The sequence below is a fragment of the Peromyscus maniculatus genome, chromosome 15 (assembly GCF_049852395.1).
Source record: "Peromyscus maniculatus bairdii isolate BWxNUB_F1_BW_parent chromosome 15, HU_Pman_BW_mat_3.1, whole genome shotgun sequence".
Lineage (NCBI taxonomy): Eukaryota > Metazoa > Chordata > Mammalia > Rodentia > Cricetidae > Peromyscus > Peromyscus maniculatus.
The window spans coordinates 39,993,288-40,137,466 of record NC_134866.1 but is presented as its reverse complement, the minus strand read 5'-3'; the positions used below and the strand labels follow the sequence as shown (position 1 = coordinate 40,137,466).

General features: G+C 36.4%; 1 protein-coding gene and 1 long non-coding RNA gene across 8 annotated transcripts; one reads left to right on the top strand and one right to left on the bottom strand.

The window, feature by feature from the left end:
• Positions 1-34,869: 34,869 nt before the first annotated feature.
• On the bottom strand, positions 34,870-74,009 carry LOC143268673 (uncharacterized). The gene is made up of 3 exons (XR_013044741.1): positions 73,893-74,009; positions 40,544-40,640; positions 34,870-35,115 (listed from the first exon to the last, which is right to left on the bottom strand). It is a non-coding gene; the product is annotated as an uncharacterized LOC143268673 (long non-coding RNA).
• Positions 69,480-143,169, top strand: LOC121822746 (uncharacterized). Of its 7 annotated transcripts, none has more exons than XR_006063956.2 (5): positions 69,480-69,885; positions 71,857-71,917; positions 97,406-97,609; positions 118,056-118,145; positions 129,646-130,681. XR_006063956.2 is itself a non-coding variant. In XM_076551871.1 (4 exons), exons 1-4 carry the CDS (start codon positions 69,830-69,832, stop codon positions 138,833-138,835), a joined length of 306 nt encoding a protein of 101 aa, XP_076407986.1. In that variant the 5' UTR covers positions 69,513-69,829; the 3' UTR covers positions 138,836-143,169. The 7 variants fall into 7 exon arrangements, 1 of the variants encoding a protein (XP_076407986.1); XR_013044740.1 differs by having other exon boundaries at positions 69,481-69,885; positions 97,406-97,491; XR_006063954.2 differs by lacking the exon at positions 129,646-130,681 and adding an exon at positions 138,733-143,169 and having other exon boundaries at positions 69,485-69,885.
• Positions 143,170-144,179: the final 1,010 nt, after the last annotated feature.

Sequence of the window (144,179 nt, the reverse complement as noted above, 5' to 3'; positions counted from 1 at the left end):
TTTGGAGGCCAGGCTGGCCTCGAACTCACAGAGATCCGCCTGCCTCTGTCTCTCGAGTGCTGGGATTAAAGGCGTGCACCACCACCACCCGGCGTCACATTTTTTTCCGCTAGTTGTGTTTGGTTCTATCCTAGGTCTCCAGGCTCTCTAGCCTCTGGGTCCTGGCTGGCACTCCAAGCATTGTTAGATGAGGGCTCCCTTTCATGGCATGGGTCTCAGGTTGGATCAGTCATTGGTTGGCCACTCTCAACAATATCCGTGCCACGTTTAATCCATCATTGTAGGTAGAAGGTTTTGTGCCTGGGTTACAGTCCCTCTGCTGTAAGTGTTGCCTGGTTATAGGAGATAGCCAATTCAGAGTATTTCTAGGAGTGCTAGCTAGGGACACCCTTTTAGATTCCTGGGAGTTTCCCTTGGACTAGGTATCTACCTCACCCCCAAAATGCACCTCCCATTTCTAGTTGTCTCTTCCAATATTCTCCCCCTCCATCTCTCCAACCTGATCCCTTCTGTTCCCATCCCCATAGGCCCAAAGGCCACCTGCAAATTCTATTCTATTTCCCCTTCCCAGGGAGATTCAAGTGTCCCCCTTGAGTCCTCCTTGTTACTTAGCATCTCTGGGTCTGTGGGTTGTAGCATGGCTATCTTTTATTTAACAGCTAATATCCACTCATAAGTGAGTACATAACGTATTTGTCTTTCTAGGTCTGAGTTACCTCACTCAGGATGATTTTTTTTCTAGTTCCATCCATTTGTCTGCAAATTTCATGATGTAATTGTTTTTAGCAGCTGAGAAATACCGGATTGTGTAAATTTACCAAATTTTCTTTATCCATTTTTGTTGTTGTTGTTGGACATCTAGGTTGCTCCCAGTTTCTGGCTCTTACATTATGATAGTTTTTAATATCATATTTATTTAAACATTCAAGTTTTCTTCTGTCTTAAAAGATTAAGTTTCTCTCTACCAGAATTCATAATGCCTAACTCTATCTAATTTTATTTTTCAAAAATCAAACTCACAATTTTTGTACCACAATTTCAATGTAGAAAGGGTAGGCAGTGGACAAGTCATTTCTTGAGTTCCCTACAAACCAATGATACTGGGGCTTCAGGGACAGAGAACAGGGGACATCTCTTCTTAAAATTCTGGCCTAGGGTACATTTGGCAGGGATAACCTCAATGTAGGTGGGGATAGGTGTTGTTTGAATGCTAAATGTTCTTATAATAATAAAAAAAGATACCAGATTTTAGGGTAAAGGCTGAAAGATCAGAGAAGCAGAGCAAGCCACAGCCACCACCTATTACCTCACCAACTCCACAAATTCTCTGACTGAAATCCTCTGAGTCTTCATCCAAAAAGTTCTCAGCTGAACTGCCTTAGTTCCTGATTCCTCATGCCTTATATTCCTTTCTCCACCCTACCTTCACTTCCTAGAATTAAAGGCCTGTGTGCTTCCCTGTACTGGGATTGAAGTTGGGTGCCACCACACTGCCTGGCTCTGTTTCTGTACAGCCTTGAACTCATAGAGATCCAGATGGATCTCTGACGCCCGAATGATAGGATTAAGGGTGTATGACACCATTTTCTGGCCTCTATGTCTAAGCTAGTGGCTATCTTTGTCCCATCCTCTGGCAAGCTTTATTGGGGTATACAATATATCACCACAGACAGGTCCTCCTGCTGTTTCTACTGATGATGTTACCAACGTGGACTTGGACTGTCATTGGCCCAGCTTTCGTTCAAGGACTAGTTCATCTCCTGCTGCTACCATGCTCCTGATATCTGCTGTACCTGTTGCCCACTGAGCTCACTGTGGCCTGGACGAGGATCAGGAAGTGGCTCTCCCAGCTGTGTCTTTGATGAGCATCCTTTCTCGGACTTAAGAACAAAAGGGTGGGTATTCTTGTTCATTTCTGCCCAAAACATCATGGTAGTTATAGATCACACACTTCTCTCACCTAGTTTGGAACTTCTGGGGATGCAAAGATACAGGCACCTCAGAGGAGAGATTCCATATTCTAAATAGCTTTCAGAGTTTAGAGTCCATTGTCATTGTCCACTGAACTATTTGTGGGATTCTTAGAATCACTTGACAAGATGATCCAGGGCAAGATAATTTTTATTAATTCATGAAAAAAGTAGTAATATAAATGAAACAGCTGAAGCTCACTGCCAAGCAATGTGGGGTACTGTTGTCTTTCACCCAGGCAAATATTTATATTTTATGATTTACTTTTTGAAACATTAGCTTTTCAAAGTCTTTGTTCAGTAGAATACTAAAACCTTTTATCTAATTACAAAATATTTAGCTAGCATAATTTAATCCTTTCCTGCTATAATTGTCCATATTTATGCCAATGTTTATGAGGGAGATTTCATTATCCATTAAAGCATGTGTTGTGATAATTATGTGTCTCATAAGTAAATGTCTTCTAGTTCAGCCCTAGCTGGTATAATACATTTAGCTAAATGACTGATTCTTAGAAGGGTAAACATGTAGGGGAAGACAGTTTGGCTTTGTTTATTAATACATCAGAAAAACTCGGTTTTGACATCCTAAAAGAGGTAATATTTCTCTTGGTTTTTAAAATGCCTCATTTAGCTTCCAATAAACTGGCCTATGTAGGGAAGAATGAAAACATGGGCTTTGCACACTTGGCTAAGTGTGAAAGATCAGTTTTAATGACACACAACTGGCTTTCCTGAGATTGGGGCAAATATGGTTTACCTTCCAGCTTTGCTAAAACTTTTGCCTCAGTTTTTTAAGCAGAGAAATTTCCTAACTCTGAAGTAAATATAGACATGTATCAGGTTAAAAAAAAAAAAAAACATCATGGGAGTACATCAAAGTGTGATAATCTGTGGATGAACTGTGTCCTACTCAAATGAAGTAATCTCTTTATTATTTTTTAAGGATGTACACTCTCATGTATTGTACATTTTCTGTGTGTGTGTGTATATATGTATGTATGTGTGTGTGTGCATGTGCGTGCGCACATGTACATGTACTGATATCAAGTGTCTTTTCTCTTTATTTGTAGAGACAGTGCCTTTTATTGTAGCTGGAACTTGCCAATTCAGCTAGAGCTAGCCAACAAGCACAAGAATCCCCTGTCTCTGCTTCCCCAACACTGTGAGGACCAGAGGACACCTGGCTTTTACTGGGTTTCAGGGATCAAACTCAGATCCTCATGTTCGTGAGGCAATCAGTTCACTGACTGAATCATCTTCCCCTCGCACCAAAGTAACATCTTTTAGTAGAAAACCAATAACTGAGTAAATTAGTATGGAGGAGAGTATATCTGAATTATTACCCGAGTCCTCTTCCAAAGGCTCAAAGATACCACCATGCAGAGAGACTCATCGTATTTCAGTATTAATGGGTTTTGGAGGTGCCTATATTTTCTTGGCTTTGCACTTATAAAATCTTTAAGGAACATGATAGACTTTCAGTTTTGGGGTTACTGTTGATAGTTCTATTTATAGTTTATTCAAATACAGGATATATAAAGGCACTGGTTGTGGTCTGAATAATTGTCCCCCAAGGATGTCAATGCCTTCATCTTAGATCCTGTAAATCCATTACTTAATTTAGCAGCAAATCATTGAAAATGCAATTAATAAAAGGAGTTTGAGAGGAGGAAATTTATCCTAGAATTTCTGAGAAGAAAGAACATAACCACAAGAGTCCTTAAAGGAGGAAAGCAGAGGGGGCAGAAAGCAGCAGAGATGAAACAAAGCTCTGCTGCTTACTTGAAGGCACCGGTGGGACCATTAGTCAACTGACTTAGGCTGCCGCCATCCAGGATACAGACCTTCCTCTAATGACGGGCTGTAAAGGGAACGATATCCCTACAGTATAGACCCATTTCAGACTTCTAATGTCTAAAAATGTTTTATATACTTTTGTCTTGTTTTAAAACATAAAGTTTGTGGTAAAGGTATTGCAGAACAAAACCATTTCAAATGGTTCTTTGCAGCCAGGAGAGATTGCTTTGAAGGGCAGAATTGACTCAGTCACAATGCAATGTGGTGTGAACCCTCAGATGCACATTTGCTCAGGCTCATTTATGTGGGTTAGCAGTTTTGCTTTCACTGTTTGTACTTTTCCATAGCTTTCAAGACAGCTGATATATCAATGCATGCTTTCAACACCAGAAGGGCTTGGATGGATGTTCTACAAGTTATGAAATACCAACCATGTCACCCAGATAGTAATACTCAGAGAAATGATCAGTGATAATTGAAGGAGAAAGGAAATCTTTTCCTGACACAAACAACTAAAGAACTTATGAGTATACTTAGGGCCACACCTCTGTAGTTATTCTTTGTAATATGTATGTAAATGCATATATGTATATGTGTGTATATATATGTATATATAATATGTGTGTATTATACACACACACATACACTACTCAGTATTTAGTATAGCACTTGTATAATACCTTTAAACAAAAGGGTCTATTTGCTGTAGCTATTTTTTTTGGCATCTTTTTTAAACAAGCTTAATGAATTTCTAATTTTTTAAAATGTTATACTAATTTTGGGTTTCAATTTCCATTGTTTTATAAGAATGAAAATTTATCATCTCTATCATATCCACTTTTTAAAATTTACCAATATTGCTGTCTTCGGTTCCGTAGTTGACTGTTAGACTTACACTTCTAGGACATAATGTGCATGTTAAGCAATTGTTAAAATGTTAACATTTCCACATAATCTACACCCAGAAATTTTGTTGACACTAAATAACATATCCCAAACCATACATGTATATGATTTTTAATCACTTTTTAAATATTTAATAGTTTTATTTGGATATTTAATTCATGCCTGAAAAAATTGAGCAGTACAACAAAGCCTAACAGCCTAAGATGAGCCATAGGACCTACATAGTAGGAGAGAACCGATTTCCACAAGTTGTCTCTAATCTCCACATGTTCCTATACCATCAAAATTAATAAATGAGTATTTTAGGTTATAAAGGAGATTCAATGTGAAGTACATATACCACAGTCATTTATACATTGTCATTTTAAAATTAAAGCTTTCATGCAATAAAGGTTAAAATTTTTAACTATGATGAAACATAATTTTATGAAATATTTCTAAAATAGGCAACTGGTCACTCCAATTTTTTTAAACGTAAAATCATATAGGCTTTCCATAATAGACTTGTGCACCCCTCCTGAGACAGCAAACTCCAACAAAACTAAATCATCCTCCTTGATGTTTACTGAATTCAAATTATCTACTGCCCATTGCCAAGGTTGCTACTGCCCCTTTTCTGAACACCACAGACTGCATTTCGCGAAGCCCTCTCGGCTCTAAAGAACAGACTGTGAGAATCAGTCAATATTTTGTCATTTCAATATCACTACATTTGCCCGCAAAGTCCTACACAGATGGAGATAAAAGCCGCACGCCAAGCGAAGAGGGTCCTTTCCCTTTGCCACAATATATTGATGAAGTGCTTTATTGAGGGGGAGATCTCATTAATTATTTGATTTACAGAAAAAGAAGGCCGAGAGAAGCGAGTGCCTGCCTCATACTATGATGTACCATCTTGAGACTTAAGATCTTTTAATGTATTCATCAGGGTACCTCTGAAATGGGCAAGAGTGAGCTGAATGGCTCCATTAATTTAATTGTAGCAAGCTCAGACAAGAGATAAAACATCCCAGCCTGCTTCTTTTCATGCGGCATGAGTGCGGTCGTAAACAGGCAGAGATCCAAACACACCAAATAGAAATAAAGGTGCATGGGACACTCCAGTGACTTCAAGGCCACAGGATCTCACAGATGCAGAGGGGAATTAACCCTGAAGAGGCCTCGAGGTACACCACCAGGCCAGCACTGCACACGGCCTAGGCCTCTTTGAAAAAACTGAATGACTCTGAGGTTACATGTAAGTAATTTAGACTTCTTAAGGCAAAATTCTGTTTGTTTATATATTTGTTTTTCTCTTATTTCTTTTATTTTTCCTTTTTACTAAACATATAAGGAGCAGACTGTACCTCCTGCTGCTGAAAGAAACTGGACCAGTACTGATCCCAGAGCAGATTTAAATGGTGCTGTTCTCTTTTAGGAATCTGCATTTTGAAATGTAGTAATCAGAAAATTCTTTTAGTCTGGAAGTGGTTGGGGGTGTGTGTGTGTCAGGGCATGCCACGTCTGTGTTTCACTGGGTAGCCTGACCATGCAGGGGCATTAATTCAACCTCTTGATGTATGGAAATACAAACACTCCAGGAGATGCCCAACACAGAGCAAAGGCTATCTACTACAGAGTTTATTATCTGAAACAATGAAGCTATTAATGTGTTTGCTGAAAATTAATGAAAGTATCTGTGAAGTCCTTAAATACCCCCAGAGAGGAAACCACCCATGTGTGCAGTATTGAGTATAATTCTAGTGTATAGATTGCCATAAGTATTAGAAAGTTAAAAATGCAGCCATATTAATTTTTTGGAATGAAATAAAGATTTTTTTTTTTGTTTTTACTACTTCAGACCTTGCCTAATATAATTTCAGACTTTCTGTTTGGAGTCAGCCATCTCCATTCTCTTTCCATGCTATATTTGCTTTACTAAATAAACTTTGAGATTTGTAAAGAAATAATAACCTTGATAAGTGAAAATGTTTCTGCACTCCAGCACATAAATTTAGAACTTGCTACAAACAAAAGCGTTTCATTAAGACATATTTTTAAACCCAGAAATCACGGCAAAATTTTAGTATCAATGTCTACATCTAAATTTACACACTATATGTTCTTAATAATTAAGTTTTAGGTAGAAGAAAACTACAATTTAGTCATTAAGGTAATTGAATTTTTATACTGTTCTGTTTTATAATATTTGGGAAATATTTTATTTTCCTTTTAATTTTAGAAATGTTAATAATATATAAATATTAAGGTACATAAATGGAAATGTAAACCAAAATGGCTTTTTAACCAATATGGAAATTTCTTTTTTCTTATTTCAGAAATTGTATCATCAGTAGAATCTGTTTTAGCCAAGAAAAATTTGTGTGGATCATTATGACACAGAATAGTTGAAAACGATGCATCTCACTCTTCAGATATAAAAACTCATTTAATAAGTTCAATTCCAGGCCATGGATATATCTCTGAAGTGTTTTATTAGCATACACAAAGTCAATGGTTAGACACTCAGAAGTTACATAAATAAAAGTAAACATTCACTGTCACAGTGATTTCCAATGGCCTGCTGTTAAATATAGGGGTAGATAAGCTACCTTCCCAATCACTAGAACATTTGAAGGAGAGGGTGCAGAAGCTATTAGGAATTGGAGTTTAGATCTCCTGAAGTGAAGGCATAGAATCCCACCCCAGGAAAGATGGAATGCAGTTCTCGGTGAACCAAAAGGAAGCTTTAGCACAGTTTCCATCACTGAGAGACTTTGATTGATTCTATTTATTGCGGTTCATTAAATTTTGTGTTTCTACTTATGTACGAGTTTGTTTACTGTCCTGTACCCTGTTTTGATTTGTTGGAAACTAATGATTATTGAACTGTGCACTCACTTATAATTGGTTAAGTATTTGACTAATATTAATTTAAAAATTAAATATAGTCACTCAGTTTGTTTGGGGTTCTTGTTTGTTTGTTTCTTTTTAGGTATAGAAGCCTCAAATTTGTTTTTTGTATGTTTAAACGTGAGGAATTATTTTCAACCATTCTCAAGGAACACTTACCAGTGAAAGTAATGTTAATTAGGAATGCTGACAGACTTAATGAATTACAGTGTTTTCAAAAACTACCACATTAGTAAATTTATGATCTACATTTGAAATATTATTTGGTCACATATACACTACTTTGACTAAAACAAAAATTAAAACATATGGTATTTAATTCAGTGGTTTTTTTTTTTAGCAAAACAGTTCCAGTTACATAGTGTCATTCTTTAGAATGCACATCAATAATATTTATCTTCATAGTGTAATGATGATTTCTATAGCTGCATCTTAAAATAACTGAGGTCAGAGTCCTGTGTCAGTTTGAATCATAAGATTAAGTTATTAAGTTATTCAATGTGATTACCTTTAATTTTTTTTCTATAGCTCAGGCTTCTCTTGAATTTGAGCACCCTGCTTCTACCTTCTGAGTGCAAAGGATGTATGTTCCTGGCTCTGGTTTGGTTTTAAAAGATGAAGTAATTTGGAGCTTAGCTTTGAATTGTTACTACACATCTTAGGTTGTTTGAGACCAGAGAAAATAGTCACTTTGCTAAGTGTTTCCTCCATTCATAATTATTTAAGCAAATGTCATATTTTTAGACTTCCCTAGATCATTAATGCCTTTATCATACTCAGTAGTAGTTATAAACTTAGGAAAAATAATTAACTTAATATCTAAATATGCTATATTGTTGAATATTTTGTAAAATATAATAGAAGATAACACAGGCCAAATTGCCTATTTATTTCAGTTTCCTAATTTGTAAATGGGACCTACATTAATTATAACATTAATATAATAATACGCTATTATTAATAATTGAGTGAGAGTAAATGAGCAAAGCACCTTGAGTTGCATTTAATTTATGTCATTAGTATTTCACGGGTAATTACATATTCCACTAGAAAAATGAGGGTAGTATGAGATTTCCTGAAAAATGCATGCTGTTAATTCATAACAGCATATTTTTGTTGAAATGCTTTATTGTTGTTGTTGTAGAATGCAACTTTATAAATTTAAGTTTGGGATCAAAACAATTAAAATAATAATTTATGAAAAAGACATTAAATGGTAACCTTATTACCCAATTCATCTCTAACTTTTACTTCTCTCTCTCTCTCTCTCTCTCTCTCTCTCTCTCTCTCTCTCTCTCTCCCTCTCTCTCTCTCTGAGATAAGGTTTCTCTGTATAGCTTTGGAGCCTTTCCTGGAACTCACTCTATAGCCCAGGCCTCCCTCTGCCTCCCGAGTGCTGGGATTAAAGGCATATGCCACCACCGCCAGGCTACTTTTCTCTTTTTAATTAGTTTTTTAGAGGTATATTTATATTTTATGTATATGTGTGCATTTATGGTACAGGTGTTTGGGTGCTGGAATTGATTATAAGAGGGTCTCATATCTCAAGAAGCTGGAGTTACAGGCAGATGTGAGCAGCCCTTTGTGGGTGGTGGGAAGCCAAACTCTGGTCCTCTGTATAGCAGCAAGTGTTGTTAAGAACTGAGCCATCTTCTGGGGAACACTTAGAGAAATGTTCAGCATTCTTAGCTGTGCAAATCAAAAGTGCTTTGAGACTTCATCTTATACCTGTCAGAATGGCTGAGATCAGCAAAACAAGTGGCAGACCATGGTGACAAGGATGTGGGTCAGGGGAACACTTAGGAATTGCTGCTGGGAGTGCAAACTTGTACAGTCATTATGTAAGTCAATGTGGTAGTTACTCAGGAGGATGGGGATCAATCTTTCTGATGATCCAGCTATGCCACTGTTGCTGGAAGATTTCCCATGTCCTGGCCTGCCAGCGGTTGGGACAAATCTCTCCCACTCACGTCTGTCCCCCAAGTAAACACACAGAGGCTTGCATTAATTATAACTGCATGGCCATGGCTCAAGCTTTTAGCTAGCCAGCACTTATATCTTAAATTAGCGCATAACTATTAATCTATATATAGCCACTTGTTCTGTGGCTTTACCTGCGTCCCATTACACGTTGCTCCTTGGGCGGCTCACTGGCATCTCTCTTGCTTTATCTTGTCTCTCTGAATTTCCTGCCTGCCTCTAAGGTACCTTGCCATAGGCCAAACAGCTTTATTAATCAACCAATCAGAGCAACACAAAATCGGAGCTACAGAAAGACATTCCCTCATCATGCCACTTTGGGGCATATACCCAAAGGATGGTTTTTCCTACCACAGAAGCACTTGCTCAACCATGTTCAAGGCTGCTATCTATTCATAATAGCCAGAAATCTGAAACAACCTAGATAGCTCTTAACAGAAGAATGGCTAAAGAAAGTGTGTACATTTACACAAGGAAGTATGACTCAGATGTTAAAAATAAATGAAACTGTGAAATGTGCATGTAAATGGATGAAACTAGAAAATTCATCCTGGATGAGATGTCCCAGACCTGGAAAGACAAATATAGTATATATTAGCTTATACATATATATTCTCTGGAGATAAATCAATGATAATCAAACTACAATCGGTAGGACCATAGAGATTAGATATAAAGTAAAGGCCTGGGAGTGGGGCAGTTTGATCTCAACAGGAAAGGGCAATAGAGTAACTGTGGATGGATGAGGATGCTGGAATGTGAGGATCAAGTGAGGAGGCGGAAGGGAGAGGGAAACTAGGTAGGAAGTATGGATAGAGACAGCTAAAATTAAGGGCCATCTAAAGGATGGTATGGAAACTTAATATAATAAAACACCCTAAAATATATACAAATATGAAGGCTATCTAAAAGAAATTGTCAAATAATGGAGAAAAAGTACAAATGGGCCCTTTCCTGTCACCATATGAAGCTTCCAGTACCTGGACTCAGTTTACATCTAATTGAGTTGTTGGTCAAAGAGGTCCCGTGGGAATCCCCAAATAACCCAGGCTATTGCCAAAACTGTAGGTTGCTCTCCCCAGTCTGAAAGCAAGGTCCTATTGCTGAAGACAACACCTACACAATTCACTGAGCATACAGAAGTAAAGCTAGTAGTGCCTATGTAGAGTCTTTACCCCCATATGCTGGCAACTTTGGTACAGGGAGGTACTCTGTATGCTACCAAAAGAGAAATACAAACATCAACCTAACCACAAAACCTTGGATCGACAACAGTGGACTGCCTGGAGGATATGCTAGGGTCATGGTGGCACAGAGCTTTTGGGAGTAACCAACCAATATCTGATTTGAATTAAGGCCCACTACACAAGATGGAACCTGTGTCCAACACTGTCTTGGTGACCATGAACCTGAGAATAGTGAGCCCAGGGACCTAGGGGAAAAACCAAATACTATTGCTCTTAAAAATTAAAAGTGGTGTTACAATGACTCCCAATGACAATGTGCTATATTCATAGATCAGTGCCTTGCTCAATTGTCAACAGAGAAGCTTCCTACTACAGCAGACGGGAATAAACACAGAGACCCACAGCTAGACATTACACAGAAAATGAAAGACCTTGGAACACAAGACCTAAGAAGGATGTCTCCAGCAAATGCCTCCCCTCAGGGTTCAGGAAACTTGAGGTAGAGGAGATGAAAAGAGTATAAGACCAGAGGGGATACAGGCAGGACACTGGAAAAAAAAAAAAAAAAAAAAAAACAAGATCCTCTAAATCAAAATGACTAAAGATCTTATGAACTCACACAGACTGAAACAGCATGCCCAGGGTCTGCACCAGATCCTTTGAATATATATTAATGGCTTCCAGTTGAATGTTTTTATGGGATTCCCGAGGGTACAAATGAATGAGTCTCATATATATGTGCCTTCTCTTGGGCTCTTTTTCTTCTAGTTTCTGTTGTTATTGTTTTATTTTTTGCTTCTTTTGTTTGTTTATTTTTGGTCCAATTATGATGTTAGTTTTTGTTTTTTTCTATTGTATTTATTATATTGCATTAACTATGTGGAGTGGCCTTAATAATTTCACCAATATTTATTATATTTTATATTAGTATCCTTTAGAAGCCTATTTGTTTTCTAATGAGAGATAGAAAAGGAGTGTATCTAGATGGAAGGGGAAGTGGGGAGGAAATGGGGGGAAAACATAATCATGATATACTATGTGAGTAAAATATCTGTTTTCAATAAAAGGAAAAGAGAAGAACTGAGCCAGCTTTGTAGCCCATACTTTTCCTCTTTAAGGTGCAAATTGTTATGGTTTAGTCATGTAAAATTTGAACGGAGATCTTATTAGGAAGTAACAAAAAGTTCTTCCTCTGAATTTTCGTGATGCTGTAGTTGTGATATCTACAATGTTGGATTTTCAATACTTGTATCTTTCTAAATTAGAAATCCACCAAATCAGTGGACTCTGATTAATATATTATTTTCTCCTATCCACTTCCTTGTCTTCTACTGAGCCTCATAATATACTTAACTCAGTATCAACTGAAATTGGTCATTATTTTAAACCCTAATCAATCTGTTTTCAGGACTCACTCTATTTGTTTATAGAATGCCGGTCTGAAGATACCTAAATATTCAAAGTTCTGAGACTCCAAGTCACTTCTCTGGGTAGTATGCTTGCAAGATCCTGGCTCTCTGTTACAGTTTGTTTTTTTCTTTTTGTTCTCCTCTGTGTGAGCCTAGAGAGTTTACTATATAGGTAAAGGATATTTAAGTGATTTGTGTGTGTGTGTGTGTGTGTGTGTGTGTGTGTGTGTGTGTGCATGTGTGTGTATAACAACTAGTATCTAAACTATGTACATTTGTAGAAATAATTGTTCTTCAGAGTTTGAGTGTTTATTTTAATCCATTGTGCATAATTTCATGAGAATTGTCCTAGGAAAATGAAAACTTAAAATGAAAAACAGAGGCAAATTTTATTTTGATATTGTTAATTGTTATTCAATTACTTACTTACTATGATAAGTCACCAAAATAAAGGTAGAGAATAAATTTTAAGCAGGAAAAGAGGGATACTGATTTTTAGCATTGTCAGGATTATAAAGTATCACCAAAGCTTATTTATAGTATATAAATTATGAAGTATGATCATGTTAATAATTCAAAATATTTTGTATGATACACAATTTCTATAGAATACTCAATGTGTTGTATGGAGACAACAGCAATGGATACATGCATTTCTAACAATGAACCTTGAAAAGAAATCTATATTAAACCAGTGACTTCTTTGTGATAATTCTCTGAATTTTCATTGAACTCATAACCAGTCTTTTTTAAGGTGGGAGAAGGATTTGCTGTTTCACAAACGTGTTTGATAACCAAGAGTTCTTCCTTCAAGATTGTCAGGGTGATCATTGTTTATGCACATACAAAGAAATGTTAAGCAAGATGTCTCTGTTTCATTTCCCATGAAGTTAAATAAAAATGAACAAACAATAACAAAATCAGATAAAAATATGACATCAAAATGTTTATTTAAGAGTAAATATTTCTGCAAAATAGATATTTTAAATAGTTTCTGCCCAAAATGTCAAATGTATTTTTTAAACCTCAATATTGTAAACTATTTGTATATAAACAATCAAGAAAATGATATATTAGCAGAGAAATCACTCATAAATTAATTAACTTAATTAAAACTAATGAATACTATCATAAATTCTTTTATTTAATATATTAAAACTTTATAATCTGTGCCCAATATCTATGAAAATCCTGGATGCCACATAAAAATTCTCATAACGAAAAAACTTGTGTATTATAAATATATATCAACATTTTGAAAATAGAGATAATTAGTCATCACACAATTTTTATCACTTCAATAATATCCTTCATGCCATGATCATCATTCAACTAAAATTATGATAATATGTGTGTATTCAATTGCTATTATAGCAAAGGATGATCACATTCCTCAAGAAATTTAAATTTTTGTTTAAACTCAGGAATATATTATCTAGTAGTAACTTTAGCTAAGTGAAAGGATAAAACACATGTAACAAAAGCTGCTTCCTCAAAGCATTGCTTGAAAGTATTCTAGAAAAAAAATTCATGACTGACCCAAAGAATTTCTTTTTCATTTATTTTATTTTTATTTTTTTATTTTTTTGGTTTTTCAAGACAGCATTTCTCTGTGTAGCTTTGCTCCTTTCCTGGAACTCACTTGGTAGCCCAGGCTGGCCTCGAACTCACAGAGATCCGCCTGGCTCTGCCTCCCGAGTGCTGGGATTAAAGGCGTGGGCCACCACCGCCTGGCTTCTTTTTCATTTTGTAAGGCACCTTTCAAAATTAAGTGGGAAAAAAAGGAACCATGATACTGAAATCTGAAAGCAAGTGCCAGAATGCTCTTAGATATGCAGTAACCCTGTAGTCAAAAGGTTTCTTTGGTCCTACCTGGCCCTGTAGTCAGGACAAATTTCTTCCTCCTGCATCCCGCAGCCGCTTGGTACCAAGTAAACACACAGAGACTTATATTATTTACAAACTGTAGGGCCTATGGGCCTAAGGGATATAATATTACCTAAATAAACAGAAAGAGCATTGTAAGCAACTTCCAAAAATCTAGAATGACAGAGAGAGCTGGCTGTCTGGACAGTCACCCCAAGTTCCTCTGCAATGTTGGGGCCTCTATCCTTGGCCCACAGGCCTAGCATATCTGACAGATCATTTTTTAGAAGCAGGTATTTTGAAAGACTATGTTACCCTGCCCTGGCAGAGTTTCGTAGTCACTTATCCTTGTGTCCCACTCATTCTGAAGGGACAGTATTCATACTGTCAGAATTCGAGGCAAAGACAGTTCTTTACCAGTAGGCCATTTTGTGCCAAGAAGACAAACTTCCAGACAGAAATGTCTTAGAAGCCCAACATTCTCTCAGGATCAAATCGGTGCTGCCAGGAGCAATCATCTCTCACATCAACAGAATTCTAAGTTATTTCTGACCTATATATCTGTAAATCTGGACAGCCTTACTAACATAACTATAAAGATCACAAGCATAGGTGACTATAAATCTATAAGTCTTATCTACCTAAATTACCTAAGGACAAAGACTTCATATAAACAAGGTAAACGGTTTATAAGCAAATGTACAGTAAAAGGACAATGACCTCAAAATTGTGACAATATACAAAATAACTTAAACAGAAGTAGGAATGTATAGTACAATATGCAACATGACAATAATCCTAAATATGTATCAATATGCAAAATATCTTAAACAGAGGTATAACATATGTATAGTATGACAAATATAATATTACATTTGTATAAATATATAAAATATTTCAAACAAAGTAGGAATATGTGTACAATACAACAAATATAGGTTTTTTTTTTCCTTTTTTTTCAGAGACAGGGTTTCTCTGTGTAGCTTTGTGCCTTTCCTGGAACTCACTCTGTAGCCCAGGCTGGTCTCGAACTCACAGAGATCCACCTGGCTCTGCCTCCTGAGTGCTGGGATTAAAGGCATGTGCCACCACTGTCTGGCTCAAATATCGTATTGTATTTGTATCAATATACAAATTATCTTAAATAGGAATACAAAAATAGTTTACATTTGTGTCAATATGCAAGAATCCATAACAGTGCAATATATCTAAGGCTGATATTTTATTAAATTAGTTTACTAGTATATACAATAATCTAGCTTGATGTCATATACCTATTCATTCCCCTTTTTCTTTTCTTAAGGTGAATACTGAGTCCAAAATTTTCTTCCATCCCCAACCCTATAACCATTATCCATAACCCTGAGAAACATGAAACCTTTGGGAAAAAGGGGTATCATGTTCTAAAATTGCTTCCTGCTGTTCAGGGGGCGACATTATCTATGTGGGGGTCCTGTAAGAAAGCTCAGACAGTTAGGTCCCAGTTGGACTAACTGTAGATTTTTGGAATCTGCACCCAGTCTCAGAGTAATGGGTAAGGTTGTCTGAGATTGGTTTTTACTTTTCTGTCTGCAATTGTTACTATCTTTATATGCTGTACTGTTCTAAGGGCATGGTTGGTGCTCTGAAATAAATGAATAACAATGATAAGGAAGCTAGTAATACAGTACATTTTCCCACAGGTTAAGTTGCAATAGTAATATTGATATTAATCAGAAATCAAAGAAATTAGAACCTTGAGCCCTTGAGTTTGGAACAAGAAGACATAAAACAAGAATTCAGTACTTGAGTCATGGTAGTTAACAACAGGTTTGTAGAAAACTCCTCCTAAGATGGTGGCTGTGCTTGTATAGTCTATGCATGAGTTCACAGACTCGTATATTAGTAGGACAAGCATTAACATCAAATCTTGCCATGTTCTTGGTCTTTTATAAAGACAAATCTCTCTCTTTCTCTCTCTCTCTTTCACACACACACACACACACACACACACACACACACACACACACACACACAAAGGGAGAGAGAGAGAGAGAGAGAACTTAGTGAAGAAAAAATATTTTCCTATGAAGCCTTTTCCCAAGCAAGGGATTGGTGTGGAAACAGACTCAGCAGAGATGGTTGAGAGGACACTTGCTGAGGGCAAAAGAGCTTCATCACAAGACTTGAGTTCAGTGTCCAAAGATGCTAACTGATAAAGGCTGAAGAGGGATATCATAACCATGGAAATAAAGGTCTTCCCACGAAATTGCCCACATCAATTTTCTTTGTACTTATTTTATATGTGAGCCATGAATGTAAGATGTTTGACTTCTTTTAGACAATATCTTACAATTATGGAAGAATATGATAAAAAATAATGTCAGTTTTTTTTTGTGGGAGTGGCAGAAATTTCAACTCTATCACTAAGCTTATATTTAGAAATGCTTTCAGTGACTTCAGTGACTTCAAAAGGATAACTCTATGTAATATTTGGTTAAAGAATAAGGGATGTATCATGAGTATAAGCATTCATAAGCAATACTTGGAAACACTGAAGCTCAAACAGGAAACAGGAAAGGGGTCCTGGCAGTCGGGGACCAAGGAATACCACAAAGTCGCCTTAAGCACATCAGCTTAGAGCACTGCTCCAGGGAAAGGTTCCACCAAGGCAACAGTTCTGCCCAGGCAGAGGAGAGGTTCCCCAGCGAAGTGGCTACAGTTCTGCTGGGCTCTGCTGGGCTCCACCTCAGCGAACATTGTTACTTCTCTGCTCTGCTCCATTCCAGCAAAAGAAACACCCACCCAGACCTCACGTGGCCCTTTTACCGTACAATACCTCCTAGTGTTCCTTCTTGTTTTAGTCTCTCCATGAACGGAATGAAGATTGACTGCTTAGTTCTGCACTTTCTCATTTGGTTTCCATGAGGAGTAACCATTGTGAATCCATTATCTTTGTAGACAACACACTCAAGGTGCCGAACAACAGAGTCCACTAGACGAACTTTTTAGAAATTTAACATTATTTATTCAATAGTAAGTGCTTGGCTTTTCTGAAAGTGTGGTGTTTGCTCTCTCTCTCTCTCTCTCTCTCTCTCTCTCTCTCTCTCTCTCTCTCTCTCTCTCTCTCTCCTCCGTGTGTGTGTGTGTGTGTGTGTGTGTGTGTGTGTGATTAAGCTAGGATAATCTAAAAGAAAGTACCTCTGTGAATAAACACTTCTAACATCTTATAGAGATGCATTTCCTGACATACTCTCAGCCAAAGAGCGTCGCCTTCTATAAACTAGACTTGAATACAAGCAAGCCACCATGCCACGTTCTATTCAGTTCATGCAGTCACCATGGCAACAGATCAGGTTCTGACACTACTGTGAGAAGTGGGGCACACATGGGTCAACTATCTCTAACTTTGATTTGTGTTTCATATTAGAATATGATAGTATCATTATTTCGTGTGTTCTGTTTTCTTCCTGGTGGGATATTTCCCATCAACATAGACATGTTCTAAAATTGCATTCTGAATGCATTTTTAATTTTAAAAATAGTAAACTGTTACTGAAGGAAAAAGGTCTGCACGCAAATGTGCCTAGCAATCATCTTGCTTCTGAAATGGGTGTAGCGATTTCACACTTATTCTTACTGTCCCTTCAAATGTTTAAGGTGACAAATTTGAAATTTCAAAACTTTAAATAGGTGGAAAATTATGTGATGTGAATTAGAACAGAACTGAAAAACATGAACACATTTTTATCTTTTATACATAATAAATCTTAAAAGATCAATCAAAGTAAATTGATAAATATAATACAAATTTGTTATTTTTGAGCCATAGTTTCACTATTGATACCAGCATGGAAGTCAAACTTGTGATCTGCCTGACCAGATTCATTAGAGTCCTCCATCCTCAAGCTTATATGAGCAGGAAGGAGGTATTCTCAGAGAAGTCCAGTTGCTTAGAAGAGACTCCAAGAAGCCACCTGGAAGAAGCAGAGATGAGCAGAGCTACCTGGAAAAGGCTCAAGTCACTGGGCTGACTGAAAAAGACACTGCCCACCTGATAAACCACTTTCCATTTGTGGAGTTCACTCCAGGTCTCTAGCTGTCCTGATTTGTCACCCACCCAGATTGTAGTGAGCTTGCATGTTGCTAAACGTCTTTTAGTCATTTCTGCTCTGGTAAGAAACCTTCCACCCATATTCCTGCAAACAACCCGCATAAAATATTGGTCCACTAAGAGGAATTTTGAGTTTATCCTGACTTGGGTCTTTGTTTCCCTATTCTGGGTGAAGACGTTTGTTCATGCTACCCCAGTGGCAGTGCCACACAATAACACACACCAAAAAAAATTGAGACACAAAATAACAATTAATAAATAAAAAGCGTTTGAATTAGTGAGACTTGTTGCTGGGAGAGAGACTCAGGCATGTTGAACTTGTGGTCTGGAGTTTTACAGCTTTCAAAATAGTTTAAAAGAAAAGGTACAAGAGTTAGGGAGCAAGATTACATCCGTTGTTTGTCAAGAATTTAGATTGGTCTGGGAAGGGTAGCTCTGCTTTAAGGATGAAATTGTGCATCTTAAAATACATAGGTAAAATGGTCCCCAAAGAAAGAAGGGATGGAGAGAAAAAAAGTAAGAGAGCTACTTGGGGACAGAGTGGAACTCAAGAGTGAGATGAAGTCAGGGGTGTGAAATATTCCACTGCAGCAACACAGTTGGCATGATGTAATCGGCACAATACATATAACAGTGAACTTGGTGTGACTTCCGTGTGCATTAGAAATGCACGCAGCAGTCCTGCAGAAACAAATGCTTACATGGAAGCCGATATGCCTGAAATTAGTTTTCTCCTGCTCTACGGGCTTAGTATTTGGGGGTGTCTCATCCTACTTTTATTTGTTGGCCATTAAGTTTTCCATGTGTATGATTTCACTAAAAACCTTATGAAAGGCAATATTGTGGAGAACGAAGTGAACATATATTACAACATAATAAGTGGAATAGAAAGCATAACATGATGCAAAAGAAATGCTTTGAGGGTAAGCAATCTATAAAAATGTGAAGGCATACAACCATGAAATAGGACTGCACTCCCCAAAATTATTTTGTAAGTAAAGTATTTTATAAATAATTATAAATAAATAATTATTTTATAAATAATATTATCCAAATGAAGTATAAGGAAATAGGAGAAAATTGAATATGTATACTAAAGCATGCTTCATTCTTTCACATATTTATATTTTAGGGTACACACAAATTATTAAATACTTTTGGAATGAGTTTATAAATAACATAGCACCTGTACATTTCATTGTATGTTTTATAAAGGTTTTATGAGGTCAGTGAATTGCATACTTAATTATTAAGTCAGCTTCCAAAGTATGCAACCCTAGGAGGTAAATTAATTCCTTCTCTCTGTATAGCTTTTCTCAGTGCGGCCATTGGTCTGAAGCTAAGACAGATTATGTTAACACCTTTAGGAAATCAGCTATTTTATTTGAGCAAATATAAACACATTGCATAACAATATAATTTTAGAAACTTCAGTTTCACTTTAATAGCACAAAGCTAAATGTAATTATGTGGTGTTTACTGTGAGGTGTTCAAAGATGCCATGAAAATTTAACAGGATAGAGAAAATAAGGAATAAACAGGCAAGCAATTGTTTATACATGTAGCACCTGAGCAGTCTTAGGAAATGTATTTTCATGAGATAACAAGATAATTTAAATATGATGTTTAAAATATATTTAACAAGTATATACTTGTATCTCCACTTTTCCTTTCTTTAATGATAAAATGGATTGCGTATCAAACCCATACAAATCATATTTCCATTATAAGTTAATCTCATAAAAATGCATTGCTATTAAAGTACCAAGGACTTTTTATATATAAAGCATTTTTTACTCTGACTTTTATTATTATTACAATAGGTTACTATGGAATCAAAGATTTCTGACACTATTATCAAAACACATCCTTTGATATTATAAAGAAAATATGTAAAATTTCAGCCTAAAATTAAAAGCTTATGTAAAAGTCCTTAGCAGACATTTGGGGATGCAGTTCACTGGTAGAGTACATGAGGTTCTAGATTAACTCAAATCACAGCCAAAATAAAGACAAAATCTATGCGGAGATTATTTACACACACACACACACACACACACCACACTCACATACACATGCATTTATTTTTCAGAATGCAAATAAAAATCCCTTGGTATCTGTCCTTCAAACTGAAATCAAATATTCTTGTCATTTAAATATACAACATTACACATAAACATAACAAAATGAGTTTTTTTTCCTGCTCTTAACTATAGAAAAACTAACTCTGTGATGTTTAACATTTCTATCAAATTTAAGAAGTCATCAACAAGAAAATTGGTCTTATAGGAATAAAATAAACTTTTATTTTCAAAGATTTATAGAGAAAAATTATTACTAAAACATGAGTAAAATTTAATAAAACAGAAAACTGTGTAACTGGAAGGAGTATTTGATTCAGTTACTAAGTAGTGACTAGATAATAGTCCTGAAAATTTAGAATATCCTGTTTGCCTCAAATGTTCAAATGTATTGTATTAAAATGCCTTATCTTAACATGGCTTCAGTGTGTTCGTGTGATTATCTGAGTCATTAAATGAAGGCATTGTTTTCTTGAAAGCTGTAACCTAGGCTAATAGTTTTAATTGTACTAAAAATCCACCTGGGAAAAAGTTAACTTGACCCATCTTTAGTTCAGGGGAGCATGTTCTCTGACTACAATGGAAACACCATGGAGAAAAAAACAGAAAGTACAAGAATCATCTTTAAATACTGGAAATATCAATATGACAGTTCTTTGAAATAGTGGCCTGGAAGGGGAAATATAATTTACATATCAAGTATGTATGATCCTGATAGAAGAGTATTAAAGTGGGTGATGAACTTCTAAATGTTAACATTAGGAGAGAGAATAGGTTTCTTAGATCAGTAAACCAACCAACCATTCCAAGAAATCATGACATGAAAAAGAGATGACAGAAAATAAATATAAGACAATGATGAAAAATGATCAGGTTGAAATCATTCTGACTGAATGAATCATTGAATTATGGAATGCATCAAATGATTGAAATCAATCAGCGTAAACACAGAAAAAATTAATTAATTAAATCAAAGGATTTAATGCAAATGGGAACTTATCAATGAACAACAAGAAGTCATAAATATGGAGCACAAACTTCAGGTCTCCAGAGAGGACAAAGGGATGAATATATATTTCCTTAGAAGAAGTGGACAAATTCTCAAATGTGGATGCTATGAAAAGTTAGGGTAGACAGCAGGTAACTGGAACATCCTTAAAAATTCTGAAAATGAATTTTAAATACAATATCTTCTTCAGTCCACATGGACAAAAAAACAAAACTAGTGGTAATATTGTGTTCCCCAATATATTGTGCACCCTAATAAACTTATGTGAGCTCAGAGAACAGAACAGCCACTAGATAGACTCAGAAGCCAGGCATGGTTTAATCCCAGCACTTGAGATATCATGTCTGGCTTGGAAAAGACACATGCCTTTAATCCCAGGAAGTGATAGCAGGAAACAGAAAGGAATATAAGGTGAGAGAACCAGGAACCAGAGGCTTTTTAGGCTTTAAAACTTTTAGGCTTTTAGCAACAGTTCAGCTTAGATCCATTTGGGTGAAGACTCAGAAGCTTCCAGTTTAAGAAACAGGATTGGCTGAGAATTTGGCGAGGAGAGGTTAGCTGTGGCTGGTTCTGTTTCTCTGATCTTTCAGAGTTTACCCCTGGCTCCAGGTTGGTTTTTATTAATAAGACCTTTTAAAATTCATGCTACAAAAACGAAAACAAATAATTGAGCTAATAAAATGAACATGAAATCCTCTAAAGATGTCCAACAAATGGTCAATAGTCAATTACTACAATTCAAAATTTCAAGGCTAAAGAAGAAAAATCAGGAAAGCACATCAATTTATGTATTTGATAAATGACACCAATTTTATTGAAAACTAGAAGAATAAGATGGAGAACTTCTTCATGTCAATAAGGAACATCTCCCTAAAACCTATAGCTAACACCTTGTATTATATTGACATATCACTTTCTTTTTTGGTTTAAATGCTTTTTATATTTTTTTTAGAAATTATAAGCAAATGATTGGCAAAGCAATTTAGGTCAAGCAATAAGAAAAAGAAGAACTATGACCAAGTAGATCATATTTAATGAAATTCAAGAAGAGTTTCTATGAACAAATCTTTACCTTAATCTGATATAATGGCAGAATAAATGGAAAAAAATCCATGAAGATCTCAACAGATAGAGAAAAAGAAGTAACTAAAAACTCAGTATCCCTTATTACAGAATTAAAATGAATCTGTTGAGTCCTGAACCAAATATGAAGGTATTTTCACATGGAGCTTTGGGAATTAATTAGAATTGGAGGAGATCATAAGTGTGGGGTGCTCAGGCTAGGATTAATGACTTTATGAGCCTCCCTCTGTGATTGAATCTGAAGAAGATTCCATCTATAATCCAGAGGAAAAAGCCATCACCAGTAACTGATTCATATGAGACCTTGATCCAGGCCTTCCAGCTGCCCTAACCATAAAAAATAAATAAAAATATAAAATAATATCTATTGTATAAGATTCCTAATGTGTATGGTCTCTGTTTTTGTTGCTGTTGCTGTTATGACAACCCAACATGACCGATAAGCTCATTATATAATAAAAGTTAGAACTAAGCTGAAAGTGGTTGCTTTCACCCAAAATCCCAGTGTTTTGGAGGAAGGAGTATTGTTATGAATTTGAGGGCATCTTGGACTACATACTGTTTTCCAGGCCAGCCTGGGCTAAGGAATAAGATCCTGTCTCAGTGGGTGGGGAGGGAAGAGGGAGGGAGGGAGAGAGAGACAGAGAGACAGAGAGAACTAGGGAGAAAATTCTCAAAATGATATCATCCAGTAAGAGACTGCTTTCTTCTTAAGATTAGAGTCTTGATCCAGCTGGGATCTCCCACTCCCACAGGCTCTCTTTCCCTGGACCCTCACCCTTCACTACTCCCACTAATTTCCAGGTTGTTCATGTAGATCTCAGCCATTTCTCTGTCATTGGGCAATCCTCGTGTCTTTCTTGGGGTCCTGTTTTCCAGGTAGCCTCCCTGGTGATGTGAGTAGCAGTCCAGTCATCCTTGTTCCACATCTAGTATTCTCCTATGAGTGAATACATACCATATTTGTCTTTCTGAGTCTGGGTTACCTCACTCAGAATGATTCTTTCTAGATCCATCCATTTGCCTGCAAACCTCAGGATGTCATTGTTTTTCTCTGCTGAGTAGTATTCCATTGTGTATATGTACCACAATTTATTTATCCATTCTTCAGTTGAAGGGCATCTAGGTTGTTTCCAGGTTTTGGCTATTACAAACAATGCTGATATGAACATAGCTGAGCAAGTGCTCTTGTGGTATGATTGAGCATTTCTTGGGTATATGCCCAAGAGTGGTATAGCTGGATCTTGGGGGAGATTGATTCCCAATTTTCTAAGAAAGCGCCACATTGATTTCCAAAGAGGTTGTACAAGCTTGCATTCCCACCAGCAGTGGAGGAGAGTTCCCTTAGTTCCACATCCTCTCCAGTATAAAGTGTCTTCAGTGTTTTTGATCTTAGCCATTCTGACATTTCCCTGATGATTAGGGATGTTGAGCAATTCCTTAAATGTCTTTCAGCCATTTGAGTTTCCTCTGTTGAGAATTCTCTGTTTAGCTCTATAGCCCATTTCTTAATTGGACTGTTGATCATTTTGATGTCTAATTTCTTGAGTTCCTTATGTATTCTGGATATCAGTCCTCTGTCAGATGTGGGGTTGGTGAAGACCTTTTCCCATTCTGTAGGCTGTCGATTTGCCTTGTTGACTGTATCCTTTGCTCTACAAAAGCTTCTCAGTTTCAAGAGGTTCCATTGATTGATTGTTTCTCTCAGTGTCTGTGCTACTGGTGTTATATTTAGAAAGTGATCTATAGAGAGGGAGAACAAGGAATAGGAGACCATGGTAAATGAAGACCACATGAGAAAAGGAAGAAACAAAGTGCTAGAGAGGCCCACAGAAATTCACAAAGATACCCCCACAATGGACTGCTGGCAATGGTCGAGAGACAGCCAGAACTGACCTACTCTGGTGATGGGATGGCCAAACACCCTAATAGTCATGCCAGAAACCCCATGCAGGGACTGAGGAATCTAGATGCAGAGATCCACGGCTAGGCCCCAGGTGGAGCTCTGGGAGTCTAATTAGCGAGAAAGAGGAGGGTTTATATAAGCGAGAATTGTTGAAACCAAGGTTGGATAAAGCACAGGGACCAATAGCCAAACGAATGGAAACACATGAACTCTGAACCAATGGCTGAGGGGCCCCCAACTGGATCAGGCCCTCTGAATAGGTGAGACAGTTGATTGGCTTGATCTGTTTGGGAGGCATCTAGGCAGTGGGACCGGGTCCTGTGCTCATTGCATGAGTTAGCTGTTTGAAACCTGGGGCTTATGCAGGGATGCTTGGCTCAGTGTGGGAGGAGGGGACTGGACCTGCCTGGACTGAGTCTACCAGGTTGATCTCAGTCCTCGGGGGAGGCTTTGCCCTAGAGTCTTGTATAATATTAGAGGAACCAGCCTTAATATTATACATCCCAGGGGCTCAGGAGAGAGAACTACTAACGGTGAGGACTATTTTCAGGAAATAGAATCTCAGCACACTGAGCTCTATCGTCCACTTGCTTTAATTCCTCTGGCATAACATCCTTTATACACAGCTTCAGTTCTGTTCTCATGTCTAGCTCCTTTCTTGCCTGATTTCTCTCTATATTTATCTACTGTCCCCTCTAGGTTCTATCTTAATTCCTTCATCTAGTTCTGTCCCTTCTAGGTTCTCCTCTATCTAGTTCTTTCCCCTATCAGCTCCTCTCACATCTCCTCTCTCATCTGGCTCTTCCTCATCTTGTTCTTCCCCATCTGGCTCTTCCTCATCTTCCATCTCATTCCTCTAGTCCTCTCTTTTAGCCCTCCATTCTAGTTCTTCCCCATCTCATTTTGTTCCTCTCAAGTTCTTACCCATCTAGTTCTTCCATTCTCTTTTCTCTTCTCCTCTGCCTCCTGGAAGTCTCGGTATATAAAGGGAGGGTCCGAGCTAAATTGTGTAAAGCTATTACTTAACGTCCACCTCTCCTAGGCGGTGTCTCCTTGTGGAATTTACCGTAAATCAGAAGACTTGCATGTGGGCTGTTATCATTGTTAGTCTACCTGGGACTAACAATGGGCGCCCACCTGGGTGGTGTTTCCTGTAGTCCTTGTGGCCAAGGGAGATAATCTGATTCCAGAGAAAGCCTTTCCTGAGGCTGTTCTCCAAATACCTGGAATGTGTATGTCCAGAGAGTGATCAGTCTACACTGTTAGCCCTTCTTAGGGAAAAGTCAATTGGGAAAGCTATGAAGGCACACATGATTTTCATAACAGAATACAGCTGATATATAACAAGCCAAGTAACACCAAAAACTCCTTGGGATTTGGCTTCCTCTGGAGGAATTCCCTGATCCCTCCAGGTAGTGACTTTGTCATAACCAGCTGAGTTCTTATGATATATTCCTGCGGCCCGCAGCACTGGTGGAGTTGGGAATGGGGGTTAGGCTGGGGGGAAGGGGAGGGGGGCAGGAGGGGGGAGAACAAGGAAATCCGTGGCTGATATGTAGAACTGAATGGTATTGTAAAATAAAATAAAAGGGAAAGAAAAGAAAAAAAAATAAAATACTACAGTCTTTGAAATACTCATTTTGAAAGTATTGGAAACTTCTGTCTATGAATAATTTACAGAAATACGATCATTCACCAAAATAAAAATTTCATTATAAAGTACTTTAAATTAATATTGCATTAATGTAGCATTTTATGTTTAAATAAAGCAGAGAAAGCAATTAAAAATAAATAAATAAAATAAATCCTCAAAAAAAAAAAAGATTAGAGTCAGTAAAAAACAAAAAACCAAAATTCCTTTCTTGATTCCTACACATACAGCAGGAGAAATATATTTAATAAGACAGAAGGGAACCAATAATCACACAAGAGAATGGCGGAATTTAAATGGTTTATGAATAACATGGATTCTGTTTAGAAAATCTCAAGAAAAAAATTTTTAAGTTCTAGAACTAATAGATGAATTTGGTATGTTTTCAGTAAACACAAAAAATTTTACCTATAAACACAATGTAATAAACTTTTTCATGAACCCTAGTAATAAAAATATCCTATATATTATAATTATTGACATATCTGAAATTCTTGTCTAATCCAAGATGCACAGAATTACTTAATTAAAAATTCAACCTCCTTCTACAAAAAGTCAAACTAAATGAAATGAAAAAAGATGTTATGTGTGGTCTAGGAGACAACACAATAAGGATGTCAACTCTCCTACTGCTGATCTACAAACATATTTAATACAACATGAAGTAGCTGGGCAGAGAGAGGAAGTGTTATGTCAGGGACAGGAAGACATATAGGCATGGGTATACAGGAAGTAGTTCTCTTTTTGGTTGAGGACTCACAGAGATCCAGATAGATCTCTGCCTCCTCAATGCTAGGATTACAGGCGTGTGCTACTACTGCCTGACTTCTGTTTGATATAGTGGCTGGCTTTTTCCTCTGAACCTCAGATAAGCTTTATTGTGGTGCACAAATAAAATATCACCACAACAACAAATGAAAAAAACCAAACAAAATCTTTTTATTAATAAGAAATTTTCTATCCATTTTATACCAACAACAAATCACCTGTTCCTCTCTTCTCCTGCCCCCAGTCCCCCAGCCTTCTCCCTCAAGCCACTGCAGTTTTTGTGGCAATGTTAGCCACTAGAAAACTGGGCAATAATTTCTATAAATATTATAAAATGTGCAAAAAGACATTTTGTGTTCTATTAGGATATACAGATGGGTAATAGTTATATAAAAGATGTTATGTAAATGCATAAAATACATAACTTTTAAGAAATATAATTTCCATATTTCAAACATTTCATAATACTTCATTTACCACAAAGACACATGGCAAGTAAAACTTTGGTTGGTTAGTCAACATTGATCATGTTAAGATAAAAGTTTAACCAAATCTTAAAATATTTATGAAATTTTTTTAGTCAGTGAATCACAATTCTTGATATTATCCTCTTTTCAGGGTGCTTATGGAAGTATTATATGATTTTTTTGTTTGTTTTCATAATGAGATAGGTCATTGAAAGTCCATGTTATACAAAATTCTGCAAGTGAAAGTACAGGATATCTACTACACAATGAATATTTGCTCATAATGGAATTTGCAGGTACCCAGTGTCAAAACTGACCTCACAGGACAAACACATAACCTGAATCCATGCCACCTCTGAGTTATAATAGCTTACTTAGTGCTGAATATTAAGACATTTATGTATTTTTTGCATATGCCCTATAACAAGAGGATTATGTATTGCCACTCAATTTACAGCCTGAGCTGAAATAGAGAAAACTCGCTAATTACAAATATAATATCATACTTCCATAAAATCAGCAGGGGAATCATGCTGTCTTCAATATAGAAGAATTGAAAGGTAAACAAATAAAGCTTGAGGTAACTTCAAATGCATACATGAATAATAATGAGAATATGCATTAATCAGTGGTGGAAAAGATAGAAAAAAAAAGATGACAAAGCTTCACAAAATTCACAAGATTCTCAAAAGGATCGTCTAAGTACCATGACTAAAATGTACATTGTTGTGGCTATTAGCTACCTTTAGTTTTCTCTGGTTGCAGTGTTTTAGCCATCACAGCCTTACATGAGTCTTCTTTCCAAAGGCTATCTCCAGAAACTTAGTGTCAAGAATCGATGAAAATGGCTCCATGAAGACTTTTGTCATTGCTGCTTTGTTCCTTGGCTTGGGGCTGGTTCATTTGAATTTCCCATGATGAATTACCCTGCATGTTGTCATTGGGTATTCAGTCATTTCAGCTTGCACTGTACTGTCCTGGTCTAGTGTCTAAAAAACTTCTGCTTTGTAAAAATTTGCTAGGTATACGTGTGCTGCATAGTTGGTCAATATAACAAAATATTCTATTAAGCAGTTAAAAAATGTGTTCCTTACAGAACACATTATATTCCTTGCTTATATCTGGACTGAGACATACATAAATATTTCATATAAAATGTACAGTTACTATATGCATTAACTAAGACAATTTGCAGCAGAAAAACTTGAGTTCTAGGTGGTAAAACCCATTTAGTGAAGAAATTTCCTCTTTTATTGACTCAAAATGTGTGCGATTCATCATTACACATGGAAATTTAAGCAATAAAATGCTTTCTAGCTTAGAGTTTTTGAAATGCCCTTTATGGTATATAAAACATTTTAGAGAATGCTTATAACTAAGTACTTAAACATCACTTTACAATTTTATTTGTGTGAAGTGTGGGTGTTACTGCTTTAGTTAATCAACACTTTAGAGATGAAACATCACATCGTTTTGAGTGAGCTATTGGCGACAGACAGTGCTTAGGCTTATGATTTGATATAAAACAATTGTTTTTGAAGTTCCATTTGAAGGATTGTTTATATTTTAGATAGAAAGAATGGCTCATTTCAAAATCAGCCTGACTGTTTGCCCCTGTTTTTTTTCTACTTTACTGAAGAGTAATACAAACTCAGCTTTGATGAGGCATGCTGTTTACACGTCCTTGACAGTTCTTCCTCCTCTTTCTGTCGTTGGCCAACACATGGACTTCATCAAGTTCAGCTACTGACATGGCCCCACTGACCTGCAGGCATTCATGAAAAGGAAAGAAACGCTGTCATCTGGAATGCGTGACTATCAAAACTCATGAAATTCAAGGTGGTTTTATATTCACGTACATAGATACGTTGTGTATGTAATATGATTCAATGAATCTTTGGTAATTTTAATGGTCTTCTGTTGAATTGGATATTTGTGAACTGTGTAAATATGTTTGGCTACTGGTTTGAATTGCCAATATACGTTAAACTTATGAGGCTGTTTATTTTGAATGATAAGAATCTATAACTGAGGATTTTTAAAAGAAATTACTGCGTTTGCTGTAGAATTTTATTTAGCTATATTGTATGTGAGATTGTGGAGAAGTATTTTAGTATAATGTGTAGCTAGATGTGATTCTTTGTTAATGTGGACTCCAACGCACTGCTTTACTGATTCAGCATTATCATCATCCTCACCACCATTATTATCATCAAAGTCATGCAAATCAAAAGCCTTTTTAGAAAGCATTTCTGTGGGACACATTTTTTTTTAATCTTTTGACAGAGTTTTGCTATATACTCAGGCCTGTCCTATGTTTGCAGTTCCCAGTTCAGTCTCCCAAGTGCTGGATTTGCAGCTAAGCCAATTTACTAATGAAAAAAGTTAATACAAATAAAAACAAATAACATTTCTGTTCATTGTTGAATACTCTCTATTTTCAGATAAAACAAAACTAAGAAATACACTTATGAAATACATAGACTTAACTGCTTAAAACACACACACACTGAAAAGTTACTGGGGTGTAGCTGTATGTACATGAATACAGTAAGTAGATAAACTAAGTGAGGTATGATCATGGGCTCACATAACAGACCTTACAGACTAGAGATTTCCTTGCCTGGTTAGTAAGTCATCAATTATTCCTGCATTTGCTAGTGCTTCGATTATGAGTCTGCTGGCTCTCAGCCCAGGGCTAAACACTGGTGAAAATGAGAGTGGCCAATGGATGCCTCACAACATCGTTGCTTGGAGTGATGAACATCAAGAGACTTCACGTAGTTTTTTTGAAATCTGGCTTGTCAGTTATGGGACAAATGTGCCATCCTCAAATCCATACCCAAACCCCCAGAAGCTCAAAATGCCTGTACGAGGTGATGGAGATCTTTGGAGAGACGGTCAAAGTAAAATGATTCGATAAGTTTGGATTCTCACAATGCACAGAAATGACTATGTAAAGGGAACGGGGCTGTCTCCAAGCCAAGCAGAATGACCCCCAAAGAGACAATATTTCCTACATTATCTCTTGACTCCTTTCCTTTAGCAAACATACGCGCACGCACATGCGCACACACGGTAATTGTCACGTGGTGCACTGATATACAGACAAACAAACGTTCATCTTATAATAAAACATGACTTTAAAATGGTGTTTGTGGTACTACTTGAGTTGTAACATATCCAAAATTACACAAGGCTACACATTACACTGTTAACATGTTGGCTTCTGGCCAATGTGTCATATTTGGCTGGACTGCCCATTAGATGTTTTGTACATGAAAGTTTTTATTGATGTAATTTTTTATTTATAGTAGAGATTATTAACGGAATTCACATTGGCTTACTGATAGCAAAGCTTCTGGGCATATGGCCCCTTTCCTGTTTATTGTCAATTCCACACATGCTGACAGTGTATTCCATTGCCCTCTCTTACCCTCTCCCTTTCTTGCTGACATCATTCTTTCCAGCTAGTCTTCCTTCATCTAGAAGACACTCATCTTCTGGCTTGCGTAATTTTTTCTCCCTCTTCTATAAAGTTTTCTGGGCTTTAAAAGCAGGTAATAAAGATGTCCATTTCAGACTTGATTGCTTAGAAGTCACCTGTTCTCAGCAATTGGACACTTATGAGTTTCTGCATTAACCGCTATTGCCCCACTACAAAAAGAAACTTGCCTATTAGGCAAGATATATCTATTGGTGAAGTATTCTCCTGACTGTTTGGGGATAATTAATAACTTTCTGGTTGGACTTGATGCTCACTCCAACTGAGGGGAATACATACTTTATCATGTAAACCTGATCAAAATTCTAAAGCAGAGAAGGTTGCAGACCCAAGTGTATAGTCTATTGTGGGCACTTCGTTAAATGGACAAGTGGTTCAAATGCCTCTGTGTGTTTACATTTGTCTTGGACTTTCAGGTTCCAGAACTATGAGAAAATAGATTTATATGTACTGTTGAAGCTGCTCATCTCTGTGTAATGGTAGGCCAAGCCGACTAATCCAATATCTGATATATACCTTTATCTCTCTGCTTAAGTGTAGCTACATCTGAGTATGTATTCAAGGCTCAGCTTTGCCTCTAGGACACAGTAAGTAAAACCTGAACAATCCTTTGACTAGCGCGGTATATATCTCAAATTCCCAGAGAGAAAGACAATAAGAACATTTCTATCCACTATATACAGGCAATCACTAATCTGAACTGAAGGCTTGGTTTCTTATGATTCTTTCTCAAAATTCTTCTGCTGTAACATTCAAACTATCGTAGCCAAGTTCTGGGGTGTTGATTAAAACGATAGACTCCTTGTCTTTGTATCAGATTCACAACCAAGACTTTAGTACTAGGACTTTGCAAAACGTCTTTTAACTAGATACCTGTGAAGCTTACATCATCCAAATTTGGCATGAATGTTCATTTAAGTAGAATATTACATGTTATTATATTGCTTCCTCATTGTAAGAGGTACAGAGGTGAAAGGATCAGATCAAATGGCTCACAGATGATGGTCAATTCCAAATGACGAAAATGATGATGATGATGATGACCGTGAACAAGGTGGTAGAAAATACTTTGGGATTGCGTGCATATAGTCTATAACCACAAATAACTATTTTTGAATTAATTTATCACATTATGTACTCTGAAGTAAATCACTTTTTAAATGTTTCTTAAGAATGGGTACATGTGCTAGGGGCTGATATACAGTAAGCAACCCATAATTAAAGCTTAAAAGGAGACTAATACCTAATAAAGGTAAGTAATAGGTGGATTCAATTTGTAAGAGGTACTCTATTAAAAGGAAATACATATATAATGTAGGTTGTCCATGAGTAAAATACATTGGGTGCAGTATTTTTTATTCTCTTTTCATAATAAGGCTTTGCTGCCCAGTGAGTCATTTTTCCTATTTCTAGCACACCTCAATTGGATAGAGTTGTGCCCAGATGCAGAACTTATCCCATGCCCAGCAGCTACTATGCTAGATACTAAAGCTCTAGAAAGTCTGCCTAATTTTAATTTACCATATATATTATGGTGTCCTATTTTATGTTCATGGGATTTATGTGTGTGCAAATGCATGTGTCTCTCTATGTATATATGCTTCTTGTGTCTTTTCTGTGGCTTTCCCCCCTGTTTTTTTGTTCTGTTATATTCAGGGTTATCTATTTTTATTTTATTTTATTTCTTCTTCTTCTTCTCCTCCTCCTCCTCCTCCTCCTCCTCCTCCTTCTTCTTCTTCTTGTTAAGATCCCTGTTTGTTTTCTAGTGAGAGAGAGCAAAAAAGAGTGTGGAGTTGGGTGGGTGGAGAGATAGAGACCTGGGAGGAGTTGGGGGAGAGGAAAGCATAATAAGAATATATGACTTTAAAAAGTCTATTTTATTTTTAAAATAAAAAATAATGATTTGAAACTATCAAAAATAATTATTTTGAGAGATGAAAAGCAAAATTTGTTCATAAATTTTATAGGTCTCAGGCACTGAACTTTCGAGACAGGAATTATTTGTGTAGCTTTGCTCCTTCCCTAGAATTCGCTTTGTACCAGCTGGCTTGGAACTCACAGAGATCCGCCTGCCTCTGCCTTCCGAGTGCTGGGATTACAGGCGTGCACCACCACCGCTTGGCTCAGGCATTGAACTTAAACTGAGGTTATACCATTAATCACCAGTTCTCACCTAGAATGGACCACCACACCAGATTTCCTGGTCTTCCAAAAACATTTTTTTCCCTTCTTGGAAATATTGTTTATTTGTTTGTTAATAAAAAGGTATAAGATAAAAAGTGCTCTATATCATACAAAAACATTTTTTTTTAATTCCGACATTACTTTGAGCTTTTTGCTAATTCTTTTAACTTCTGCTAGTTTGAAGAAAACTAACATAAACTGAACCAGAGTGAAGGGAGCAGCAGGACCAAAACGTGAGTTTTGTTTATTCTCTTCTATTTAACTTAAATCCATGAAAATAATCCTGCCCTTAACTTTTACACAGTGCTCAGAACCTTCCTCTGCTTTGTATCCTCCCTGTCTCACTGGCATTGACATCAGACATACAGAGACACAAATGAATACAACTGCAGTTCTAACATTTCAGACACTGCAATATTTTCCAATTCAAATATTTTCCTCCTTGGTAACACCAAGCTGATTTAATTACTCCAGTGTTTGCTTGTATGTCCTCCTATCTCCCGTTTGTCTAAGAAAGCTACATGTAGTTTACAGAAAATAGAGGAGGAAATCAAGTTTCTTTTGTATTACTGTCCCAAGCTCACGCTGTCGTGTATATTATCACAGTGTGGCAGATATGCATAGAACCACTTGCTTCGTTTGGGCCTCAGCTTTGGCTGTCACTCATGATTTTGATGGCTGGTACAACTTCCATTTCATCACTAAGTAGGTGATCCTCGTATCTCTTCACCTGCTCACTTGAGAGTAGTTGTCGCACATCTCCTTCTCATTCCTGAGCAGAGCCTCAAAATTAAACCTGCCACACACAGGGAAAAGAAAGGGTTATGGCACACTTCACCCACTTATATGCGAACTGTCCTCAGTTGTTTCCCGTCTATTCATATGCAATGTAAAATCATAGATCTACTGTACATGGGCTCTTTCTGTAAAGGGGAAGGAAATGGATATGACACGGTATTTAAATATATATTGGTCTGCAATACAATTAATTGTATAATCATAAATATTGGGTAGACACAAGTCATTAATAATTTATTTTTAAACTGTTTTATAACAATTATTTTATATTATTAAATCATTTATCTTAAACACTAACTATGAATGACTGAACTTTTAAGAAAAGACTCTATTGGGAGAGGAAAGGAAAAAAAATAAAGAAAGCAGAAGCAAAATTTCTTTTCTTTTCTTTCTTATTTTTTTTTTTTTGATACATGCTTGTAAAGGTCTTCATAGCCTCAAGTTATTCAGGCCTTTGAGAAGACCCTAACATTTTTCTTAAAATGAAGATATTCTCCCTTCTAAATTACCTTTTAGTGCTAGGGGACAAAAATAAATCAATCTTTAGCTATAATAATTTGAAGTCTTTGAACTTTTCAAACTGAATCAAATGTCAGATGAGTTATCTTTTCGTCTCAGTGCTATTATTTTAACACAGTTCACTTTAATGATGTTCTGGCCACAATCACAATCATTATTTTACCCTTTTGACACAGAAGTTACTTGGTTCTAGCCAGAAAACTATTTGCCCTTTGCTGAACGATCATTTCAGACCTCAGATTTTCCTTCCTTTAGAGTCTGCTGTTGGAGTTGCTTCCCTGAAACTTTTACAACAATTTTTAACTATGTTTTTACTTCTCAAAACCCAGCCAGCTTCATAACAGATTTTTGATACAGAAAAACGATTGGCTGATTATAAAATAAGAAGAGATGGCCCTTTTGTTTGCACTGAGATTTCTTAATGAAGTTTCATATAGTTCATTACATTTAATATCACTTATCACATGAAGCAAAAGAAGAAAACTTGCTAACACATACATACATACATACACACACACACACACACACACACACACACACACACACACACACACACACACACCTTAATAACATTGTAGACAGGTTTTAATCATATACCATTCCCAAAAAGCCTCATGATTAGGTAGTTTGTCAGACTTTGAATCAATACTGAAAATTATAGACATTCTTACATCTGTGAAAATAAGAATTGTATATACAGACCCAACATCTGCATATATCAAAGCTGATATCTAATTACTTACATCTGCTAAAGATAATTAGTAAGGGAAAGTTGAGTAAAAAAGCAGAACACAGTGGATTTTGACTTTTACTCACTTGGTAGAACTAGTATCTGAAGGCAACAGAGTTTACAGAAAATGTTTTAAAAGTAATTAAATGTTCAAGCTCAACAACAAAAGCCATGCCATCGTGGATTGTGAAAAACAAGGCCTCCACTCGACACAAGGAGCAACAGGCAATTAAAGAATGTTGCAAGTGGGAGAAATAATCTTCGTCAGGGAAGAGCACACCAACAGGTTACCCAACACCAAATGGCCAGCCCTGAAAACATACAAAGAAGTCATATTAAGCAAGCTGAGCAGATGATATTAATAAATATACATATATATATTCATATATGTGCATAAGAATAATTAATGAAAACAGAGGACATGAATTTGAAAGCTAGCAACAGCTAGCAATGAGAGATATAATGGGAGGGTTTAGAGGAAGGAAAGAAAAGAGATGCATTATGCAATTATACTATAATCTCAAATATAAAGAAAAATGCCCCCACAATGAGTGTTTTTCAAACACTTGATATGTTTACAGTTGTTTCTTTAGCTTTTGGCAAGCATATATGAACATTAATTATTACCTTAAGGCATGCTATCATCTCTTTGATTCTTGACAACAGTCAGACTAAATGATTCAATTTGTATTATTGCTGAATCATATGCTGACATCTGTTTTCTGAGAATAACTGGTTAAACTGGACTGTATGCTTGTGGTGTGAAATTTAGTGTTGATGTCCCCAGGTAGTTAGTCCTTCAAAGTGAAAGGTCCATTGTCAGCTACTTCCTGGAATCACCGCCAGCAGTTTCTAGACTTCACACTTCCGGGTACATGTGAAGCTCCCTGGTGAAAGGTTATAATGACAGTTTCTTTTCCCAAATAAAATTGAGTAATAAAGTGGTTGATACCACTGTGCATTATTTTGAAAGTACCAGTTACTTATGTGTGATCTTACAAATTTATATTTTTGGTCTATACCACCTAAATGCTCTGACTTGTCAGAAGGTAGCCAATCTTTTCTCTACTCTTGACTCACGTGCAAAATTCCTTTACCATATTCAATTTTGAATGATAGGATTTCATCATTCCCCTGGTTAAATGGCACTTTGCTGTATAAGTGCAACATATTTCCTTTTCCCATTACTTGTGGATAGGTCGGTTGTTTTCAAATATCAGCTACTAAGAAGACTGCTACGGTAAACATCCATGCAGATATCTCTTTGAATACTGCTGCAATAAACTTTTGTGTACATATCTCTTTGATATATTGATTTTGATCTCTTTGGGCATATACTAAAAAGTAGAATTATTGGGAGATGCACCTCTAAAATGTATACTATTTTTTGCATTTGTTTATTTGTATGTGCATGAGTTTCTGTGTGCACACACCGCAGCCAGAGTGTGGATCTCAAAGGACAGTTGTAGAGAATTCTACAAGGTTCCCCCCTTCCACCACATAGTTTCAGAAGGTCAGATGTCTATACCATTTCTCTTTATGGCCATTTTATTTGCATTTTTACCAAAAGCATAGAAGAAAAAATAGTTTGTGCACATTTTCATTAGCATTTGACACTCTTTTCTCTTTCTGATAATAGTCATTCTAGCTGGCATGAGAGGTTACTCGTTTTGGCTTTGATTTGTGCATATTATTCCCATGTTAGATGAAGATATGACACTTATTTCTCCTGTTCCATAATTCCATAAGTTCTTTCCTCACTTCATTTACTGTTTTCTTTGCTGATTAGAGTACTCTATTCTGAAACGATCTGATTTTTTTCCTTTTGATTTCTGTGCTTTTGCAACTTTGAAAAAAAAAAACACTAAGATCAGTGTCATAGAGCACTGCCTTACTCAAATTAGCTTCATGGATTTTGGATTTTCATGTCAATCTAATGCAGTTTGAACTGACCTCTCTATTCTATAATAATGAACCACTTGGAAAGAAATAAGAAAGTGGTCTCATTTGCAGTAACTGCAGAAATACCTGAAAACAAATTTACCAGATGTGTGAAGAGCATTATAGGGGAATCTATGAGACACCAGGAAGAAGGATGTGCAAGTAAGGATTTTGCCAACAAGCCTGGCAACACAAGTTCTGTTTCTAGAACTCATGTGATGGAAGGAAAGAACCAGTTCGTACAAGTTTTCCTCTGAACTTCATACATGTATTATGAGCATATGCCTTATCAACCCACACAAAACATATACAATAAAGCAAAAAAATTTTAAATGAAAATTATGAAACATGAGTGAAATGTTACCAGTGACACAAATAAAGGAAAAATGTCAGTTTCATGCATTGTGAGACGCATTTTTAAATGCCTATGCTACTTAAAGCAATCTTCATATTGAATGTAATCCTCATCAAAATATCTCTATCATACTCTAGTGGCACAGAAAACACAGTCTTATGGAAACATGAAAGATTCTAGTAATCTTGAACAAAAAGGTAAGCTAGGAACATTACAGTAAAATGTCTTCAAAATATACCAAATGGCTATAGCTACCCAATCAGTATAGTACAGCCATAAAAATAGTACATCAACCAATTAATCAGAATTGGGAATCCTGCTATAATCCCACTTAACACAAGTGCAAGTGCTGTGTATACCTCTGACTATAGTAATCCATTATACATCTACTTAAAAAGGATCATTTTTAGTCAGTTTTGTCACATGATATTTGGAAATGTTTTCTAGCATTTCCCTATTTAATTTTCCCCTTTTTAATATCATGGGCATCTGAGGAAATTTTATCCACATTTTTTTTTGCCAATGTAAAATTGGTACTTCATATCATTATACAATGTTATCTTAGCTCTAATGTTATTAGTAATACTTTTTAATATTAATTAACCAAAATAACATTTCAAAATAAAGTTACTCACTTTGCTGAGGGCACAGGAGGGAGAAAGATGAGTACATTTAATGATTACATTAGAAAATGTCATAACAAAGCCAATTGTTTGGTACATTAATTTAAAAAACTGAATTCAAACAATTCTGTTACATAAGGAATGGTATATGGATTGACATTTCTTGTGAGATTTAATCATGTGATGGTACATACGAAAATTCACTCCCAAGTCTCTTTCAATGCTGCATTAAACCAGAAGGAACTTCTGGTCTTATGGCAGCTCCTTTGTCTGCCCTCTGATTTATTCATGGGACAACAAGCATTCAATAGCTCATCAATGGGTTTCTTAAGGTCTCATTTTTGTTGCATAGTTACTCTCTCAAAGTAACTTACTATTTATCTTCAAATCTCTTCTTTGTGGTGTTGGCCAAATTGTCCTAGATTCCATGTTCCACCACTTCTTTATCAACCCAATGGAGCTTGTGTCCTGTCCTGCGCAATATCTTCAGCATATAGCAAAATCCAGGTTCACTTTGGAAGTGTATATATTTCACAGGTCGTGAAATAGATATCTAATCAGTTTATGACATTGATGTTTTAGTATATTTCTCCTCCAGGAACATTTAAATTAAATATGATAGGTCTTTTCTTAGAATAAATCTGTACTTGAAAGGTAGCCTAGGCAGGTGGTATATGTACATTCTAGAAGACTTAGGAGCTAGAATCTAATAGAGTATCTTTGTAGGATTCCTTATAATAAAATATGTTCATTCCTCAAAAGTGACCTATTTCAACTCCAGTAAGCTAACCAGCAACAGATCTTCAGTATTTTACAGTCTTAGAATGATACATTAGCATTCAATGGCTTTTCCTTTCCAGGTTTCTATGGCAACCCCTGCACCACATACTCATTAGAAAGAAGTTCTGTTTAATTGATCTACTAATGTATTGCTTAATAGTAACTGTTAAGCAGTCTTTTGTTTCCAGGTCATATTTAGGGTTCACATATTTGCATAAAAGCATTTCGTTAGCTGAAACCAATCATTACTAGCAATTTTCTTTCTTTAGTTTAAAATAACTAAACCCTCATTGAGATTTTCTGAATAGCAAATATTTATATCTTGGAGAATAGGCTTTCTGTATGAGCTTGGTTGGCTTTGTTTCTGTGAGCAGCAAGAAAATTACAGAGCTTGAAAATGTTAATCAGCGAAGACAAAAAGAAGTTGTCTTTTTCTCCAGTTGAAATGCAAATTTACAGTGACGCTAACTATAGGCCATATCCAATATTTGATGACAAAGTTGTAACGGATAAATATAATTTAGAATGCATAGTAGTTATCCACTGCATAACTTTCACTAATTAGAATTTTCATATGCTCCAGTCAGCGCAATGGAGACACTTCAGGAGGAGCTGTTCCTTGTGTATCTAGCTCATCTGAAGGATCAAGCTTAAGAAGCACTTGTCAGAGGCTTTAAATTAGCCCAGCCATAAACACCCCTATGAGTGAAAATTCCTTAAGTTAATTGAGAAAATGTGGCACCGTGGCATTATTGAATAGTTACTGAACTAGACAACCAAATATATTCTGTAGACGAGAGGTCACTTTAAATATCTCAAGTTGTCCCTTCGTCGGTAATGTTATTTCTATTATAGTGATGACGACAAACCACATCCTTAAGACATTTTAAACTGCTGAGTCTACTCAATTGCTGACACTCACATACGTGCAATAGACAAATAGACCCTGAATATTAAACTACTTTAAGAAGATAAGAAACAATTTTGGGTGTGTTGGGTGTTATGTATATACATAGTGTGTGTGTGTGTGTGTGTGTGTGTGTGTGTGTGTGTGTGTGTGTGTGTGTGTGTGTGTCTGGTGTGTCTGTGGATGTGTGATCCAGTGCACGGGCATGTGAGTAGTGAGGATCTTCCTCTATTGCTCCCGAGATTATTTCCTTGAGATTATCTCTCAACCAAAAGGTCCTAGTTTCAATGAGGCTGGCTGGAATCTGAATTCTTAGTACCTGCCTATCTTTTTACTCCAGTGATGATATCACAGTCATGCCCAGCAATATATGTGGCTTTAAAATATTTTAAACATGTTTGAAATTGTAATAAAATTATATCATTCTCCCTCCTCCATTACCTTCTCAACTGCTCCCAGCTAATCTCCTTCAAATCTCTCCCATGCTCACCCTTGCTTTTAAGTCGATAGCTTTTTTTTTCCTTTTAAAGATTTTAAAATAGATTTAGACACATTATGTCTGTTTGTACAAATATATGCACATACACAACTTACTGAGTCTAATTTTGATATTTTGTGTGTGTGGTTTCATAGCTTGTCACCCATACATCTGATAACCAATAAGTGGGATTATCCTTAGCCCTGAGAGAGGCTAATTCTCCTTCCCTCAGCAGTCATTATTCGCCTCTATTTTTTTTGTCTAGGGCTAGGCTCCTGTGGAATTTTCTGCTTTCCACATTAACATGTCCATTGATACTGCTGTTGATAGTCTGGTTTATACAGCCATTTCTGGGCCAGACTGTTATACAGCAGATTTCCAAGTATTCTGGCTCTTACAATTTTTTCCAACCCTTCTCTTAAGATTTTTCTTTGGGCCATAGACAGAACTATGGTATAGCTGCATCCTTAAGGCTGGCCTCCAAACTGTCTGTGGATCTCAGCTGTGATTTTCTCTGATGACCTCCATTTGTTTTTTTTTTTTTTTTTTTTTTTTTTTTTTTTTTTTTTTAAAGGCTCTTTGATGAGGGGTGGTAGCTACACTTATCTGTGAGTATAAGGATACGATTTACAATGTAGTAAGAGATTAAACTCACCTAGCAGTTTGGCAGTAGTTGGTTCTTTTCAAAGGTCATGGATGTCCCTGGCCCCAGGAAGCTGTCTAGGTTTCCAGCATTCAGCATGATTTCTCTCCTGTTGAGTGGACCTTACATGTGAGTGTCACCTAAGGCACCTTTGTGCATTTCTTTCCATGATGGTGATCAGTGGGGTTCATAAATATTCCAGCTGGGTAGGACGCTATATTTGCTCCCCCCGCCCCCTTAGCAGCTTACATAGCATTTTCTGAATCAGTAAAAGCTAGATGGAAGGAAAGAGACTTTCAGTGCATATCCAGCTCCAGTTATCTAAGTCTGGTGTCCTGAATGTGTTGTGTCTTTAGCAATAAGGGCTCTCAACCTTAGAGAGGTATCCAAGGGCTATCTACAGCATTCTCTCTCTCTCTCTCTCTCTCTCTCTCTCTCTCTCTCTCTCTCTCTCTCTCTCTCTCTCTCTCTCTCTCATACACACACACACACACACACACACACACACACACAGAGAGAGAGAGAGAGAGAGAGAGAGAGAGAGAGAGAGAGAGAAATGGTTTTTCAGAGTAGCCCAAAAGACTCCCAAAGTAAAATAATGTCATGCCCAGCATTTTATGTGCTTGTGGGGAATTCAAACTCAGAGCCTTATGTATACTAAACAAACCCTCCTACATAATAAGCCATCTCCCAGGCCCCAGAAAATCTTATATTAATTAAATAGACACATTAGCTTCCATTTCATTAAAGATTCATTAAGGGATGTATGTGTAGCTGTCATGTGCTAGACATGTGCTCAGCAATGTGACATAATGCTAACCTATATGATCACAATAATTAATTCGGAGCTGTGTTCCATACTGAGCTTTTTAACTCCAGACTCTGCTTTTCTTTCATTGTCCTATCTACAGAGACGTTGTCTGTCTGGTGTACGTCAGTTGCTATTAGTGTTTGGGGCAGTTCTTCCAGAGATCTTACCGGCTACAGCTCATTTTCCTGCCATCAAGTAGAAGAGAATTTCCCTGACCAAATAAAATTTTCTGACTTCTTAATTACAGTAGTAATAGTTGTTTTTCTAGAAGGGCAAATAGAGAAAGAAAAGAAAGTCCCTTGATATGGACATTGGAGTTCAATACTCTTAAAATCAATTGCCTATTTTGTAGTTTCAGCAAAATAGAAATTGTCCAATTTATTTTAATTTATAAAACAACAAAAACCAAATTTATTCATTTATATTTTGGGAGTGGCATAAGCATTGTACAACACACTTGTTATCTTATTATATTTTCTGTCATAATCCTTACTATTAGACAAAAACATACAAATGAATGTTCTATAATACATAGAGAAGAATATTCAATATCTCACTTTCCTTTAGTAAACAAAGACAAAGAAGCATCATCTCATGTATTTCTAATAAAATGTTAATATAGAATAAGGTTGAAAAATTGAATGATATATATATATATATATATATATATATATATATATATATATATATAGCTTAATGCACATAGCAAAGAAAAAACAACATTGTTTAGGTTAGTCAGAGGTGAGGGTACTTGAATAAGACAGGGGCTGCTGAAAGGGATTGCTCACTTTGTCTCCTTGGAAGGTTGGATATGGCCATTGGAGTGCAATACTTCTTCCATCCTTTGAAGAAATGAAAAAAGAAATAATGCAATATTAATGGCCATCATTGTTACTATATTCAATGGGTCCCTGAGAAAGATGATGTGGTAAATATTTTGGTATCAATAGTTGAGTTTAGCCCCCTATGCTTTCAATGATATGTAATGAGACTAAAGAAAATCCTAAGTAATAGAAACCAAGCTTGATTGTTTTGAAATCTTTTTTAATTACTTTTAAATTTTAAAATAAGAAAGTCACACATGCCATTCTAGGCCCAGAAGATGAGACAGGAACCTGCCCCGTGCCTGTAAGACTGAATGAGAGATGAAAATCCATAAGGATCTGAATAGATGGACTCTATTATGATGAGCAAATATATAGTGTTTTGGGGTACGAAAAAGAGAGACAGAATGGTTCATGTCCTGTAAAGAGAGGCAGATCTGAAGAGATAAAGGCAGTGAAGAGTGGGCTAAGGGTGGTGGCCTGCTTGTCACCTGGGGCCATAGTGATATCCCAGCCTGAGCTGCTGCCAAGTGGCATATCTGCACCCATGGCCCTGCCACAGCCATGGTAAGTGTTGATAATCTGTGGCCCCTGTCACCACCAAAGGCTGAGAGGTAGGGCTGCACAGAGTTAGACCCACCCTTGACTGCTTGCAACACTAGGGAGAACTGGTCCTATACCCCATCAGCCACAGAGTCAGAGAGTGGGAGAGCTGGTCCTGCTCCCCTCATCTGTCATGTGGTGTCATGGGCAAGGAAAAGATGCCCTCCCCCATCACTCCTCACCACCTGTGGCTGGAGAGCTGGCCTACCCCTCACCAACTTCAGCACTAGGGAGAGCAGGCCCTGCACCTCTTGCCTAGACAGCATAGTGTAGGAGATGGGGTTGACAGGGGAATAGGTGAGCCTGACCTGAGAATGAGAGCTGGGAGATCTGACCCCCACCCCTCATCTGCTCTACAGTGATGTGTACAAGGAGGAGATTGTACTCCCCACTCCCAGCCTATGGTAGGTAGGTGGACGAGCTGTCACTGAGGTCATGAGAAACTGGCTGCAGCCTTTGGAGAGCAGACTCTGCATCTCACCTGAGTAACTTAGTAGAGTTGACCCTGTTGGCAATGGCATGGGTGAGCCAGCCCAGAGGGTGTGAGTGCGGAAGGGCTAACCCCATTACTCATATGTCATGCGGGGGTGTGAGCAGGGGAGAGATTCTCCCTCTGCCCCCTGCCCCTTCCCCCTTGCAGTTGGAGGAGTGGGCTCCCCAGTCATGAGAATGGAAGGGCTAGACTTGCCCCTCACTGGCTGCAGTCTTCTGGAGTGTGGGCCCTAAACCTTGCCTGGGCATAACAGTAGTGCTGACCCAGTAGGTGGGGTTTGGGGTGAGCCTGCCTTGAGGTCATGGGAGTGAGAGAGCTGACCCTGACCACCTGGTGGTGCCAGGTCAGGTGGTGATGGTGAGAAAAAGATGCTCTCCCTCATCCCGCCTTGCCACCTGAGGGCAGATGAGAGAGCTGACTTTGCCCCTCACTGGATGCAGCATGCTAGAGAGCAGGGCCTGCACCTCGACTGGGCAACACAGTAGAGCTAACTCTGATAACTGGGCGCTGGTGAGCCAGGCCCAATAGCGGGAGCCTGAGAGATCTGACCCCACCCCTCATCTGCCACATATTGTTGAGAGAGAGAGGAGATGCCCTCTCCAATCCCTACCCCTCAGCACCTGTAGCAGATGGAAGAGCTGGCCCTGAGGTTATAAGATCCAGTGAATAGGCCTGACATTTAACCAGCTGTAGCACTTGGGTGAAGAGGCCCTGTACCTCACCTGAGCAACACAGTAAATCTGGTCTTGGTGGCATAGGTATGGGCGAGCTGGCCCTGAAAACATGAAAACAGGAGAACCAGCATTGCCCATTGTTGCTTACCCCATGGGTAAGCTAGCCAGGATGGTGCTGGATAGCTCCCCCTGGTGTTGAGGATACCAGAGAACAGGCAGGCAGAGAACAGGCAGACCAACCCAGCAACCATGCAGACCCAGAACCAGGGTTATGAGTTGGCCCATTCCATCACCCCTTTTATGATCTGCTAGAGCACGTGAAGGAGCCAGCTATGCAGACCTAAAGTTGCAGAATCTCCATGACACAGGGCAACAACAAGATATCTGAGAGGAGCCTCAATGAGAGCCCAATATCTACTGTATAGCAAAAACCAAAGGCCTTGAACCAGACCAATGACTCATTGCAATGAATACTTGCAAGTAATGATACACTGTATCACATTACAGCTTCCATGATGAAATATTTCTTTTCTTCTCTTTTAAATTTTAAATGCAAGGACAGAGGGCAGATGAGAAGGGACAAGAGACAAGTAGGATCAAGATGCATGATGTGAAATTTACAAAGACCAACAAAAAAGTTAAATAAAAAAAAAACCCATGAAAGTCAATAAACTATTTTTTGAAATATATTTCTGTATAATTGAAAGACCATATTCTGTCTACTTTGAAGAGGAGGATGGGCATCGAAGACACTCCATATGGAGTTTAACTTCACCTTGGCAAAGATAGCCATTCGGGCAAGAAACTATTCTTGCCTGGACTGCTTGATCGACTGGGCATGCAAGACCCATGGAAGGATTACCACTGAACTTTGCTTGACAAGATGGTCCTTCAGGTTCCTGCTTCGCAGAGAAAACTGCCAGACATTCTGCAGGACACTAAAAAAAAAAAAAAAAAAAAAATGACAGAGAGACTCTAGCCCTGTGAGCTAAAGACAGATGCCCCAACCTTACAAAGGAACATTAGGTGACTCTCCAGGCTGTCAGCTGTCTCTGTCTACCCTGCAAGACTCCCAAAAGTTGCTTACATCCTTCTCCCATTTCTCAGATAATATTATATCCTTCTGAGGTCTTTGATGTGGTTGAAGACTAGATAGTTGTGATTTCCTTAGATTTGATAAAAGATAAGTTAAATATAAAACTTTAAACTCACAAATATAAGATAGATAGGATATCTTCTTTAATATTGTAACTGTAATTCTTGCTCGATAATTGTTTTGTTATATGTAATTTTACTATGTTAAAGTTAAAACCTTCCTTTAAAAAAAAAGAAGAAAAGGGGAAGTGCTGTGGATATCACTTTATATAAATAAAACACTGATTGGCCAGTGACCAGGCAGGAAGTATAGGTGGGATAAGGAGAGAGGAGGATTGGGGGAACAGGAAGAAGGAGGGGGAGACACTGCCAGCCACCTCCAGGACAAGCAGCATATAAAGATGCTGGTAAGCCATGAGCCATGTGGCAAGGTATAGATTTATAGAAATGGGTTAATTTAAGCTATAAGAACAGTTAGCAAGAAGCCTGCCATGGCCATAGAGTTTATAAGTAATAAAAGCATCTGAGTGATTATTTTATATGTGGGTTGTGGGACTGCAGGGCTTTGTGGGACCTGGAGAGAAGCTCTCCAGCAACACTTGGGTATACAGGAAGTATGTCTCTCTTTGGCTGAGGATTTCCAGCGGTAAAAATGCGGCTGGTTTCCTTCTGCTTCCCTGATCTCTCAGTTTTTACCCCAATATCTGGCTCCAGGTTTTTTATTAATAAGACCATTTAGCAATTCATCTTACAATCAAGCGAGACTAAGAAGTAACTGTGGATGTCTAGAGGGTGAACAGAATATCTAAGTGTCTAGAAACAAATTCAAGAATGTGTAGACATTAATGCTGATGGAGAAAACACATACTTCAAAAGATATGAAATGGTTCAAAAGTTTAGTAGAAGAGAGAAGAAGGATTCATATTTGGAGGAACTAAGTGATGATTCACAGGTTGATAAAGAAAACATCTATAGCAATTTGAAATTGTCCAATTATAAAATAAATATCAGTGTCAGCCTTTGCTGGTACATAATGTCAACTTGAAAGTACCTAGAGTTGCTTAGAGAAAGACCCCCTGATCATGCTTCTGAGGGATTATTTAGATTTGGTTAGTCTTTGGGCAGATACATAAGGAATTTTCTCGATCAGATTAATTGAGGTGAAAAACGCACACCAAATATGGGCCACACTACTTCGTGCATTTGGATACCAGATAAACAAAAGGGAGAAGAGGTCCTGAGTAGCAACATCCATCCCTCTGTGATTCCTGACCCCAGATGTCATGTGACCAGTTCTTTCACGCATCTACTGCCTTGATTTCCTCAATATTTTCTCATTAAATCAATCACCTAGTAATAATTGAATATTAGTTACTCTTCCTACTGTTAATAAAAACAATGCACAATAAAACAATTTAAAGAAGTGAGAGTTTCAAGGGTTATGTACCCCAAATTATAAAACAACTGTGCATGCACACACTAGGGCATTGGTAACTCAGTTGTGCTAACTATGTTTCACTTTACATTACTTTGCAAAGAATGTAGACATTTTGTGAAGTATAATGTTAAAAATCAGTATTTCAAAATTAAAATAAAACAATAAGTAGGATCCACTCCTGTACTGTGTGAAGTAAGATCATCTGATTTTGTTTGTCAGGGTCTTGTCTTTGCCCACAGATGCTGACAATCTAATATTCAACATACATTTGCCAATAAGTATTAATTATTAAAGTATTTCAAGCATAATAAGAGAAAATTTAGTTTTAAAAATGTTTTTGTTTAAATAAATTGCATGTTTCTATAATAACTCTTCCTAGTGACATATACATGTGTAAAATAAAAGGATTTTGTTTTTGTTTGTTATTGTTTTTGGGAAAGAAATAACCAGAGAAAACTGTGATAATAACTATTAGTTTTTCCCTATTTCATTAATGAAAAGCTTTAAATATTGATATTACTGCATTGGAGTGTTGGAGCAAATACTGAAGATTCAAAAATGATTCATGATTTTTAAATTGAACTCAGTAACTAATGTCATTTTTCCTAATCATTACATATGCTTTTACTTCCTGGCAAGCAAACACAGAATTGCTTTCTGTGATCATGGTTAGAGTTCTAAATATACTATTTAAAATGTAATTTTATAAATAATTACGCATTTAAAAAGACCTTATAATTGGAATGTGGTAGGATCCAAGACATGCCCAGGGCTGTGAAAGCACAGATGAATAGTAAAGGATGGTTGAAGCCACTGTCTGAGCTTTAAGATATATTGCATTGTAGCTGAAAAGTTTGTGTCTTACTGAAATTGTTTTCTGTCATCTCATAAACAAAGTATCGTGCAATTGATATTAATATCATACATCTGTTTTTGTGTTTCAATATTTCATTTTCATGATAATACTTAAAAATTAAATTTCCCTTTAATAAGTTCCCAGAATGTCATTTTATGCCTCAAAGTATATATCCAGTGAGCTTTTCTGAAGATGCAATCTCAGTTATTAAATTCATATGTTTTCTTTACTTAGAGAACACTTATATTTCTTTTGTGTGAAATATGGTCCACTAGCAAGTTGGTATTCAAACTTTTTCACTTACATTATCACAATGGATGAAGTATTTAAACCTTTTACGCATTTAATTTCTTACAATTTCTATAATGCCGAAACAACATATCGTGGAATAATCAATTCTAATCTTGTAATTAAAATCAGCTATGAAGCATCATTGTGAAAAATGACAATGCCCCTTAGTATATGGAATTTACCACATTAAACAGTGAAATTCCATTTGTCACAGGCTGGAGCTGAATCAGATAACAGTTGAGTTTGCAACAATATCTCTGTTTCCTTTCCATCTATCATTTTGATATTGTGTATGTCTGGCAACCTGGCAGAATCCAACCACACAGCCTAAGCAAGCCTGATGCTGCCCTAGCTCACCTCTCTGCCTCAGTTTTTGCATAGCTCCAGCCCCTCAGTGGTACAATTCAATAATCTCTGTTGTTTTCAAACAGTGACATTTAATGAACTACTCAGAAACCCTTTCCTATTGCTTTATGTTTTTTTTTTAACCTCTGTTCCTTTAACTATCACACTCCCATTGTGAGATAAAAGTGAAATACATCCAATAGCAAGAACTAAAAGAAAGGCTTTGCCAAGTGGTTTCTGGGTCTGCTGGCTGCTACTCTTAGTGGATTGCATGGAGAGGCTGTAACCTGATCATCAGAAGTCTCAATCTAGGTCACGGTTTCGCAGCTGCTGCTGGCATTAAGATATTGATTCTCAACTTGTATGGCCCTTTGATGTTGCCTAGCACATTGATGCAGAGAAAGAAATGCATTGACGGCGTGTGCCAGGCACACAATGCAAGGTGTTTTTCTTTGTGGTAAAGATGTGTGGAAATGGAATTAACTTTGATAGCATTTAAAAGAGATGAATTTCCATCTATGGTTTATATTTATTTTAACTTAATGTTAAGATTCTGTGAACTGTAAAAATTTCTCTACAGTGTTTATAAAGCTCCCTGAGAGGCAGTCTATGTCTTCTTTCTTATTTTCTAACATATTTAACTCAGTTGGCATATTGGCTTCTGGAGTGATATTTGCAGTCACTAGAACATGATTGTTGGCACTGGATTAACCATTCTTGATGAGAAATGTAATTCTTCGGCATCCTCTACAAGATTTTGTTTTCGCCTACTAGTAACATTTCCATGGCCAAGTTTACTTCCAGGAAATGCAGCCATGTCAATTAAGGGCGATCAAGGTACATTTGGGAAGAGGATCCTGGAAGTTAGAACAGTGTGTGAGATGAGCCGCTTTTCCCACTTCATCTGATAAGGAACCCATTGCTGATGAAGTGTATTAGGGGTTCTTACATATTTATGTTGTAAAAGTTTATTTTATTACTCCTAGAATAACTTTACTTCTAAGTACAAACATATAATTTTCCATTTAATAGAAAATATTTTGTCAGAAGGGCCTGAGAATATACATTTATGGTTTACATCTTACTGTTGGGGAGTACTACAGGATGCTATTATTCAATGACACAAAATGATTTTTATAATAATTTGCATTTTTATCAAATTGCATTGCCATTTTGTGAATCCTTTAGTTTCCTTAGTCAACCTATATATTTTATTAGTGTATTTTTTTAATGTAACTTTTAAAATAAGTTTATTTTTCATTTATTTCACATCCTGGCTGCAGTTTTCCCTCCCTTCTTTCCTCCGAGTCCCTCCCCCACTCCCTCCCTCTGTTCCCATGAGTATCTACAAAGCATGGCATATCAAGTTGCAGTACGATTAAGCACCTCCGAATGTATTAAGGCTGAAAAGGGCAACCCAGGATGAGGAGTATAGTCCCAAAAGCCAGTAAAAGTGACAGCCCCTATTTCCACTGTTAGGAGTCCCATAAGAGAACCAAGCTACATTAAGCAAGTTAAGTGCGACCTAACCCTAATCCTAGCCCTAGCCCAAACCCTAATCCTTAACTCTCTTAAAATAACCCTGATGTTTGGGAAATTTAAGAGTTATAGTATTTGATTTAAGAATTAATTTAAGGTTGGCATAATGGCATATGCCTTTAATCCCAGCACTTGGGAGAAAGAGGAAGGCAGATCTCAGTGAGTTTAAGGCCAGCCTGGTCTACAAAGAGAGTTTCAGGACAGCCAAACTACACAGAGAATCTCTGTCTCTAAAAACCAAAAATAGATAGATAGATAGATAGATAGATAGATAGATAGATAGATAGATAGATAGATAGATAGATAGATAGATAGATAGATAGATAGACAGGAAATTAATTAATTAATTAAACAAAATAACAAAGAAGAATTGCATCTTTTCCTGAATGAAACTAAGAAACTTGCACTCTGCTGAAGGGTATTCAACTTATTCATTTTAAAATTTGCAAACTTTGTTAAAAATCCTATGAACACTCCCACTTTTCCCCAGAACCCCTTAAAAACAAACCGTCTTTGTACACTCTTTTTCTGAGTTTGATGTCTTGAGATCTCACACATAAGTTATATAAGCGATATTGGTGTTCCGGTTTGTGCCTTGTCACAAAGTAATGACTTCTAATTTCATTCTGGTTGTTACACATGGCAGAATTACTCTTCTTTGTAGAGCTGAACAGCTCATTTTATACACTATATATGTACCGATAATATCAGTATACTATATTGTGTATATGATATCATATACACCTGCATATCATGTAATATATAATATCATATATATTGTATATCGGTGTATACCCAGATTTATGTCATACACACACACACACATTTTCAGTGTTCTATCATACAGTAGTTCTATTTTATGCTGAAAGCCCTGACAGTTATTTCCTAAGACATGAATTTGTTTTATTGTTTAATGGGAAAAGCTATACCAAAGCCAAAAGTCAGATGCACCTGATTATTGAGACTGTGTAGTTTATCTAGATCCCTACAGATATGCAATCAAAAATGGAGATAATTGGGGAATTATGGGAAGAGTACCATCTGATTTCCTCTTCTCAACTATTAGTGTTTCTCCAGAACTTAATGACACTCTAAGTGTGTACCTGGAAAACATATACTAAACTGCTGTTTATTGAAAGTAAATTTCTTGAAAGCTCCATTAGTTTTTTCCCACAAGGCTCTTTTTAGACTTCTTTGATCTGACAATATTCATAACACAAACTATCATCTTATTTTTTTTCATTTTAGGTGAATCTTGATGGCTGCTATAATGACTCAACTTAATTATTCATATTATTCATACAGCAGTATAAAAACAGAATTCTTAAAGATTTATGAACCAATAAACTATAGTTATAACATATGTAATATATATTATTGCCATACATATGGGAATAATATATAGGTAGAGTAACAGTAAATAGGTATGCTAAGAAGAAAAATAAGTAAATTATATTCTGGAGAAAATTTGATATTTCTCAAGCTACTGATTGTACAAACATGTTTACTACAGTGTTGAATTTATTCAGAGAGAAACCAGGAAAATTTAATCACTGATATGTCATATTAACTGTACAAAATATTTAAAAATTAGACATTGAATCATATTAATCAATTTCATTGTTTATTTTTTAGCAGCTTTAATATATGAGATAAAAATTTCAAGTTTAATTATCCTAAAGATGCCCAAGTCAATATCTAACTACACATCTTAATTTAAAAGAATTCAAACTTTATTCTCACACTTAGAGTTTATAAATAAATGATCAATTTATATTGAAGGTTCACTTTAAGTGGCGTGAAAGTATACATTATAAATTCTAGGAAAATATTGAGTTAAAACATGCATAACAATTGTGTATATTTTTTAATATAATTCAAAATATCGACTAGACAATAAGCTGATATCCATGTTATTCACTCTTGCTTTTTTGTATAATCAATAAATCCATGAAGCATGGTGGCTATTATATCATTCAGATATTATTAATTCAAACTAACATAAAAGGATCTGTGGTGTCTCTAGGGTGACATTTTTTTTAATGCTAAGGGAATAATTCATAGCAAATAAAAACAAGTGCAATGATATGGTCTAGATGTTCCATAAACTTATGTAGGGTTGAAATCAAATCACAGATGTGACCGAATTAATAGAGAAGGCCTTTAGGCGGGGATTGAAGCATGAGGTGCTTCCCAGGAAGTCAGGATTAGGACCCTCACAGGAGGGAAAAGCTGCCAGCTCCTGCTACTCTGCCACTTGAAGACACAGCAACAGGGCACTATTCAGAAGCAGGGAGTTTCCCTCAGAAGACACCAGAAAACCGTCTGGATTTTATAAATTCAACCTTCAGAAATATCACAAATAAACATAATACTACACACTACATAGTTTCAAGTATTTTTCTGTAAAAGAACAAAGAGTTAAAATACTCAAAAATTGGAAATTTCAGGCCTCCTGTCTCTTTTCCAGACTCCCATATCTTTTAGTTAGTAAGGGGCATTATATATTTATGTATTGAATATTAGTCATATTTTTACAATACAGGATTTTTGCAATACAGCAATTAAATAATTTTATTATTTTGATGCTTTCCGAAGTATCTAGTTAAAAGATGTAGATCTTTTCAAACTTTCTAAAAAAATTGAAAATCTTGTCTACTAAGTATAGTATTGATAAATTGTTTCAACAGCACACAATCACACACTTACATTTCTTTGCACTAATTCAACAATTAGCTCATATCCTACATTCAGACTTTGAATACACCTAATCTATGTTCTATTTTATAGGTACATTTTTAACTCCGTTTAAATGGAGTTATGAAATATGTTATCATTTAATTAGAATTTCAATATATTTTTGAAGTACTTGCTTGCTGTACATTTCCTTCTATTAATTGCTAAAAAATATCCTATCATATGCATAAATTACATAGGCATTTAGACCAATACTTATATCCCATTTTCTGCATAAGATTTGAATTTAAAGTATTGATTTACGAAAATAGCATTAGGCCAGTAAAGATGACTGACCCCAAGGCCAATGACCTGAGCCATCTCTAGATTCCAAATGCTGGAAAGAGACCTGAATCCAGTAAGTTGTGTTTTGACTTCTACTTGCATACCATAGTGTGTATGTGCATGTGCACACACACACACACACACACACACACACACACACACACACTGGAGGGAAGGAGGGAATGAGGAAGGAAGGGAAGGAGAAAGGGAGTGATAGGAGAAGAGAAGAGAGGAAGAGGAGGAGGAGGAGAGAGAACAAAAGAGAGCAAGAATTAAAAAGTATTTTGATAATTTTATATATGAGTACAGTATTTACATCATTATCCCACACCCTATTCACTCTCCAACTCCTCCAGTGCTCCTCCCATTTCTTCTCAAATTTGTGGCTTTTTATTCTGTAATTATAAATGTTACACAATGTTTTTACATATATGTTTACAAATAAAATTTTCTGAGCTCATTTAGTGTTGCTCATATATATTTAAGTCTGACTTCTTGGAATTTGCTTACCTACCACCAAGGGGCAAGTCTGTGGAGACCACTGTTTCTCATCTCTCAGAAATGATCTATCTTCTGTAGTTCTTCCAACGGTAAAGAAAGTCCTGTGAGAGTTTCCTATCCATAGCAGCATATCAATTGATGTTCACAATTTTAGTAAATGAAGAAAACATCAAAACAGGATGTTTTAGTTTTCTTCATAGAATATGTTTTAAGAGTATTTTGATATCAGAAATTATTTAAGTCTGCCTTCCAAAAACAAGAATATCATTCCGTCACAAAATGGTCACATCCCAAGTAAATAAGAGTGTAGTGTCTTATCAATTTTGAATTCCCTTCATATAATTTAACTTTGTGTTCATTAAAAATGACTTTAGCTCAAAGACTTCTCACAAAATTAATCTGATTAGAAACCAGCTGACTGAGCAGAAGTAGCTCCAGAAAAGACTGCAACAGACCCACCCATTCTTTTGTAGCTAAGCATCATTAATAAAATTTCTTATCTGTGGCTTTTGTATTTGTTTCCAAATCCATTGTTCTTTATTCCACCACTTGGCATTGATCTTCTGTGGAGACTTCTTAAGATATCCGGCTTGAGAATTATTCATTCCAGCTTCATGCTCTACTTATGCCTAAAGTGCTAGCCTAACACTCAAATATGCCTTTAAAAGTGATCTATGTACTCTTCATTCTATACCACTATAATTCAGAAAACAACCCCGAATTAATGCCATGTTTGTCTTTTCCTATAGAACACAGGTTGCAAAATCAAACTCCACATTAAAATCTCCCTTAATTTTATGACAAGGGGCTCCTCATCACCTACTTTACTTGGTTAAGCTTTTTGCCAGTGTTGCTTAATTTTCAATAAGAAGCCATTCCCTATGAGTCTAATAAATCAACAGGTTACATCCTTCATTACTATTTCCATGTATTCAATATGTCCAAGGCATTGACCTTGAGCTGCTAAATTAATTTTACACATCATATTGATTACTACAGATGTTTATTTATACCATGGGTAAAAGAAAATACTTGTCACATACTGTAATATAGCATCACTCAATTTCAGATTGATCTGGAAAGACCTTTTACCTCAGGCACAACTAATCGAATTATGGAAAAAAAGAAGCAATGGGCTTAAAGTTAGTGGGAATAAGAATTTACCCTGGAGTTTACAACAAATCATAACTTTGTAATCCTTATTGATGAAAGAAGTGTTAGTAGGTAATTGATAATATCGTAGATACTTCTAATAGTCTAATTTCTTTTCAACACACTATCTGACTTTATTTATAAGAAGGGACAAATTATATAATAAAGTAATACTATAAATTAACAACTACAAAATACACATTTTCAAAGACTATCTGTAAGCTGTTTTCATCTTACAAATGTGCTTTTTTTGGTTATTATATAGGACATTTGTCAATTGTTGATTGTAGTGTTATGATTTGTAATGACTGGTTTAAATACATGATTTTGATTAAGTCATGACTCATTGTACATAATTTGTGTTACTTCATGAAATGGGCCACCGGTAAGACTTCTGAACATAATGGATGTAAGAAAATATAGAAGAGAAAGATTCCAGAAGTGGCTGACTTCCTTCATAGAAATCTCTTCAGAATATTCAAAAGCTTCCTGTGAAAATGGGAAAGCTAAAATAAGGAATCTAGTTTTTTCAAAATATAGCTTGCTATATTATTTTTCAAAATAATTTATTTCCAAATGTAGCAAAATACATATCTATCTGCTATGTTAAATAATGACACAGTTCTGAATGTTCTTAGGAATGAAAGAGATATCAAAAATAATATGAGCAATTTTAATGGAAGTATTCAACTGTGTCTGTACACATACAGAAAATAAAATAATGATCTATATATATTACAATGACTTTTTTACATCTATAAAGTCAAAAATAATATAAGGTTTAGAAAATATTTTACAGTTATAAAATAAAATAAGAACTAAGAAAGGAGTAACCTGAATGGACATATCTAAAACATTTTTGTCATACTGTTTTTTTTTTTTACTAAAAGCATAATTTAATGTGGTTTATATAGATTTCACTTACAGTTTTTATGCCCCCAAACTTCTGAACATCACATAAACTATATGGATAATAAGAAAGTATGCATTCATTAAGTTAATATAATTGGAGCTGTGACGATTACTGCCTTCTCTCTGGGAGATGCAGCACATTAAGGGTGAAGTAGTGTAATGGGGTGAATATGAGGAGGCTTTGAATTTCAGTATGTACAGAGGTTTTGGCTAATATTCCAATATGCTTCTCTCCTAATGATAGATTGTCATACTGTTTTATTTAGTTTTATATTGCTGTGATAAATCCCAAGATCAAAAGCAACTTTGGAGGAGATGGTTTATTTCACCTTACACTTCTTCAGAGCAGGAATCCAGAGGCAGGAACTGAAACAGAGGCCATGAAAGAAGGCTTCTTATTGTCTTGCTCAACCTATTTTCTTATACAATTTATGACTACCTGCTTGGGGTGGAGCTGCCCACAGTGAGCTGGGCCCTCCCACATCCATCATTAGTCAAAAAATGTCCCACAAAGTTTGTAGATGTAATTCTAAACGGTCTTATTAAATAAGAAACACAGAGCCAAATGCAGAGTTAAAAGCCCAGAGATCAGAGAGCAGTAGCTAAGAGCTGAGACCAAGACCACCTTCTTACCACCTGCTGCTGCTGCTGTCCTTCCCCTGAGAAAGAGACCTACTTCCTGTGTGTCTGTATTTTTTATTGACCTTCTGTTCTGCCTTATCATTGGTTCTAAACCCAACCACATGACTTCAGCATCACTGCCTGCCTATACAGACCTCCAGGTCTCTATGGTTGGTATTGAGATTAAAGGCATGTGTCATCATGTTGGCTGTGTCCTTGAACACACAGACTCTGCCTGCCATGTGATCTGATTAAGGGTGTATGCTACCACTGCCAGACTTCTGCTACATGGCTTGCTATTAGCTCTAACCCCCAGGCAACTTTATTTATTAACATACAAATAAAATCACATTTCAGCACATATAAAATATCACCATAGACTTTTTCATGTAAACTCAGTAATTATGTATATAAACCTTCACTATATTGTTTAGGAGAAAGCCATGTTTTTACTATATATCCTGTAGTCTATAGGTTTATTCTACATTATTTTTTCTCCATCAACTTTACTAATTTAAACAAAGTTTGTCTTTAGCTTTAACAAGAAAAATAACTTCAACGTAAATCATTTTATCATGATTTTTTCCAATTTATATATTTTTAAAACTATATCTGTTATGGGAAATGGTAGCCTTAGCGGATCAAGTTTATTTATTAATTTAACTTTATTACACAAGAATAAGTATACAACTTTAATATTCCTAACATAACTTCTCTGTCAAGTTTTATCTTATAAATTAAACAAATTATTTAAAATAAATATAATACCTTAGAAATCTTGATTAAACACATATTAGATGTTGAAACTTGATTTTGCTATATAATGTTTTATATGTAATAAACAAAGTATCTTCAGACACATGCAAGAGGCTTGAGATGTGGTAGGCAAGTAGTAAAACAGTTTCTTAAGGTATTGGCACACACTGCATCTACAACAGTGGTGTGAAGGAACATGAATAAGACAAGAATTAACACATGGTCCTTATTAATCAATAATGTATGATTTCATGAAAATAATACTGTTGGATTATCACCAAATCATTCAATAAATATTCATTATTCTAATCTAAAATGATTAGTAGTAATACAGAAATTAATAGGCAAGTATCTTGGACATAAACAATTTAAATAATTTTTATTAATATTGTTGTTCTTCAGGAAGTAGAACTTGATTCCCCTTACATGTGCTCTACACTGAATTTCTGTAAAAGTACAGTATCATACAAGAAGGGGAAAATACAGGCCTTATTGTAGCAAAATCTAACCAACATTTCTTAAACCAGGTGTTCAAAACTCATACCAATAATGACAAAAATAGGTATAATAATCACTTGTAATAAAAGTGATAAGAGTAATACCTCATCTTTAGGGTCTTCTTCCTCATATATCCCATAATTACTGTTTAATATTATGAAAAACTAAAAGTATCAGAAATTTCGCCATTGATAGAAATTCTACAAAATGCTTCATCAGCTCTCGGAACACTGAGGGCAATCAATGCAAGGAAACACAATTCAGAGCAGGAAGGAGACTTGAGTGCAGCATGGGACCCTGGATGTGATGCTGTAACAGAAACAGGCATGAGCCAAAAATCTGAGGAATAATGAATAGTATTGATTCATAGTTGCAGTTACCTGTGGAATCAGCTGAGCACACAATGTGTTAGACAACATTATTAAATAGTATCAAAATGATAACTACCGCTGAGTCAATATTTTATAACCATGTTAGCTGATTATGTAAAAATAATTTGAACATACAATGGTACTAAGCATGGGATTAATATGAGGTGATAAAAATAGAATCCTATCATGGTTAGTATTGATTGATTAAAAAATGTACTTGATTAATGTAAGTTATGACAATACTATACTCAAACTTCATCAAAATTAATATTAATCAGATGAAGTGAGTTCATCTGTAAGTTTTTATATATATAACTGTTTTAGCCAAAATGCAAGCAAAGAAAGATCCCTAGGATAATATAAAGAAAAAATGTAGAATCTAGATTTAAATGGTGTGTGTGTGAGTGTGTGTGTGTGTGTGTGTGTGTGTGTGTGTGTGTGTGTGTAGATCATGAAAAGAGACCATGATCAGGGGAAGAGGGGAAAGAGGCCTTAATTGAAAGAAGAAGGGATAACAAAGAGACAGTAACGATATATATGTCATTTGAATGCAAAGTGTGGAACTGTATAGGAGAAAGCATGTAACAGCCAAAAGAAGAGAGGAGAGAATATTGACGTTCATGTGGGAGGGAGATATATAGGGATAGAATCTATTGACATGTATTCATGAAAATTTTATAATGAGACCTATTTCTTCGAATTCTGACTTATCATTTATCTTCCTATCATTCATCATCTCTTGTAAAATACTATGGAGGACATGGAGAAAGGGAAATTCTGATTCACTTTGTGTGGTTTTGTAAACTGGTGCAGCCACTCTGGAAATCAGTATGGAAGATCCTTGAAAAGCTAAAAATAAGTCTACCTTATGAGTCAGCTAAACCACTCTTTGGGATATGGTGAAAGTACTTGACAGTCTACTCCACAGATACTGAACTGTGTTCATGGCCACTCTATTCACAATAACACAAGAAATGGAAAGAACCTAAATGTCATTGAACAGATGAATGAATTATTAAAATGTGGTGTATATACTTCTCATCTATAAAAAATAAAATCAAGAAATTCGCATTTAAGCAGACAAAACAAGAAAAGATTATATACAGTGAGGCAATTCAGACAGGGAAAGACAAATATCACATGTTTTCTCTCATCTGAGGTTCCTAGCTCCATATCTTCAGATGGGAATATAGACCATGGAGTGACTGTAGAAACCTGCAAACTAGAAAGGGACAGTACTGGGAGAACACATAGGTTGATGTCTCATTCTTATCATCACATTCATACATTAATGCATCATTTAATTATCATCCAAGATACTTATACTTATAGTTGATGGTACTTAACACAGAAATCCACAATTGACCAAGGTGCAGAGAGTAGGAAACTACTGAATACATGTATAAATGGAACATGTATACGGAACCTCTCTTCAAAGGTGGAAGGATTACTGTGGGACATGGGGAGGAAAGAGAGTCAGAATCAGGAATATTGGATGACTTCAAGGAAACTGTCTTCGTGCACAGCAGGGAAGTTGCACATATAAAGTCATTGCAGTTGAGACAGCATTGCAAGATTTGTGTAAGCTCAAATCACACCAAATCCAGCTGGGATAGCTCAGTTGGGTATGAATTTGAACACCTCAATTGGGAATTGGTAGCTATTGGAGAGCGAGACAGAGAGCAAGACAGAGAGAGAGACAGAGAGAGACAGAGAGAGAGAGAGATGGAGGAGACAAAGAGAGGGAGGGAGGGAGAGAACAAGGGAGCAAGAGAGGGGAGAGGGAGAGAGAGAGAGAGAGAGAGAGAGAGAGAGAGAGAGAGAGAGAGAGAGAGAGAGAGAGAGAGAGAGAGAGAAGAGAACTCTATGACCTCCATGACCACCACAATCTGGACTTGTTGGTTGTAGAAGACAAAAGAAGAGGAGAGCAAAGTTGGGTGGGTAGGGAGGGAAGATGAATCTAAGAGAAGTTGAGGAAGTGATAAAAAAAATCAAAACACATTGTATAAAATATACAAAATGAAAGAACTAATGTATATATATGCAAAAATCCAACATTAACAAGGCTGTCACTAATTCATTAACTATTTTCACCATACCATGTTTGAAAGCAATAATTTCATTCTAGCCAAAAATTCTTAGTCTTTGATCACCTTACCTTTTCCCATTTCTCTTCCAACTCAGCTTCTGCTTCTTCCTACCTCTCTGGGTTGATGAAAGACTGTGGTAGGTTTAGCATATCATCCCCAACATACTACAATGACCATTATTCAGTAGTATTGGGCATAAAAGAACAAATAATGGTAATAAGAACTGCATTGAAATAATTTTTAGCCTACTGTGAAAATATACAGATATGTTTATAATACAGTAATGCTAGAGTAATATAAAAAGACACTAAAAATGACAGTAAATGTCTTGTTACATAAAAGCATTTAAGACAAATATTTTAATAACTTTAGTAAAGCAAGAGGCACTTTGTAAACTATGGTAATGAAAGTGGCTACACAGAGCCTAAATAGGTTAGCAATTTCAATTCTTTATCATAAAAAAGTAACTCCAACATAAACTGAACAAGTAAAAACATAAAAATGAACATGACAAATTGTTTTTAAAAATATACGTGTAATAAAAATATTAAAAATACGTGTTGGGGATTTAACTCAGTGGTAGAGCACTTGCCTAACAAACGCAAGGCCCTGGGTTCGGTCCTCAGCTCCGAAAAAAAAATATTAAAAATAATTTACAAAGCAATAAAGAAAGCACACATTTTTATATAAAATTGAAAAATAAAACTATCATATAATGGCACAATAGAAGAGGGAAACTCAGTTATTGCATCTGGTCACTCCCGAGGAAACAGAATTAATTGCATGGATATTTTAAGAAGTTTCACTTTGAATGTTCTATTTTTTATATATACACTTAAGGTTATTGTATAAAATGATTGAATCTTTTATATCTTAATGTTTGAAAAGTATTTTCTTGTGAATATGTAGTTAGTAATGCAATTAAATAAAATATAAATTATCATGTACTTCCACTTTTGTTTATTTTTGAATAATAATAAATTTATATATATTTCAGATAAGGATAAAAAATTTTTGCTTATACTGATATGATTTAGGTGACCATAAGGACAACATTAGCTCATATTATGTTTCTATTTTAATGAAAAACTTGCATTAAAAAGTCAATGAGATGCATATAGAGGGTAATTTTTATTTAAAATAAGGACTTTATATTTGTTTTAATTTAAAACATAAAATTTGATATTCTGTCAATCATCCTGTTAAAAATATTTTCAATTCTAACAACATACTTTTAAAAGTCTGTCTAAATGACTTACATGTTTCTGCTCCATATTTATTAGATTATTTCCAATGGGATATTCTTCTAACACTTTCAGTGAATTATACACAGATTAAATTTTATGGGTTTTGAAGTAATTCTGTGACCCTTAGCTTATATAATTAAGTATTTTCTGAGAAAACATGTTGAAAATGTAAATTTCTGTTTATTATAACTGTAGGAGTTTATTCAAGTAGATAATATATAGGGTTCATAATAAAGAATCGGGAAATGGGATTAAAATGCAAAGGCCAAAACAGTCCCCTTAGTATTTTAAACCATTTTATTGTTTGTCTAAAGACACTCTTTTGCATTAGAGATAAATTTTTAATGTGTCAGAAAAGCACTTGTATCTATCAGACTAGCTAACACCCAAAATTGTATAAGCTTATGTCTCTCCCAAGCACTCTAAGGGCAGAATCGACACATTTGTACCTTATATTATATTATATTGTTCAAGATTATTTTTAATATTAAATAAAATATGAATGAAATGCATTATATGTATTATCCATCATCATCATAGAATCTTGTCAATATAGTTCACTGAAGAAAGCAGGGATAAATACACAAAGATTAAGAAAAGACACATATAAAACACACGTTAAAATCTCTCATGTTTTATATTTTGATTTACTGAAAAGAATTATTGATGCTAGCCAAGGAAGAAAATACACACTAGATTTAAGATGTCCTTGGAAGTTAAAAACATAATGACAAAGACTAATATGTTGGATTACTTTTTGTTCTCTATGCTTACATATTTAGCTTGATAATTTTAGTAAGGGCACTGAATCTTTAACTCAATGATCTCAGCTTTGTTGATGTACAAATTTAGCTTACATCATTTATAAAACAACCACCAACAAAAATTCATAATATGAATGCTTGAATATGAAGGGCTGGGGTAGGAAAATTTACTGAAATGATGAACAGCTATCAATTCATAGATCTTTATTAAGTGTTTTTAGAAGTAAAGCTCTACATGGATGCTTCAGTTATTCTTCACAGTATGAAAGGCCATCAGTTCATGACATGCTTGGCATCCCAACATCAGAGGTATTCAAGGAGGTCAGATACACTTTTATTTGGGATTTTAAGATGAAATCTCAGTTACTCTTGAAGAAGTAGCAGCAGAATATACTTGTACTGTTTTAGATGTTTCATGTTATTATAATTTGAGCGTTACTTATACCATAACTCCTACATGCACATTAATTTTCATGAAAAATTATCGAGTGTTCATACTTAGGTTTATACTTCATTTTTAATCATTATTATGTAATCTGAGGTACAAACCCAAATTTACTATTTTTTATTTAAGCTTCAAGTTATTTAAAAGTCATTTCTTGGATTAATCATTTTGTGTTTTGAGTTCTCTTGACACTGTCACAACAAATATATTTCTGATAAACTTTGGGTTTTATTTCTGGATGTGCTTTCTTTTTTATTTTACTTTATTAAGAAATTATCTACTCACTCCTCATGCTATCCACAGACCCCGCCTCCATCCTCCCACCCCCAGCCCTCTTTCCCAAGCCACCCTGCATCCCCACATCCCCCAAATCCAAGCCCCTTCCCACTGCACCAAGGCTGTGCAAGGTGTCACACCAGAGGCGAGGGTGACTAGACCTGTCTATTTTGGTGACCAGCCTAGCAAATAACCTAGCTGTAATCCTAGAGCCTTTGTCCAGGGAAAGATGGAGGCAGATATAAAGATCCACGGCCAGGCACCAGGCTGAGTTCTGGGAATTCAATTGATGAGAGAGAGAGGAGAGATACTGCAGGTGAGGGACGTCGAGATCATGATGGGAGGATGTGCAGATATGGTGGACCACACTACTGGAAACCCATGAACTGTGGACTGGTGGCTGTGGAGCCCCCATGGGACTGGAATAGGCCTTCTGGACATGCAAGAGAGTTGTTTGGCTCGAACTATTTGGGGGGCACCTAGGCAGGGGGATCAGGATCTGTCCCTGGTGCATGGGCGGGCTTCTGGCATTGTCTGCATTCTGACCCACATGTTATCTTTTAGTTTCTTAATAGTAGCAATTCTAACAGGTGTATGATTATTCCTTATTGTTTTAAATTTCATTACCCCGATGACCAGTGCATTTAAAGTACATTTGTATGATAACTGTTTCAGAAGTACTTACAAATGTCCACTGTATTTTCAAAGTTTTGAGGTTATAATAGCAACATTTCACTCTTCCCTTTCCACCTTCAAGACCCTCCTTTAAGAGGTTACTCCTTGCTCTCAAATCCATTGCCTCTTTTTTCATCAATTGTTATTGCATACATATATATTCCTAAATATTACCTGCTTAGTCTGCATAAATTTACTGGTACATATGCTTTAAAAGTCAGGTTAAGGCATGTGTCGTGCGTGGAATCGGGGGACACTCTGTGAAATACTCAGTTTGTGCTTATCTGTGCTGTGGGGGTGATCAGTCTATGTAGTTAGCTGTAGTGGGTAGCTATTCAAGCTTGGTTCTGGAAGTTCCAACCCCCGTTGAGACTCTGGCAACTGTACACCTTCGAGGCGGGGCCAAGGGAGGCGTCTGGAGACCCGAGACCTGGATGGACATGCTCTTTCTCTGTTCCTGGACCCTGGACGGTGGAGGTTGACTGAGCAGAGCTCAGAGAACACCGCTGGACTGCAATACACCTTCCCCAGACCCCCGCAACCTATTTCTTCCTTCATTTGTAAGTCACCCACTAAATAAATCTTCCTTTTAAATATGTGGAGTGGCCTATATAATTTTCCCAATATCTGGCGCCCAACGTGGGGCTCGAACCCACGACCCTGGAATTAAGAGTCCCATGCTCTACCGACTGAGCTAGTCACCCACTAAATAAATCTTCCTTTTAACTACGTGGAGTGGCCTATATAATTTCCCCAATAGTTAGCCTCCTGAGATGATCAGCTGATACAATGTCCGTGGAATACAGGCAGTAAGAATTTCTTAGCCAAGACAGGAATGTGTATTATTTGAAAAACATCAGTTTATCCATATTAAATTACTGAATTTTTTTACTTACAAAATATTTAGTAAGAGTTTTGAACAAAAAATATTTTCTTTCATTTTCCATCTCCTTTCTTTGATGCATGATTCTGCAAAATCAATTATTATTTTTTGACCCCTATATATTTCATGTGATTACTTTATGTGCTTTCTGTATTCCTTCACAGCAATTAGGAACAACGAAATAACGTATATTTCTGCTTCATGTTGTACTCTTTTTACTAGAAGAGTGTCTGAGAAATAATACCCAAACAATAAATACTCATTGAATAATTACATTATTAAATCCATGTAATAAAATAAAAACATAAATATTTCCATAGCAAAAAGTTCAAAATAAATATTTCTTTAATGAGTTACCTAATCTATTAAACTGTGACCAAATATTGGGTACTCTTTCATTGATGTTAAGAGGGAAATATTTTTTTATATAATCATGACTAATTAGGTAGAATAACATAGACTGAGAAGATTTTGTCACTGGTGCTTATCTTAGTCACTCCCTCATCAAGGAAGCTCCTTTTTGCAGTAGATGGAAATTATTACAGAAACCACAACTGGTCAAAATCCAGAGGTTAACGGATTGTGGGGTGTCCACCTTAATTAATGAACTTACAGTACAACTTCTAACTTAAAGCTCAGGGAACAGTGAAGAAAAGGAGGAAGGAAGAGTGTAGAAGCCAGAGGACCAGCACAGATGCTGACAGATAATCTCTTCTAACAACAACAACGAAGAGGAAACAAACAGGTGAGTAGGAGAAGCAGGGTGTAAAAGGAGCAGTTGGGAGGAGGAAGAGGAGGAATAAAGATATATTGAATGAAATTATATAAATATTAATAAAATATTATGAAACAAAATTAGGCAAAAAAGGTATTACATGTCAAAAATTCTTCTTTAAGATATTATTTCCCCTTCAGAACCTAAAAATATGTTGTATATAATTTAGTCAGTTGGGGATTAAGTCTTAGTCTCTGCATTAATGCTAGAATAACAAGTTCGAGGCTGTTACTGTGTGGTTTATATTTAGAAGGTTTAGTATTTGGTTAGTTAATGGTGGTGAGGCTATATTATATTTGGGTATAAAACTACATCCGTAATCTGGGTCAGTTTTGAATCCACTGTAAAATACTGTTTTCAAAAATACTGGAAGGCTGGGCAATGGTGGTGCATGCCTTTAATCCTAGCACTCGGAAGGCAGAGGCAGGCGGATCTCTGTGAGTTCAAGGCCAGCCTGTTCTCCAAAGCAAGTTCCAGGAAAGGTGCAAAGCTACACAGAGAAACCCTGTCTTGAAGAAAACCAAAATAAATACATAAATAATAAAATAAAATAAAATAAAATAATGGAAGAAGGAATTAGAGATGTACAATATTTGAATAAATAAATCTCACAAAAATATTTTCTAATATTTCTTATGAGTCATATGTTTGCATTCATTTACAAATACAACTATAAAATTGCATGTTTAAAATACCAGTGCTTTTGAAAGTTGAATAAGAACTTTAAACCTTTGTCTCTTGTGATGTGATGACAAAATATTTTTCAACCGTGGCTTTATTTTTACTTACTGTATAACTTATCAATACTAGTGTTTCATAACCCATTTTTCATTTAAGTACAAATATACCCTCAGAGAACTTTCTGCAAAAATCAGTGTTTCCATGTAAAAATATCAAGCACACAGATAAAACACATTTTTAATTAAATATGCATGTGTTTGTATGTGTGACATAGAAATGTTCATACTTACTGTCCTGGTTCAATCACAGTGCATCTATCATGCATGTATAAAGGGCAATACATATTGAGAAGACTTTATTTGAGTAGACATTTTTTTTTTCCAAAATGAGATTAGTATTTGTGCATTAACCTGGAATTAATAATTTAAAAATCTTTACTGCTAGGCTCTGTACCTGAAATAGCTGTTGCATATATGAACACAGATGCTTTGGATATCAGCCCCAAACTGCTGGACCAGTTAAATTTCCAACATAGAGTGGGAAGGGATTCTATTAGACCTACCCAAGGCTCAGGAGCTATTGCCAGTTGATTGCTACCAGCTGAGGAAAAGTAACTTTGCTTTGGGAAGGGGGTGACCATACCTCAGTGGGTAACTCCATATCCATCCACATATCAGCAGCACTAAATGGACTAAGAAGAGTGCTTAAAAATAAGAGACTGTGAGGTTGAGATGGAGATGGGAGGAAGGTGGGGGGAGCTGGAGGGATAGAAATATGTATAGACATGACCAAACAACAGTGGATATTTGTGTGAAAATTTCAAAGGATAAAATGCCTTTAGTGTTTAGTACATACCACATAAGAGTTCACCATAGGTAATGGGCTCCAAAAAAGCCAGCTCATGCATCAGGGATAGATCCTGATGCCACTGCCAGGGGCCCCTCAAACAGACTCAGCTACACAACTATCTCCCATATGCAGAGGGCTTAGTCTTGTCCCATGCAGGCTCCACAGATGTCTGTCTAAAGTTTGTGAGTTCCTAGGAGCTACAGTTGTCTCTGTAGATTTCCCCATCATGATCTTGAGCCTCCCTTTGCTCATAGAATCCCTCTTCCCGCTCTTCAACTCAGAGCTCTTAAATGTTGAGCCATGTCTCAGGCCCTCGGCTATATAATCATATTAAAAAACACTATGTATTGTTGATAAATCTCTGTGAGTGTTTAAGATGTACTAAATAATCAGCACATTAAATTCCATATTTTATCAAAGATAATTATTTTTTCAGGTATGTATTGTATGTTGACTGTATTGCCCCTTAAATGACCTTCTATTTCATACTTCTCAGCTTCCCATTAGTCAATTTTGTCCCTGTAGACAGATTTATTTCTACCTTTATGTCATATATACATATGTTATTTAAATGCCATTTCTCCTCTCTACAGAGAAAGATAACTTATTATGTAGCACATTTAAGAAGAATCTAGTGTTCTGAAAAATTGCATCCCTTTTGATAAAACATAGTGTAGTTGCCCACAATTAAACCATTATCCATAATATATTTGTTGAATTAGAGTAAATGAAAACATTAATCACCATAAATGTATTTAAACTACATAGCATTAGCATTAACAGTCTTTACATCTTCAAATGCCAAGACACGGAACTCAAGAATTTAAGCTATACAAAACTGGATTACATATGTTTTCCACACTGACCATTTGATATTGAATAGCCAATTGGTGAGTTCTTCCCTGGGGAAGACTATTTCTCCTGCTCTAAACTTCAGTTGCTTTTGCTTGTAGATTTTTTTGTGTAGGGTTGAGGCCTCCTGGGATTTTCCCTATCCACATTAGCATGTCTATTGTTGTCCTTGTCTGGCTCATGTTTAGTCAGTATGTATTTAGGTATCTCTCTCTCTCTTTCTCTCTCTCTCTCTCTCTCTCTCTCTCTCTCTCTCTCTCTCTCTCTCTCTCTGCTCGAGTGTGTGTGTATGTGTGTGTGTGTGTGTGTGTGTGTGTGCATACATAAACATATGCATAAATGTATACAACAACTAATGAAAAAAGAGGCCATGGATTTGGAAAAGATCATTGAGGAATACATGGGAAGGTTTGCAGGGAGGAAAGGAAATGTGGAAAGGAAATAGTTATATAAAAAAGTAAAAAGGAATAATTAAGAAATGAAGTACAATAGTGTTGATTAGATGAGCTGTATAGTTCAGCATAAGCCCATTGAATGACACCCTAGACTCTAGAGCCTTTAGGTTTATGGAAATGTGAAGTGTCAGACAATTTAAATCCAATCTTTCATCGTTTTAAAAAAGACATATAACTGAAATGTTAACTCTAAAATCATGGAGATAGCTTGAAATTGAGGAATAAATATAACCCATTTTCTATTAAGAACAATCTAGGTATCGAGTCTGAAAGATGTTCACTTGAAGAGACGAATGTCCCCACCTGAATGTTGAGCCTCCAGACAGGGTTTCTCATTTAGGAGGAGGGAAGAAACCAGCACTCCCTACTGGCACTTCTCACTGGAGAACCAAGGACATTTATACAACTTCTGCTCTCAGTGTTGCTACTTTTAGCTGCCATGCCAGGTTTTTTTCTAAACCCCCAGTCATCTCTCATCATTCCCCATCTATAACATGTAATAATAAATTCATCTGAGCACCAGATCAGGAACCAGTGTTCTCAAATTCTTCTGGCATTTCTCATGTTCACCTAAGACAACACCAAGGACAATCTCTAGCTTTTAGCCAAGAAAGAAACAGAACACGTTTGAGATCTGTTTACCCTGACTATATAGCCAAATTCTGCCTTCTGTTCTTATCATTTCACACACTGAAGAGATAACTCTAACTTCTGGTGCAGAACTGGATCATTGGTAGTATCAGATGTGACACTGGGGTATCCCTCCAGTGGGCCTTATCTAGGAGACCTCAAAAGTGCATCAGTGATTTTATTTATATAACTGTCAGGTGGGGGCAGGAAAGAAAAGCCTTGAGTTCCACCTGGGAATAGACATTATGGAAAATCAAAGGCAAGAGTTATTAACATCTCAAACTCAAGGCAGTGACCCAGGAGAATCCAGGCCAGAGGATATATTATTTAATGCTTAAATCAAAGTCTATTAGAATCTCTTGATGGGCTCACAAGAGCATCCATCTTCTGAGTTCCTTCTCATTTTTATTTTTGCCCTCTAAACATGTACTGAAGAATGATGAACCCAGGATATGTCCTCAGAAATTTGGAGAGCAGCTGGAGTGATTAGGATCATAGTTTGAGGTCCATCCCAGATGTGTTCTGTAGAGTGAGAATGAAAGAATAAATTTAACCACAATTAATTTTTTTTTTTTTTTTTGGTTTTTCGAGACAGGGTTTCTCTGTAGCTTTGCGCCTTTCCTGGAACTCACTTGGTAGCCCAGGCTGGCCTTGAACTCACAGAGATCCACCTGGCTCTGCCTCCCGAGTGCTGGGATTAAAGGCGTGTGCCACCAACCCCCGGTCAAATTTTTTAGTTTAAATGATAATGTATTTGTCTCTCTTGGTTGCAGATATGTGCTTGCAGTATTGAAAGTGAGTCAAGACTATGGTACTTTATATCTGGGAAGAATTTTTTTATTAAAAAGAAAATCATTAGTATGTACTGATTGTTTAAATAACATCTCATATGTCCATAAGCATGTAAGGAGAGTGCAATTCCATGTATTGTTTAAAAATGCCAGTCATATGATTCTTTCATCAAAATTTCCTCTTGAGTATTTAATACCATGTGTTGGCTCCAAATAACTATGTTTTTAAAATATTGATTATTTATTTATTCTTGTGTGTGTGTGTGTGTGTGTATGCTTGAGTGATTTTATGTGCACTGTATGCATGCAAGTGTCCATAGGGGTTACAGAGATTGTTAGAAAATAAGAACTAGAATTATAGACAATGTGAGCAACATGTGGGTGCTGGTAGTTGAGCCCAGGTCTTCTGCAAAAGCACTAAGCACTGTTCACCTCTGAACCATCTCACCATCTCCAACCATTTTCCTTTTGATTATAAAGACCAATAGAAAGCTGGTGTCCAGAGGTCATTTGGGCATGAGTCAAACTTCTGGCCCCTTTATTCACTCTTCTACCAGTTGTCACATCTTTAAAGAATAAGTCAAAGGCCATTTTTTTTTACCCAGTGGCTTATCTTGGAAGCATTGAGAAAAATTGACCTCTGTATTGATCCTTCTCTTTGTAGAACGGACACAGTTTAAAGTTCACTTAGTGGAGACATGATAGCCTCTCTGAACAGGAGAACACAAGGCTTGCCAAGGTATAAGACATTTTGAAAGGGCACCATAGTCCCCTGTGACCTATTTTACCATGGAGTTCAAGGGACATGATAATATCCCCTGTAATTTCTTTAACATTAGAACAGGCTCCAAAAAATGATTATTATGTACCTAGAAGGTAAACATATCAATCTCTTATTTTTTTACTATTGTGTAATATTTAGATAGAACTTGGAAAGAAGTCAAACTGTTAACTAACTTTGATTAAGCATGCATTTTTTTTAAGCTAAATTGGTCCATGTCCTGGTTAAGGGGCATGGAAGAAGGTGGGATCGGGAGATCCCAGCAGGATCAAGAACAGAGAATAGCCAAACGAAAGGAAACACATGAACTATGAGACAAAGGCTAAGGGGCCCTCAACTGGATCAGGCCCTCTGAAGAGGTGAGACAGTTGATTGGCTTGATCTGCTTGGGAAGCATCTAGGCAGTAGGACTGGGTCCTGTGCTCATTGCATGAGTTGACTGTTAGAAACCTGGGGCTTATGCAGGGACGCTTGGCTCAGTCTGGGAGGAGGGGACTGGACCTGCCTGGACTGATTCTACCAGGTCAATCTCGGTCCTCAGGGTAGGCTTTGCCCTGAAGGAGATGGGAATGGGGGGTGGGCTGGGGGGAAGGGGAGGGGGGCAGGAAGGGGGAGAACAAGGGAATCCGTGGCTGATATGTAGAACTGAATGGTATTGTAAAATAAAAGAAAAGAAAAAAAAAAAAAAGAAGGTGGCACTACCCCTATGAAGGCAGGTTTACTTTAAGCCATGGTAAAGAGATAGATGGGATAATTATACCTTTAATGAGGTGATGTACTTTTCTTTCCCAGAATTCCTTTCCCTTGGTACAGTCCCTACAAGATCTTGTGCCTGCCTTTCTGTCTGTGAAAGCCTTAACTTCCCTTTTCTCCTTCCCTATTTCTTTGTGACGCTGACTACAACCTAAGTGTGTCCTTTTGGTATGTTGGTCTTTCTTACTCTTTCTCCAAAACTTCCTAACCCACCTTCCCCAGCGTTTAGCTGCCCACTACCATGTATCTGACCTTCATTTCAGCTTACCACAAGAAATGGCATAGGTTTTTTTTTTTCTCCTTTCCATTCTCCTTCTATGGGCAGCTATGAAGGTTACAGTTTGTTTGCCCTGTTTTTTGTTTGTTTGTTTGTTTGTTTGTTTGTTAGGCTACAGTAAAATTGCCCTCAGGTTTCCAAATAAATGAGTAGGTACCAAGCAAGAGGTATGAAAAAGGAAGGCTTTTTTTTTTTTTTTGGTCTTACATATGACTCATAACTCCATGATGCTCCTTTCCAGTATTTCCAAGATGTCTTAAGAATCATCCCCAGCTGATTATAGTATGGCAGACCAGCTAGTAATATTATGGCGTCATACCAGCTGCTGTCTCAGAGGGAGAAAAGAAAAAAGGATACAATTCCAACTGTACAATATCATTTCTAGGGAGGAATATATCTCTCCTATGCTTTCCCTCTGTATCTTATTGCCAGAAACGGATTCCAGAACACCCCTGGATTCAATCAGGCAAATTAAAATGAGAACGTAATAGCTGGTTTTGCACCCAACATAAAAATATCATCGTTTAGGTAGTTTTCAAAACGATTCACTGGCTTTGTCATACCACAGCTGTAGTTGTGTAAGAGAGGGGGCTGACCAAGGAATAAAGAGGATTAAAATTGACACATAGTTTGAGAAGTCGATCTTCAAACCGCAGAAACAACAAGTGTTGCGAACTCGACATAATTCATCTTGACTCTCAACTTACTGAATCAGTCTCCACCACTCATAAGTGAAAGCACTTGATTCACTGTTTCAAGCTTTCAAAAAAAGGCTTTCTCTGTAATCTTTCTCTGTATCATTTATTTGATGTTTGGAGTTAACCGATTTAGAATTAGTCTGTTTTTAATTAAAGTTTTTTACTTAAAATTTAATGAGTTTTCAACCCATATCTCTGTTTCTTGTATCATAGACTTTCCCCATAGTTCTATTCTTTTGTTTGTTTGTTTGTTTTGTTTTGTCTTTGTTTTTGTTTTTGAAGACAGGGTTTCTCTGTGTAGCTTTGCGCCTTTTCCTCGAACTCACTTGGTAGCCCAGGCTGGCCTCGAACTCACAAAGATCAGCCTAGCTCTGCCTCCCGAGTGAGTGCTGGGATTAAAGGCGTGCACCACCACTGCCCGGCTCTATTCTTATTGATATCTTTTGATGTGTGTACAGTAACACTTTAGTACACTAATGCCTACCACAAAAGATGACTTCCATAATGCATGGAGAAGTACTCTTCCTTTCCACTGACATTTGTGTGAGGCATGAGGCTTGGGTCACACACTTGAATTGGTCTTATTCCTTTTACTTCTGTAGATGCACTGAACTCCTATCTTACATGGAACCTGTGCTCAATGAACACTGGACCATTTTTAAGGTAACTACTTATAAGCCAATTGGTGATATTCTTGTTTTATCTCTTTGAACATATAATTACATAGTATATGTATATCAGAGTAATATTAAACCAAATAATTAGGTTTTTTATAATATCTACTCATGCCAACATTATAATTATTAGCATTTTGTTGTTTTTAGTATTTTCAATACTCTGAAATCTCATTAGATTTTAAATTGGTGAAGTTTGTCTGTTATTCAGTTTCTAATAAATCATGATATGCTGTACCTTCATCAGTGTTATGAAAATATCACTAAAAAACTATTCACAAGAAAAGGTCATTATTTCATGCTCAGTTGGTAAGTTGGAGTGGTTGGTTAATATTAAATAGCTACTTACAGCCAATAACTTCCAAGTTCAAATGTATTAATCACCCAACATTTTGATCATGTTTTCGTAAAGAAAAGCAATATGATAAAGTTGTTGAACATTTTTGCTGAAATGAAAATCTATACCCTTTACCCTATTCCTTAAATCTATGGGCTCAGTTATCACAAATAAAAAGAGCAGGAGGCTGGGCTTGTATCTCAGGGTAAGAGTGTTTGGTTAGTATGTAGAAAGCCCTCAAACTGCCAAAAACTAATGAGTAAATAAACAAAGAACCAAATTTAACTTGACTAATATAAATAAATTACTTAGTTATGGTTTCATTTTACCCATTTTCCCTGAGGCTAATGTTCAATTGCTTCATTGACTTCCAAAACTTATCTTTATGATTTTGAGAAAAAGACAGAGGACAAAAACATCTTATACCAATTCTTCTGATGTAGTTATGAAGCATATTCGTGAACATTACTAATGATGGCTTCCCAAAGATATCTTTACATTTTTTCAGAATCACTAGAGCCAGAAGTTTCTACCCCATCATAAATAACTCAAAAATATATATGCGTTTTACTCCTTTTAAAAGACATGCTGTCAAATTCTATTCTTTTTGAAAAAAAAAAGTGCCATTGATTTTTGCAGTATCAACTATTTTCCTGCACCTATAAATAAATTATCCATTCCTTCTATCATTACAGTGAGTAGATGCAAGTCTAGTCTCTCTGTCCCACTGTAACAGATACTGTGGAAGCCTTAACCCACTGCATTGAACTCCAAACAGCTGTTAGGCAATAAACTTACTAAACTTTTTGCTTCATTGCTTTTGGAAAATACAGAAAATACATCCCAAAAGACTGTCATTATAAACTACTTTGAAAAATAGGTAGTAGGAATTAGAGCTGGGCTGGTACATACTGTTTGCCTAGCAAATAGCATTTCTAGGCCACTAGTAGAATGTAGAATGAGCTGCAAGGAACTTTGTGAAGCTGTTCTAAGCATGTCATAGTTCTCTTCTCTTCTATTAAATAACAACAATGGATGTCAGGGTGATAATCAATCCCCAGAGAGACTGACAAGAAATAAAGCACAGAAATCTAGACTCAGAGAATACGATCCTCACCTTGGCTGTATCACTCAAGCAAAAGCCATACATTACTTAAGGCTTGGGTCACCTCATCTTTAAAATGAGACACCTAAGCCCCAAATACACACTTCTTTATTTCCACAATTCAGTCATTTTAAGTTATCAACCTTTTTCACATTTAAATTTTTTGATATGTTGGTTGATTTCTCTGACTTTTGAATAATCAAAAGCTGTTGAATATCATGAATACCAGCATATCCTGTTCCTGACTCCTTTTTCACCTGTATGAGACCACAGTCTATCTGAACTGATAAACTGAATCTTTGGCATTCAACACACTGCATACTTACAATGACTAATCTTTATCAATCACCAAAGTTTGTGGTGGTAACTTTGAAATAGTTGTTGATAATGTAGTTATTTCATCCAATTGCAACAAAAGAATTTAGTAAGTGTTTGAAGTGTGTGTGTGTGTGATTATATTATTTGATAATTGTACATTTTCTAAGATAAGATTAAATACAAATCTAGAGGAGTCAACATCACCTCATGAATGGAGCGATTGTCCATAATCAAGCAACTTTGAAGCTTTCTGCAGGACCAGGGGGAGCAATCAGCTCTGCTCTGTGTCACTATCTGTAGAGCTGTGCTTCTGGAGGTTTTGAAATTGCTGCTGTTTGCATAGTTGAAGATAGAGAGAAAAGCTTGTTTTCCCACTCACATTTCATTGATTGCTTGTTCTTCACTGATAGTTTCTGACACTTTGTCTCTTTGGCAGCTGGACTTTTTACCTGGCTGATGTGGAGTGGTTTCATTAGGCTCTCATTGATTTTGCAATCGAAGGGCTCAATGCTAGGATGTGTCTCACAATTTATACTTCTTTCTTCTTTTTCTCTGGATGGTGTCAGAATAATTAATTCTGTATTTAAATGCCAACATGGTAAAATGGTCAAACCGGTTGCAATGCAGTATTCGTTTCTTATCTAAAGGAAAGGTATTTCCTACATCATTCCTTGCCAAAACCTACCTTGCAAAAGTTGATTATTAAAAAGAAGTTATAAAAGTTTATGTAATTCCCTTCAGAAGTTAATCAATGGCTTTTAAAGATGGAAGACAATATTACATCATGCAACTCAAACAGACTCATGAATAATTTTATGACTCTTCTTTTATTTAATGTTTTCCCCGTGGTGAACCATACAGTTGAATACTTAACTATGTGTGCATGCCTGTATTTATTTTCTGTCCATGAACTTTTGCATTATGACTTTCCACCATTTAGACAATATTTTTGGTTCTTTCCTTTATAAAAAATGTTTTTAAAGTCAAAATTACAACTTGAAACATGTAGTAGTTTTTTTTTTTAATCAAACTCAATATACCTACTGCCCTATTGTAAGAAAAATACAGCATGTTTGACTTTCCATATGAAAACCCCAAGACTTAATGAGCTAAAGAAAGTCCTAAGTGAAATCAACTGGCCTATTATTTTGTTGTCCATGGGATTTAATAACCATGTGGAAAGCATTGTTCAGAAAACTAGTGGGTGGCCCCTTCAGGTGAAATCTGAAAGGTACCGGCAAGGGAGGATGGGAACCTCCTCTCTCTATTCATCTTTAATCTCCTTCTTTCATGAGCATTGCTAAATTCATAGCTTTGAGTTGATTAAATTAAAAATTCAATTAAATACATATTTTTAAGTGGACACACTTGCTTTGAATGGAAAAGCATCTTTTGAAATACAATCAGTTTTCAGAAGTAATATTTGGTGTGTACAGCCTTTGCTATTTTCTATAAATTATTTAGCATGTTTTAAATTAGAAAATTTAATACACACTCCAAAGATCAAAGGACCAATAGCTAAAAGCTGAATAAGAATATCTTCATGCAATTTTCTATTATTCTCTTACATTGAGGATGAAAGACTATCAAGACTACTGTGGCCAAAGAAAATATCCTTTTATCATTTTCAAGTAATTTTTTTATATCTTTCTCCCTATAGTAATCATTCTTTAATGAATACCTCTTCTTATTTATTTTTAATCAAATACACACATAATAAGTAATTCCTATGATTCTTTATTTTGGAAAAATGTCTTGGGCCTCTAATACTAAATATATTCTTTAAATTACTTTAGTATTATCTTCAATAAAGGCATCATGAAATGTGTGCATATGTAATTATATATGTATATATAATTAGAAGGTTTTTTATGTGATTCTAAATGATACTGTTAATGTGTTAGATCTAAAGCAACTTGTAATATTACATATTTTGAAGCCTATATGTGAGTTTTATGCTTTAAAGATGCAAAATGGTAATTTCCATAGTAAAATACAAAGTGAAGTAACATCAATGATATGTTAGAATTTACTCGAAGAATAGTTTCTCAGAAATAAAGCATGTTAAAGATTCCAAAGAATAGGCAAAAAGAATTCTGAATTACATTCCTCTGTCAGCCACCTCCACGAAGGAGACAAAACTCTAGATTTCATCACCACCTATCATTTGATTTGGATTATTATAAAGTCTAAATTTGACATGTTACGTACAGAGTGAAGAGATGTTCAAAGTTACAACTGAAATTTGAACCAAGAATTTTCTCCTATTTAATTCCTGGTAGTTAGCATATCATTTAGATTTCTTTGTGCTCAGTGAATACTTATTAATTTTAGTTTTGTTGATTTAGTTTGTGATTTCTATGAAACAGTGCCAAAGCAGATGCAAAAGTTAAAGCATCATGCATGATACAGTCTGAGGCTCTTGCTGACTGCACCACATTATACTTATACTTAAGACTTAGTCAAGGGATCAAAGGGTGTTTCTGTAATTATCTTCTTAAGAGCCGCAAATGCTTTGTGCATTCCAGAACAGTCAGTGTAGGGTGTTCTATTCTGCATGTAGATGCATTGGTTTACATATCTTATGGATATATCATGCACAGTAGCCAGAGCAGAGTGTGTTGCCCCTACAAGTCAACCTTTTTTCTTCTAGTATTAAGTACTGTAAAAATTGATGATTTTTTTTGACAATTTCTTAGTTCATGCCAACACAATAAAAACATAATTTTTGTTAAAAATATAAGCGCATTAGAAAAATTTCCAGCCATAGATCATTTGAGAAGATGAGAGATTTTGATTATTTATACTTTTAAATTATTAACTTGATGATAGATGCACTACAAAATCTTTTTGCAAACTAGCTACTAAGATATTATTAAAAATTCTGTTTTATGCTTAAAAGATGGTGCAGGGTTTAAGACTGTGCATGCAAAATTTAACTAGGAGTCATGAGAACTTTAGTTCATGCAACTTCTTCCTGTATTGTTCATCTAGTATACACTAACAATATTTGCTGATTAAAACTGATTAAAGGCATTTCTAAGCCTTTCTTATATATAAACAATATTTTGATAAATAATAAATTTACTATTTGGTTAATACAGTAAATTCATATAAGAAAGAATGATTTAGATACCTATATATTAAGTATCCTACAAAGGCACAATGTGAATTTGTGACCATATAAACAAACTATTTATTTTGGCCATAAAAAGATGGACACAGTCAGGTTTAGGGCCTATTCTTAATGAATAGTGCAGTTCTTTTAATGTTGCATGCCAGATTTGTGTAATGATCAGTTTTAATCAATGCTAAATAATTTCATAGATCTTAACATAAAGTATGGGTTGTTAAATGCTAATTTTAATATTTATTTTGATGTGTAATTTCTGCAATACTTAAGAAAAGTATTTTGACAGGGAGTTTCTTTGATAGAACTCTATCACACAAATAAGATGTGGCTGCTTTTCATGAAAGAGTGAACCAGGAAGTTAAATTCTCCTTTAGTCTCTTGTAATTATGTTGAGACTGCTTTGAATTTTGAAAATGATTGTAAATGATGAGACCCCTCCAGTTTTGAATCTTAAAAAATAGCATACTGGGCAGGAGAAATGGCTCAGGGCTTAAGAATGCTTAAGGCTCTTGTAGAGAACAAGGTTTCAATATCTAGCACCCGCATGGCAAGTCACAACTACCTGTAACTCAGTTCAAGAGGTCTGATATCTTCCCCTTGATAATGAAGTCATCTACACATAGAGAATACAGACTCAATTATGCTTTCACACATACACTTGAAAAAACCCACAAATTTAAAAATGAGCATATTCTTTTATAGAATTTGTCAATACTGGTAAATTTTTTTTTCTTTAAGACTGTGGTGATATTTTATTTGTGCCGAAATGTGTTGATATTTTTGTTTGTGCTTTAATAAATAAATCTTGCCTGGAGATCAGAGGAATAGGAACAGCCACTATACGTAAACAAAGAAGCTAGGCAATGTTAGCACACGCCTTTAATCTTATCACTTGGCAAGAAGGATCTCTATGTGTTCAAGGCCACAGTGGAAACAGAGCCAGGTGTGGTAGCACACACCTTAAATTCCAAAACTAGTTGACCATGAAGGTCTGGAGGGCTGTACAGACAGACAGGAAGTAACAGAGCTGTGTAGGAAGAGGAAGTGATGTAGCTGAATAGAGAGAGCACATCAGATGGCAGAACAGCAAGGCATAAAGATGTGGGTAGACAGGAAGTATCTCACATTTGGAAGCTGCAGAGTTGGTGAGGTAAGGTTGGCTAGTGGCTTTCCCTATTTCCTAGATCTCTCTAAGGCTTTCATCCCTATATTTGGCTCTGTGTTTTTTATTTAATAAGACCATTTAGAAATTCATCTACATAAGACATACATATTTTCAGACTCAGGAGAGATCATAGATCTTTCTTGTCCCAGCCCTTCTGTAACACACACACACACACACACACACACACACACACACACACACACACACAAATGTGCACAACTAGGGATGCTTAAGGAATGCAATTAACCAACACTTGCTCCATCAGTTTAGTGCTTGGTTTTGTTTGGTTCATTTATCTTCACGGTATAAAACATACATACTAAACTTTGTCTGATATCCAAAGACATCTTTTATGAAGAGTTGAAATGACTATTATATTCAAATAAGCTGCCTTTCCTTTTCTTTCTCAACTTCTGGTGTTCCTTTTTTTTTTTTTCATATCAAGCTTCAACATCTAAAAGTAGTATTCAGGGGATCCTTTCATAAAGACAGAATCATTATGACATCAAGATTTATGTAAATGCCCATTGAAGAGTCTATGCATTTATTCAGAATTTCAGTGAGATCTTAAGATGTCATTTAATTTCCTAAAATAACAACAGTTAAATTGTGCTGTGGAATGGTCTGTATGTTAAATTGCTCTGATTGGTCAATAAATAAAACACTGATTGGCCAGTGGCCAGGCAGGAAGTATAGGCGGGACTAACAGAGAGGAGAATTGGAATAGGAAGGCAGAGGGAGAGACTGCCAGCCACCGCCATGACAAGCAGCATGTGTAGACGCCAGTAAGCCACAAGCCACGTGGCAAGGTATAGATTTATGGAAATGGATTAATTTAAGCTATAAAACAGATAGCAAGAAGCCTGCCACGGCCATACAGTTTGTAAGCAATATAAGTCTCTGTGTTTACTTGGTTGGATCTGAGCTGGCTGTGGGACTGGTGGGTGACAGGTTTGTCCTGACTGTGGGCAAGGCAGGAAAACTCTAGCTATAAAATTGAAAGATTGAATTTCTAAGTGAATTGGTGTTATTCCTTACAGTGCTTTTCAGGTTTACAGAGAGCTGAGTAGGGAGCATGAAGAACATATATACATGCCCATCCCTTCAGTGGCCTCAGCTTATGAACACCCTTATAATGTGCAGTATAAATGATCAGTCTTTATCAAAACATGAGGGCTGATAAGGTCCAACATACATAGGAGAGTTCATTATTTGTGTTATATATTTCTATATGTTTGCTCAAGTACCAGTCTTATATCCATTATCTTTCCTACCAACCACTTTGATTTCCCTAAAAGTCCCTTGTGTTGAAACTCCTGTCCCCAGCACCTAGCACCCACTCACACTTTTGTTATCTTTATAGTCTTGCCGTTCTAGTTCTAGTGAGTTATGCAGTAACTTCTTCAGACTGGCTTGCTGTAATTAGCACAATGTGTTAAAAGCCCCACTTCATTAGTACCTTGATGTTTGGTGGAAAGACCACAGTGTGTTTATCCAGTCACTCAGGAGGGGACTTGTCAGATACTCCCAGGTTTTCATGAAGCCCTCATAGTCTTTGGTTAGGAGGCTTTACTGTGTGTGCAAGATTTCACGAGTTTGGGTGTATACAAAAGCCAGAGAGTGTGGTAAGACTACGTGTTGGCATGTAACCAAACATTTTTCAAAATAGTTGTACTATTTAGAATTCTTCTTCTACTAGAAGTGAGGGCTTCTATACCTTCCAGATATAAGCCTATTCTTGATGTTAATGTTCTGTATTTTAGTTACTTTCATAGGTACACAGTGGTATCTCGATTTTATTTTGAAAATATCCCAATGACATATCATATAAAACATTATTTCATGGCTATTGACATGTATTTATCTTCATTGACAATATATCTGTTCAGAAACGTCAGAGAAAACATACTATATTACATAAAGGAATTGATAAATTTGGTTCCATTAAAATGATTTTTAGTCTTCTTCAGTGAAAGACAATATAAATACAGCTGGGAAAATCACCCAAGCAGGGACAACATATTGAAAACACTTATTTAAAAAAGAATTTTTATAATGTTTTCAAGATATACAAAGACTTTTTATAGTGCACAATAAAAAACCTTATTAAAAGTAGGCAAAATATCTGAACAATTAATATTTTTAATTAGCAATAACCACTTTATATTTAATAAATTTAAGATTAAATATAGAACTTTATTAAAACTGATGACCTATTTAGTTCTTTGCAAATTTTCTAGCTTCCCTTAAAAAAGGGAATCATTTTGATCTCAAAAAATAAAATAATGGTTTTAAAGTCAACTTCAATTTACTAGGAAAGGAAATATAATACAACATTAGGAAATATGATAAAAATTCTCATAGTAAATATTACTATCAATAGGGATAAATAAAGGCCAAAGCAATGCTACTAACCTGGGATGGTGGCTCAAAATACTCTTGTGAAACCAATAATTTATTGACTGAGTAGGAAGATGAGAAGTTTGAAGCCAATCTGAGCTGTAGAGTTGGTGGCCCTCACGCATTGCTCAGCAAGAGACTGTCACAAGACAAAACAACATTAAAATAAGGAATATGGCTTTTATTTTGTTTAATCCTTTCCTGCCCACACCTATAACCCCCCCTCATACACACAGAGACACAGGCACACACACACACACACACACACACACACACACACACGCACACACACACACTCACACACACACACACACAATATGATATATTTCTTTATAGCTAAGACTCCATTGTGTCTTAGCAATACGTTTTCTTTATCTGTTCATCTGTTGATGGGCATCCTGACTGGTTCCAAAGCTTGACTAATGTGGATATTGCAGCAGTAACACAAATGCACAAATCTGACTTTGTTATGCTGGTGTAGACTTCTTTGAGTATATATACAAAGCAGAAAGAATGACTCATATGGTGATTCTATTCTTAACATACAAACACACACACATACATATACACACACATATATACATATATATGTATATATACATCACACACACACACACACACACACACACACACACACACACACACACACACATATTTCCAGGTTGGCTATCATAGTGATTAGAGTAGTTTACATTCTCTTTTTTTTTCTTGTTGTTGTTGTTGTTGTTTTGGGGTTTTTTTGGAGTAGTTTACATTCTCAACGACAATGTATAATGTCTCCTCTTCCCTCATGTTCACTAGCATTTCTTCTTATTTGTTTTGTGTAGAATAGCCATTACAACCTACTTGAGTTGTAATTTCAATGTAGTCTTAATTTGGAGTTAGGTAATGATATAGGATTTTGCATATTTTTGATATATTTATTGGAGATATATATTCTTTTGAGAGATTTTTGTTCCTTTTATTTGCCTGTTTTTAACTGGATAACTTATGCATTTGGTGTTCAAGATTTTGAGTTACTTATAGTTTCTAGATTTCAAGTTCCCTGTCAATGTCTAGCTGAGAAACATTTCTCCCACTCTGCTGCTGTGTCTTCCTTTACTCTGCTGATCCTTTGCTTTCTCATGGGGAAAATTTGGAACTTCATTCGGTCCCATTTCCAGTTCTTCCATTTACTTTGCAAGCTAGCTCAGTCCTCCCAGAACAATCTGTATCTTGAAAGATCTGTGTTTTTTTTTTCTGGTATTTTCAAAATTAATTTTTCACTATAAAAAGTATGTGACATATGTTGAGCTAATTTTCATATGAGAGGAGAAGGAAGATATACTGACATTCTACCCGTGAATAATAACTGTCTCAGCACCATTTACTGAGGAGGATATCTTTTCTTCAATATAGATTTTTAAAAAGATTTGTCAAAAACCAGAAGGCTGTGTGTGTGTGTGTGTGTGTGTGTGTGTGTGTGTGTGTGTGTGTGTGCATATTTACGAATCTTCTACTCTCTCAGTCTACTTGTCTATTTTTGTGTCAATACTATTCTCTTTTAGTGCTTTATCTTCATAAGTTTAACTTGGACTCAAGTACTGAGATACCAGCATCATTAGTCATTTTGATTATGATTTATTTAGCTATTCAGAATCAGCTTTGTTTTCAAATGAAAAATCCATTTTCAAAACAATAATTTGGTCAATTCATGAACATGAGGTGCTTCATATTTTCTAATATATTTTTTAATTTCTTCAGAGTTTTAAAATTTTCATTATAGAAGCCTTCTACCTCCTTTTTAGATTTACTTTTCTGGAACTATTAGGAGCGATGTGTTTTCCTGATTTCATTCTCAGATAACACAGAGCAGGATAGCAAGCTTTGCCCCAGCAAAGCAGATGTTGTAAGCCTGTGTAATCCCCACATGCACAGCTCTGATGTCCCTGACTGCAGGACTGTTTGTCAAGGTATCCTAATGTCTACCCCTTGTGCTCTCTGATTATCACGCACCTATTCCTCTTTGTCTGCTCTAGGTTGCTGTGAGATGGGGAAACAGAGCATGAAGTCAGCTAAAATGACAGCAACCCAAATCAGAAGACATGTGTTTTCAGCTTCAGAGAAGTCGGCATTTAATCAGCATTTAGGAGCTTGATTATAATTTACAAGGAATGATTTTGTTCTGTTGACTTTTATGCACCATTTTCAGTATTAAATTTATTATTTCATGTCAGAAGTTCAAAAGGAGTTTGTTTACTGTTAACAGATTCTGAGTATTTCTGTAAGGTTGCACACATTTTCAACTGAAATAAGCTCTGAGCTTTGTAAGTCAATTAAGATCCAGGAAGTGCATTTTTGCTTCCTGACCAGGAGGAAGCCACCATAGTACAATATTCTGACTCCTTGGAGAGTCATTTTTTTTTCCTTAATGGGTTTTACTTGAGTGATCCATTCTAGTTATGTAAGATGCAACACAATTAAACACGCTTCCATGTGGCTTTGCACACATGTACACGTGTATCAGAAACAATGCAAGTTGCTTCCTTAAATAGCCTGAAAAAAGGAACAAGCAATGCACACACATCCCCAATAGCCACTTGAGTGGAGAAGAGCACAGAGGCTGGATAGGAAAAGAAGAACCTTAACAGAGGGAAATGGCAAGGCTCAGGGAAACGAGGTCGATTGTTTCTTTAAGGTTAGGAGTCATAAGGCTGATGGGCGAGCTGGGAGCTGGAGATGCGATTTGAAAAGAGTCAATTATGTCCAGAGAGGCAGGGAAGTGGTTCCAGATGGCAGGTAAAACACAGGAGAAAAGGAAAGTGGTGGAGTGGATAGAGGTGAAGAGGGTGAGGGGTGCCTAGATAAAGAGACTAGGGAGACTTCTAAATCTGAATTTAATGATAGAATAAAATAGGCACACAAAAAAGCGAATGTTCTGAAACAATTTTCAGTAACTATCTAATATAATTCAAGATCAGAGGTTTAAGTATATTTGCAACTACTGGGGGTACCAATAACATCACCCTTCACAGCAACCTCTTCTGCCCTAACATCGCTCCATCACCATCACGCCCAAGCCCTATATATAAAACAAGGAACATTCGGCTTATAGTTCATATATAAAATAGCTCAGTGTGCTTCTTCAATATTGCTTAAATTTATAATCAATATTATTGCTTATTTTAACAGAAAAATACAATTAAGTTATAAATCCTTGTTTTCCAGACTTCAACTGAATATCCTATAACACACAAATTTTTCTTGTAAGGTTTAAGAATCCTCTTATAGAAATGTTTTCTTTAGTCTCTACCTACTACTAAGTAACAGGTACATCATAGATATTTCTTGATTATAACCTTGTATCTTTTATTCTAAATAATCTCCTTCTTTAGATAGAAGCTGCCAACTTTAGGTAGCATATTTGTATCTCCATTCCCATTTACAGGTGGGGAATCTTCTTTTATAGAAAGCCAGACACTGAGCACAGTAAATTTACATTGAGACGATATGGATGCATTGGATACTCATTATTTTACACTCTATTGAGAACATAGTAAGGGTTAGACATCATACTATGTAATAAGGACATAACAATTACTGATGTCAAGCTTCTACTCTCTAGACATGTGAGAACATAGAATTCAGAATGAATCCACAAAATCAAGTAAAATGTTGTCAAGAAACTATATAGGTTAACATACAATATCTTGTGCTCTTTACTAATCAGGGCTTCTGGAATGGTTCCCATCGATCCTACGAGTACCAAGTAACTGTAACACATGCAGGGCCAGAACTATGTCATCTCACTCAGATGACAAAACAGTCAGTCTTAATTTTTTCCTGTAGCTGTCAAGTTGGGTGTCTCAGAACAGCATATTCGAGATCCTAGAAAATGATTTTACAATCTCTGCCCTGGTCAGTATTTCACACTGAGCTACTCCCTGAATCACTTTGAAGTTTCTGTCTCTGGAAGTTAGGATACTGTAACTTGGCTAAGAAATACTTGAGTGACAACTATTATATAAACTATTATATCAAGTGGTTTTTATGCTCTCATATCAAGGATGGATAAAGCAACCAGTAGGAGGAAAGGGGTGCCAAAAGTAGATGAAAGAGCCAGAGACAGCCCCTGCTCCCACTGTTAAGAGTCTCATTAGAACACCAAGTTTGTAATGTATATGCAGAGGACCTAGCACAGACAGGTACAGGATCTGTAGTTGTCGTTTCAATCTCTGTGGGCTCCTATGAGCCCTGGTTAGTTGATACTGTGGGCTGTGTTCTCATGGTGTTCTCCACCCCTCTGGTTCCTACAGTCCTTCCTCCCACTCTTTGATGGGGTTTCCTGAGCCCTGCCTAATGTTTGACTGTGGATCTCTGCATCTGTTTTTATTTGCTGAATGAAGCCTCTCTGATGATGATTATGCTAGGCTCCAGTCTACTAGTATAGTAGAATATCATTGGGAATTATTTATTGACTTTTTGTTTTGTTCTTTGTTACAGTTTATTTTTGTTTGTTTTGTTTCTTTTTGCCATATCACATTTAGTTCTTTTAAGAATTAATGTTAACAGTGGAACTGGAATACCAAATTAGGCACAAAATCTTTGACCTACAATTTTTTTTTTCTGCCTACAAGATGTGCGGGACTAATGGTGTTGTAGAACATGTGGGAGCAGACATGTCTCATTGTCCAGAAAGTCTAAGTTTTTAAAACATTTTCAATTTCATATTCGGTAGGTCGATGAAGTGTTTGAAGATTATCTACCTAACTGAAATATATCTATGTATAGCAGGAATCTTCAAAGTTCTTATTAATAAAATCAAACCCGAGGCCAGTTATTGGGGTCAATGCTGGTAGATCAGAGAGACAGAACAAGCCACAGCTATCTCACCTTGCCAATTCGTCAGCTGGTCCTGTTTCCTCAGACTGGAAGCTTCTGTGTCCTCATCCCAATGGCTCTCAGCTGAACTGCTGCTGGAAAGCCTGAAGCTTAACCAGTCACATTCTTAACCAGCCAAATGCTTAACCAGCCAAATGTTTCTAGTTTCTGGTCCTCACGCCTTATATATCTTTCTGCTTTCTACCACCACTCCCTGGGATTAAAGGCTGGCTTTCTGGGATTAAAGGTGTGTGCCACCATGCTTGGCTATTTCCAATGTGGTCTTGAACTCAGAGATCCAGAGGGATTTCTATCTCTGGAATGCTAGGATTAAAGGTGTGAATGCCACTATTTTCTAGCCTTTGTATTTAGTGGCTGTCTGTTCTCTGACCCCAGATAAATTTATTAGAGTACACAATATTTTGGGGAACACAATACCACCACATCTATGTATATCTAGAAAACTTAACTAACATGACTATAAGTTTGATTATCATAGATGACTAATTATTAAACCTTATTTCTTAATTATATATTACAATTTCAATGAGCTGCACAAACATAACACCTTAAGAGTAGAAATAACATACAGTATAACAAAATTAACCTTAAAATTATATCAATAAACTAAAATCCATAGCAATGTAAAATATTTTAAACATATTGTTGCTTTTGAAAAGTAGATTCAATAATCTACCCTTTCATCTTATCATATCTATACTATCCTCTTTTCTTTTTTAGAAAGAGATTGCATTTCTAACCAACCCCCTTTAAATAAAAATAAACATTTATAAACAATTTTGAGAATTTGGGTGTAGCTTTTCATACTACTTCTTGCTGGTTTGGGGCACTCACTGCTAATCTTATGGGGATCCTGAGAAAATTAAGAATTATAGTTAAATCTTGGTTGTAGTCTGTGGGGATGGATCATCTCAGCCAGTTGATTTGAAACTGATTTTGGATGTTGAATAATCTGGGCCATGGTATCATCTTGGAGACCTTTCAGGGGGTCTTGTATGATCAAACCACATTAACCTGGAAGCAATCCATAGGTTCTAATCTTCTGTAGAAACAAAAGCAGAACCTCCTTTCCAAAGTAACGTATCCTTAGACATGAATTTTGAAGTCAAGATACCTTTGAAATATACATACTGGTTGAACTGGTTAGCCCATACAATCAAATGTCTCTGTGCAGTTAAAAATCCCATAGGTATAATAATATGAAGTATCCAGCTTCTTTGTGCAATTATCATTTTACATGGCATAACTTTTATATTACTGTTACTGTGTCTTTAAAGACTTTATTTTTTTAAAAAAAAACTATTTCTTTTTTAAATTTAATTTTATTTTACAATACAATTCAGTTCTAGATAGCCATGGATTCCCTTGTTCTCCCCCCTCCTGCCCCCTCCCCTTCCCCCCCCAGCTTACTCCCCATTCCCACCTCCTCCAGGGCAAAGCCTACCCTGAGGACTGAGATTGACCTGGTAGACTCAGTCCAGGCAGGTCCAGTCCCCTCCTCCCAGGCTGAGCCAAGCGTCCCTGCATAAGCCCCAAGTTTCAAACAGCCAACTCATGCAATGAGCACAGGACCCAGTCCCACTGCCTGGATGCCTCCCAAACAGATCAAGCCAATCAACTGTCTCACCCATTCAGAGGGCCTGATCCAGTTGGGGGCTCCTCAGCCATTGGTTCAGAGTTCATGTGTTTCCATTCATTGGGCTATTTGTCCCTATGCTTTATCCAACCTTGGTTTCAACAATTCTCACTCATATAAACCCTTCTCTTTCTCGCTAATTAGACTCCTGGAGCTCCACCAGAGTAGGTCAGTTCCGGGTGTCTCTCAACCATTGCCAGCAGTCTATTGTGGGGGTATCTTTGTGGATTTCTGTGGGCCTCTCTAGCACTTTGCTTCTTCCTGTTCTCATGTGGTCTTCATTTACCATGGTCTCCTATTCCTTGTTCTCCCTCTCTGTTCTTGATCCAGCTGGGATCTCCCATTCCCCCAAGCTCTCTTTCCCTCGACCCTTGCCCTTCATTAAACCCACTCATGTCCAGGCTGTTCATGTAGATCTCATCCATTTCTCTGTCATTGGGCGATCCCCGGGTCTTTCTTGGGGTCCTGTTTTCCAGGTAGCCTCCCTGGTGATGTGAGTAGCAGTCCAGTCATCCTTGTTCCACATCTAGTATCCTCAAGTGTCTGTCCTTTTCCTCTCTCTTCCAAGCCTATGTGCATTTTTGCACATAGTATAAACCATTTAGAGGTTTATTCCATCTGAATCTGTTGTTTTGTGTATCTATAATCCTTTTCTGATCATTGTAAACTGCAGCATGGCTAAGATTGAAGCAGCAGCCCTGGCTGTTGACTCCACCCATCTCAGCTTCCCAACATGACAATGGTAACCAAGAGAGTCATGCTTAACCCGCCAACTCTGGGGTCCATGCTGCCACCAGGTAGAGTACAGCTAGCCCATGAACCCTTTTTGTCTGTATGCGCAAAAGCTAAATCTGCCATGCAACTTGTTGTGCAGCTTGGAGACACCTCTGTGTACTGAGGCAGGAATCTGCCATGCCATAGGTCAAGCCCACAGGCTGCAGTTTGTCTGAGAGACACAACTAGGAATCGGCATTTGGCTCCATTATAGAACCCTTTTTTAAAAAGTCTCTCAGTTTCAGGTGGAAACTTGAGCTAACACATTGGGCGGCCAAATGTAGCAGGAAGTTTTCTCTGGTCCCACCCAGCCTCTTGGTCCCACAGCCACTTATAAAATAATCACTTGGAGGCTTAATATTATTCACAAACTGTATGAATAGCTAGCTAGCTCTTATATCTTAAATTAACCCATTTCTATTAATCTATGTTTTGCCATGTGTTCCGTGGCTAACTGGTCTGCTGGCATGTTGTTCCTTGGGCAGCAGGCTGGCATCTCTCTTCAGACTCTGCCTTTCCCTTTCCTGTCTCTCTCTATGGATTTCCCACTTGCCTCTAAGCTGCTCTTCCATAGGCCAAAGCAGCTTATTTATTAACCAATCATAGCAATACATATTCACAGCATACAGAAAGATATTTCACAGCAAAGGAGGGCTATGTGGGAGGGTCTGGAGGGAGAAAAGAGAAAGGGAAATGATGTAATTATAATATCAAAAAATAAAACAAAAAGTTTAAGCTTTCTCATCACAACAGTATAGTTTCTTCCAAAATAGATATTGCATACTAGAAATGTTCAATTCAGTTTAATAATAATATGCTGTTTTAGTCCAGTAACTAAAATGCTTTTGGCAGACAGAAATTATTGATCCGTCACCAATCTGAAACAATAGTATTCTAGATAAACTTAATATTTATGTGTGATTTATTTTAGACTCAATCTTAATAGCTTTACTCATGTAAAGCTATGAAGCTTTACTCACTTTACCAGGCATTTATATTTTCCTGTCATGCCATTTTGTAGTTCAAACATCACCAGTTTACTTTTCTTCATCTCATAGAGTTAACTGACTACTCTCCAAGAATAAACCTACTATGCTGATATTGGGTAAATTCAGTCTTCCCTGCTCTCCATCTCCCTGCCTTCCCTCCCATCCCTTCTCTCCTGTCTTCCCTCCTCTTTTCTCCTTTCTTCCTTTCTTTTATCCTTTTTTCCTTCCCCTCTTCTCCCCCCCCCCTCTCTCCTCTCCCATTTTGAAGGAGATTGAACCTTGGGCCTTGCACGTAATGTACAAGAATTCTGTTCCCACCATCTAAATTGAAAACCATGGAATGGTTTTCTTTAATCTTATCTGACATCCATTTTTCATCATAAGGAATATTTTGTTCATTCAGTCCTCGTTTACTTGGATAATTCTAAGTATACACTGCCTTCCTTCCTATGCTTTCATGCAGTATTTCACAGCATTACTGCTACAGGCTTATAACTTTATGAATAAGGTGCACATGTATTTACCTCATGAAGGATGTAAAAAATGGTTAAATTTTCTCTTTTCTTGCTTATACTTCCTTTTTAGAACACAAGCTACCTCCTTTGAGTTTAAATTTCTAATCATGTACCTGGATGAATTATCCCAGTTATTGATTAGTGGGTAAAATCAAGAGAAGTCTTTAGAGTTTTGATTGCATGGCATGATAGTAGCTCATATTTGAATGAAATCAGTTGCTCCTCGTGTGTAACTAGTAGTCCCTGTATCTATTAACCACCAAGAATGACAAAAACTGAATGAAGCCAAAGTTGACTGCAATTTGTAGCCTTCAATAAATTGGACCTGAAAGGGGTCTGTTGCCTGTGAAAACGTCTGCTTGAAAACTCTGACAAGGAGGAAATCCCTGAGTCAGCTGGTGAAGCATTATTCCATAATCACCTTCCTGGACTGAAAATGAATTCTTCAGAAACACTGAAGTGCAATGTAGAAACAGGATGTAGCATCTACTTTAACATAGAACACAAAGTAAAGGGTGCATGTTAAAGCACAGGATAAAGTCCGTTAGAAAGAAGGGTAGACTTCCACCATCTCCGAAGTAGAACTATATGAAAGCAGACTGGGGACTGAAAATGCTTGTCACAAGAAGGATGGCCATGTCAGGTTGGCTAGCACAAGGCCATCATTGCCTGGGTGCCTCTACATTCTCATGTTTTCATTTCTATGTAACAGTAAGTTACAGTCTATCATTTTCTTAAAGTAAAAATTTAAAATAAACACTGGACACATAATTAAACCAGTTTACATTTTAGCCATTTATAGCATCTTTCAGCTATTGATGTAATAAGGGAAGCAGACCCATAGGTTTTTTTTTTTTGTTGTTGTTGTTGTTGTTTTTCTCCCTATTGCTGGACTTTTTATGGCTCTCCATCATTAAGAAAAGTTTGGAAATGATTGGAAAACAATCTCAGCCTTGTGAATGTCTGAACTAAGTTTTAGTATATTTTAAGTTAGTATTGAGACATGCATTAAAGTTTCAAAATAAGGATCTTTCTAACAGATCTGATTAGCTACACTTCATAGATCTCTTTCAGTGTTCATGAAGTCACAGCAGGATAATAGCTCCCATGATAATAAATGGTAAGTTTTTATTATGTTCACTCTTAGAAATCATAGTGTCAAATCCAGTCTTATAATAACAATTATAATGCTATTTGTAGTAGCAAAGACTACTGAAATAATCAAGCTGCCACTACTGTACTTACACAGCTCTGATACATAGTTTCATTTTGTTCCATTTAGAATTTGTTGCCTTAGTTGTGACTAGACCCAAAGACGCAGATTGTTGACTTGACCCTAAATGATATGCAAATGTTAAAATAGTTTATTCTTACCATAGTGAAGAAAAATTACAGGTCTTGAAATAAACTATCTTTTATCTCATATTTTGATCCCAGGTAGGTTTCTTTGTAAAATATTTGCCAGAAGAAGGAAATGCATTAATTGAATCTTCTTATTCTCACCTTCCATTTGATTTCATTCCAGCTGTGTCCCCTTGGTGAAACCAGTAAGGTTTGCACTTAACAGTTTAAACTGATTGCAAATGTTACTTAATAAGAAAGTAACAGCTCAAAAAAGAGAAATCAATGGAAGTAATACTATAATTAGTATATGCTTCACTCCCCCCACACAAATGACTCTCCTGTCCTTAAGCTATCTGCACATTTGATTCTCAAATTTTTATTCATTTGCTCATTTGATTACATGTCTTTCACATACCATAGAACATTTATATTTAATTCATGCTGCTTAAGCTTCCTGACCTTGTCACCACAGATACTTTGAACCAAACACAGGTTTCTTTATGATCACAGTATCTCTGAGTTCTATTCTTACTCAGTGCCTAAAGATAGAAAGCATCTCTAGACTGTACAATAAAAATCATGGGCATCACAATTGGAAGCTGTGCTGGCTAGATTATGTCAACCTGACACAAACTATAGTTATCTGAAAGGAGAGGAACTCAATAGAGAAAATGCCTCCATAAGATCAGGCTATGGGCAAGACTGTAGAACATTTTCTTAATTAGTGATTGATGGGGAAGGGCCCAGAACATTGTGGGTGGTGTTACCCCTGGACTGGGGGTACATACTTTCTTATACTGGCTTGTACAAGAAAGCAGGCTGAGCAAACCCTGTGAAGCAAGCTAGTAAGCAGCATCCCTCCATGGCTTCTGCATCAGCTCTTTGTAGATGTAACCAATCATCTTTTTAAATAAGAAACACAGAACCAATGCAAAGAAGAAAGACAAGATATCAGACCTAAGAGCCTTATCCGTCTGCTGCAGCTAGCCTTTTCAGCCAAGAGAGATCTACTTCCTGTGTGTTTGTCTTTATATAGACTTTCTGTTCTGCCTTCTCATTGGTTGTAAACCCAACCACATGACTGCCTTGTAACTGCCTGCTTTTACAGACCTCCAGATCTTCTATGGTTGGTATTGAAATTAAAGGTATGTGTCTGGCTGTATCCTTGAACACACAAAGATCTACCTAGCTCTGCCTACCAAGTGCTAAGATTGAAGGCATGCGCCACAAATGCCCAGCTCTGCTATGGCTTGCTATGGCTCTGACCCCCAGGCACTTTTATTTATTAACATACAAATAAAATCACATTTCAGTACAAATAAAATATCACCATAGCTCTTGGCTTCAGGTTTCTGCCTTGCTTGAGTTCCTGTCCTGGTTTCTTTCAGTGATGACAATGATCTGGACGTGTAAGCCAAAGAAACCCTTCCCTCCCCACTTGCTTTTTTGGTCATGGTATTTCATTGAAGCAATAGGAACCCTAACTAAGAAGTAGATAGTGAAATTGTTACAAAAGGCTATTCTACATATGCCAATTGTCCAAGATAAAAAGTGGTCTTTTGGTTTTTTTTTTATTTTATTTTATTTATTTATTTATTTATTTATTTTTTTTTTTTTTGGTTTTTCGAGACAGGGTTTCTCTGTGTAGCTTTGCGCCTTTCCTGGAACTCACTTTGTAGACCAGGCTGGCCTCGAACTCACAGAGATCCACCTGGCTCTGCCTCCCAAGTGCTGGGATTAAAGGCTGTGTGTCACCACCGCCCAGCCTGAAGGGTATTTTTGAAGTACCACCAGGAATAATAAATATGTATATTCTAGTCCTTTATATAAGTAAAGTAGCCTATATAATGACAATAAATCTTTATTAACTACACATCTGACAGACTATTAATATTTAGAATATAAAAAGAATTAAAAAATAAAAATAAGTCTGAAAACTCAAGTAATATATGAGATATGAAATAGACCTTTAGCAAAAGGTAAACTACAAGTGGCCAATACACATGAAATATACTCAATTTTACTAGCTATCAGAAACATGCAAATACAAACTACACTGAGATTCTATCTTATTCTAGCCAGAATGCCAATCATTAAGAAAATAAATAATACAGAATGCTTGGGAGGATATTGGACAAACAGAATCTTATACATTGCTGGTGAGAGTATAAATTAGTCTAGTTGCTATGAAAATCAATATGGGAGTTCCTTAAAAACCAAAAATAGAACCCCTATGTAATATATTCCTACCACTTCTGATTTTATCTTTTGGAAATTTTGATAATAAAGCTATATTACACTCGTTTTTAATATTCTATTCCTGAATGTTAGCAAATTAATTTACTCAAATAAGAACAAAGAATTATTTCACGTACCAAATACTTAGGATGTTCAAAAGCAGCAACTTGTTGATATATTTATAAGAATTTTTTTAATTAAATTACCTATTGCCTTAAATAACCACTCTCTAGAAATAAATTTTGTAAATAGAGGTTCCACAAGATTTGGTACCATCTTATGGATCACACTAACACCTAAAATCCAATGATAATCTCTTAGCATGCTTTAGTTAGGATTTGGGGATATGAAAGTATTCAATCAGTTTTTTAAAAATATTTTTAAAAGTTTTTGAAATTAAAATGTGATTATTTCATTTTTCTTCTTTTCTTTTCCTCTCTTCAATCCCTCCAACATAGCTCCCCGCCATCTTACTACATCTCAAATTTATGGCCTCTGGCCTCTTATCTTTAATTGTATTTTTACACACACACACACACACATACACACACACACACACACTATCCAGGTATAAAATGGTCATGAATTTTGGAGAAGAACATACAACTCTCATGTTATGAAACCAGCATAATTCCAAACCACATTCTGAATATGTATCCTTACACCTGCAGATAAATGTATCTCTCGCCCCTCAATAAAGAAATTTCTCATTGTAACAGATGGAGACCATTACAGAAAAGCTCAACTGACAGAAATGCAGAGAACAGGTGACTGTGTGTTACCCAGCCCCAAACTGATGCAATTACAATGCAATTCCTGCAACCAAAGCTCATGGTTCATCATTGTTACTGTTATTATGATATCTGAAGGGCATTAAAGATAGTTATATACTCAAGAAGAGTAAGTTCAATAATAGAGCTTATAGATGAATTACTAAATGGTCTTATTAAATAGAAAATATGGAGCCAGATATTGGGGTGAAAACCTGAGAGATCAGAGGCATAGGAAAAGCCACAAGCCAACCTCAACTCACCCACACCTCAGCTTCCAAAGACAGCTACTTCCTGTATACCCACATCTAGTTCCTGTATGCCTTTCTGTTCTGCTATCTCATTTGCTCTCTCTGTCCAGCTACATCACTTCCTCTTCCTGCCCAGTTCTGTCACTTCCTGTCTGTCTGTACAGACCTCCAGACCTTTATGGTTAATTAGTGTTGGAATTTAGGTGTGTGTCTGCCTCTGTTCCCAGTATGGCCTTGAACTCACAGAGATCCAGACAAATCCCTGCCTCCTGAGTGATAGGATTAAAGGTGTGTGCTTCCATTGCTTGATTACTATGTTTAATATAGTGGCTGGCTTTTTCCTCTGATCCTCAGATAAACTTTTTGTTTGTTTGTTTGTTTGTTTTTTCTTTTTTGGTTTTTTTTTTGTTTTTGTTTTTTTGGTTTTTTGAGACAGGGTTTCTCTGTGTAGTTTTGTGCCTGTTCTGGAACTCACTTGGTAGCCCAGACTGGCCTCGAACTCACAGAGATCTGCCTGGCTCTGCCTCCCGAGTGCTGGGGTTAAAGGCGTGCGCCACCACCACCCAGCTCTCAGATAAACATTATTGGGTTGCACAAATAAAATATCACCACAAGAGCTGGCAATAATTGTCTCTTTTTTCTTCCTAAATGAGATAGATTATGATATGAAAGTGTAGGCTTTGCAAAGGCTATTCTCGTGTATGAAATCAAGAGAATAGCACATCCCCATAGTATCTGACAGGTAGTTTACTTTATCAATGGCAAACTCGAGTACTAAAATAGCATTCCTAACACTACAAATTAATTTTACAAGGTTGAAAACTGAACTGAAATCCATCTTTCTATAGATATCCTTGGCCTAGAGACAATTTGCTTTTAATCTTCAGTTATACCCACCATCAAGACATACTGTAATCTAAGCATTTTTGATGCTGAGAAAACATGAATACCCTCCCTGTGCCCTGGCATTACCCTTAGTTGTTTTTGTTGACATAGCAATGACCCTCAAACATGCAGATTGCCTGGTCTCTGAAACTTGTGAATATGTTAAAATATGGGTTGAAAGGAAATGCTTTTGCATGCCAAGTTAATAGACATTTATCAGTAAGAGAAATGAATAGCAAGACTATTTAATATACATTTTTTACACAATGGGAACCTTCCAAAATGGGTACAAAGAAACAGAGAAACCTGTGTATGTTTACTGTCGCTTCTGATAAGAGTAGGAAGTCATGTAAATGTACGGTTGGATAAAGTGAGTATGACTTAGTATAGATAATATTGGAGGAGGCTTGTTTGCTTTATTTATTCAGGATGTCTCTCCAATTTCAAGGATAAGAATATTCCTCTCTCTCTCTTCCTCTCTCTCCCTCTCTCTTTCTCTGTGTGTATATGTGTATGTATGTGTGTGTTTAAGTGTGTACCACCGGAATGAAGGGTTTTTCCCCCCTCTCTTTTTATTTAATTATTTTTTCATTTTACATACCAACCACAGTTCCCCCTCCCTCCCCTCCTCCTGCTCCTCCCCACCATTTCCCACCCCACCCCCCATCCATTCCTCAGAGGGGGTAAGTCAACAAAGTCTGGCTTATCAAGTTGAGGCAGGACCAAGCCCCTCCCCAGGGCATCAAGTCTGAGCAAGGTATCTCACCACAGGGAATGGGTTCAAAAAAGCCAGTTCATATACCCAGGATAAGTTTTTGTTACACTGCCAGGTGCACCACAAACAGATCAAGTCACATATGTGTCACCCACAGTCAGAGGGCCTAATTTGGCCCCATGCAGGTACTGGTCATGTCAGACCAGAAACCCAGAGCTCCCACTAGCTTGGATCAGCTGTCTCTGTAGTTTTCCACATCAGGATCTTGACCTTCCTTGCTCATATCATCCCTCCTCCTTCTCTTCAACTGAACTCCACTTGCTGGGCTCAGTGCTTGGCTGTGGATCTCTGCATCTGGAATGAAGTTTTTATTGATCCATTTCAAAGCAAGAACAAGGACTTAGCAAGAGTTACTTCCTATTTATGCTTTGCAAAATGTCCTGTGCTTTCCTGAGTTCTGAAACTCTTGACTCTCTTACAGCATTTGTCTTGATTTATAACATAGATAGGGTCAAAGTTGATAATAAAATAACTTAAAATTAAGAACCTTACTTTGGAATCTGAGGTAGACTAATGTAATCACTATAGTCTTCTAATTAGGAAGAAGTTAGAAATATCAGTTAGAGTGATCTAATGCAAGATAAACTAGATTTACCTTTACTATTGAAGTTCAATGTGAAAGACAGGCAGTGTGAACTGAGGAATGCAGAAATTATATGGGTAATAAGAAATGAGGAATGCAGAAATTAACATACAAAATAACAAAGGGATTTCCCCTTAGTGTCTCTACTAAGAAATAAGGGATTATACCATAATGATACCTTCTCAGCTAAAGGATATGAGACCCTTTTAGATTTTCAAACTATAGAATGACACATTATGTTTATGATAGCCTTAGCTAGGAAGTTTCTAATTATTTTATTACAGAATGCCATTGAAACTAAAGTGATTGACACTTTTTATTTCTAACAAACAAGCAATAAGTGTTTACTTAAATGTGTCTATGCATTCACATTAAGTTTTCAGGCAGGGTTATCTCCTCCTTGTGATCCATCAGTATTTGTGCTGGCATATTTAGAATTAGCAAACATTTTTGCAAAATCCTGATCAGGAAAAATGTGTTGTATTTGTATCATTTGATGACCAAGAGGTACCTATTTGGATTGTAAAGTGCCTATAGGACCTAAATCATTACAATGGACTCAAAGTGAGGAAAGAGTAGATAGAGAGATGAAAATAGATTAAGAAAAATTGTTTGGTTTGGGCTGGTGATACATACCATTAAAACAGAACAAATAGGACTCATGGAAGAAGGGAAAAGACCATAGGAAGAAAAAGTGATTATGTCAATCAGGGATTTTTTTTTTTTTTTTTGGCCATGACGTGGATAAAATGTTTTCAGTGTAAATCAGTAGAATTCTCTTTTGAGAGAGAATTGATTTGTGCTTTGAAAGAATCTCCAGGTATTTTAAGAAGTTGTGTATATGAAAAATCTTGCTGTGTTCTCTTAACTATCTATTGTTTGTGTTGATTGTAATCAGGACTGTCAACACCCAGAAAATCATTCATTACCTTTCATCTTCTAAGTGCCAATGAGGAACAATTATTTTCGAGGTGTTGTAGCATGAGCATTTTATGTAACATTTCTCACAATGGGACCCAGTGAAGGGATTTACAACAAAGGGGAAAAAAGCAACTCTGAAAAAGGAACTCTTTTCTTTCAAGTTAAACTTCAGTGGGAAAATGGAGAGACTGGCCTGAGGAAAATATGTGGGCTTTGTGTTCATTTCCATTTCAGACAGCAAATGTCTCTGGGGATTAATTGTAGGCCATTTAGTGCAATAAGGTTGCTTTCTGTATTTTGGGAATTCTAAGTCATCAATTTTTAAAAGTGGATTTGTTTTGTTAAGTAAAGCAAAAGTATGCCTCTGGCTTACAAGAAATAGCTAGTTATTATATTTACAAAACAGCCGACTCTTCCCATTTTCTTGAGACCATTCTTCTCTGTTCTTCCCCTTCAGTCTCAAGGGGAGCCTTGTTCACTGAGGATGAGTCTGTTCCTGCTGAGAGAAGGAAGCCAGAAATGGTCCTTGGCACTGGTGCTCTGGTAACGCCATTACAGTTGCAATACCTTTGGCTTTTCTATACTGGTTCTGGTGTTCAGCAATATCCTTGGAAACAGCTGCTGATTCTTCTTTCAGTAATTCTAGCATGCTCCAAACAAGGTACTCCACTTTTTTCAAGATTGAGTTCTTCTTCTGTTCCCACTGTTTTTTTTCTTTTTGTCATTTAAATACTATTCTTTATTTTAGAATGTCTTTATATGACCTTCTCTTCGTCTTGTTCCCATTTTTTCACTATTTTACTTGAACTTCATTTTTTAACTCCTATGTTTGTTTAAACATGTGAACAAATATAAGACTTTCCTTGTATCTTTTGGGTTAAATTGTTTTAACTGTAAACCTATTTTCACTAGAGGACCTTTTCCTTCAAAAACTCTTTGTCATTGATAAACTAATCCCGTCATTCTAATGCATCCTTCTTCAATGTTATTCTTTACAAAAACTCTTCATCCAAATTTTCTTGATTTTTCTATATACTATAAATATTTGTATTATTAATATATTGTTTGAAAACACCATGCATTGATCTGGACCAGCAGGTAAATTTCTTTGGTGAAATGATGACCAAGAGAGGAGAAGATGAATAGGAAGTTAGGGAAGTTTGGGAACAGGAGGTCTTACACAAACTGATGACTCATACAAGCAAGTTTATTAAGAAGTACAGTAACTAGGTACAATTTTTTTGAAAGATAAAATGGGACAGTGCCATACTATGGGAGTCTGTTGAAGTCCAGCTCCAAACCTGTTGAAGGGTTCTTGGGAGGAGGAGAGAGGAATGAGGAAATGATAGATAAAAAGATAGAGATGATAAGAAAGACAGAGACACAGGATAGCTTCAGGAGGGCCCTGGGTCAATACTCAGTCGCCTCAAGGTTTGTTCCAAAGGGCTTTTTATACAATGCATGGGAGCGAGGCAAAAGATCTCCCTCTTTCAAGATCAAGGCACAACATACAACCAAGTGTAGACCCTTCAAAATACCTGGTAACCACACCCATGGCCAAATCATACCATTTTGCAGCCGTGCTGGGTAAAGCAAGTGCAGATTCTCTGACCCTGAGTAAGGTCTTACTAGGGAGCCTCTGTGGGCCTCTGCATCATAGAATGGGACAAACTCATCAGAAGAAAACACAGAATATCTCAAGACCATCACAGTGGCCTTGAAACTGATAATAGTAGCCTCCTAGGATATTGGGTTCTCAGAACCCCCAAAAAAAGAATGAAAGAAGGGAAGGAATGAATGAAGGAAAGAAAGGAAGACAGGAAGATAGGAGAAAGGAAGGAAGGAAGAAGGAGGAAAGGCAATAACAGAGGAGGAAGGGAGGGAAGGGAGACAGATAGAAATTTAATCAATATATGTTAATAGTCTAGAATAATGTCTTAGGGTTACTATTGCTGTGATGAAATGCTATGACCAAAGCAACTTATGGAGGAAAGGGTTTATTTGGCTTACACTTCCACATCACTGTTCATCATAAAGAAAGTCATGGACTTAACCTCAGAAAATATAAACAGGCTACCACTTAAATGCTTCTTTTTATAAGCTGCCTGTCTCACGGTATCTCTTCCCAGTAAAAGAACAATAAACTGGACAGATTAGTTTTAGTTTGAAGTTTGTTTTATTGGATATTAGGATTGCAACACTTGCTTCTTGATCCCATTTGCTTGGAATACTTTTTAACCATCCTTTCAATATAAGGTGGTGTCTACTTTTAAAGCTGAGTTTCTTGTGGACAAATAGTCATTGGAATTTGATTCATAATCAGTTCAGCTAGCCTTTGTCTTGTGATTAGTGAGTTGAGGCCATTAATCTTTAGAGTTACTATTGAAAAGTATATGTTTAGTGCAGTCATTCTGATGTTTCCTTTTTGTTTTTTGCCTGTTTGCTTACTGGTTTGTATTCTTAATTGTGGTTTACTTATCATTTAATTACAGCTTCATTTGTTTTCATTCTAGAGTCTCTTGGCTGTGATTACTCCTCTCTTTAGTCCAAAGCATTGTTTCCAATATTCAGTTTAACAGTTTTTTGTTGTTGTTGTATAAGAATATTTTAGGCTGCTTTTAATATGGGGAGTCCTTTCATTTTTCTTAAACTATGGAAGATATTTTTACTGATTGCAATAGTCTTTGTTGGCAATGATGGCCTTTTAGCACTGAGTGTTTCATTCCAGGCTCTTCTGACTTTCAGAGTTTCCAATGAGAGATCAGGTGTAAAGATGATGAGCTGTTCTTTATATGTGACTTGTGTTTTTTCTCTTGAAACTTTCAATATTTTTTCTTTGTTCTCTATATTTAATGTTTGGACTATGATATTTCTTTGTGTGTTTCTTTTGGGGGATTGCCTAGTTGAAGTTCTGTGTGCTTTTTGTAAATGTATGGGCATATCTTTCCTGTGTTTGGGCAAGTTTATTTACTTTTTTATATTTTCTTGGTAATGGTCTGGTCTAAGCTATTGACATGGGATTCTTTTCCCTCTTCTATACTTATAAATAGACTTGGTCTTTTGATGGTGCCCCACATCTCCTGTACATTCTTATTATATTCTTTTTTAACTTTAGTTTTCTTATTTCTTCTATATCCCCTACTTTAGCTTTGAGTCATTATATTCTATCTTCTGCTTGATTCATTCTACTTACAAAGATTTTCCCTGAGTTTTCTAATTTAGATATTGAGTTTTCCAATTCCATCTTTGTTTTACCTTGTGTTATCTTAGATATTTCTATCTCCTTGTAGAATTCAGATTTTTTGAAGTCTGAATTGTTTTTAATTTCCTTCTGCTGTATACTTATATTTCCTTGGATATCACTCAAACAGATAACTCTTGGTGTTCAATAAAGTGTTTTTTCATGTCTGTCTGTTTTTTTTTTTTTTTTTTTTTTTTTAGATTCCTTGAATTCTTCAATCAAGCTTATGACTGCTTTTTGGAAATTCCGTATGTTAATCTAGTTAGTTCTAATTAGAGAATGTTCCAATAAGACAAGTAGGTATAAGGGAAGACATGCTATTTTGGCCATTCAAGTTTTCTTTTCTGTCTTTCTTTTTTTTTCTTTTTGAGATATGGCCTGGGCTTATTGATTCCCCCCCTCCCCAGTTTTAGTTGTGTGTCTCATGTGTCAGTCTGTCCTTCCATAGATGTGGTCTGTGCAGGAGATGCATAACCTGTGCTAGGCCAGATGAACCTGGTGGAAAGATGACTTGCCAACCTAGAGTTAGACCAGGTAAATGGATGGTGGGGGGGGGCAGGGGGTGGTCCATGGCCACAAGAATGAAGGTAGGCTAGTGGGCTTACAGATGGCCACAGTGGAGTAATTTCAGGGAAATGGAATAGGTAATTTTTATCCAATGAAAGTGACTCACTACACAGAGGAGGTGCTGCTCTGGATCTAAGCTTGTGGGTTTGCAGCCTGAGGAAGGTTGACATAAAGGTGGGGAAATAGAAGAAAGAACTTAGCCATGAACAGAGGCTTTGTAGTGATTGCTGGTTTGATGCTAGGCATATATGTTTGCCGATGGCAGAGGGTTACAGAAAGATGTCAAAGGGAAGACATTATTTACCTGGGAATAGTAGCTCAGGTACTGAGGATGTGTGGGTCATGGGTCTGGAGCTAGGACTGTGGGTTTATGCTTGACTTTTTAAAGTAATAACATTTCACCATCATGAAAATGGCTCAAAAGTGTTTGCCAAAGCCTGTGAATGGTTAATCACTGAAGGAAGACTGCTGTGCTCCCCAGCTCAGAAAGACAGTTTATGTATGGCTGTTGTTGGAAACCCAAGCACTTCTTATGCTGTGGGGCCTCTACCTGATAGAGGTTCTTTTGGCTAAATTGAAGTGTAAACAGAGACAAGGAGTATTCAAAACCAAAGTCAAGGACTGAATGTGCAGCTCAAGGGAAGAGTGCAAGCTTGGAATTCAGGACACCAGGAAATCAGTGCCACAAGTGAAAGGAAAAGAAGGAGAGGAGGAGGAGGATGTAGATGTAAGTCTAAATGATCTTATTAAATAAGAAACAGACAAATAAAGAGTTAAAAGCCTAGAGATGGAGCAGTAGCCAAGAGCTAAGACCACCTTATCTTACTACTCGCTGCTGTCCTTCCAGAGAGAGAGACCTTCTTCCGGTGTCCTGTCTTTTTATTGCCTTTCTGTTCTGCCTTCTCTTTGGTTCTAAATCCAACCACATGACTTCCTCGCCACTGCCTGTCTATACAGACCTCCAGGTCTCTATGGTTTGTACTGAGATTAAAGGTTCCAGTCACCACTTCGCTGTGTCCTTGACCACACAGAGATTCTACCTGCCATGTGATCGGTCGGATTAAGGGCATGTGCCACCACAGCTGGACTTCTGCTAAATGGCTTGCTTTTAGCTCTGACCCCCAGGCAACTTTATTTATTAACATACAAATAAAATCACATTTTAGCACAAATAAAATATCACCAGAGGAGGAGGAGGAAGAGGAGGAGGAGGAGAAGGAGGTGGAGGAGGAGGAGGAGAAACAAAATGAGCAAAAATCCTAATGTCCAGGGTTGTGTATGATTTCCAGAAAAAAATTGGTGGAATTATCCAGAAGTATCCAAGATCAAGGTAGCTGACTAAAGAGAGGCTTTCTAAACAGGATGTGGAGGTGGAGCTATAAGACACATGCGTATTCCCAGAGGCTATCTGAGGGTACTTATTGAACTCCTGGACCCTATAATAATATGTTGAGCTTCCAACCTGGAAAAACTAACTATAAAATCACAAACAATATGATCTATCATTTAGCCTACTCTACTGCTTTGTTCAATTTTATTTGAGCCTCCATTTTCCTTCTCAGAATTCTATGACTTATAAGAATCTGTTCTTGGATGTGAGACCTATACATTCAACTGTGCATTAGTTACACAATTAATGTTACATAATGTATTTCAAAACCAACAACAAACTGACAATGTTCTGGTGTCTTATTCACTCAGCTCTGATATCAGCACAGGCATTTGTAAGTCAGTAGACATGTCCATTTCTTATTTCTGTGCCAGGGAAGTGCCTGCAGACTTTTCTACATAGCTTGTGTGGCTGAGGAGATTTGTATGTGGCTAAATATATTCCTATAATCAATGATAATGTGACTATACTGTATTTTATATTTCACAAAATGAATATATTTTAGCCATATAATTAAATATTCTTGCAATAGTATTGAAAATTAAACTTAACATAACTATTAAACATTTTATTATTTTAAATTAAAAACTGTTTTTATAAGAAATAAATCTGTTATCTAGAGGTTGAAATTAAGAATAATGGAAAAACCTGAGTCCTTGGTATGGATTGAGCCCTGTTTTGTGCTCTGCATTCTTTTGTAGTTAAGAACTGTTGATTCTTGCAGGATAAGCCATTGTGGAGGCAGAGATGCAGGATGCCATAGCATAGATTACCAATCAGCTCACTCAGACGGATCATGAGCACACTGGAGCCTCAAGGCTCCTCAGCAGGATGCTTTGCTGACTTGTCTGAGTGGATCTAATTGAAAAGTGAACCCCTTCTGTGACCCCAGCTACCTGACCCAATCAGCACTGCTGGTTCCACCTTCTCTGAGCCCTTCACTGTGGAAATGAGCGTGGCTTCATGCAATAGAGTGGGCCACTGACCCCAGGTGGGAAGTCCCCCACTTATTTTCAGACAGATTGTTGCCTGGCCCTAGTTATCCCATGATCCAACTAGCAACAGGGAGTTTCTGAACTAATCAAAGTGCACTGTAAGTGAAGAGAATCCAAATCCAGGGACTGTGTATAGAGGTAAAGAAAAAAAAAAAACACATTAAAATCTATGCCAAAAAAGATACATTATTATGTTTGTTTGTTTGTTTTTTTTTTTTTTTTTTTGCTATTAATAATGAATTGCATCTTTAGGTAATTCTCCTTCAAGAAAGTAAGAGTGGGGTATCAGAGCCACCCTCAACCAATTTTTATCATAGTTGGAAAGCATGCTTTTGCTAATTATCCATTTGTATTTATTCTTTCATCCATTATTCATCTAGTAGCTGCCCAGTGCCTCACTTGCTGACAGAAGTGTGATAGTGTGATGCTAAGCAGGTAGGAGCTCTGGCTGTAACAGAAATAAACCACGCTATTGTGTCTGAGAGCTTAGGTGGTTCCTGGGAAAATACCATTCATTAGCTTTACTTTCTTTGGCCACTTTGACACTTTTACAATGCAAACGTGTAAGATGAAACAGCTGAAAAGAAAAAATAAAATAGCTCCAAAGCCATACCCTGCTCAAATTAGAGTGAACTCTACACTAGACTTCTACATCTGTCATTTCATATCAACCATACCAGTTTACATTTAGAAGGATGAAGATGTGAAGACGTGCAGGTACTATTCTTATGTAAAAATACATATGGTATATGCACTCTATAAACCTTAGTTTGTTATCTATTTTACAAAACCGCACCAAACCTACATTTTATGTATGATTTGTGTTTCCTTACACCGAGAATTTCTTTTTTCTTAAAGATTCGTCTTGGTTTCAAAGCTTTCAGGACCGATTTCAACTTCAATCTTTATTCCAAAATTTTACCTCATTCAGGATCCTTTGTTTTCTATTTTTAAATAAGTCTTTTCCTTTCCATTTGATATTTTAGCAGCAATAATTTTAAAAAGAAATATCAAGAACACTTTACTCTAGCATCATGGTAACCTTTCACCTTGCCCATGGTACATAATTAATTGCTTGTGTTCTGGGAAATTTGTTTCCCCCGAACTTTATCTTCCAGTTTGCTTTCTGCTCTGAAAATTGACAAGTTATAGAATGCTTAGATCAGCATTTTTCCACAAACTCACAGAAACTCAGACTCTGTGTCAAGCTCTCTTGGACTTATTTAATCACTCAAAGTGGAAAAGGAAGACAGATTTTGATTAAGATTAGCTCTACCGATCAATAAAGACCTTGAACTTGCATAAGTCATGGTGATACTGATAGGCTAAAAGTCAACCTTTGAACCACGGGCACCAAAATGAACAACGGATAACTTGAATGAAGGTCCTTTACCCTGGGGGTGTTATTTCCTGCTGATTTCCTGTTTGGTATTCTAGAAAGTCAACCTTGGTTATTTTCTCTGTTTCCTTTCCCATTCAAAATATTTTTCTCCAGCCTGTCATTTACAACTTTTGACTCTCAGATTCCACTCCGATTATCAATTCAGCGAAATCGCGAGAAGAATCGACAGTGGGGATGCTTTCCGCATTCCAGCGTTCCTGACCTCAGTACTAGAGCAATAGATGAAGTTCAAAAGGCAGGCGAGGCCAAGGAGAGAGTGTGCGGTTGCAGAAACCCTCAAGATCCACTGGATATTACACTTAAACAAACAAGAAATGACTTTCATTGATTAAATGTAGATTGAATTAGGAGGGAAAAATGGCAGGCACGGCTAAGGTTGTGTCCTCCCCTCGTTGTTTAACTCAGCATGACTGATTCAATCTGCCGAACCCCAAGGAAGGCCAAAGATGTCACTCATGGACTCCACACAATACAAGATCCTCAGAAGAGCAAAATCGAAAAGTTGCACTTTGTGCTCTCACAGCCTGGAGCCCCTGTTCTCATTCTGGTCCTGTGTTAGCTGAACAATGAATGGCAGCAGGCATGTGGCTGCTCCACATAATAATTATAGGTACCCCACAGGCAAAGCTGTTGCAGCTTTTAAGACCTGACCGAATGTGTCTTGTAGGCATGGCCTGGCAGATGGGGACTTTTCCCTTTCATCCTTTCCCCAAAAGCCACCTAGGTGAAATGTATAAAGCATCTTGATAAGGGATATATTTTCTCCTATAGGGGTAGGTCGATTACTATAAGCTGCTCTTCTTGTTCATTCACCTTAAAAATAATTGCCACTCTGCCGTGGAAGAAGTCAAGTACAGCCACAGAGTCGGGGATAGACCTTATGCTCCATCCCACTAATTCGCGTCACCTACTGCACTGCCTTATGTATTGATGGTAGGGAGAAAAAATGAAGCAGAAAATTAAGTCTGAAAGGATTTTTTGTCCTGCTGTCACTTTGTACAACATTTAGTTCAGTTGACATGACACTGTGCCTTTTGTTACATAAAACTGTCACATTGTCCCCTTCCAGTTAGCTACAGTTGCTGGCCAAATCAATAATATCTGTCAAAACTGTCAAATAATGAAAGGATCCTATGATATGTTGGCCGCATTGAATAGTATTTTTTTTTAAAACCATTTATTAAAATGCTATCAAATTAGGTTCAAAAATATATTAGAGACAGAGAAAAGAGATAAGATTTGTAAGTGCTTTGAGAATAAAGACATTGTGTGCCATTTGTAATTTTAAAGAAATATTGAAGTCACTCAGATGGGCCACTTTCCCAGGGAACTTCAATGCACATTGAGGGAGCTAAGTTAAAAGCGGTGAGCTTTTGTCCACCTCTCCTTATTTATAGGGGTAAATACTAATGGCAGCAACTCCTCCTTGCATTGCCCAAAAGAGGGTTAGATCACAAGAGAAGCTTGGCACTTAACTATTTTTCACTGGTGAAGATCAACTGATACTCTTTAAACATAATCTGTTTATCTGTTACCAACAAACAGAGTTATGGACAGCTAGTGCTGGAGTTATCAGCCTTAAACGTTCCTTCCTAAACAGACTCTTAACTGAAAACTACTAAGGAAAGCAAAGGGAGGAGCTTTTCCATGGGTACTCAGGGAGAATGAAAGGGTTGGATCTTGTATTACAGCTAAAGTGATCTCAACATACTCTGCTCGACTTAGAGATCACATTTCTTGTCTTAATGTCCCTAATTTATAAGCAAGCAATGAGCAAATGAAGAAGCTTATGATACTGTCAGTAGCATTGTCTGCCTAGTCTATGCTGCCTGGAAAATTCATTTTTCAGTGATATCAAGGTTTCAACAACCCCTCTTCGGAGCCTTTTCTTCACCTCTACCACCATCTGTCACAAATATTCAGAATGTAGTTCTCTTTATACCAGATCTGACTTGAAGTCGTTAGGCTCAGGGTACAGACACATTTTACTTTGGATTCGCCAAAACTGTGCCCTATAATTCTGCCTCCTCAGAGATCTGCACACTCCTGTTCTGTTTTCTCTGTTCAACTGAGGTGGTGCACACATATATTTTAATGCATACTTCTGAGTTCTTGGAAGAGTTCACCTACATAAGCCTGAATACAGAACACATTTTCAATCACCTGTATTTTGGATTGTAAACATCATGTGTTTACATATGAAACATTCTATCCATTTTCCTTTTGTATTGAATGAATACATCAGATTCCTGTACATAAAGACAGAGTGAGACATCCCAGTGAATTGTCCTAGATATGTTCAGCTGCCACTTCGGTCCTAGATATGTTCAAACTGCTAATCTTTTATAGTTTTACTTCTAAATATTTGAATTTTAGCAGAGGTTGGAAAACAAAGCAGGCAGCTTTGCTTAATCTAAGAATATCAGCACTAGAACTGATAAGAACATTTAACTCTCTCAGTAATACATAAAATAATACGTATGTTCTGTGAAATTCTATAAGCCATTATAGATGCTTGCCAATAATAGTCAGGGAAGAGAAACAATATTAAATACTCAAATTCATTAAACTTTCAAATAAGTTAACATTTATAATACCCATATACTTTAAGCAAACATAGTTACTTACATTGATAAATATAACAATATCTTAAAATTAAAATGACCATCAGGTTAAAAAATAATATTCTATGAAAATACTCGGACACTGAAGGCATCAGTGTCTGAGCTAAAGCTTCTGATGCAAATGTTCAAGAATAATAATTTTAATGCAAGAATGCAATGCACATTGCTACATCTGAAAGATGTGGCTTCAGTTCACCATCATTTACAGAGAACACTTAGGACAATGATTTATCAAAAAAATTCATTTTGGGGGAGAGAATTTATTTATTTTTGAAAGAGAATGCACATATGAAATTGAATTGGTAGGAAGGTAGAAGGGAGCTTAGAGGAGTTGGGAAAGAATATGATCAAAATGTATCATATGAAAAAATTTTGAATAAAAAAGGTGAGATGAATATAGGATCTGTGCTAGCAGATTGTTACAGTAGAGGACTTGTGATGAATTTTTTTATTTTATAATTTAATTTAATTTTAAATATCAGCCACGGATTCCCTTCTTCTACCCCCTCCCGCCACCCTCCCCTTCCCCCCAGCCTACCCCCCATTCCCACCTCCTCCAGGGCAAAGCCTCCCCTGAGGACTGAGATCAACCTGGTAGACTCAGTCCAGGCAGGTCCAGTCCCCTCCACCCAGGCTGAGCCAAGTGTCCCTGTAAAAGCCCCAGGTTTTAAACAGCCAACTCATGCACCGAGCACAGGACCTGGGCCCACTGCCTGGGTGCCTCCCAAACAGATCAAGCCAATCAACTGTCTCACTTATCCAGAGGGCCTGATCTAGTTGGGGGCTCCTCAGCTATTGGTTCATAGTTCATGTGCTTCCATTCGTTTGGCTATTTGTCCCTGTGCTTTATGAAGAATTTAACGTCTGATATTTCACTGTATTCTTTCTGTCTTAATCACAAAGCCATGTGTAATTCTTGAGACCAGGAACCTACAAAAGAGTATCAGGGAGAAATAAGTGTGAATTCTGTAAGTCAATAAGGCAGAGAAAGCCTAGATGATAGGAACAGTCCTAGGGCTCAAAGGGCAAGACATTAAAACCAAAACATACCAAAGTTTGTTGAGACAGCGTTAGAAGGGGGATTCATAGTGGTATTTGGAAAGGTTAATAAAATCAGCAAACTTACATGGCTCTATTTACAAGGCAGGGGGGTGGAGGGATTGTGCAAAGGAGGAAACTCATTATCCATGTTACTCATCGTCAAGTAAAAGAGGGCCATCACTGCAAGTCTAACATTAAAAGATCTTTAGAACGTATTGAAATCTACTTGAAGCTGAGGTGTGCAATATTTAGACTCAATGGGTAAAGTCTTTAGAAACACAAATGATCAAAACCAACATAAGAGGAAATAAAACATGTAAAATATTTTATACATATTCAATAATCAGTTTTTTTAACTGAAGACATTGACAAAGAAAATTATATGCTCAGACAGCTTTACTGGTAAATATTGTCAACAAATCCATACAGAAATGATACAACTAATCTAAAAATGCTTCTTGAAAAAAGGAATAGCCAAGAGCACTTCTGTTTAAGTCAAATTATCATAACCAAAAATACACTAAATAAAATAAATTAGAAGTAAGTATTCCTACCCAGTTGCAAACTATGTTTAAGATCATGTGTGTTGCTGGGTAGTGGTGGCACACTCCTTTAATCCCAGCACTAGGAAGGCAGAAGCAGTCGGATCTCTATGAATTTGAGGCCAGCCTGGCCTACAGAGTGAGTCCCAGGAAGGGTGCAAAGCTACGCAGAGAAACCCTGTTTTGGAAAACAAAAACAAACAAAAAGGATCATGTGTGCACATATGTGTAGATGTGCATGCTTGGCATGCTTTGTGTGTGTATCTTACTAATTCATAAACATTTAGATTATATGCTAGGAACGCAACATGGACATTCAGTTCATATAATTCAATTAATGCAACAAAGATGGAAAGAACATGGTATTATAAACACACATATTCAGTATCTATATTTGGGAATATTAAATGTTGACTTATGACATACTGCTCATCAAATTAGAAATTAAAAAAAAAGATTCTGTGAGTCAGATGACAAAATCTATGGAAACTTGCGGTAACACCATCTAATGACAAAGCAAAGGATGACTTTCTTCTAACATGTGAAGAAAAAAAACCAGAAAGAGATTTTTAATTTTCTCTACTGCCATTCAGGTTTTCATTAAGCTTTCCTTGGAAGGTTAATAAGATACAATACAAGGTATACAAACTTCAATACATAAGTGAATCTGCTCAAAATTAAGGAAGGCATGATTTTGCTACAACTCTCATAGCGCCCAATTACATCAGCTCTGAGGACCGTGAGCTCTGTGTGAAGCTATGATTGATAAGAAAACACACCTCTGTGTGGGGATAAAGTGACTATGATTGGACTGTTTGGCATATTTTCATTCCCTTTCTTTCTTTCTTTCTTTTTTTTTTTAATTCTTAGGTGTAAAAAACCAGGAAAAAGTTCCTGTTGATGTTAACAATCAAATGAAACTTAAGTGGATATTGAAATTTTGTATTCTGTTTAGCATTTTAGAACATGTCTTCAATGTTTGGTGAAAAAAATCGCTTCATTGCAAATGTCTCATTATTCATAGCAACTTGGGAGAGTTATTATAGGCACTCTCCTTCCTTGTCACACATGATGCATTTAAGATATCGAGGTTTATCTCAGGTACATCTAAGAATTTTCCACGAAAGTGTTGGGCCAGTAGAGGGAAAATTCAGCTGTTTTTTTTTTGCATCGGGAGTATCATATTTTCTTTTCAGGAAGGAAGAAAGAAAGGGAAGCTGAAGAAGTGGCATTCTAAAGGACAAGAAGTTAGGTGCTGAGGCAGTGAAAGCATTCGGTGTCCAGTTAATAAGATTGATGATACAGCACCTTCATGAGCTGCATGGTCCTCATTTCCCCAGCACAATGACTCCTTGTGTGTGCCTGTATACATGTACATGTGTCTATGCTAGTGTGTGTCAGCATTTGTGTGTGTGTGTGTGTGTGTGTGTGTGTGTGTGTGTAATGTAGATGTAATTCTAAACAGTCTTATTAAATAAGAAACACAGAGCCAAATAAGAGTTAAAACCCAAGGGGTCAGAGCACTAGCTAATAGCCTTTAGCTTACCAGCCACTGCTGTCCTTCCCCTGAGTAAAAAGAGACCTACTTTCTGTGTGTCTGTATTTTTTATTGACTTTCAGTTCTGCCTTCTCATTGGTTCTAAACCCAGCCATGTGACTTCTTCATCACTGCTTGTCTATACAGACCTCCAGGTCTCTATGGTTGGTACTGGGATTAAAGGCATGTGTCACCAAGCTGGCTATGTCCTTGAACACACAGACTCTGCCTGCCATGTGATCAGATTAAGGGCATGTGCTACCACTGCCAGACTTCTGCTAAATGGTTTGCTATTAGCTCTGACCCCCAGGCAACTTTATTTATTAACATACAAAGAAAATCACATTTCAGCACAAATAAAATATTAAGTGTGTGTGTGTGTGTGTGTGTGTGTGTGTTTGTGTGTGTGTGTGTGTGTGTGTGTGTGTGTGTGTGTGTGTGTGATATTTTGTGCTCTAATAAATAAAGTTTGCCTGGAGATCACATGAAAAAGCCAGTGATTATAAGTAAACACAAAAGTCATGCAATGTTAGCACATGCCTTTAATCCTATTACTTGGGAAGCAGAGATCCATCTGGATCTCTGTGAGTTCAAGGCCACACTGGGAACGGAGCCAGACATGGTGGAACACGCCTTAAATTCCACCACCAGTTAACCATGGAGCTCTGGAGGTCTGTACAGATAGAAAGGAAGTGACAGAGCTGGGCAGGAAAATTAAGTGATGCAGCTGGACAGAGAGAGCAAATCAGATGGCAGAACAACAAGGCTTATAGGCATGGGTAGACAGGAAGTATCTTGCCCTTGGAAGCTGTGGAGTTGGTGAGGTGAAGTTAGCTTGCGGCTGTTCCTATTCCTCTGATCTCTCTCAGGCTTTCACTCCTATATCTGGCTCTGTTTTTTTTTTTTTTTTAATAAGATCATTTAGAAATTCATCTACATGTGTCAGCATGTGTGTGTGTGTGTGTGTGTGTGTGTGTGTGTGTGTGTGTGTGTTTTGCCTTTGCTTTCCTGTCTTCTGTGGGAAATGCCAGGTAGCAATTACTATTCATATGTCTTTTGGTTTGTAAAGTTCTCTTATTCCTATCAGAGCATGGAATTAGGTTGTCTGAAACTAATAGACCTAGACATACTTGAACTGTGTTTTGAAAAATGTATTCACTTCAAAGTAAAATGTGCCCGTAGTAAAAGTAAAAGCTTCCTATGCTGCCAGGCAATGGTTAATATGCTTCAGCTTTTTTTTTTTTTTTTAATTTTGGTAATTTGCTTTCCATTTCAAACCAATGGTCCCTAAATGTGACTTCTTTTGAAATAGCAGTAAAAAATCTAAGGAAAACTGGGACAAATCCAGGAAACAAGTGACTTACTCAAACTTAACCCCTAATGCAGAAGCACGAAGAGCACACTTCCAGGGTATGCCTGGGCTATAATGGGTCTGCCCTTATGTGATTGCTCCTCCTGCAGTGTAAGAACCCACATCTCATTCTTTTTCCCACCCATATAAATGTTATGCAAGGATGCCCTTGACAGTAACTACATGAGTCTATCCTTTATTCTTGGTTTTCTTTCTTTGAATTTCTAGAATTGTGAAAAAAATTTAAAATAATTTGTTAATGCCCCTTATATGTTATTTTTTATAGCATCTTGAATAGACTAAAGTAGTTTGATGTGAAGGCGATACATTTTTTTTACTTCATTTATTCCAAGAAAAGGAATGTAGATGCATTCTATTTGCTAATTTAAGATTATTTTGACTGTGGGGACTTTAATACTTTGGTAACTGCCCACAAAGTAGACAGAGGAAGGGAAGAGAGAGAGAGAGAGAGAGAGAGAGAGAGAGAGAGAGAGAGAGAGAGAGAGAGAGGGAGAGGGAGAGGGAGAGGGAGAGGGAGAGGGAGAGGGAGAGAGAGGGGGAGAGAGAGAGAGAGAGAGAGAGAGAGAGAGAGAGAGAGAGAGAGAGAGAGAGAGAGAGAGAGAGACCATGACTGCCATTGCAGCTTACTTGGGTTCTAAGAATGTAGAATACCAAATACATAATGAGAGATGTAAATCTGAGCTCAATGCTAGTGAGCTCTGCTGGGGCAGAAATAGTGTCTGTTCATCTGGTCACCTACTTCTGATTTTCCCTTGTTGTTTTAGAACATAGGAAATTTGAAGCTCCAGACCCCTTCAGATTTCGATATACTGATGCCTCCTCCTCCCCAATTTTTGGCCTGAAACAGAAAGTTATATAGAGATGAGACTTCCAATCTTATATATCTGAGTGAATGAGATAGGCAAATTCCACTGACCATTAGAGCCACCAACAACCATTTATTTTTTGAGCATACTAAAGTTGTTTAAAGAATTGCATATAGGGTATTTCTTCCAAAAATTAATGATGCCAATTTTGACTAACAGGAGAGGAGAAAGTAGTAGGGTCAATGCAACAACAAATCACAAAACTCAGTCAGTGTAAAGCTCTACCAGCACTAAATCTGCCGCTGTGAACTCATTTCAGAGTCAGCAGGCAAAAAAAGCAGAGGAATTCTCCATGGGAGGATCCCTTGACTGAGATATACTCATGGCTCTTAGTCATGACATTTTTACTGTCCCTTTGACATATTCATCTCTGGACACCCCTTTGCTTCTTCCATTTGCCATTTCTCTCTGGTGCCCATCCCATCTCTTAGCACGTGGTATACTCACACTATGTGCATGAACATGGAAACATTGGACCCTGTATCTTTCACCTCTGATTTGGTGTTACACTTTCACACACATGCACAGACACATATTGTGAACACACACAAACACAAAACAAATACCAAACACAGCCACCACCACCACAACAACAACAACAACAGAATAATGATGTAATCTCTTGCTCTTGCCCAAAATCTGAACACAGGATTAAAGGAAACAGACTGAAAAAGAAAAAAACACCCCCAGTTTATCAGTCACACAGCCTATTTACATATTTATATATTTGTTCCATGTAGGAAAATTATATACCCTTTTCCTAGTACCTGCAACATACAAATACTTATTTTAAATAGTTATCAAAACCATAAATAATTTGTAAAGAAATAAATTATGTAGCCCATATTTTCTGCCTACAAAAAGTTACACAGAAAATTAATTTTTCTGAATCACAAATTGCCTAGTAATTTAAAATCATCAAATAACCCCTGGATCACAGCCAAAAATGAACTGATTATAGACTGTTAAAAAATCAGTAACAATGAAACCTCTAAGTTTCTATTTTGCAGCCAAAACTGTATCCATTATAATGGAAAATTTCTCCCATCTTTGTGGGCATTCCAAATCCCAGTTGGACATCAATTTATTGCAGGCTTTTAATCACTTGCTTTCTTCTCTGAGGATATTAATCTTCATATACATTTTTAGAATAATAATTGTAAAAGTTACCTCTTGTGTTCATGAGGAACTGAACTAAAATATTGCTTGAATTTTGCATACCATTGTCTCTGAGCTATCTTTGAATGTGCTTGCTCCTTAATCCAGTTAGGTTGCATGTAAAGGCAAGTTTCCATGTTTCTGAATTTCCCAGAAGCAAGCAACATTTTTCCTTCTTTTCTTTCCCTTTTCCTGTCTTGTCTTGTCTTTTCCTTTCTTTTCACTTCTTTTCCTTACTTTTTAATGAGGATCTGGCTTGGAACTTCCCATGTAGATCACATTGCATGTGAACTGAGAGATTCTCTTCTTTTTGACTCTTCCAGAGTACAAGGATCAAAGGTCTCTGCCACCATGCCCAGCCAAAAGATATATTTTTGTATGATAAATTAACAGCCCCTCAAAAGTGTCCTACTGTTCTTGACTTTTATGCTTAAGAAAATTTGCTCTCTCTTTTATGGGAATACAACCAATGAGAGGCTTGGGTGACCACTTTTCCAGGCAGCTCCTGAAATGACTGTGAGCTAACGTGTGTCTTGAAAAATATACTTTCTTTAAATCCATTTGACCCTTGGAATATTCCCAATCCATAAGAAGTTGAACTACTTTTCAGTAATGAGATGCAGAGGTAGCTGAGTTAATGGCTCACCTTAAAACCTTCTTTTCATAAGAGATTGACCTGTTTCCAAAGCCACTTACCATTTGAAATCTGCTCTTTCCTCTTAGCAAAGGAATGCCCTCAATAATTTCAACATAAATAAATTTTAATGGGACTGTTATCAGATCTAGAAGCTAGGCTTAGTCATCCTTTCTTTCTTGCCACTGAATATTATACAGAATATTAGCATGAGTCTACAGAAACTAAAGAAATGTCTTTGTAGAGCAGTCGGTACAAGGTGTCAACATGGCCATTTGAAAGGAGAAAACCTTTAATTTCATGAGTCTGTCCACTACAAAGTAATGAATTTTATGTCTATGACAGAGCTGTCAACAATGATATACCTTATAGATGAATATATATATATATAATATGTAATTATATATTATATATTGATTATATATAATTCAGTATTAGGCGCATATATATATGTGTGTGTGTGTGTGTGTGTGTGTGTGTGTGTGTGTGTGTGTAACATTAGAAATATAAGACTAAATTAGAAATGTAAGACTTACATTAGAAGTAAGACTTTATAAACAGGGAGGCTTCTTTGATGAGAGTTGAGAGCTGCACTTACCTACCTGCAGGAAAAAGGATAATTGTTCAGAATGCAGCTCCAGATAATACTGGTTTAGGAAAGTGGCAGTAGTCTATTCTCCTCTAGGGTCTGGACTCACTATCTGAGGGAAGTGGATCAGGTTTGCAGTGTCACGCACTGATCAAGCCTTACATCTAATTAGGCTTCTGCTGATTATGCCCAGATTTTATGTGTCACTTAGAATATCTTGCCAGTCTGGTAATGGTTGTGATTTGAAAATGTTACAGCTGGGCAAGACTACAGGTTGCTTCTATCCCTTGGCAAAATCCATAGCAACTTCAGATATGATGAGAGATAGTCCTCAGACAGAAGTCTTCCATGTAAGTTCTAGCTTAATTCCTCCAAGTCCTGTGCCAAATGTGTGTGGAGTTTTCTCCAGTAGAGATTTATGTTCCCTCCCTGGGAGGCAACCAAAGGCAATAGCAAAAGCCTATATTGTTTTGGAGTGCGACTTGGAATCCCCAGCAAGCAATTCAGAAGAAAGTTCCCCATGCCCACTAGGTTTTTGCTAGACAGTTTATGGCTTCTGGGAAAAGTACTGTTAATCCAAGTGGTGTGAATCTGTAGCTTGATTTTTTCGCCTTGCCCACAGTCAGGACAAACCTCTGTCACCCCCCAGTCCCACAGCCGCTCAGACCCAACCAAATAAACACAGACACTTATATTGCTTGCAAACCGCATGGCCGTGACAGGCCTCTTGCCAACTGTCCTTATCTTGCTAACTGTGCTTTTATCTTAAATTGATCCATTTCCATACATCTATACCTTGCCATGTGGCTGGTGGCTTACTGGCGTCTTCACATGCTGCTGGTCATGGCGGCGGCTGCAGCCTCTCTGGTCATTGCGGCGGCTGCAGCCTCTCTGGTCATTGCGGCGGCTGCAGCGTCTCTGGTCATGGCGGCGGCTGCAGCCTCTCTGGTCATTGCGGCGGCTGCAGCGTCTCCTTCTGCCTTTCTGTCCTTTTATCCTGCCTAGCCACGGCCGATCAGGTTTTATTTATTAACCAATCAGAGCAACTTGATATACAGACCATCCCCCAGCACAGCCAAGTGCAGGCCATCTCAAACACCTGCACTCAGGCCCATGGTCCTAATCATCCTCTATGCGGACCTGCTGGGTAACGCCACAAAGAACCTGAGAATGGGCTCCCACAGGACCTACAGAACATCCCACAGCACTTCCCCTTTCTTTTTTTTTAAAAAAAAGGAAGGTTTTAACTTTTAAACATCTCCAAAGCCAGCTTGGTATATTTGGGAATTTGGGCGTAGCTTCTCTTAACTACTTCCTGCTGGAGGGGGGCGCTGTATCTTATGGGGATGCAAAGAAAATTTTAGGATCATGGAGTAGTCCGTGAGACCGTATCGTCTGAGCCAGTTGCCTTGAAACGATTCTGGATGTTGGATCATCTGGGCCATGGTGTCATCAAAGACCTTTCAGGTGGTCTTGGCTGGTCAAACCTGATGTATCTTAATCTGGAAAAAATCCATAGCCTCTGGCTTTCTGTAGAGATAAAAGCAGAGTCTCCTTTCCAAAGTAACACATCCTTATATCCAAATTTTAAAGTCAAGATATCTTTAATATATACATATTGGTTTAACTCAACATCTTTTACGATCAAATGTTTTTCTGCAGTTAAAAATCCCAAAGACAATATAATCCAAACTCTCTGTGTGATATCCATCTTTACATGGCTTTTTTAAACTTTCTATTTCTTTATATAACTGTCTATGTTCCTTTTCCTCTCTCTTCCAAGCCCCAGGAACCCGCCAGTAACTCAAACCGGCGGCTGCCGCTCATTTGAGAGAGAGAATTAGGAACTGTGGGGCGTTTACCGACGTCACCGTTCCTGGAGAACTTACGGACGTCACCGCTCCGTGTGTTGAGTTCTGAATCCTCTTTACCACCACGCGAGGATTCTTCTCAGATCACACTTTATTGGAGCGCCTCTTGGTTAAGGGACTTTGTCTTTAGTATTTTTTTTTTTTTCATAACACCGGCCTTTATCCCTGTTCATTTGTCCTTTTTCTTTAGTCCCCTTTTTTTTTTCTTTTTTTCTTTAGCCCTTTTTTTCTTTAGCCCTTTTTTTCTTTAGCCCTTTTTTTCTTTAGCCCTTTTTTTCTTTAGCCCCACGTTCGGGCGCCATGAATCCCTTTAAACTATAGATGTGTATGCACACATATGTATACACATACACTCAAATACATGTAATTGTAAGAACATATAAAGTAATATGATTCTCTAGGGCTTTTTCAAATATCTCTAGTTTAATATTGTTTATACCTCATTAAAGAAGCTACTTTTTTTGTCTCAGGAACCATTACAGAAAACCACAATTGGTTAAAATGCAGAGACCAAATGATGGTGAGATACTCAGCACCAATTAGACATCTATGATGCAACCCCATCCACCTAAGGCTCAGGAAACAAGCATCACAGAGAATGTGGCAACAAAATTGTAGGAGCATAGGGTCAGGATGTTGGATTTGTGGTTATGCCTTCTTTATGTTATGTGGAGGCTACACCTATTAAATCTCAAAATATGCTTATCGAAACAAGAGCTTGTGGTAATATATTTTTTCCCAAGGAATATTTTTATGCAACTTAATGAAGCTTATCTGAGGATCAGAGGAAAAAGCCAGCCACTATATTGAACATAGAATTCAGGCAATGAATGGTACCACACACCTTTAATTCTAGCATTCAGAAGGCAGAGATCCATCTGGATCTATGTGAGTTCAAGGCCACACTGGGGAACAGAGCCAGGCATGGTAACACATACCTTTAATCCCAGTACTAACCACAGAGGTCTGGTGGTCTGTATAGGCAGACAGGAAGTGATGTAGCTAGGCAGAGAGAGGAAGTGAGATGCAGAACAGAAAGGCATATAGGTGTGGGTATACAGGAAGTAGGTCTTTGGCTGATGAATTTCAAGTGGTAAGAACCTGGCTGGCTTCTTTCTGCTTTTCTAATCTCTCAGTTATTACCCCAATATATGGCCCTGGATTTTTTTTATTAATAAGACCATTTAGAAATTCGTCCTACAAGACCTGACAAATGGTACTTCCAGTGGGCATGCCAGTATTGATGGGGGAAACTCTTGTGTTTCCCCTCACCTCTAGATGAAAAACTATAGACAGTTAATGCTTGATGGAAGAAGGAGAATCGGTTTTCTCCAGGGATGAGGCCACTGACAGATTCTCCAATCCCAGGTAAGAAGCCCTGATTGCATATACATATAAGCAACATTTATCAAATGAATGAGTTTATATCTATAACATTGATATGTGTATGTACATATGTAACAATAAAAATCATATGAGGCTATGAATTTGAGAAGTGGGAGGAGTTAAAGAGAGGAGATGGAGATGGAAAAATAAATAAGATATTCATATGTGAAATTCTTGATGAATAAGTAAATAAATAAAAGTTTCAGCTCTTTTTTGTGGTATAAACATAGCGCTCTGGTTCTCATCTATGTAGCTAGAATGAGTTTGAACTTCTCTAACCTGTGTGTGACTACAGCCTAGGAAACCTGGCTAAACCTTATCTGATACTATTTTATTTCTTTCTACATTCCTGTTTTTTTTATAATTAATAACTTAGGATAATATTACAACTCACTAAGAAGCACCAAATAAAAAAAAATCCAAGGTTTCTCTTTGAAGTCTGTTTTCAACATCTTCTGATAAACCTTGCTGCTTTGTAAATCAGTGTGTGCTCTAGTCCAATTTGGTGCTACAGACACTCTGGATGCAGTAAAGCTTCATTTCTTCTCACATCTAATGTTATCAAGTATCCGTGAAAAAAAACCAAAAAACAAAAAACAATGTTTTGTCAATCTTGACTCAAGGAAAAGAAAAGCCATTAACATTGCTCTATTAGTTCAAAAGTGCTTAAACAAAAGTAAATGATAGTAATCATCTCAATGCCTGATCTAAAAATAAATAGGGGAGAAGAGAGCATAAACTGGAAGAGTGTGGTGAATGTATAAATCTAAATAATGGTATTTATATTAATGTAAACTTGATAATACCATTATATTATTTATAACTATATTTATAAATAAATAGTAAAGTCTATTCACATAGACTCCAAGGGCACCATTCATTTACAAACATATAAAATATATGTCATTATATGGAAGTACTTGCTAGTAATAACAAGTATTCCCTGTAGTTTGTTTCTTAACACTGTCATCTGTGCTTTGCAAGTTTGTATAAAAATGATAGTGGGCTTTTTATTTATTTAAAAATATTTTGTTCATATTTACTTTATGTGTGTTTCCATTAATGTATGTCTCTACAACATGTGTGTGTCTGGTGCACACAGAGGTGAGACGACTGCTATAGATTGTCTTGAACTGGACTTAGAGGTGGTTGTGAGCTGTCATGTGACTATTGAGAATTGAAGCCAATCTCTGTAAAAAACAACTGCTCTTAAACAAAGAGATATCTCTCCAGCCCCCAATGATTGGGTTTTTAACAGTTGGGTTGACTCCAGTATAATAATAACAGAAGATAAACGAGCTGAGGAGATGGTTCAGTGGGTAAGTTTACTTTCTGTGAAAGCAAGAGAACCAGAGTTCAAATCTCTATCATCAATGTAAATGTCAGCAGTGGCCAAGTGGCCTGTAACCCCAATATGCCTGCGTGTGTAGGGAGGTACATTAGTGATCTCTGGCCAGCAAGCCTAGGCAACATGATTAAAATTCAGGTTCAGTGAAAGATACTGATAATAATAATAAGGTTCAATAAATAAGGCTCAGAGCCAACAAGGGAAGATACTTGACATCTTCTGGCTTCCACATACACCTAATCAACCCTGTTACTTACTCTTCCACTGATGTGATAAAACACCACAGCCAAGGGAACTTAAAGAACCAGGAGTTTATAGAGTTGTATAGCTCATAGATTCTATGATGGCAGGGAGAAAGGATAGTTGCAGGGAAGGATTCTGGGGACTTATATATTGAACCACAAACATGAAGCAGAAAGAGGGGATCCAAAGTTGGTGTGAATCTTTTGTATAGTTTACCATAAGATTAGATAATGGAGAAATGTATGGATTATTTCAGAAGGAGATAGACTGGCTTAAGTTAAAAGCAAAGAAAATACAAGTCCACAGAAAAGAACTCTGCCACCGACCTATAGAAATATCCTTTGGTAAATAATTCTGTATCTTGGTCTTCTCTAGAATATAATGCGGTTGGAATCATACAAGCAATTATCTGGGCTAGTAATACAAATTCAAGTTACTTGATGGCTTTCTGTTTCTGGACAGCGTAATTTTTATTGTTGAGTCAAATTCATTGTATCAACAACAGAATTACTAAAAATATTCATATGTGAAGCTTTCTGTAGATTAGGATTTGTATTTAATTTATTTGTATAAATTCCCAGGAGCACAAATGCTGAGCCATATGGTATAGTGTTTTAAACAAATTTCAAACTATCCCTCAGCTAACTTGTCTTATTCACCAACTCATTCTGGCGTCACATTATCCTCATATGGAATTACTTACTATTCATTATAGTCAATCTTGAAGATTGATAATATCATTTTCCCAAAGATGTTCTTTTTTTGTTGCAATAGCTCATCAATATTCTGTCTTTTCCTTTACTTATAAATTATTAAATTTCATGGCTGTAAAAAGTAGTTGCTAGATTTCACTACTATTTGCTGAACCTATTCTATCAATTCTTCAGAATTAAAATTTTAAGAAGATGTAGGCTCCCTGTTGGGTATGGAATATATTTCTATTTAGACCTTTGGCTTTAAATTAGTGGGTTTTGGGGGGAGGGAGCATTTTTTGTTGTTGCTTTCTTAACATCCAGTCAGTCCTGTACTGTGGTATAGAAAATACATGTTAAGTGCTGAAATCTATCTTTCTGGCCTTCCTGTGTCTACTCCATGTTTCTACTTCCATTACCCAGAATACATGCAGGTATAGCTTTTTTGGAACAATTCTTATCTGTGTCAGTGACATCACAGGTACACAATGGATTCTCCATCTTGAGACAATTGGAATTGTTTTTCTTTATACACACACACACACACACACACAAAACAAAACAACAAAAACTCATTATTTTTTGGAGTGTGTGGGGGGAATTGTACAGCTATAAAAATAAGTGGCTCTTCTATATTTTCTTTCTGCATTTTATAAAAATTAGATGCTTTGACTAACTCTCTAAGTACAGATAATCTTGATACCCAACCTTGCCTCATGACTGGAGCAATAATGGACTTGCCCACACCTGGACCTCTTTGCCCTGTCAAACCATGTTTTCGTTTTGTTGTTGTTGTTTTATTCTTTGTGTGTGTGTGTGTGTGTGTGTGTGTGTGTGTGTGTGTGTGTGTGTTCTTTATATATTCTGAACATGAATCCTCTGTCATATATATATATATATATATATATATATATATATATATATATATATATATCTAGCTGATTCTTTCCAACTCTGTGGCCTCCCACTTCACCCTGGTTTGTGTTTCTTTTAGCTGTGCAGAAGCTTTTAGTTTTATCAAATCCACTTGTCAATTGTTGGTGTTAATTATTAGGCAAATAGAGTCCTATTCACAAAGTCCTTTTGTACATCTATATCTTGTATGGTACTCCCTATGCTTTCTTCTAGCTGCTTCAGTGTTTCTGGATTCATAGTTAGGTTTTTGATCCTCCCCTTCTCCCACTTCCCCAATTCCATCTCTACCCCATCCTCACAGGAGGTAAGTCCTTCCTTGGGTAGTTGACACAGTTGGCATACCAAGTTGGGACAGGAGCAAGCTTCCCTGCATCATAGCTGAGTATGGCATTACACCATAGGAAATGGGCTCTAAAAAGCCAGGTGTACCTGGGATAAGTCCTGTTCTCATTGCCAGGGGACCCATAAACACATTAAGCCACAAAACTGTCACCCACATTCAGAGGGCCTAGTATGGTCTCATGCAGTCTCCACAGCTGTCAGTCCAGAGTCCATGAGCTCCCAATAGCTTGAATCAGCTCTCTCTGTGGTTTTTTTCCCCATCATGATCCTGACACCCCTTGCTCCTATAATCCCTCCTTACTTTCTCTAACTGAGCTCCAGGAGCTTGGCCAGGTGCTTGGCTGTGGGTCTTTGCATCTGCTTCCATCAGTTCCTGGATGTATGTTCTATGATGACAATTAGGGTAGACACCAATCTGAGTACAGTTGAAAGGCTAGTTCAAGAACACTGTCCACTATTGCAATGAGTCTCAGCTGGGAACATCCTTATGAATTCCTGGGTCTTTCCCTAGTTCCAGATTTCTCCTTAACCCCTTAATGGTTCACTCTGTCAAGATATCTCTTTCATTGCTCTTCTTCACCCTCCCCACTCCAACTCAGCGATCTCGAGCCCTCATGTTCCCATCTCCCATGCTCTCCCCTCTTCTCCCCGCTCTCAGTTTACCCAAGAGATCTTAACTCTTTCCTCTTCCTGGGGCAATTCATGCGTGTCCCTCTTGGGGTACTTCTCTTTACCTAGCTTCTCGGGGATTGTGAATTGTAGCCTGGTTATCCTTTACTTTGCGTCTAATAATCACTTATGAGGGAGTACATACTGTGTTTGTCTTTCTGGGTCTGAATTACCTCACTTAAGATGATTTTTTTCTAGTTCCATCCATTTGCCTACAAATTTACACTGAAAGCAACAATCAATAAATTGGACCTCATGAAACTGAGAAGCTTCTGTAAGGCAAAGGACACTGTCAATAAGACAAAACAGCAGCCTGTCCTGCTGTTTTTGATATTATCATTCTGTAGTACAATTTGAAATTGGGGCTGGTGGTAACTCCAAAAAAAGTATTGGTGTTGTTTATTTCAGGATTGTTTAGTCTATTCTTGTTCTTTTGTGTGTGTGTTTCCATATGATGCTGAAAGTTGTCCCTTCAGTTTTATTAAGAATTGGGGTGAACTTAGGATGGGTCTTTCATTGATTCTGTAGATGGATGTTGGTAGGAGAGCCATTTTCACTATATAAATCTACTGATCCATAAACATGGGAGAGCTTTCCACTTTCTGATATCTTCTTTAATTTCTTTCTTCAATGTCTAAAAGGTTATATAGTACAAGTCTTTCACTTGTTTGGTTGAGATACCCCCAAATATGTATTTTTTTAAAATTTATTTTTAGGCCATTGTGAAAGGAATTATTTCCTGATACCGTTCTCGATCTGTTTGTCATTTTGTATATAGGAAGGCTACTGATATTTGTGTGTTAATGATATCCTATTTCTTTGTTGAAACTGTTTATCAACTGTAGAAGTTTCCTGGTGGAGTTTTTATGGTCATTTATTCATACAATCACATCACCTGAAAATAAAGATACTTTGGCTTCCTCCTTTCTTACTTGTATCTCTTTCAGTTATTTTATTACTCTAAGACCTTAAGTACTAAATTGAATAGGTATGGAGGGAGAGAACAATCTTGTCTTATTTCTGATTTTAGTGGAATTGTTTTGAGTTTCTTTTTGTATAAATTGATGTTGGTTATGGGCTTGCTGTGAACTGCTTTTATTATAGTTATGTATGCCCCTTGCATCCTTAATCACTCCAAGACCTTTACTATGAAAGGATGTTGGATTTTGTCAAAGGCCTTTTCTACCTTTAATGAGATGCACATTTGGTGGTTTTTGTCTTTCACTTTGTTTATGTGGTGGATTACATTTATCAAGTTATGTATGTTGAAACATCCCTCTGTCTCTGGAATGAAATCTACTTGATCATAGTGGATGATCTGTTTGCTGTGACTTTGTATTTGATAAACAAATATTTTATTGAGAATTTTTGCATCTGTGCTCATAAGATAAAGTGGTTTCTAATGCTCCTTCTTTGTTAGGTCTTTATGTGGCTTAGGTATCAGGATAATTTGGGCTTCATAAAAATTAGTTTTTTCTATTTGTAATTTTTGAATATTATAACAGACAGTGATGAAATTTAGAAAAGCATAAGGACATACTTTAAACATCTATATTCTACAAAACTGAAAACTCTAAAATAAATGGATGGATTTCTATGTGTATATGCCTGCCAGATGCAAACCAAGATTAAATTAACAATTTACATAGATATACAATGTACAATAAGATAGATGCAATAATAAAATTTTCACAACTAAGAGGGGAGTTTGGGAAGGAGGGCAATATGATAATATGTACTCTTCTGAGTAGACAATTGCTATTGAAGATAAGGACAAGATATGGATTCCTGTCCCATTTTCACATATGCTAGACAACTGGCTCAGTGCATGGATGTTTTCCAGTTCTTGGCTTCTTATTAAGGTTAAATAGGGGTCTGCACTAATGGTTCAGGGGTTAAGAGTGTTTGCTGCTCTTTCAGAGAACTTGAATTCAATTTCTAGCACCTACATTAGGCAGCTAATAGCCCCCTGTAGTTCATGCTCAGAAGGATCCCAAGGTCTCTTCTGACTTTTTTGTACAAGTATATGTAAATCTTCTCTCTCTCTCTCTCTCTCTCTCTCTCTCTCTCTCTCTCTCTCTCTCTCTCTCTCTCTCACTGTTTCTTACACACACACACATACAAACACACAAAACACACTCACATATACGAAGCCCAAGCCTAAATATATTCAGCACAGAATTCTACCAGAACTTCAATGAATCTGCATATTCTTATAGACAGGGAAGTAGAAATAAGACTATCTTGTGGAAAAGGAACAGTACTATGTAAGAATTTACATAGATAAAGAGAGGGTGAAAGTGAAGCTAATATGATTACATTATATTGTATATACCTATGAAAGTGTTGCAGTGAAATCCCTTTATTTATACAAATAAAACCCACTAACAAGAATCTCTACGTACAGAACATCTGTATATACAGTAATAACTAAGGTAATGAAATCAAGGACATGCACCTAAATGAAGGATTCTCGACAGCAGCACACTAGCAACAGATTTGTTTGAATTCTTCCATAGGATGAGTTTGCATACTTTTTGACAGTTAGGTGTCCTCTCAATATCCTAGATGTGGAGAGTGCCTATTCTACCCATTATGAATATCAACATTTCTCCTGGTAGTTACCAAAGTCCTTTTCTTGGTTAGAAACATCCCACTAACTGTTGGTGATTTGAATTCATTTCTTTATAAATTAAAATAATATGTCCAAGGAATGTCCTATTCACTAAAACAATGCATACATATATGCATACATATGTGCTCACAGTTTTGATAGACTAAATTCACCTAAACTCTGTTGTTTTTACTTTTGTGATTGAGACCCTCTTTCATATTAACCATTTTATGGTATTGATGTGAATAACTGTTCATGAATTTGTTCCCATTTGCACAATATGTCCTACATTAAAATCAAATCTATGAAAGTGTCATTGGAATTGTCTAGCCAACAAGTTTTTCACCAGGTGAATTTTAGCCCATCTAGAATTATTAGTCCATTCCAAGAGTACCGGCTACAAATCAGTTATACTTCAATCTGTCTTTACTGTGTAACTCCCATGTAACTCTACCCCTCACACACATCCCACACACAAAGAGGTAATAGGATGTGTTCATTCTTATTTCGCTTTGAAGCGTATTTTTAATATGATGCTTAAAATAAGAAAAAGAAAAAAAATGCTCAAAATTGCCTTCAAAATTTAAGAACCTATACTTTCTAACTGGTTTGTAATATTTTTTTCAATAGAGCATACTTTTAGGTGTCTATAATTAAATTAACAAGCACAGTCTAAAACATTCAAATGAATTTTTGTGTAATTCCTAAAGTGTTTTTCCTGTAAAACTTTTAGTATACCTAGAGTATTATTTAAAATGTAAATATGACCACAATAGTAATAACAACACATACAATTTACTTATCATACTTCTTGATACCAATTGCTTTTATTAAATTTATAGTATCTATAGAAAAAATCATTATAAAAGTAACTACTTTCTCAACCTATTTTGTAAATGAGAGCATTTGAATGTAGTTGGGGATGTAAATTAATTTACCTGGAATTGCACTTTTATAAAATGGGAAGTTGGCCAATCATTTGAGATATGAACCCAGAATCACTAATCAAATTCCTATACAATACCCAGCAAAATCTTTTTAGTCTAGTTAGTTGTTCCCATTGATATTTGAACCACTTTTTAAAAACCTGAAATTTTAACTTGCTCATATCTATATAATAACCATACGATTTAAAGTAAAGTTTTCACTTATAGTCTATGAAAATTGGCAGGATGTCGTAAAGAAGGACTGGGACTGCTCTGTTGTAACTTGGACAGTCAAATGTTCCTTCCTTGTCTCTAACAGAGGTGTAAGTGTTGAAAAAGACTTCCTTGATGTTTACAAATGTAATTTACTTAATCTCCTTTTAATAGAATTTAATCTTTTAATCTAAAGCTAGATTTTGTTTCTGTCTAGTATATCACTAATGTTAGTCTGAGGGGGCAGGGTACTGTCTTAACTCTTTAAGATTAAAATAGATACACTTGAACTCTCCAAGGGACATGATACAGATATCTCAGATACATATGAGAGTAGATGAGAGTAAACATATTTTATAAACTCAACAAAACACATTTAAGAAGAAATGACTTTTTTGTACTGTATTTTGAAACTGAGAACTAACATTAGGAAATAATAGGTATTTGTTATGATATCCAAAGGTCTGAGTATTTACTATTTTTATATTCAAGTTAGAAAAAATACTGTATCCACAAATACTGATTTGAAAAATATAATTTTTTTTGCCTATAAACGTCACATTTCCTGTTTCTCTGTATTGAGCTCTAGTCAATTCATAGTCTGTTGGCTACTATATCAGTGATACTGTTGGTAACAGAAATGTGTTACTCTCACTTGTAACACAGTTTCTAATCATGTTTATAACATCAGTGCTATAATATATATTAAGGCACTCTATGTACAAAGAAACCTGCTGTGTTTTACCTACTGGATTTTTTCCCCTTAAATTCTAAAATCAAATTCTTTGCTTAAATCAGCAGCTGCTTTTGTGAATTTCTAATCACTACGGAACAAATTAACACTGTAAAGAACATGCTGTTTTAAATATAAATGTTAACCCTTAGACATAGATGCATATTGAATGCATACAGCTTTCAATAAAAGGAAAACTATTGTTAACAAATTAGATAACCCATTTGCTAATTTTGGCTATCTAGTACACACATATACACAGGGGAATTAGTGAAATATATTTTCCTGTTTATAATACAAATTTAAATAATTAAGCAACAGCTCACAGGATAGTTCAATTGTATTCTATAAATATTTTGAAGAAATACTTTGACATACTAAGAGCAAAGTACATAAACCACATTGCTGCTCGGGAATATTTAGAATGTTTCAGATACTAGAAATGACATGGTCTTTGTGTATGGTATGTCTTTAGTACAATTTAGACCACCATTTGTCCTCAAGTAGGTCTATTTAAAGTATAATTGACTGCCCTAGCAATTATTGTGAATAGCAGCTGTCTGCTGGTAAAAAGGCATATATAAAATGAGGGAGAAAGGATCAAATACATGCAATAGAAGAGCAAAGCATAAAGAAAATATCTATACGAGGTTTCTCAGCCCAGATTTTATATTCGAAAGGGACAAGGCCTATTAGCCATTTACAATTAGGAACTAAAAAATAAATAAATAAAGGAAAGAAGAGAAGTAGGTATCTGTTCATGAAAAGCAGCTGGGATTCCCTAAATCCAAAACTGGCAAAAAGTTTATTTGTTCTAAAATTGTAGCAGCTTACAACATTTCAGTTATTTTCATTAGCAACATTAGGCTTTGTGAAAAAAAACCTTTCTTGTATCATGCACCTTCTGCAACACACAAAAACACCTTGCTTTGTTTTTCTCCTAAATAGCTCCATAATTAGATGGCTTATTTCATGTGTCTGTGCCTCTGTTTGCTGAAGAGAACAAGCCAGATAAATTAGCACTTAGCCGAATTCACAATAGCACATAATATGCCCTTGTGTTTCATATAAAGCTTTATTTGTCATTCACGGCTGGTTGGCAAAACTGACTTTGCTTTTGAAAAATGACAGGTGGTACTCTGGTGAGCTCTCTGTAGAAAAAGAAACAACCTTCTCCAACACAGTTTCTATCAATAGCTTCCATGATCTCGTATTCAACCCAGCCTCGTGCTTCTTCAAAGTTCTGTTTCATTTGCATCTCTTAGGTCTGGGCATCGCCAAAGATGTTTAATAATTGGGTTTCTATACAAATAGAAAGGCAGGCCTCTTCCTTCTCCACAGGCCTGATTAAAAGACAGGTGAAGTTCAGAGTATTTCAATAAACCTCAACATTCCACGTCAGGAATCAATAGTCCTCCTTCTTTTTTGGGGGGTGGGGGTGGGGGTTATTAAATTGCAGCTGTAACATTAGCCTTCTTTACCTAATTGATTGTCTTTTCACAGGGCTAAGAAAATCAATAACAGTCAATGGGACTGCCCTGTTTTTACCTAATAGATGTTTTCTCCTAATTGGCTGCCTGGGTGGCTTCACCGAGCTCAGTATGTTTTCAGAAGTCCACAGTATGTTGCGACCCTTGTAAACTATTTTACCCTGTGCAACAATTATTGATTTCATAATGAAATCTAGAGAAATCAATAGCAATCAGGAATATAGATCAGGATTCCTAGGTACGTTACCACAAAGGGCAAACTCACTTTGCCACCACTTCAAACTGTGATTCAATTAAATGTATCCTTAAAGCATGACGTTTTCCAAAGACTTTGATCAAAGTCACTTGATTTGTTGCCCAGGATTTTGCTCAAAAATCTAAGAATCAAAAGATACTAATTAAAAAACAACATAGCGATCTTTAGTTGGCTACGCTCTTCAAAATGAGAAAAAAATCGAATCAGGAATAAATAATGGATTTACTAGAGAAAAAATGACCTATCAAAAGTACTTATACACAGTATACAGTAGGCTAGAATAATTTCATGGACATCTTTCTACAAGTTAAAATATGTATTTCCTTGACTTTATGTAGTTCTATAGGCAGCACTCCCCTTTAAGGAGAAGCACAAATGTTTCCCAACCCATCTGGCATCAAGAAAACTTCTTGGGGTGGGTTTGCATGTAGCTTAGGGGTATAGTACTTACTAGAACTGATGTTCAAAGGGTTGGAGATGGGACTAAGCAGTTAAGAGCACTGTTGCTCTTGCCGAGGGCCTTGGTTCAGTCCCAAGCACCTATATGGTGGGCTCACAACCACCAATGGAGTATCGGAAGCCCTTTCCTGACCTTTGTAGGCACCAGATCTGCATGGGGTATACATACATACATACATACATGCAAGCAAAGCACGCACACACATAGTATAAATAAACCTTAAATAATTTTTGGAAAAGAAACTTTATTCAACTTTCATTTCAGAATGTGTTGAGCTCAGTTTTTGAATCTGTGTTGAATAGCTACCTGTATAAATCATAGTTTTAGATGTCAATTCCTCTTTTAGTCAGGCTATTGAATTTCCTCTCAAGAAAAAAAAATCTTCACAAATGAAAATATATGAATACCACTTATGTTTTAAAATGTTTAATCTCTCTCCTGAAATAAATTGTCTTTATTTATAGAAAAGCTAGAAAAGTGACTTTATTTTCATGTTTAATGTCTCAGTTGATCGCTTGTCACTAACCTCTATTTCTTGTCTATCTTTATACAATCCTAACTTTGAAATCTTATTTTTTCAGGTACTGGGAATTTCAACTGGATGCATCTAACACACACACACACACACACACACACACACACACACACACACACACACACATTGCCCATTTTTACTCCAGGTCTGGAGGAAAATTTGCATGTCCGTATTCTGAAATCCTATTTCTATTCATACTCATTAAGGCAACGAGTAAAAAGTGAGAGAGAGAGAAAAAAAAAGCCAAGTGGGTGCTGCAATTTGGAGAACAATTCTTTTTCCCTGTTCTGACAACAAACTGTAAATTGTCGTCTCTCAAACGAGAATCAGAGGCTGCAGAGCGAATCGCCTCACACTTTGCAGATTAGCATGCATGTAAGCCTAGTCCCTTTTCAGTCATCACTGAAGTGACATGCCCTGCTAACGTGTCATGCCATTTAATATGCCTAGCCATGATGGGATGACAGTTCCACAGTCAGTGACAATCAACCTATGTCTGCTGCACTGTCTCCAGCTCTCAAATCACACTTCATATGGTATATTTCAATTTGACCTCAGCCCTACCAGTTGTTCCCATTATCTGGCAAATGAATAATTAAATAAATAACACGATAAATCAAGCACCATCTCGGGAGTCAGACTTTGACTTATACATAGTATTTTTAAATAATCCAGAATGAAGAAAAGATCAAGTCAAGGTCTTTTATTTTACCCTGCTACATAAGGGGGGATGTGTGTAGAAATTGAGGGTGGGGAGACTACTGAAGAAAATGATACCTTTCTTAGACTGAGAGACAAGTGCCACAGAAAGGAGCCAAAATGTCAGCCGGATATTGTCAATAACACGTACATGTCTCAGAATATAATGCTGGTTTGTCTAGCTTAAGTAGGAAATCAGCATACTTCCCTGCTTCTTAGCACAGATGAAATAACAGTGACACATTTTGAAAGTTACTTTCCAACTTCCTCTCCTGTCTCTGGGGTGGCCTCAAGTTCTGATAGAATCAGTACTGTAATTTGTTCTGGTGCTCCTACTCCTGATATGTAGGTTCTCCAGATATATATATGGTAAACCGAACCATGTCAAGTATGAATTATGGGTAAATGTCATCTTTGCACAGCAACATTAAATAAGCATAAAGTCAAATGCGTGGATGTGAATCATTCATATGGAAAGTGGATCCCAAGCACAAGGCTTGTTTTCATGCAAGTATAATCTTCATGCTTTCAGGAAGAAAGAAACTAACATTGCTGTATTCAGAAAGTTACAGTGAGGTTGAATGAATTATGTATATATGCAGTTATTTTATTGATCATATTTATCATAGACAGACCCAACTGGGTAACCTGCTCTTTTCCTACTGTAATGTCTATTATGCTAGCTAGAAACTTAGAAATTATCAATTGTGTTAAAGTTTATGAGCAAGTAAATTGACTTGAATTACCGAAACATTCTTCTATAATTTGACTATTATGAACTGGAAAGATTGTAGGAGCCAGAGGGAATAGAGGATAAATGGGAAATAAGGCTTTCCAAGCATAGAAGGATGGATGCACTTAGGAACTCAAGAGATTCTGGCAGCATGCACAGGGCTTTCACAGGCCTAAGCTGGAAGGGGTCCCACTGCCGAGAGGGGAAGTGGACACAAGGCCACATCCCTAACCCAGAAGCTGATTCCAATTGACAACAGCTCAAAGGGGAAGATTCGTTTTCTCCAATAGAGCATCACTGAGCATACAAATCAGGACAGACCCCATTCCCAGCAGTAGATGGCCAAGACAAAATAAACTCAATGGCATTTTGAGAGGTTCCTTGTCTCATAATGCTTTGTCTGGGTATTATTTTCATTTATTTATTTTTTTACAGGTCACTTGGATAGATATACTAGCTTCTTGTATTGTGTTTTTTTTTTAAATAAATTTTGATGTGTGTTATCATGTCACTCTGTCAGTACCCATTTCTTGTGTTTTTCTTTGGCTCTTCTCCTTCTGCTCTTCTGTTTGGTTGTCATATTCCAGTCTGCCTTCATTTCATCTTATTTTATATTATTATTATTATTATTATTATTATTACATATTAGATACATGTTTGCATTCTAACAAGAGAGATAAAACAAGTGTAAGGATTTAGGTGGGAGGGGGAGTCTGGGAAATTAGAAAATTTCTGTGTGATTATAGAGTATGAGTTTTCTAAGAGAAGATTTTGACTGTAGGTTTTCCAGGTCCTTCATCTGGAGATATGAATTTCAATGAATGCATTGTATTACTCTTTCATCTCCAAACTTATCTTGGACTGAACAAAAGCAAAACAAGACACTGTTTTCAGACCTAAATCTGAATGAATTAAACATATCCATTTATGGGAACATGTGACTATATACTATTAGTGTGCACAGGTAGATAGATACACAGGCAAATACAAATGTGTTTAAGCAAACATGTGACATATGAATGCAGATGTTCATATAATAGCTTCTGGAACTTTTCGTATGAGACAGTTGTAGTGAAAACTTATTCCCTTATATTTCCATTGAAGAGCTCACAGAAAAGTCAGAGATGATATCAAGTAATTTTCCCAACACAGCTACTTCTCCATCTCCTCTCACTCTTTCATTAAAACACCCACTGTCATAATTGTTATAAATCCAGGGTGATTACAGTTTTAATAATAGCAATTGCAATTTTGTGGCTTATTTCTGTTGAAAGGCTGTAGTTATCTTTTCTCTTGTGTGTAGCTTTCTCACATTTCCATGAACTCAACCTACGAGACCTTTTTAGATCTCTAAACACAAAATGTTTGTATCAGAGAGCAGGCCATCTGTCTCAGATGCCCCTTTAAGTTGAGAATCAGTACTTTAAATTATAATCCAAGTTACCGAGCTCTGCTTCTTTCTGTAAACTTTTTTACACCCAAAATAGATCTTCAGCCTTAGACTTTTTAGCTACAAGCTTCAGTTGCAACTTCAGATTCAAAGATTATAAGATCAAAATAGTCATTCAAACACCTTATTTGTATATATATACAAATATATATATGAAGTGCAATTTTTATTGTTCTCAAGAAGATCATATGAATTGTTGAAGATAGTGAAAAAACAAATCACTAGTTTCAGTCTACATGCAATCTTGAGAAGGAGCAGACTCCAGAGTATTCCAGTATAGTCCAAACCATGCAAGAAGGGCAGGGTGTGGAAGGACAAAGTTCACAGCTAAGGAGACCATGAAATCTTTTAAATTAAAGACTGTGGCTCCCTTTACAAAAGCTAAGTTGAAAGTAGTATCTTCCATTTATATGCCCCCCCTTTTTTCCAGCCTTCATGTACTATACTAGAAGAAAGCCATCGTATGAAAAATGTAATCATTAGAAAATCATGTTTATTATGTGGAGAACTGAGAGGAACTCTTCAAGAATGAACAAGAACAAGGGACTTATCTGTGATCTCTGCAGGAGGAAAAAAAGCTGGATAATTTAGGAACTGAGACAAAATGATGACAATGTCATAGCTAAATTCTAACCTCTGCAGGCTGGATTGTCACAGGTTATTGAAAAGCCGTGGGCAACAACACAGTCTGTCTCCAGTTGGAAATAGTTACTGAATACAGGTCTGTCTTTGACAGCATAATGAGCCATAATTGTTACAATACTTGGACTTCACATGAAAATTAGAGTAACCTTATGCAGTATCAATCCCGATGTCAGCATTCATGATTCAAAAACATTGCTTAGAATTTTTAACTCAAAAGAATTATGAATCATCTGTCTAGCTAATATTTCAAATGAGAACATGTTGGATCATGATCTGTATCATGACTGCAGATAACATCATAAAATCATGAAATTAATTCATTCTCACAATTTATTTATAATCTGCTTATATCACAAAAGGAACATGATTTCAAAAGAAATTAATAGCACCATTGGGAAACCAGCTGTGACAAAGACACTCTCTGACATTGTGTTGATGCTGTGTATATGTTGAAAATTGAAGGAATGCCTCCTGGAAGCTGACATTGAGCGATGTAATCGAGTAATTGAAGATTTAAAAATCCTCCCACATTCTATGAAGAATCATTTCATTTTTGGAGAGTTTTTCTATGTACATTTGAGTTAGGTTGACATGTAAAAACAGACTTTTACTTTAAATGTGGGTGGGGGAGTAAATGCTCTATAGAAATAGACAAGAAAGGCTAATTCTGCTTCCAACTGAGAAAGTGATTGCTATCTAGCCTTAAATCCCTATAAGGTCCATTCTTCCTCCTTTCTTTAGGGATTAGGGTAGGATACGGGAAGGAGAGACAGGAATAGCACAGAAAGTCAGTATGACATTGGGGTAACATAAGCTCCCTGGGTTTCTGTTTCTTAAGGGAAATCATTCTGCCTTAAATATCCTCTCAAAATAAAGTTTCTTATTATGACACCTGCCTTACCATAATGTTACTCATACAGCTATTGTTATCTTAATATAATTACAATGTTAGATGTGTGTAATTTTTATGTTATTTGAGAGAACTTCACTGGAATCATGTGTTCACTCATGTAACACATATATGTTCATGTTGCATACATTATTTCACGTACTAGAGAAATAAGACACAGTGCCTGACTCATGAACCTCATTGTGTAGAACTTCATTGTGAAGAAGAATATGAACATCACAAAACCAATGCACTGTTCAGTGAATGTGAGAAAGCTAGTATGCATCTTGGTCATTGTTTTAGGCTCTTTATTACATAGAGAAGGTTCTAAGATATTTTGATGCATATTGCTTAAAGAAGTATATATGATAAACCTATTTTGCAGTAACATAACTCCCTGTGTGATCACAACATCATAACCCACATACTCTGACAGGGTCACAACACTTTTCCTGTTGCTACACTATTATTCTTCCTGTAATCATACTTGCAAATCTCAGATTATTTTAAATTGCTCTTCATTTTCAATATACAGAAACCAGCCATGAAGAAGTACTGTTTCTATAATTTCCAACCTCAGGGCCCCCCTCCTTTCCTTTTCTCTGTTATTTGGTGATTACTTTATTAGAGACATGATGCTGTCCAATTCTATGCCATTTTCCTTCAAATGGCATCATTGTACTCTTCTTCATAGCTAGTAAAACTGGATGAAACTCCACTGTGTATGCATACAGGACACATTCTTTCATCCATTCATCTGGGGATAGGCTTATGGGCTGGTTCTTCTATTAGGTATTGTCAGTAGTGCAGCAATAAGCATGAACATGCAGTTGCCAGAGTCTCTGTAGCATGTCTGCGGTAGGTACTTCAAGTATGTGCATAGAAGAGGGTGAAGTCAGATACCTTTATTTGGGTTTATCATAGGTGGTGCACTAATTTCCATTCCCACGAGCAGTGTGTGAGTTCCTTTAGCTCCTTGAACTTTCCCACATTTGTTGTATTTAGTTTTCTTTCTTAAAACAAATCTCCATTCTAAATAACTAGCAAATTAAAAAAATGCCCTGAAATTAGACCCAAAACCTGTATATCTCAACGAACTATTATACTGTTAGAATAACTATTCCAATGCTGTGGAACTTCACAACAGGTGTTATACTTAAAGAAATACATTAGTGTGAAAAACAGATAAAAGAGAATGCATGAAAGTGTATTATTTGAATGTAAAGAGAAATCATTTCTGCATATGTAACAAAACACCTATTTTGAGAAGAATGCAACTATGTTGTAAAAGTTCAAGTAAGAAATTGCATGTATTTTGTGCCCCACTCTTTTTTAAAACAGCTGTTGCGACTGGGTTGGAATGGCATCCCAATGCAGGTGAAAATGACTCCCACTCTTGCCCTTACTGTTACATTCTCGACTGTAATGTATTTATATTGTTTTGCAAATTTGAGTGACTCTTCAAGCTAGTCTTCGTTACGAACTTTCAGTGAATGTGTATTACCTGCCCTTAGTTTTCAGATCCAAGTTTCCCTTTACATCTTGTTTAATAGTTTACATACATTTGTTTACATGTTTACATATTTACATATACATGTTTATATACATATTCCCACCCTAATACCACACTTTCCTTTAAATCTTTGATCACCCCCCTTCCTTTAAATTTGTTTAGGATCACTTATTTAACGGCCTTTCCTGGTCACTCATCCTGTGTTCCATTTCAGTATTGGTAACTACTCATTATTGTTCGGTAGTTGTTGCTATTTCTAGTCTATAGGTCACAATTCCCAGTTTATGGGTGTAGATTACTAACCCTTAATTGGTGATGGAATTCTTTTTTATTTACCAGAAAGATTTTTGTTGTTGTTGTTCCAGTGGGCGTTTCAGAAATATCCTGCCCATCACTGACTTGCGATCTCTGATAGTTACAGTTTTGTGCTCTCTTCAAGTAGATTTATTTCCATCTGAATCTTCCCAAGCTCTTTTTCATCAAAGGGAGTAGGCTGCCTGAATCTATCTCCCATGAAAATCTTGCCAGTATTTGACTTTTGACTTTCTTAGATGGAAGGGTGGAATTAACCTTTTTTTTGCGAGAGTGTTTAACTATCTTTCTGATTTCTATGCTTTATGCCTAGATATTTCATAATGTTCTAACTTGTTAGTTATGTACTTAACTCTTCACATGCCTACTTTCAAGACCCCCACTGCTTATTAACCAATATTATGTCTATATGATTCATTATTCTAAATCCCAGTAATCTCTATCTCTTTGTTTATCTTTTGTTTAATGACTCAGAAAACTCACAATTTTCCAGTGTGTGTACATGTGTGTATTTGGGTGTGCATAAGTGTGTGTGTTTTACTAGAGTGCTCACAAGTTCACTCATCCATGAAGATACATCTGGAGGCCAGAAGTTGACAAAGAATATCTTCTTTAATCACTTTCCATCTGATTTTTGGAACATGGTACCTCACTGAACCTGGATCTCACACTTTTTTTCAGACTAGCTGGTGTGGAAGCCTCTTGTCTCTGCCTCTCCAGGAATTGCTGATATGTAAAATATTATACTATTGGATTTTTCTTACATACTGATGCTCCCTGCTTTTGAAAATAATAAGTAGGACCAGTGAGATGTCTCAGTGAGTAGAGCAGTTGTGTTAAAGTTAAACCACTTGAGTCCAATCCCAGGAATAAACATGAGAGAGGGAAAGAACCATCCCCCACAATATGGTCTCTAACCTATACACATACACAAACGCTCACACACACACAGGCACAAACACATGCACTCCACACTAATTTAAAAAAAAAGAAAGAAAAGAAACCTTGATTATATTGTAAAAGTCTATAATAATTACCCATGTGTTTTAGACATTTAGCTTTCTTCATTTATTCATTTATCCATTATTTATTATAGTGCTGGTGATTAAAATTCTAGCCTTGTGCTTTATTGTATAATGTTCAACCATTCAGTTACTTGCACATTCTTTTTTAATGAAATTTTTCAGTTTATTTATCAGTACTTAGGTTTCTATTACTAAGAATGTATTGACTATGTACATTATTGATCTAATATGACAACAATATGATTTATAAAATATGCTTGTAGGTAGGTATCATGTCCCTAAGTTTTTTGTATGATTATTTCTTGCCATTTTGCCATTTCTTTAGTGCTCTGTTATTTTGTTGGGTATTGAATTCACCTACAGTTAGTGTATTGGGGTTAATTTGCAGTTTACAGCCCAGTAGTACTTGTTTAGTGAAACTAGGTACACTTGAGTTCAATACATTATGTTTAGGATTTCAGTGATCTTACAGTGAATTAGTTCTTTGATAAGAATGAAATAACCTTCCTTATCTTTCATGATTAGTTCTGGTTGAAAATTTTCTGTCAGTTTCTTTTTCTGCCAGTTCCTAGAACGTTAATGCCTGATTGATTCTTTGTCCCATTGGCTTGGAATACCTTTTCTCTTCCCTCAAGTGAAGATATATTTTTAAAAGAGAATATCTTAACTACAACTTACGGTATGGTACCGCAATATTTAAGTGTTCTCCCTTATCACATTTTCATTTCCAACAATCAGCTCCATGAGAACTACTCGAGACAGAATACTATGAGTAGATCTAGATCCTAAGTATCAATGCTAATTATAAATACTAGTCATGGCATCCAATTGCTTTGCTATATTCACAATCTATTTGAAGTAAACCTTTATATAGAATATTATATAGAGATGAATGAACGACAAGACAACTGCTCTAGTCCCTACCAGTCAGCACACATATGAACCTGGGAAATTAAATCAATTTTTTGAGCTAGTTTTTTTTTTCCTTTTGACAGATACATAAAAACATAAAAATTATATGTGTTTGCGGGTTTTCATTTCAATATACTTAACATGTTATATGCATTCATCGGTAATCGCAAGCATAATTCTCATAGGTTTATCATTTGCTTGCAGTGGAAAACTTACCTCTAGTTGTTTTAGAAAGGTACAGTGTGTTTTCACTCCATTGTACAATAGCTTCACAGGAACGTACACAGTGTAGCATTTCCTCAGCCCTGCAGAACTATTGTCCCAGCCACAGTAATCATTGTTCTATATTCTTGATCCTCAGAGTCTATGAGATCAAATTCTCAAACAGGAAACGTGAGTGAGATCATACACTACGTTTTTCTTCTGTGTCTATGAGCTAGCTTCTTAGTCTGGAAAATAGCAGGGACTCGAAAAATTAAATATATTAATTCTTAATTTCATTTCATGTATAACTGTTGGTATATCACATTACTGTATAATCCTTCTAAAGTATAACAACTGCATTAATTTAAGGAAGGCAATGATAGAAGAATTTAATAACCATTAGCAAAACTCAGAATTAAAAAAACATTTTTTTGTTATTTAGATTATAATATTATTACATAATTCCTCCTTCACTTTCCTTCCTCAATACCCTTTCACATACCCCTTCTTCTTCTCTTTCAAATTCATTTCCTCTTTTGTCCTTAACTCTGCATAATATATTGTATATAAACTATATATACATATATGTATATATACATAGAATATATACATATATTCCTAAATACATAAGTATAATCTTCTCAGTCTGTATAACGTTACCAATATGTATGTTTTCAGGGCTGATCATTGGCATTGAATAACTAATTGATATGCTCTTCCCTGAAAAATTCACTGAGATTGTGTTTTCTAGGAATGTTGGAAGCCAGAGCCCCGAAGTCTCACCAACATGGCTGTCTAAACATGAGCTGAGGAAGGCGACAGACACGCTAGCATGCCGAGTGGGGAGCGCATGAGGCTGCAACCTCACATAAAGTGCTACGGGAATGCAGAGAGTGTGAGAAATCATCTTCCGCAGAAATTTTAAGACTTCAATGTCTTCTCTTTTTCTAAATGCAAATGTACTGCAAGTTCTATTACAAATTTATTTGTTTTGAATGTAATATAATTGAGGTTTGAAAAACCTAATATTAGATACTGAAACTATCTTTTGTTTTCAGATAATTTTTTTATTTTTTAAAACACTGATCAGTTGTCTGAATATTTGCCAACATCAAAAATTACTTATTAATCATAGGACAATGCATTCATAAACAACCAATAATCAGTTAATTATTTAATTAATGAAATTATTTACCATCCAAAGCACTACAGTGTCATCCATCATACTTAAAAATGTGAGAAAAATATCAGGAACATTTCTCTATATATAATCTTTTAGTTTTGATAGCATTATAAGAATATATATGAATAAATCTAAGCTGACCTTTAATCCCAGCACTTGGGAGGCAGAGGCAGGCGGATCTTTGTGAGTTAGAGGCCAGCCTGGACTACAGAGTGAGTTCCAGGAAAGGCACCAATGCTACACAGAGAAACCCTGTCTCCAAAAACCAAAAAAAGGGGAAAATAATAAATCTACAGTTATTTTATATTAATAGGAAGTGGTTTCTTCAGACATGTAATGTAAATTAAAATCTAGGAATCACTGTATTTTTACAGATACATATTAATTATTAGTAGATTTCTTTCCTATGGTAAAGATTTGTGCAGAATATAAAACTTTATCTTATGGTCTCTAATATTTTAAATTTGGTTAAAATTTTGAAATATTATTCAATTACTTTCTTCTTAAAATTTTAATTAAAATATAATTGCATTATTCAGTTCCTCTCATGCTCCTGTTTATTCCCTTTCAAATCCATAGCCACTTTTAATTTTATTATTATTGTTACATATATGTGTGCATATACACGCATATAAATATATAAATTCAATCTAGTGAGTTTGTTTTCTGTTGCTTATATATATAAAATTTCAGAGTTGACCATATGATATTCGATAACATTTAGAGAGCTCATTCCTAAGAAAGGCTAATTCTCTCTCTTTCAGCAATCACAAGTTGTCTGTACTTTTTTCCTAAGAGTGGGGTCTCATGAGATTCTTATCTTCAACATTAGCGTGTCTTTTGATATGATGATTGCTCAGGCAGTTTTATTTTTTGAGTATAATGGGTGTAGCTTTCATGTTGTTTCTAGGAGACACAATCTCACAGCAGACTTTCTGTGTTCTGGCTCTTACAATCTTTTTCCCACCTCTTCCAACATGCTCTCCAAGTCTTAGGTGCAAGAGTTGTGTTATAGGTGTATCTGTTGAGATGGTAAATTCACAATTAATTGTTCTCTGCGTTTAACCATTGCATTGTGGTTTTCTATAATGGTCTCTATTTGCTGCAAAGAGAAGTTTCTTTAATGAGGTGTGAAAGCTTCGAATGTAGTAAGAAGTTACAATGCTTTAGGAAAGTGGCAGTAGTTCATTCTCTAAGATCCATGGCCTAATTGGCTACATTCACAATACCAGGCATAGTTTCCCTCCTTTAAGCAGGCCTTAAATCCAATTTGATATCTGTTGGTTACCACTAGGCTGTGTGTACCACTACAGCACATTTAAAGATATCTTACCATGCTGTAACTGTTGTGGTTCATAGATGTCACAGTTGGGTAGGACAACTGATTGCTGTCCACTTTGGGTGGCTAGGATTTCACATTCTTGTGTGATGAAGGCTGGATGTCAGAGAGTGGGCTGTCATAACCATCTCCAATTGTTAGAATAGTGTTATTTTTCAATCATCTAGAGTTACACTCTTCATTCAAACTAAGAGTATGAAAGGGAAATATAATATTTAGCTATATTTACTATGACTTGTGAATGAATAAATTATTTTTTCATTTTTGTTAATTTTAAATACAAGAATTTGTCAATCAGTTGAATTAAACTTAGCATAAAAAACAAGTGCTGTTTCTAATGAAAACTGGCATTTTGACTTCAGTAGATGCCAAGGGAAAATGAAAAGACAAGTTCTTTAAAACTGTGCTAATGTTGTTATGTCAGTTAGTATTAAATTAGATATGCCAATGACAAATTGTATGGATCACCTGGGAATAATAAAGAAGGTAGGAACAAGAATATGTTGGAAAAAAAAAAAAACAGGCATTGGGTAGGAAAAGCTAAGCTGCAGACCACAATGCACTTCTGGAAAAATCTTAGCCAGACAAATGGGGAACATCCAAGCACAGCTGCTTTAGAGGCATTCCAAGCCTACAGGAATGGCCAAGCTCAGTCTCAGTGTTTTCTCTATTCCCAATTATTGGTGGGAGCCATGTAAGTTGGGTGTGGCCACAGGTGAGCATAAAAAAAAAACCTATCATAAAAGATGACCATAGAAAATTGGCATCCCATCAGCCAATTTTACTTCTTATATGTCCTTTGAGGGAAGCTCTGAACTGGGAACCATAATGTCATCTTTAAGCCCAGGGAATCATTTCAGAACTGTGTCGACCAGGAACATTCTGAACTGAAACTTCAGTTCATCATTTTACTTATAAATGTGTAAATGTCAAATATGTAATTAAAAATCCCATTCAAGTGCTGCAGTGATTTGAAGCCATGAAGTGCTGAGACCACAACTATGAATAGAATTGCTTTGCTAACTTAGGACTTCTCCAACACACTTTATCCCTCCTTTCAGTCTTGAAGTTACTCACCTTACACACACACTTTTCATACTCTTCCTCCGTAGTTGCATCTCTATCTATTCTCTAAATCAGCAATCTTGTAGGGAGAAGAGTTGCAAATTACAAAAAGAAAGAAAGAAAATTCCCACAATAATCTCTAAAGCATGTATCTAATAATTGATGGATGTTTTCCAAAATTAGTATGCAAGGGGACATCCACATTGACGCTTCCTTCAGAATGCCAGTTAAGGGCCGGGAGGCAAGCGGGGGGGAGGGGGGGGAGTTACAAACTTCTTCATTTCTAGCACTACTCTTTCTGGTTTGACTCCATAGAAAACTTTTTACTGTCATGTTGCAGTGATTTTGACCCCTTTTATGGATATAGTCTATCTCAGGATGCAGTCCATTAGTCAGAGATTATCCCATTAGCATTGGCAAACTTGCATTTGACTTAATATGCTAATACAGGCTACTGTTATAAGGTTATTAACCAATTCTAATGTCATTAGCATCCACTAAGTAAAATAATTCAATGCATATAAATTGTTGTCTACTTAATTAACGGATGATGCAGACACACCTTGCCCCCCTTTTCTCTTCTACTTATTCAACTATAATAGCCTTACAGTCTGTTCAAATTTCAGAGTTTCCTGCATCAATTAGACAACTTGTGCATGTTACCTACTTTCTGACCATTATCTATATATTTGAAGTTTTCTGGTTCCTTCACATCAGGAATCCTAAGCTTAATTCTGATTCTGTAATACATTGGGGTTGTACCATTACTTTTACAGAATTTAATTTAATTCCATAAAAATAATTCAAAGCCATTTAATACAACATGACTTCTGACAAACACATTCTGTCATATAATTCTGTTGCCACAAACAAAACAATGAAAGGGGAATATGAAATTTTTACAAAAACAATGATAATTTGTGCACTGGCAAAATATTATTCATATTTGAAAGATTTAAAAAATTTTCAACCTCAAAAAGAGTATTCAAATAGTTCTCTCTTTTGTTCAGTGCTTGAAAGTCAGTTGTTTTTGGTTGACAAGAAAGTTAATTATTGGTATGTCTGCTTTGACTTTTATGAATATGCCATAATTTGCTATGAAGCACCTGATGTGAATGGCAAGCTTTGATAGCATTTAAGACTTTTACAGTTTAAAGAAACTTTGTGGTCCAACTTAATGCAATTTAAATGAAGATGTTCATATTTTTCTAGTATTTCCTTTCTGGCCATGCTCTGGAGAGTATGAACACCATTTTATTCCAAAATCATATTTCAGTATCCTACTTTGCATGAGGTATTATGTTCATAGTTTCTATGGAAATCTTGACATGTACAACACATTTTTCTCTTGAATAATTTCATACTGATCTTTGCTAAGGTAGGGAGAAAACCACATAACCAAGCACAAAGTTGCTTGAAACGTTAGAGTATAAATGCAGAAGGGATTTAAAACAATTAAAAATGGAGAAACCAAAGGGTGTATTATTTAACATGACAGACACTTGACATTGCATCTTACAGAAATTAAAAGACTATCCTAGCTATTGCTTAACCCAATAACATCCACAGGCCAATTTGTAACACAGCAAAGAAAGAGATTTTTTTTTTAAAAAGACAGAAATTAGTACAAAACAGCTTTTATACTTATATATGTGAGTTTCTACAAAATTCAATGAGGTTGAGAAATTTTTATTTTACCAGCCATGTTTGTATACAATCCAAAGCAAGAATATCCATTTCCTCCTCACTCATTCTTTCTCTTATAGCAAGGTCAGCTGCAGAAGAGCATCTTGCTGCTCACATTCCTGCCAAGTTTTAATTGAAATGTTGTGATAAATTTCACTGCCGGGTCAGATGTTATTTTCTGGTTAAGGAGGGTCAAGTTGGTCTCTTAAAGAACCACTTTTGATTTTTATAGTGTCCAGTGACTCGTTCCTGTAAGCTGATTTACTGCAGTTCTGACCTCTGTCCCCTCGGGTGGCCTTTGCCAGCAGGCAAGTCCCCAGTTTCCCTAGAGCCAAAGCAAGAAAAAAGTATTTTATTAAACTTAGCTTCTTTTTCTACTAGTGTGAAAATAAGCCTTTTCTTAATCAATTGAACAGGAAGCATTCTTTTTATTGCTATAGACTAGAAACTAAAGGTCATTTATTACAAGTAGAATGAAGCATGTAACAGAATCAGCAGTAAATATTTTTGATATGTCAGCATTAATAATAACTTGGTTAGCAGAAAAAAATCCGCCTTCCTGAGTACAAAGTAAGGTAAACAAATGTGACAACTGTTGAAATTTGAAAAGCCATATTTTGGTTGACAGTCCTTAAACAAATGATTCATTTGATATCATGGCTTTAGTTTGGTTGTTTAATAATCTACCCCAACATTCTGAATAAGGACTGGAATATTTTAAGTATTCATATAGAACACGACTTGTATTTCTCAAGTGGACAATGTTATGTTACAGATAGTATGAAATTCTTCATCAAACAGAGAGCTAATTTTGGAGAAGATATAAGAACTGCAAACTACACAAAGGAACCAATCAGAAAACAGCAAAGCTTTTTTTTATTTCTTTGATGAAAACACTGTAGAGGTGACCTTAGAGAACAAGGCT

Bases quoted from the DNA above. Each gene is read 5' to 3' on its own strand.
- LOC121822746 (XM_076551871.1), top strand. From the start codon at position 69,830: ATGAACTATGAGACAAAGGCTAAGGGGCCCTCAACTGGATCAGGCCCT. The intron at 71,918-97,405 runs GTAACTACTTAT...CTTCCCCTTCAG, and splicing joins AACACTGGACCATTTTTAAG to TCTCAAGGGGAGCCTTGTTC. The intron at 97,492-138,732 runs GTAACGCCATTA...TGTGTTTTCTAG, and splicing joins TCCTTGGCACTGGTGCTCTG to GAATGTTGGAAGCCAGAGCC.